Here is a 144,179-nt window from a genome sequence, read left to right on the forward strand (position 1 = left end):
TGAGCCGATCAAAACATCCGGGAGCAAACAAATGCTAAGGCCGGAGTATATCCCGATATGTGACATCTTCACAAGGGCGATCCTAACAAGGGGAGGAAACCTCAACAACCTCACAAGGGACAAAATCAAGATGCTAATCGGTATGATGGAAGGTAAAGAGGTCAACTGGGCAAGATCGGTGTTCAGCAACCTCATGGATATGGTGAAACCGGACTCAACCCGGTCGTGGGGATACGTCGTGCCCCTCGGTAAGATCTTCCTCCACTTAAATCTCAACATCGGTCCCGGTGTTGCGGTAGCAAAACGCTGCCTCATCAGATCAAGGCAATTCCTTGAAAGGACACAGCCGGCCCCCAGCTCCACAGGTGGCCGAAAGAAGAAAGCCGCAACATTATTCCCTCATCGGATTTAGCATAAAAAACGGTCAAATAATTTTTGCCGTTGCTGTGAACAAATAATATTATTTTTAAATGTATATTGATGGGACTACTAGGTAGTCGAGAATGAATTTGTTTTCTAGAAAATATAAAATAAATTATAAAATAAATTAAATTACTTAATTCGTCCCAACCGTCCCATCAATAATGGGCATCTTTCTTTGCGGCAAAAATATTAAGTATTTTTTATATGAATTTTTTTATGTAATTCAAATAATTATTCCGTCATCGGATTTGAATTTTTACAATTAATATATAATTATATTAATATATAATTATTTTTTTTAATATGGGAATCATATTATTAATAATATTAAGCTAAATTTTAATGGTAATTTTTAAACACTATAATTATATCCACCCAAATTAACATTTGATAAATTATTTTTACTAAATTTTTATTTCAAAATATATATAAAAGGATAATTGTTTAGATTTTCAAAATTACTTTTCACCTTATGATTTAACTATATTAAAATAAAATGAATATAATTGTTCATATAATTTAAATAACAATAAAAAATATCACAATTTTTAAATTTTATTATTTTTATAATATGATGATTTATTATTTTCTGTTTTTTTATAAATTATAATATTACCATATTTTAATTTCAAATTATTTAAAAGAATATTTTTTTCTATGTTTCAAACATTTTTAAATTAGTATTCTATATTTATATTATAAATTATTTTTTATGAATTATTTTAAATATATCAGTAATTTTATATAAATTTATAATTAATTTTAATATCCATATTTATTAAATATTAAAATATTTTAAATAAAATATCAAATATACTTATTTTTATTATATTTTTAAAATTTATATAAATAAATCAAATAATTATTTTGTTTTATAAAATCTAATTTAAAAGATATTTACAGAAGAAACAATATTTATAACATTAATATATATCACAAAAAATTTAATATTAATAATAAATTTATTTATATAAAAAACATATGTTTTAAATATTTTTATATAAATTTAATATTTTATTTGTTTTTTTGGTAATTAAAGGAATTTTACTTATTTTTTATATTAAACATTTTCATTAATTTAATTTTCAAATTCTTTTCTTAATTTAATATATTAATAATAATAATTTATTATAGTTTTTATTACTAATTTAAATAATTATTAATTTTATTAAGTTTTATTTTAATTTTATAGTTTTAATTTGTTATATAATAATTTTCTAAATTATTTATAAGTTATAATAAAAAATAGGTTTATGTATTAAAATTAAATTTAAGTACTTTTATTCTATTCTAAAATAATTTATTATTATTTTAAATAAATAAATATTAATAAAAAGTTAAAACAAATATAATAATATTATGTATTTTAAAATTAATATATATATATATATATTAATTAATTATTAACATTTACCTATAATATTAATTAATATATAAAATAATATTTTGTTAATAAAATATTAATTTTTCATATATATATATATATATATATTAATAATTTATAAATGTTTATATAGCTTAAAATTTTGACAACATCACTATCGACTGATCAAAATATCATTTCTTAATACACAAGAACATTTTTGAATTCAATTAACATATAAAGGATTATTAACACCTATATGTGTAAACGTCTCAAAGTATTCATATGTTATTTTATATATATGTTATTTTATATTAACATTTATTTATTTATATTATATGTTATTTATTAGTTATTTTTATTTTATTTTTATAATAATCTAATTAAATAAAAATATATAATAAATATATAAACTTAAAAAACAATTAAAAAAACTTTTATCTTTTATAATATTTAAATTAAATAACAAAACTTATATACAATAATTAAATATATTAAAATAAAAGGTTATTCAAAATTTCTTATAAAATGATTTTAATAATTAAATTTAGTTACTTTTTAAATAATATATATTATTTTCAATAAATTTTAAAATATATTTTATATTATCACATCTAATATATATATATATATAGTAATAATAATTAAAATTAATATATTTTGCTTAAATATTAATTTATTTTATCTAAATATTTATTATATATAATATATAAGAATTCAATAATGATTTCATTTCTTAAGTTTTTTAATATTAATAATAATATATTTTTAAATAATTTAATATATTAATAATAATAATTTATTTGTGTTTTTTTATTACTAATTTAAAAATATATATTAAATTTATAATTTTTATTTCGTTACATAATATTTTTCTAAATTATTTATTATAAATAGTTATAATAAAAAATATGTTTATATATTAAAATAAAATTAAAATAATTTTTATAATATCCTAAAATATAATTTAAAAAAAAAATTATTTATTGTTATTTTAAGTAAATGAAAATTAATTAAAAGTGAAAACAAATATAATAATATCTTAAAACAAATATGTGTATTCTGAAAGTTATATATATTAATTAATTACTAACATTTATATCTAATATTAAATTATATTTTTACTTATTTTATATTAATTAATATATAAAATAATATAATATATTAAAGTATTAATTTTTCTATATATATTAAACTGAATAATACATTCCTATTACATTCTATATGTATCATAAAAATAATGATAAAATTTTTAAATTGTACCTAATAGTTTAATCATTTTTTAAGTATTTTTTTTATATATTAATAATTTATTTATATTATATTATAGGTTATCTTTTTATTTAATTTTAATTTTGTGTTATAATATAATTAAATAAAAATATATAAACTTAAAAAATAATTTTCAAAACTTTTATCTACTTATATATTACAATTGTTAAATATATTAAAATTTCTTATTAAATAATTTTATTAATTAAATTTACTTATTTATTAAATAATAAATTTTATTTTCAATAAATTTTAAAATATATTTATATTTAATATTTTACATTTAATATATAATAATAATTTAAATTAATATATTTTTTAAATATTATTTTATTTTATATATATATTTATTATATATAATATATTATTAATTATATCTACTAATACAAATAAAAATTATCGAAACAATTTTTTAAATTATAAATGTTGGTTGATTAAATATATAAATGTTTTTTAATCATTAAAATAATAATAAATTTTTTTAAAAAAACATTAATTTATAATATATGTTATTTTAAATAATTACTAAAATAATATTAATTTAATTATATATTTTTAGATAATTATTATATTTTAAAATTTGATAATATGATTAATAGTTTTAATATATATATTTCTATCTATAATATATTATTGAAATATATAATCATTTTTTTAATATTATAAACTTATTCTAATAAATTTAAAACAATTTAAAAAAAAGATTTTTAATATATAAAAACAATTAAAATTATAAATAAAAATTAGTTTAAAATTCTTAATATTATTAACCATTTAAATAAATATATATAACTATATGTTTATTTAAAATATATATAATTATTTTTGTTATTTATTATATATTTTAATAATGTATTATAAATATATTTATATATATTAAAATTATTAATCTCCTAAAAATGTTTTACAATAAAATTATTATCTCAAAAGATTTGATTTTAAATTATATTTATTTACAAAATATTTTAGTAATTATTCAATATAAAATATATTATAAATAAAAATTTGTATAAATTAAAAGTAAAATAAAATAATTATTTAATTTTCTTATTTAATTATTAATTTTAACCATCATTAATAAAATATTTATACAAATTAAAATTATTAATCTTATATAAATAATTCATAATTTTAAAATATTTTATTATTTTTTATTTTATGACAAAATAGTTAATATAAAATATTAAATATAATGTGAATATGTTGTAGTCTATAATTTTGTTTAAATACTTTATTACTTTTATTATATGACTTTATTAGTTTTCTTTAAGAAATGATAAATAAAGGATTTCGTTCCTGTACTGTTATTAATAACTTGATGCTTAACGGGCTTACGAAGAAAGGGGTATGCTTAAATAAGCATTGAAGGTGTGTAAGAGAATAGAGAAGGACGGGTTGAGGGCATCTTCTTGGACATACAATATACTGATTGACGGATTGATTCAAAATGGACAGAATAAGGATGCTTACAAAATGTTTAATGAGTTCAAAAAAACAGAACTAGAGTATAGGCAGTCATTGGTTGATGGTATAACTTACAATATTATAATCCTACAGTATTTCTATAGAGATCATAAAATGGAAGAGGATTTGAATCTGGCTGATGAGATCGCGGATTTATTATGGATATGGTTACAATGATATCAATTTTAATTGAAATAGTAAGAAAAGGGAGTTGGAATTTCGTGAATGTTTGACTTTTGAAACATATTATAGAAGTGAATCTATTGCCTAAATATTTAAAATGAAAATTTAGGGACTTTGAGAGATTATTGAAGAATTCAAGGAAAAAGACACCAGGATCTTCAGATATATTTTGTGAAAGTTTTTCATCGAGATTATGCACTCCTCCGTCTCTAGATAGACGCTTGACCACATATGTTACGACTAACGAATCACCGAGATAGGATGCGACATTGATAGATGAAGAAGAATAATAAGCTCTAACATTGATCATCTTGAGCTATACTTTCTAGGAGACTTAAGGCAGAGATATTTGGTTGAAATTATCAAGATTCTTCGTTAGTTCTAAGTTTGTAACCATTGAAGTTACACAATTTGTATGCGTTGAAAACATCTTATACATATCAGAAACGGATTCACCTCAATTTTATTTATAATAAAATAAGGTCAAATTACTCTCTAATTTATTATTTTCTCAACGTAATTCACTATCAGAAGAAATATTTACTTAATTTTTCTCTTTATTTTCCTAGTCTACCAAAAAAGCAATTAAGTCCACCTCAAATATTTTTAAGTTTATCATAACTTCAAATCAAGAATCTCTCCTTATATACATTAAAGAAAGTTGTATGAACGATGTGTTTTGTTTGTAATCAATGTTTTGGGGTGTTATTTTTCATTCTTCAGTCATTTGGATGCATGATTTTTCTTTTTCTTTTCTTTTAAAAGTTTGCAAACATAAATATAGTAGTAACTAAATAATAGTATGAAATTTTATTTGTATTTTTGTTTATTTTTGGAGTGAACAAATGTTAATTATGGGGGAAAATGTTGGTTGTTTCTAATCCGGTGAGTGGTGGAATGTGGATTGAAATGAGGTATATTTAATTTTTATTGAGAATTTGAAAATAACAGTTGTGTTTAGTTAAGTGAATTTGACTTAATTTATGGTAGTGTTTGTTATATGGTATTAGTTATATAGGTATTAATTGTATGAGTTATAAGTTATAAGGGGTATTAAGAGGTATAAGTTATATATGTTATTTGTATTTGGTTGAAAGTATAGGAGGGTTATAAACTGTATAGATTTTATAATTTTTTGTTTGGTTGGTAATATAAAATATTATATAAAATGTAAAAGACATTTTTGTCCCTTTATATTTATATAAATTTAATTTAATTGTTAAATTAATATTTACTTAATTTTTTTTTATTATTTCTCTTTATTAATGTTTTTTTCTTATTATTGCTTGTAATGCTCGTAATTTGTGAACACATTTTGTGTTAGGTTATAAAATAATGTTACCATAAATTTGTGAACACATCTTTTGCTATGTTATAAAATAATGTTATCATAAATTTATGAACACATTTTGTGCTATGTTATAAAATGATGTTAACAAAGATATTCTTTGTTCGGTTCAATATTTAAACTTTGTTTTTCACCTATAGTTTTTTTACTTATTTGTTCATGGGAAAGTCTTAAACTCTTTATATCTCATTTAAGAATTAAATTTCTTACCATTATATTAAATTATGACTATAGTAATAAATAATTTTTTTACCTCATTTAAGAATATATTTAGTTGATAAAATAAAATGATTGACAACTAAGTTGCTCACACTACTCACATAATTAATAAGATTGACACCTTATATTATTTTCTTTAATAACAAAGTTAAATAGATTTAGCAAAGTATAATTAAAAAAGTGTATTTATCATATAAAATGTCAAATACAAATTATTTATTTCTCTTATTCGGTTTTCCTTTTTCTACATCATTAGTTCTTGCATGAACTGACCTCGATGTAGACTATTTTCTAACATTTTCATACCCTATATCATTAACTCGATCTTTTTAAAATACAATACACCAATTCTCGTAAAATGGAAGATACTTGTCTATCAATCAATAATCAATGTACATTAAATCAACTTATTTAAAATAAAATTATAAAGTATAAAACTAAAATATAACCAATTTTATAAATATAAATTTAAATATAATATGAAAAATTAAAAATAAGAATTATAGAGAAAAAGAGTGTGTGGGTAAATTTGGAAATAAATTTTTATACTGCTTAACTGGTTTGACTAGGTACAAATTTGTACGTAGTTTGATATATAAATTATATAACCTTTAAACACTATTTATATAAAAAAAATCAACCAAACACTTAATTAAATATACTGTTTGAATTATCAACCTATATATACAGTCTAATACTGTTTAACAAATTAATTAGATTTTTTTACATATATATGTGGAAATGGTTAATCATTAATAAAGTGGAAATGTATTCATTCACAAAAACACAAAAGTTATATTTTGCTTTAGGCCACTCATAAACATTTTTATATTTACTTGTAACGTCACCATATTTCATTTATCTTGGATTCTAATGTCAAATTTGAAACAACAGCAAATGTTGTTGCACATGACTGAATACTACAACTTTTAAAAATGGTTAAAGGTTTTGAATCCTTGTTACAATATGAATCAAATATTCAACCAAGTTTGTCAATTGTTAAATATTTATTTATAGTCTGTCGCGCTCAAAGTTTCTCGCGTTCTCGACGTTAGTGATGTTCAGCCTCAGGCAATGCTCCGAATTAGGTAAGGTTCTCTTTCAGATAGAATTAGTTTTTGGCAAAGATTGTTTGTGTGTTGAGAATTGTTTTGTATAAAGAAAGTTAATTATACATTGCCTAGTGGAGTAATTATCTGTATTTTAGTTCCATTTTTCATAAACCAGTGTCTTCCTTAACATCTTTTAATCTGGTTTATGGAGTGGTGATTTTCATTTCTTAATTGATATGGCAATATTTTCATGCTATCTCACTTGTATAATAGTGCTTCTTTTCCATTAATTATATTTTATAATTGTGTTATTAGGTTTTAGAATCGATTTTTTTTAGTTGAGAGAAAAATAATAATGATTGTTGATGATTATAAAGAAGTATAAATTGTTTGGTAAAAAGAATTACATGTATTAATATATAATAATAAAATAAAAAATAAAAATATTTAATATTTTAGTTAATAATTTAATGATATAATATATGAAAGAAAGTGAGACAATATTTGAATTGTTTTAGATATAATGGAGAGTTTCTTAAAAAAAAAATCCAAATTATTGTTTCTTTTTTATAATTTTGGTTTTTGTTTAAAGTTAATATATAATTATAATTAATCATATAATTTCTTTTAATATGGAATCATGTTATTATAATATTATTCTAATTTTTTATGGTAATTTTTAAACACTATAATTATATCACCCAAATTAACATTTGATAAATTATTAATTTTACTAAATTTTGTTTAAAAAAATATATAAAAAACTAATTTTCTATAATTTAAAAAATATCTTTCCCTCTATCCCATTTAACTTTATTAAAATTACATGAATAATAAAATCCTTATCTCTTCTATCTCACCATTTCTCTCCTTCTATCTATCCTCTTACAATAATTAACAATAAAATAATATAATATGATGATTTATTATTTTTTTGATAAATTATTAATTTTACTAAATTTTTATTTCAAATTTATATAAAATATATTTTCTATATTTTAAAACATTTATTTTATATTATAAATTTTATATTTAAAAAAAAGTTTATAAATTATTTTTATTTTTATGAATTTTTATAAATAAATCTTTAATTTTATTAAAATTTATAAATAATTATAAGATTTATATTTATTAAATATTAATGTTAAAATATTTTAAATAAAATATTAAATATACTTATTTTTATTATTTTTATTTTAAAATTACTTTAATAAATTAAATAATTTTTTAATTTTGTAAACACTAAAAATCAAATCACTCAAGTTATAAAATTAAAATAATTATTTTAATTTATTTTTAATTAAATAAAATCAAAATAAATAACTCATAGACAAAAATATAATTAAAACAATTAATTAGATTAATTATTTTGATAATTAAAGTCTAATTAATTAAGGAAAATGGCCAAAAATAATAAAATTATATGGGATAAATTTTGTACTCATTTTATATTAAAATAACTTTTAAAAAATCCAGCGATTAAAATAAATATTTTAGAATCAAGTAAGATACCCATTTCATCCTTAAAATTATTTATGTAACCCTAAACATATAAAAAAAAATTGGCAAAATATTTGTCATATTTAATTTAATATTTTGTGTATTTAAAAAGATCAAAATTAAAATCAAAAGGGTGAAAGAAAAATTAATTTAAAAACCATTAAGGTCTTAAAATAAAATTTAATTTGTAATCGGCTATAGCTAAATTACAGAAATCCAGTTATGCGAAACCAAAGCCTTTGGATGAACATTGGATTTTCATCAAACATCTAGAAAGCGCCTGTGTAGTCCGTTGTAGCCGAAGAAATGCACACCCACATATCGGAGAATTAGCTGAAACGCGATGAAACGGGCGATTACGAAGAAACTGTGATAGAACGCCAACGGACCGCTTAGCGTTTGCGTTCTCGCCCAATCATCCTCCGATCATCGTCTGCATCGCGAAGCCAGAGGGATAAGGATGAAGTCTCATCCTTTGATTTTTCAAACTTGGAATACAGTCGATAGTCAACCAAATCGGTTGATTCAAAAGTTAAAATGATCATCCTACTTCGGTGATCATTTCTATTACATCAAGAGGGATGAATAATCCCTATTCCGGCAAGTGGGATGAAGAACAATCAAAACACCATTAATGGTTTTTGGATGACTCGATTCACTTGAATCATCCAACCGACTTCATGAGGCTATACATAGCCTCCCTAAACAAATCCGTAAAAAAGAGATCCACTCTCTAACTTCAAATCGAAAAAACTCAGAAATCTGCCATTGAAGCTTCAAGCTTCTAGATTTTTGAAATTTTATATAAGGCTCTAAACCTTAGTTCTATGCATTCCAAAAGCTTCAATAAGGTCTAAAGAGTGTTCTCCAACCATTGGTATGATTCCAATCATCCTTTAATTCATACTTCCAATTTGAAATTGAATTTTATATTTTAGTTTTCTTAAGTTTGTATATTGTCTGGTTGCTAGATTTTAGAGTTGGAAATTGATCCTAAGATCATTTCCAAGCTTTTCATTTATGTTAGAATCAATCAATCAATATTAAATATAAAAACTCAAATTTGAATTTGAAAAATTCAAAAAAACGGTTTGATGTTCTTGGATTACTCCTCAAGAACAACTACCCAGAAATCATCCCAACATGTTTCTAATGATGTTGGACAACTGTTTGGATCATGTTTGATCCATCCCGATCATGTTTAATCAAAATAAAAAATTTCAAAATAATTGAAAATTTTGAGTTCTTGAATTGGTCCAAAAGAACAACTAGTTTTATTGTTTTAGTATCAATCAAGTATATGGGGGTATATGCAAGTTATTGGCTATCTCCATTCACCTCAAAACAATTTTAAAATAAATTGATCATCATTTAGGTCGATTGATACCTTGCGATGATGTTTTAAATGCTCCTAGGAATCGAGGCTTATTAGCAAGGACTAAGAGGTTCGACCGATGTTCTTCATCAAGGATTAAGAGGTCTGACCGATGTTCTTCAGCTAGGACCGAGAATTTTTGCATCTGACCAAGAGTTCAGACTTAGGACTAAGAACTCCCGAACCTAAGACCGATGACCTCCACCTAGACTGAAAGGTCAAACCTAGGACCGAGGAATCTCGACCTCGACCGAGAATTCTCAAACCTATGACCGATGAAGTTAGCCTAGGACTTTCCTAGGACCGGTGGTTTTTACACCCCGACCGATAATCTCAACCAATGACCGAAAGTCTTTAGTACCTCGAGGGGTTCGACCGATGAAAATGAACCCAAGGCCTAAGACACCGGTCCTAAGGCCTGTTTGTTCCCATTTTCAAAATCCAAAATTATTTTTGTAATTTTGGAACCTTAATCTTTTTTTAAAGTCCCCAAAGAATAGAAAATGCTTATAAAATATTTTTGGGATTTCCAAAAAAAAATATTTTGACAAAAGCATGTTTGGGATTTATGTTTAAACCTTAATGCTTTTAAAAACTAATGTCTTCAGGTATTTTCCTCCCTAGTCAATGTCATCAGCAAAATGTACTAACATTTAAATATTGTTGTTACAATATTTTAAATAACGCTAAACCTATGCATGTCTAGGACCAGAAGAATAATTTGTTAAAATAAAACGTTATACAATCGATTTTTCAAAAGCCAAATTATAAGTAAAGACTGTTTTTAAACGGGTACGGAGAATGAAGCGCGGAAGCCCTTCCCAAGTATCACCAACTAGGAACTAAAAGAAACTTTTGTATACATTTGTATACGTATGCCACATTTATTCATTTTCAAAAATCAATTGACAACTTTAGTTCAAATAAATAATCTTTTAAATTAATTATCTTTAATTGATTTTAAAATACGGATTTTCTAAAAATCTAATTGTAATTTGATTAAGGTAAATTCTGAATTATTCAAATTTGAACCGAAATTAATTTAATTTATAACTAATTTCAAAATCGGTTAGGAATTATTTAAAATCTTTTAAAATAATTTTTTATTTAAAAAATATTTTTGACACACGAACCGAGATTAAAATTATTAAATTTCGAAATTTTCCAAAGAAGCCCAAAACGTTTTTTTTGGGATTACAGTTTTATAAATTCTAATTTAAAATATATAAAGAATAAAAAATATTTATAACATTAAATATATATCACACAAATTTTAATATTAATTAAATTTATTTATATTAAAATAATGTATTATATTAAAAATATGATCATAATTATAATATTAAATAATATTTTTATATTAATATATATATATATATATAATTTAATTTCTATAAAATTAGACACAATTATATATATATCATTTAACATAATTATATGTTTTTCCTTTTTCAAATTTCTATCAAATATGTTAATAAACATTTTTTTACATAATATAATGGTTTTATACTTATTTGTGTGAAATAATCTAATTACATGATAATATATTTATTAACATTGTTTAACAAAAACAAAATAAATATATTTTTACAACCAGATTCCAAATCTTTTGCATGAGGTCTCCTTTCCAACAAAACCCTGAAATCCTAGAGAGACTAATTAATACTCTATGTCTTTCTTAAGTCTTGTCCAACCAACAATATGCCATTACATCCATATCACTATATGTTAAAAAAAAAATATATAATAAATTGAGGTGAAAAAAGAGAGCACTGTAACAATTCATTAACATTAAATAAAATAAACAAAGTACATATTCATACCCAAGATAGATCTAACTAGCAATATTACTAAGGTCCATGCCAAATAACAATTCCTTAATAATTTAACCCAAATTGACCAATATATGTAACAAACATAAATAAACCCAAATTCTTAATTTGTTTAGAAAATAAATTGAAGACGACAAGTAACAAACATAATTAAAAGAGGGTATTTGAAGTATTACCCTCTCCAAAACCAAATTGAGAATGATTATAAGCACTAATCATCTCTATCAAATCCATGTCCCTGTTATTTTTTTGGGTTGAAGAAGGTTGGTGTTGACTCATAAAATCATTACTATCCACGTTGTTTTTCGTCGAAAAGTTAGTCGATAATGATCCATCAAAAAGACCTGAAAAATACTGATTTGATGCTAGATGGGTATTGTTGGCGATGTCCGATTTTTGAACTTTATTAGTCGCACAATTCACATTGTGATCACTTTTATTGTTGAAAAGATTGACCATAAAGTCCATCTCATCGTGATAGGGTTCCTTCATCATCAGCTCGAACATATTTTCATCATCATTTGGCGAATGAGTCAATACAATATCATCGGTCATAACTGAAGAGCCGACAAAGTTGGCATCAACAATTTGTGAACTCATCATAACATTATCAAGATTGTTACTCTTTATATAAACTTGGAGAATAGTTGGCTTTAGAGTTTGAACTTCTTGTGTCGAATTTTTCATCTTTCTTTGTACATTTTGTTTTCTTTTCGCCGCGTTCCAATGATTTTTTTATTTAGTTCTCTGTTCTTCCTAGGATTTGTTTGGCAATCTTCGCCCATCGATTGCCAATCTTCTTGTGAGCCTCGATCAACATCCTTTCTTCTTCTTCACTCCAACTATCTTTCTAAAATAAGTTAGAGAAAGTTAAATTTAGTGTACATTTGTAGACACAAACTAAAAGATGACAAATTTGTTTAACATCTTTTGCTTTGTTGATGAAAAAGTTATAATGAGTGATAATTTAATAATAAAATAATAAAATAATATTTTTAAAAAGGTATGGTTACTTGTATGGATTGCTAATAAATCTAAAAAATAAAAGAGAAAAACATAATGTATTAATTTTGTGCAAAAATTAAATATAAAAAATAATAATCACTAATATTAAAAAAACATGCATATTTTTCTTTCTTGATACAAATTTAAATATATAAAATTAATTTTTAAATATAATGCAAGAAAAATACATTTTAACCTAGAATGTATAATAAAATTCAAAATCAATCTTTATTTAATATGAGAATAAAAAATCTCAAACTAGATTTACACAATCGTACACGTCAAACAATTTTCTTAGTCATATTTTCACGCGTCTTTACACCGAAATCATGCAATAAAAGTATGAGATTATGATAAGTGGTGGAAAAAGTTTTCCATCCTTTTGCAAAAATATGAAAAGAAAAATATTTTTCTCTAATTACATTCCTAAGTTTTGTCTAGAAGATAAAACTAAATTTAATTTGCATGTTTAGGAAAAACATAGTTAAAAACAAAATCCAAATTTGCTAAGTTTAACTCTAGAAGATGATATGATCAACATGAAAAAGAAACTAGTAAAAACCCTAAAGAAATCCAATCCTAATAAATGAATTCTTAACTAAACTACCTTAAATTGAAATGAAAGAAGAACAAAGAAAACCTTAAACAAATCAAATTCTAAAATATACAACTTTAAATTACCTTAATATCAGGTCTCAAATGATTAAACCACCTCTCGCGACACTGCTTCCCAGCCTTTGCAATCATCTTCTCAGCAATTTGTGACCATTTTTTATCTCCATATTGTCGCACCAATTCTACAAGTCTCCTACAATAATTAATTAAATTCTAAAATCAACCAAAACAAGTTGACAAATAACATTCCAATTCAAAGATGAATTAACCTGTCTTCTTCTTCCATCCACTGTCCTTTGATGAGGAAACTAGTTTTCAATGTCTTACTTTTCTTTCTCGATTTGTTTTCTTGCTCATGATACATCAAATGCGATAGTTCCATGTTGTTAGAATAATCATCGACACCGAATGTAGGCGCCACAATCTCATGCCTAGATGAATTAGAAGTAGAGAACGGAATAGAAAAGTCATTAGAATTGTTATTTTCTTCCATCAAGAACCTCTCCATTTCTATCAATGAGGAATTAAAACCATTAGAATGAGAACTAAAATTTCCATCAAATTCCATCTCTTTGAATCAAAGAGAAGAAATTGAGAGACAAAGAGAAATTAAAAAAAATAGAAGAGGAGAGATGGTAATATATATTAAGCCTTGAGGGAGTTGGCTAGGCTGTATGAGCTGAGAGCCGTTGATTATAGTTTGATCCAAAGGATGAGATTTGGCTTTTAGAACTACTTTATTATTGGTGAGTAAGAAGAGAGATTAGTTGCTTAATTATTTTTAGTGGCATAATTGTAATTTATGAGAAAAATTAAAAGGAAATATTTAATTAAGTAGTTCTAAAAGCCCTCACCTATTATTAAATGACTTGAACTTAATTATGTTAATTTTAATTAATATATTTTTTTTTATTATGGTAATTATTTGCTGGGTTCCTCAACAACAACTCCTTCCACCAATCTCTTCCAACACATAATATAATCACACCACGTCACCTAAAAACATCTAAGCCATTGATTAATTAGTTACTTCAAAATTTCTAAAAATATTTTACTAGTAAATTTTAGGCTGAAATGAAAACCTGACACGTGGCATAATCATACAAAGTAGATGAGGAAATGGCAGTTCAGATCTTCTGCTACCGATTGCCGTGTTCCCCTGTGGCGGACCAATCAGATTGCAGCATTATTATTTTAATAATAAATCAATCTGGGGAGGAGACGGAGGGAGGGAGGGAGTATCCGGAATCCGGGTTTCGGCCCGGGTTCACACCAGAGGCCGTTAACGGAAGCGCCTGTTAACGCCAGGAAATAATATAATAATCATATGATACCCAAATAAGATATCTTCGCTCCGGGCACCGTGTCAGAGGGAAGGGTGAGATGTGATGGGAGCGAAGATCTACACGCCCGTTGCCCTTAACCTCATGTAAACCCCCCATACCCAACCATGAGAAGACCGCCTGCCGTTCATGAAAATACACTTACACATCTATGTAAAGACCAAAATGACAGGGATATTATATTTACGTTTATTAAATATTAATTTAATTTATTAAAAAACACATGCAGCGATATAATATTCGCTTCAATAAATTCATTCATTTTTTTTCAAGGAATTTTTATTTAATTTTTGTATTTAATTTTTTTTGCCTCGAGACTCTCTGGAGCGAAGATATATTTGCTTCAATTAATTTGAATTAAAACCTCATGTAAAACCACCAACCCACCCATGAGAAGACCGCTTGCCTGCCATGGAAAGACAATTACCCGTCTATGTGAAGACCAAAATGACATGGATTTTATATTTCCATTTATTAAATATTAATTCAATTAATTGAAGATGACATGCAGCAACCGAACAAATCTTCGCCTCAATTACTTTGCTATTTTTTTCCTTTTTTTTTATTTCATTTTTTTTGGCTGGAGACCCTCATGAGCGAAGATATATTTGCTTAAATTAATTCTAATAAAAACCTCATGTAAAACCCCCCTACCCACCCATGAGAAGACCGCTTGCCTACCATGTAAAGACACTTACCCGTCTATGTAAAGACCAAAATGACATGGATTTTATATTTCCGTTTATTAAATATTAATTCAATTAATTGAAGATGACATGCAGCAACCGAACAAATCTTCGCCTCAATTACCGGCTAGTTTTTTTTTTTTTTCCGTTTATTAATAAATGTTAATTTAATTAATTTAAAATGACAATCAGTAAACGACCAAATATTCGCTTTAATTTTGTTTTTCGAGTAGACGATTGAAAGCGAAGATTTCTTCTTTTCAAATATTTTTAGCCTGACGTTCATGTAAAACCACCTCCCCTCCCATGAGAAGCCAACTTGCCTGTCATGTAAATTCACTTACCCGTGCATTTACATTCCGCGAATAAATCTTCGCTTCTATGAATAGTTTTTATTTTCCATTTATTTTTATTATTTTTTTAAGAAGTTACGATATCGAACGAATATTTATTCGCTTCCATGACTAGTTGATATAATTTCAATTTCCCGCTACAAGCCGACTCTCCCTCAATTTCATTTTCATAAGCAACTGTTCATATTCTTCTCTCTCTATCTCCCGGCGATAATCCAAACACTGAACGTCGAAACCCTAGATATTTCGTTTATACTACAAGGATTTCTTCTGAACATGTCGGGTAACCAAGGCAACAACATGGAAGTGGATCATCCCATCGACTCCCGAGAGGTCGTCTTGCAAGTTTGTAGGAGCATAAACGAAAACGAAACTGCCCCCACTCCGGCATCCAACGTCAATCCCAGCAATAAACCAGAGAGGTATGTTAATCTTATTGTGTTTATACTAATTTTACACATGTTTATTCAATTTATTTCGTATAATACTGATTTATGCTATCCCACCAAAATTAATGACTTCGAGGTTTAATACCTTTACATATGAAAGGAAAAGGAAGAGAAATCCGAAGACGAATACTAAGTCGTCATCGACTGCTGAATCAGTTTCCACAGTTGCTGTCGAAGCTACTGATGTTGCTGCAGGTACTGATGAGATTTTACCACCACCTTTTCCCCCTAAAAAAAAACCCAATGTTATTCCTACCTCCACTCCAACAGTCGATGAAGAGTTACCAGAACCACCCCCAGAAACCACTAATATTTCTCCGTCTACTACCCCATTGGATGAAGAGTTTCCCCCATCTCCCCAAAAAACCAAAACCATCAAGAAACGTAAACTGACATTTCTAACCAGATCATCACCTCATGGCCTCGCTCAACTCATTCCTAAATTGAGCGTAGAACAGAGGGAAGCCGTGAAGGAAATCGGGTTTGGTTCTCTTCTTACAATGGGCGTCTCCAAGTGCCTGGCTCATTTTTCCAGACACGTAATCCAATGTTTTGACCCGGATAAGAGTTCTCTGGTATTGTCCAACGGTGATGAGATCTGTATCGATGAAGATCTCGTACAGCTCGTGATGAACCTCCCTAGAGGGGCAATGAACGTAGTCGAGTCCGTTGGGTTGGACAAGACTAAGGACCCTGATTATTTTAATTTCTTGAGGGATTGGAAGACCAGATGGACCGGGGAAGACTCAAAAGCTCCCGAAACACTTTCTATGATCCCCAAGATATTAAGTAACACAAGTGCAGACAACGATTTCAAAATAGACTTCGTTGTCTTTGTTGTCTCAAGTTTTTTATGTCCAGTTCAAAATTCACGAGCCAGGTAAACATGTATTCAAACCTATTATATATCTAATTGTATTTGTGAATACTGACAAATGTATTTTTTTCATTTCAGGTTCAAAATTCTCAAATCCTTAATGGAGGTTGATAACATAAAGGAACTGAACTGGTGCCACTTTACACTACAACGATTGGTTGACAGTGTAAGAAGTTGGAAAGAAAAAGCAAGTAAAGATAAAAATCCATATTTCGATGGACCTATAACCCTTTTATCGGTAAGTATTGTTGCCTATCTTATATATGATTTATAGATATGTAATATTTTCTAACATGTTTCCCACTCCTTTACTCCAGATTTGCTACCTAGATGGTGTTTTTGTGGAAGGTGAACGTATCCCCTACGAAAGAAAATTTCCAATAATCTCCTGTTGGGATGACGTCACCGTGTTAGAGTTTACCAACTTAGAAGTTCGTGCCGGTGGTTTTGGGCTGGGCAGGGCAAGGGCGCGCCTAGCAGTTAAACAACCCGAGAATCCAGTTGACTCGGTTGAAGTAAAAGAAGACGATAATGAGGTATGTGGAAACAATAAATTGACTCCCATTGTTCTTTATTATCCTGTTTTCAAGATTAATGAAATCTGTTTTTCATAATGTACAGATGTTGACATCCAAAATCCTGCAAACTTTTAAAGATACAGCCCAACAGCTGAACTACCTATCAGTGGAGTTGGAGAAACGCAACATCGATCCGAAGCCCTTTTTTGAGGCCGGTTTCCTGAACATCAGAGAGTCTGAAGGGTTCATGAAACACTTGAAGGTGGTGAACGATGGTGCGGTTCATGTAGGTGTGGAAGATCCTACAAGGGAGGCACTTGGGGACACTATACAGTGTGCGGGCTTGAAAGTCAATATTCCCCGGGTTGATTACACATGTGAGACTGCAGTGGAGGACCATGCAGACAATCCACCATCACTGGCTGAACTGAATGATTTTGAGGATGCAGTGATGTCAAATCAAGAAAATCCATTAGATCACGTTGAACAGAATGATCTCGATGTTGCCGTTCTGCCCAATGAAGCTACGTCACCCCCTGTTCAACCGAAATCTGTTGAGGATGTAGGTGAGGACATTGAAGATGAATCACTCCTTCTTGAACAGGAAGATGTAGAGGCTGTATTTCAGCACAGTCAAGCCAAGTCACCCCCTCCTCAGCAGGACGAACATGAGGATTCCTTTCTGCCCAACAAAGATGACTCACCCAGTGTTGAACCAACTAATCATGATGGTGAAGGGAAGGAACCGGATGGGGCACACAAAGTGCAGACAACCACTGTTGAAGACGATGATCAGGGTGAAGGGAAGGAACAGGTTGATGAACCAAAATCTCCGCATGTTGAACCAAATGATCAGGGGGCAGTGAAGGAAAATGTTGAGGAACCCCAAGCTCAGTCTGTTGCACCAAGTGATCAGGGTGAAGGCAAGCAACAGGTTGAGGAACCCAAATCTCAGCATTTTGAACCAAATGATCATGGTGCAGGGAAGGAAAATGTTGAGGAATCCCAAGCTCAGTCTGTTGCACCAAGTGATCAGGGTGAAGGCAAGCAACAGGTTGAGGCTTCTAAGGCCGTTGAATCTTCTGAAGATGAAGATGAAGGTGATGGGGGGGGACGCATCAACATTAAAGAATATCCTAAGAGGAAGATCTCAAAAATTCCTGTGCACCTTCGATCCCCTTACATGCAACAGGTTGCGGATATGTTGGACCACAAAATAACCAACAAGGAACAGAGATTAGCCGATTTTGTGTTTGATGAAGACCTGTCTCCATTGTAAGTTAGTTCGCATTGTTTTAGAAATTTGAAAAATGAAATTATTTAGTTATGGTCTTCTAAATGAATGTATTTTGCAGTGACGTTCTGTACGAAGGTGCACCTGGTAATATCACCGGTCAATTACTTCGTTCAATGAAAATGGGTGAGGAAATTTCGAGCGAAGTGATTGACGCTTGGTCCATAATTGTGCACTTCAAATGCCGTAGGTTGCCAAGGCATGAACCAAGAATAATTTGTTTCTCATCATGTTCACATGTAAGTGCATCTCTTTTTTTTTGCTATGTATCCTTCAATGTTCATGACTTTGATGCTCTGCCCTTATTTTGCAGGTTAATATGCAGCATGATGCCACCTTATTTTCCCAATCCATTGAAGAAGACATGAGAAACTACCAAGTCACAAAAGAAGACCTCATCTTCGCTGACGTGGTCTGTACATATCCCTCAATTCCAAGTAAAGAATATGCAATAAAGTAATAAATGTTTGTGTTCTTTTTGCAGATATTCCTACCCGTTGTCTTTTCCCGACATTTCTTCCTTGTTTGTGTGAATATTAAGGACTCCAAAATCGTTGTACTAGACAACTCCGGCCGTCCTCATGGAATGAAAATTATGGACAAGTATGTCACTTTGAGTAAACAACTCGATTGTTTTGTGAAATTCTTGTTAAGTCAAGGCATGGAAAGAATGGCTGCCAAGGTTAAAAAATACAGGATAACGGCCCCAAAGCTGGACTGGCAAGACAAAACAAACAAGACAGACTGTGGTGTATATTTAATGAGACATATGGAAACATATAGAGGAACGACGAAGAATTGGTCTATTGACATCAACGAAAATAATGTAAGTGTTATACCATATTTTAGTAGATGACATTGAACAATTTTAGATGTTCTTATACTTTCTCTTGTTCTTTTGAAGGCCGAAGAAGCTTTGAGTACGTTGAGGATAAAATATTTATACAGAATTCTTATGTCTGAGCACAATGTCAATAGGTTCAAGTTAAAGACTGCAATTAGATCAAGATATTAGGGATTTGTATGTCTTATACGGAATTATACTTGTACAGCAATTCTTATGTTTACACAGGGCAATTCACATTTTTTTAATGTATGGATGTTTGATAGTGAATTATAACTTATAATGCAATTCAGATCTTAATGTATGGACTGCAATTCAGATGTTAATGTATGGAGTTATAATGTATTGATGTTTGATGTGTCTTCTTGTACCGATTTTTTTAAAATCATAAACGAGGATATTTTCTTAACTGTGTGTTTTAATATTCTTAAACAAAGATATATTGTCAACATCATGAAACTGAAAAACTTGCAACCGTAATATCTTCTTAACTAAAAAATTTGAAATTCCTAAACGAAGATATCTTCTTATGTTCATTTTTGGTGCAATCCATATTTTGAAAATCCGAGACGAAGATATCTTCTTCACTATATGTTTTTAAATTCATAAACGAAGATATCCTCTTAACTATAAATTTTCAAAATCCTAAACGAAGATATCTTCTTATGTTATTTTTTGGTGCAATCCATATTTTTAAAATCCGAGACGAAGATTGTTCTTCACTATATGTTTTCAAATTCATAAACGAAGATATCCTCGCAACTATAAATTTTCATATGGCTAAACGAAGATATCTTCTTATGTTCTTTTTTGGTGCAATCCATATTTTTAAAATCCGAGACGAAGATATCTTCTTCACTATATGTTTGCCAATTCATAAACGAAGATATCCTCGCAACATGTAATGCCCCTACCTGTGGTATGTATTGATGTCAATTCAAGAATGAAAACTCATTTATTACTTCAACTACTGCTGTATCAAGATCATCACTCTCATACCCTCACTCTCACTCTCACTCTCACACTACACTCTCACTCTCACCTCTCTATCTGTTTTGACTCTTTCCTTCCCAAATCTCTGTCTACCGTTGTCTTTCCTTCAGTCATTTAGCGTAAAACTCATAAGATGGATGTAGAGATGGACCCAGACATGCTGGTTTTATCGCAGCAACAACTGGAGCGATACTTAAGTCTGATCAACGATGACCCTGTCCCTTTTAGTGTCTATCATGTAGATGAGATTCTTCCTCTATTACGAATAAACGTTAACGACGGACTGATGGCCCACATGCAAAGCAGATGGAATACGGACTCTCGTTCTTTTGTTATTGGGGAAATGCACATATGCCCGACGCTAGAGGACTTTGCTTCAATCCTTAGGTGTGGTAGTCTTGCACTCATGATCTTGCCTGTCCATCAAGATCCTCATATGGCCGTCCACATTTGCGACAGCTTCTATGGATGTACAATGTTTGATGGTCTTTTGTTTACCCTCCAACATGGATTTCTGAATATGACAAACATAGACGAGTACATTTGGCGTGTCTAGGGAGCTGAGAGGACCATCAACCACACACAAAGCAAACTGATCATGCTTGTGGTTCTGGCTCATTTTTTTTATGTCCGGCTGCAGGACGACGACCTTCAGAAAGGATCCTGCAGGTAGTTCCTGCACTGATGGGAAACGCCCCAAACCTGGCTAGCCTGGTACTTGCTGAGACATTAATTGGTCTTAACGAATTTGTTCCCGAGGAAAACAACTATTCTCGCCGTGGATCACCTTTGGTTCTATACCTCTGGTTGTTAGACAAGTTGCATTGGTTGCCCCGTCCTTCAATTCCCTACACTTCCTTTGCCAATCTACAAGTGCAAAGGGTCAATGGACTCGTGCCTCCGAATTTTATTTCGGATATTCACCCAATTAGGTTCATTGTTCCGTGGTATCTGTTTACTGAAATGATGTACGAGATGAGGGGTTCTCCATTCATCATTTTGTTGGGCCTTGAGGGAACTACCTCCTACTGCATAACTGTCATATACAGACAATTTGGCCTACGGAATCCCCTACCTTCAAATGGACACAATCCTCCGGAGGACTTCATGTTTACTCCTCACCATCTTTACTTAGAGTACGCATCAATAATTGAAAATTCTTTGACGGTTTTCATCCCCAACCGATGGATCAATGCTGTGAACGAAGCCATTCAGCTATACATTCCACCCGTCATCGAACATGAGGTCGTGTCGCTGACAGGACCGATAGACGAGTCATCCTCTCATGAATCAGACTAGAGCTTCATTTGTATTGTTGAACAGCTATATTGTTGGTTAATCTGTGCAGTACTTATGTAAACGGATTATGGAATGTTTTTGTGTATTCAACAATATTATGAAGTTATGTTTGATTATAGTCTGAAGTTATATTTTACATTATGTAGTTAGTTTATTCTGGAGTGATATAAATCGACTCATTGTCGTTCTGTTTGATTCTTTTATTGCAATTTGGATGTCATGATCAATTCAAAGTATAATGTAAAACAACTGATCTGTTCATGTAAACCCCTTAGATTGATCCATCGATTGGTTGTTCGCTTCCTTACACAGTATCTAATCAGTAAATCGAACGGACATTTCTTCGCCTGTAAAACCCTTGAAAACGAAGATGATGTCGCATCCAATCTTTGAAGTTACATATTATTGTTGACAATTTCATGTCATACTCTAATGAATTGAAAAACGAAGAATCATTCGCCTGTAAGTTTCTATATTAAACACAACATTGTTACGAAACGAAATACTATTCGCTTGATATTCATATTTGAGGTGGACCACATTGAACGGAAATGTATTCGCTTGTATATTAAATCCAAGGAATGGTTGAATGATTGAAATTATATTTCATCATTGAAAAAAGAAGTGTGTTTTCGTATAAAACCTATAAAGAAATCATTTCATATCTATGGATTACTGTATTAAGCCTGTCATGACATGTCAAATCGGAACAGTGTGCAATATTGTTGTCACATCACAAAAAGTAATAAATATTATATTTTAATAAAGTTGCAAATTATGTTTTTTTTTCAATTTTTAAAACATGAATTCATCTAATTATAGATGAAAAGAAGCGAACATATATCCGTGTTCAGTGAAAATTGCAAATTATGAGAAACTAATATGAAGCGAATAAATCTTCGCTTGAATGAATTCTAAGTTGACGTACATGTGAAACACAAAACCCTTACATGAGAAGACCCTTTACACCTGATGTAAGTACACCACCGTGTATTCAGTATTTTAGACAGGAAACATCATTCATAATTTATATATTGTTAATTAAAAAGTTTAGGTGATGTTTGATCTTATCTTGCTTCCTTAAAATATATGGCAATGATATGACTTATGGGAAACGTATACTTAGCCAGAAGAGTAGATATGATAATACTTTATTATTTCTAACAAATTCGTTATTTTATTAATGTTTAATGTCATGTGCATGAAAATATAAATAACAAATAATTATTATAATTCGACGTACAAATTTTCATTACAAGTTTCATAAACATTTCTCCGTTTCATAAACATTTGTACATTTTAACAATATTCATCTGCATTTCCAGCTTCAAGGCATCTCCATTGAAGCAACCACAGCGGATCTCTCACGCATAACTGGGTTCATACACCTGTTGAGTTATCTCTTGAGATGTTTTCCATCCCAGGGAATCTCCCAAAGCTGGCTCTTCCCACCAGCAGTGTACACGAATGATCTTCATTTGATCGGTAGTTTCTACTTGAGTTACCAAGCATTCGTGGTAACTGAAGATGTTTTCCACCAGTTGATCTTCATTGTACAAGTTTTCCATCACAGAGAATCTCCCAAATGATACATCCCAACAAACTATATGAAAAAAACACACACTCTCAACAACAACGCTCAAGAAATATTTCATGCTGCCGACGAAGATTGTTCATGTAATCCCTACATTTATAGCAAACAGAAAATCTGTTTTCTTCATAAAATATTTAGATCTATTGATTCAGAAAAAGTAAATTTCCCGTGATGAAATATCAAATCGGAACAGTGTGCAGTCACTTTGTCACATCATTAAAAAGTAATTTCATTCACGAAAAAGTAATAACACTTAACAATATTAAATAAAAGAAATAATTCAATATTGTCATTCACATTATATTAGATAATAAATTATTTCTACATTAAAAAAGATATTTTCATAAATAATTATAAAATTATATTCAATATAATATTATTGCTATATGAATGAAATTATGTTCAATATAAATAAGAATGAAAATATATTTTATTGAAAACATTAAAGCCTGATAACATTTCAATATCCCACAATTTACCAAAATTAACATGAATTTTGAAGTTCCGTGTATCATATAAAAAAATAATTCGAACAGGGAAGAGATCTGAGCTAAACTAACTCCATAAGCGAAGAAATCTTCGCCAAAATTGTTTTCGACCTGTCGCCCGTGTACACCCCCCATACACAACAATGAGAAGCCCGCTTGTCTGTCATGGAAAGACACTAAACCGTGTATGTGTAGACCAAAATTAAATGTATTTTAAATTTCCCTTTATTTCATATTATATGAAATTATTATAACTGACATGAAGCGAACAAATATTCGCTCAAATGACTTGGCGGATCAGTAGGCAGTCCTTTGTTTTGTCACATCATGCAGAAATTATATTTCATCATTGAAAAAGAAGTGTGTTTTTGTATAAAACCCTATAAAGAAATCATTTCATATCTATGGATTCAGTAAAAGTATTAAGCCCGTCATCAGATGTCAAATCGGAACAGTGTGCAGTATTGTTGTCACATCACAAAAAGTAATAAATATTATATTTTAATAAAGTATTTATATTATATTAAATATTTCAATATTGATAAAGTATTGTTACAATAGTGTAATGTTACCATTTTATTTTATTAAATATTATTTCTATATAGATAAGATTATGTTAAGAAATAAGTATAAATTTTTATTAGATATACTATTATTTCTATATGAGCAAAATCATATCGAATATAATTTACATTTAAAATATCACGAATTAAAGAAATTCATATAATTCTATTATAGCGTCTGAACAATTTAATCAAAGACTTGCAAATGACATGCAGCGAATAAATCTTCGTAAACATATTAACATTAATTTTTTTTTCAATTTTTAAACACATGAATTCATCTAATTATAGATGAAAAGAAGCGAAAATATATCCGTGTTCAGTGAAAATTGAAAATTATGAGAAACTAATATGAAGCGAATAAATCTTCGCTTGAATGAATTCTAAGTTGACGTACATGTGAAACACACAACCCTTAGATGAGAAGACCCTGTACACCTGATGTAAGTACACCTACGCTTGTATGTGAAGACCAAAATTATGAATGAATGTGGGTGGAAAATACACGCCGCGAATAAATCTTCGCTACAAACCATTTTTCAATTTCTATCCCGTGGATCACATTTAATTTTTATTTATAATTGATTACTGAAATATTTTTGTACGGTATATCATATCTTCAAGTAATCATTACACATCGAATCGGACCAGTCTTCAGTATTTTAGACAGGAAACATCATTCATAATTTATATATTGTTAATTAAAAAGTTTAGGTGATGTTTGATCTTATCTTGTTACACTTATTATCGAAACCAAAAATTTATATTAATAAATGCTGAATACTACGGTAAAAAATCAAAAACTTACATTTACTATAATTAACATTATATGAAATATTAAATTATTCATACATAACAAACATTATATTTATTACATCAGTGTCAAAGTAAAATATATATATTGTTATTTATATTTGAAAAAAAATTAATTAAATTTAATTCACAGCTCAATTAAAAATGAAATTAATACAATGAAGCGCCAAAAAATTTTCCACCTGTCAAGTCAACTGTCACAATGTCTCAGGCTCTGTGACGACGGCCAGTCAATCGCTACCATCGAATCAAATGTCATTCCTTTAGATTGGATACGATCTGTTAGATTGGCAGATCGAAGATTTGTTCGCTTCTTCAGCATTGAGAAGCAAATAGTTGTTCATTTTGTGGGAATTTTTTTTAAAATAATGTGAAACAAGAAAGACATGTACTAAGCGAAGATATATTCGTACATTGCGGAGTTCTGCACGAATACATCCTCGAATATTGTAGTATGTCACTTTTCATAATGCATAATTACTTTTCACACTACAAGAGCGAATATCGCTTCGACTCGTACGAAGTTCATGAGAAACTCCTTATTCATGTTTGTGAAAACCGATACGGCCTCATGAAAATACATTCACACTAACAGTGCACTTTGCAAAGTAAAACATCTGAAGCCCGAATCCGGCCGTCATACACCCAGGTTATTCTACCATCTGACCTAGCGCTGTCGTCTCCGGCATTTCGACTACGAATCCAATTCTCTTCCGGTTAGTATCTTCTGCTCCAGCGAAAATGGTAAGAAGTGTTTACGGTTGCATGCTTGTGTCTATTTCGTTTTCTTAGTTTAGGTCGTTCGAATCTAAATGTGACTATAACATCTCAGAATCAGGATTCCGATATGCAAATAGTTCCATATACTGAATCCACGACGGAAGTGAACACACTAAGGTAATTACGCGAATGTTACAATTGTACAAATTTGACTATATTTGGATTAGGGAAGTAATCCAATTTGCTAATGATAATGTAGTGTTCAACAAAGGAAAAGAAAACCCGATGCATCAGGCACGCCCACGACACCACTGGATATTCTGGCCAACGCGGCGAATGAAGCACTTAGTGAGAACCAGGTTCAGAAGAAAAGAAGAAGAACTCGTGACCCTGATGTCGATTTCAAGAGCAGAACCTCTCCATCGGGCCTTCATCACCTGATTAACAGGTTATCTGAAGAACAGAAGCAGGCTGTGAGGGACATAGGATTTGGTTCCCTTCTGTCACTTGGCATATCAAAATGCCCACTTCAATTCTCACGGTGCATTGTGAGTCTATTTAATCCCAGAAGGAGGAGCATCGTCATACACAGTGGAGAGGAAATGCAGATTGATGAAGAGGATGTTCAATGTGTATTGAACATACCCAGAGGGGAATTAGTAGTGGCAGAGTGTTTAGGAAATCACACGGGCGACAAGGTGTACAAGGACCATCTCACGACGTGGAGAAGGAGATGGGGATACGAGAACAGTGGAGGTCCTTCAACCTACCAAATGCCTGAGAAAATTCTACAGAACACCGAAGGAGACAGTAACTTCAAGATGGACTTCGTGGTGTTTGTTGTATCCAGTTTTTTGTGGACATCCCAAAATCCACAGTGCAGGTATACCCAAAGAACCTAGCATTAATTCTGTGATTTCATTTAGAACTTCAATATCATTTTCAATGGCTTCATTCACTCCTGTTTTATGTACAGATTCAAAGTACTGAAATCCCTCAAGGATGTATCTAAAATCAAAGACTACAACTGGTGCAAGTTCACGTTAGACGGGCTAGTCGACAGTGTTTATAAGTGGAAAGCAAAGAAGACATCCTATTTCCATGGACCATTAACCTTTCTTTTGGTGAGTGTAGAAATCTATTTGCTGGAGGTTGTACATTCATAATTTTTTGATGAGTTTGAACGTAACATATATTTGTTCATGCTAATGTATCAGTTGTGCTACTTGGACCGTGTGGTTGAGTTCAAGGTAAACAGTCAGATCTCAAGGAGTTTTCCTATTTTAGGATGCTGGGACGAGAAGAAGATGTACGAAAGGGTTGAGTATGAGGCTGCACAGGGGGGGTTTGGACATGGTAGGGTGGTTGCTCGCATAGCCATTCCGAATGAACAACCACCGATACAACAAAATGTGCAGCCAACACCACCACAATCTGGAGATGACCATCCAGCTGAGCATGCTCCAATTACACAAAACCTGGCATCATGTTTGAGGAAGGTTGCGGCCGCTGCAGAAGAATTGGCACAAGGGGCTAAATATCTGAATGAGATGCACCAGATAAACGCCATGGAACTTGTACAGTCTGTATTTGAGCCATTGGCCACGGTACTAAACTCCAATGCAATCCTGAGGGAAGGCTTACAGCGGAGCCTGGACCAAAAAAAAAGCAGCAGCCCAGAGGAAGTGGCATTAACCCCAACACAGAAGCCACCACCCAAGCGAAAGGCAACAACCTTCCTACCAACAACCCTGCCAACACCAATCCAACGGCCCCATCCAACAAGAACACATTCACCCCCACCACCCAAACAAAGACAAAAGCCAACCACCCACCAACGGCCCCATCCAACAAGAGCACCCTTTCTCCCAACATCCAAAAAAATATCAACGCCCACAACCAAGCCAAATCCAACACCCTTCCTCTAAACACCCTAGACCACACACAAACCACCCTCACACCAACACCCCAATCCCACAAGAACCCCATTCCACTCAAAACAGAAACCAAAACCCCAGCCCCAATCCCTCCAATGGCACAAGCCAAAGCCAACCCCTTCCTCCACTCAAAACCACACCCTCTCCAATGGCACAAGCCAAAGCCAACCCCATTCCTCCACTCAAAACACCAGCCCCAACCCCTCCAATGGCACAAGCCAAAGCCAACCCCCTTCCTCCACTCAAAACCACACCCCCTCCAATGGCACAAGCCAAAGCCAACCCCATTCCTCCACTCAAAACACCAGCCCCAACCCCTCCAATGGCACAAGCCAAAGCCAACCCCATTCCTCCACTCAAAACACCAGCCCCTCCAATGGCACAAGCCAAACTCAACCCCATTCCTCCACTCAAAACACCAGCCCCTACAATGGCACAAGCAAAAGCCAACCCCATTCCTCCACTCAAAACACCAGCCCCTCCAATGGCACAAGCCAAACCCAACCCCATTCCTCCACTCAAAACACCAGCCCCTACAATGGCACAAGCCAAAGCCAACCCCATTCCTCCACTCAAAACACCAGCCCCTCCAATGGCACAAGCCAAACCCAAAGCCAACACAATTACTCCCAAAACAGAAACCAACACGAACACCAGCGCTCCAACCACCCCAGCCTTGCCTCCTACCCAAATTATCCCAAATAAAGAGGAAGCAGGACCTTCAAAGGCCTTAAATGTCCAAAGAAAAGCCCCCCGAAATTTGAAAACTGATTGGTTAACCGATGTCATCAAAACCGAAACCAACAAAAACTCCCCTTCTTTGAATATAGTTAAAAAGGAACCTGAAGAATGCATCTCTAGTCTACCACCGCCACTTCAAACGGCCTCTTCTTTGGAGATAGTAAAGAATGAACCGGAAGAAGGCATCTCCAGTCTACTACCGCCACTTCAAACTGGCTCTTCTCGTCCAAACATGCAAACCAAAGAATGGCTTAAAGCATTGGAATTGCCTCAAGCTTTGAAAACCCCATATTTCAATAAAATGTTTAGGGATGAAAAAAAACTAACAAACTTTCAGAAGATTTTTGTGGGTTTCGTATTTGTTGGAGGACTTGATCCAAGGTAATGTTTCCTGCAAATGCTTAATTATTCCTAAAAAATAGGATTTGTACACCATTTTGAAACATGTTTTGCTGTTTTCATGCAGTGAAATGTTATTTATTGCGGATAACCTATGTCTACACGTGACGCGCGGGGACATGCTTACAATGGCTGATCAAACCTGGGTAGATAGTATGATTATTGACGTTTGGTCATACATTTTGCACGACCTTTCTAGGAAAAATGTCAAACGTCGTTACAAGAAGATTTTCTACACAACCGTGCTCACCGTAAGTTGTACTAGCACTGTTATTTATCAATTATGTTATTCTTGTGAGACTAAAGACGGCTGTAAACAGATTTTTCGTGAAGGTGGGATAACTACGCGAGGAAAATTCAATGACAGGTTCTGTCTAGAAGGTCGGGCTTTCCAAATTTCAAAAATGGACCTCTGGGAAGTGGACCTCGTAAGTACATCTCTGGCTGTCATACCTTATAATATCATTTACCACTCAGTTCAAATCTAATCTTTTTTAATTCTATCCACAGTTGTTTTTCCCAATCATTGATGATAGACATTTCTACCTGGTTTGCTATAACTTCATACAAAGGCAATTTCAAGTAATTGATAACCGGCAGTCACCTATGCAATCGCCCTTCGAAAGAAGATATAAGAATGCACAAATCTTGGTATGACACTACAATTAAAATTTAAAATAGTTCAATTTTGGAATTCTAGTAGCACTAAAATACATTACATAATGTTGTTTGTAATGATGTATCAGGATGACTACATTCAACAATATATGAACGACGTAGACCCCGTTCTTGCTAAAAAGTATGGCGGTTTGGAAAAGATATGTCTGAAATTGCCATGGCAGGATTCAAAGAATTACACTGACTGCGGCATTTTTTGCATGAGACACATGGAGACGTATGAAGGTGAGGTGAAGGGGTGGAAAACTGGCTTTGGCGTTAAAAGAAATGTAAGGAACCAAATAAAGACATTGAGGATGGAATACTGTTGGCGTGTCATTGGCTCGGAGCTCAACAAGGCCAGGAGCAAGGTCTACAATTCCTGTCGTAAATGGATAAGTCAATGAATTAGGAACTGTATACATATTGTGTAATTAAATTTTACAAAGAATTTTAGTTCACATGAGTACAATAATGTACTCATAGACAGATGGGGTAATTAAACTATTCCTATAATTGTAATGATTTATTGTTACAATAAAGAATATGTTGTGTAATTTCAATTCTCAAAAATTGTTACTTCACATCCTCACACTAATGAACATGTATACATGAAGTGTGTTTTTTATGAAATTTGATTTTCAAATACTTGTTCAATTATGTGTTAAATGAATAAATTAAGTGAAAGAAACATGAGCCGCATAAATATTCGCTTCAAACACCTTTTCTTCATAAAATATATATGTGAAGCCTCGAATTTCATGAAAGAAAGATGAAGAGAATAAATATTCGCCTCAAATACATATTTTCGATGAAGCGAATACATATTCGCCTCAAATTATTGATCATGTAAAGCCACCATCTCATCCATGAGAAGCGGGATGACTTGTCATGTCACTGCACTTACCCCGACATGTAAATACCAGTTTCAACATAAATATCAATTTCATCAAACAAATATGAGGAGAATAAATATTCGCCCGAGATACATGGTGAGGTTAAAGCGAACACATATTCGCCTCAGTTTTATGTTTCATTTTCTCAATTTGTAACTAAAAGGATACTTAATATTAGTTGACTGGGGGCGAATAAATATTCGATTGATTTAGGTGTTTTTAATTTTTTAGAAATGAATTAGTGTGGTCATTCATTTGGTATTTCATAAAACTTCGCGTGCATACATTCGACCTTATTTTTGGTTTCAAATCCAACATACATACAATAATATATACAGATCAGATTTCACATGAAACTGGAATTCGATAGTTGAGATGACAAAAGAACAGTGAACGGAGTATTGGCGTCCATGCTGAAACTTTCGTCCCATTGTTGAGGAGTTGAGAACTGAGGAGTTGTCGTTGGCATTGCACTTGATGGCTGGAAAGGAATATCAAATTTATTTAAAAGTATGTTATTATATGAATATTAATAACACAATTATTAGTAAAGAATGTAAGTCAGCAATTTCATACCGAAATATGTGATTCACTAGTTATTCTTGTTGATTTTCGTTTTCTTGACTTCTTCTCCAGTCCACCTTTCCTTCTCTTACCAGACTTTGTTGGCTTCTTAGTTTTCATTCCTTTTGCTTGAACAGGGGCACCTTTGGCAGAACGTGATACACCGGTTGGTGGAGTTTGCATATTTATACTCTCCTGCAATTTTTTATCCACAAACGTGCACTGGCTCAGCATGATTTCTTTGACATGATTGTAAGTGTCATCTCTTTCGGCTGCCTTGGTAAATAAATGCATGGACAACCCACACAAATCTCTGTATCTTATGTTATGAAGCTCACTCGGATCAACATTAGTACTGTCCACGATTGGATCAGTTCCAAATATTCCATCTTTGGCTGTTCTTGTCCACCTCTTCAATATCAACGCCGGAGGAATCTTCAACACGTCAATCGTTGTGAAAATCTTTAGGATGTGAGCACACAAAATCCCTCCAAATTCAAATTTACAGCAGCTACACTCGATATTCTTATCGTCATTCTTATGAACTGTAACTGTATGAGAGCATCTCCTAGTGTGGGGTGTTACCTTGTATTTTCTGTGTGTGTCGACATCCTCTAACATTTCTACACCACAATCATGCGACATAAACTATTGTTGTTCAAAGCACTTAAAGACCTCTGGGGTGTAAACTTTGCAGGCATTCTTTAAGATCAAAACTGGATAGTTAAGACTTGGTTGGCTGGTAATTGATTTGAAATCAGCCTTCAACACATCATATCTTCTTTCATCGAGTAGTCTTTCAAAGTGTTTGAAAAATTCTAAATACTTGTGTTTGTAGGAGCAGTACCTTTTCAACATACTGTTCATACTCTCACTTCTCTGTGTTGTCGTCATATCAGCACAAAACATTTGTCGTCCATAGACTAATGCCCACTTTCGCCTGATGCTAAACATGCGTTTCAACCAATCGTTGTTTTCAAGCCCGTAGTTTGTCAACATTTGATTCCAAGCTTCAACAAACTCTATCTCTTCTTCAAAATCATATATACACGAAGAAAAATCCTTAGAAAAATCTCTGAAATTATGGAACACCGAGCTAAGATGTATGGCTGCATTTTGAAATATTTGCCAAATACAGAGACGGTGATTTGTTTCGGGCCATGTAGACGCCAAGGCCTTAGCCATGGCCGCGTCTTGATCTGTAAGAATGGTTTTTGGTTTTTTCCCATGCATAGCTTTGGTGAAAGTCTCAAACAACCAATCAAAAGTCATCGCAGTTTCATCGTATAATAGAGCTGCTCCAAAAATAATTGATTGTTTGTGATGATTGACACCTACAAAAAGCGCAACTGGACGACCTTCATTATTCTTCTTGTATGTGGTGTCAAAACTGACCACGTCTCCGAAGTATGAATAATCGGACCGCATGTTGGAATCACACCAAAAAATATTCGTTATCAAATCGTCCGCATCAAGTTGAAAAGCATTATAAAAACCATGATCATTGGATTGTTTTTTCTGCAAATACTCTAATACACCCCCTGTTTCCCCAAAATTACATTCTCTGGTTCTTTTCGTGCGCAGGTAATTTTTGTAATCCTCAGGAAGAAAACCTAGATTCTCCCTTCCACCGATTTGTTTAGACATTAGAGCATGTGATGACTTAGGAGGAATTCCCACGTTAGTGGCCATCTCGATATGTAAGCCTGCAACTGCAGAAATATTCCTATGGCATCTATACAGGTGAGTTTTCTTTGGACTTGCAAGAGGATGACTATGATCACTAATAAAATTTACCACTTGGAACTTTCCATTGTCTGCCCTCTTTATCCTCAATTTCGCTTCACAACAGAACCGAGTCACAGAACGTCTACGTTTCACATAGACATCACGTTTGTCCTTTCCCCGTTCACCCTGTGCACTACAACAAAAAACTCTATCCAGTATTTTACCCTCCTTATCTACATGTTTTGAACTGCGCCTTATACCAAATCCTATTAGTTTAGCGTATGCTAAGTAGAATACGTAGCCTTCTTCTTCACTCTCAAATTCTCTACCTAAAAGTGGAATTAAGTTGGCTTCGATGTCCTCCAAAGGTTGGCCGTTTCCATCGAAATTCAATTGACGACGACAAGTAGCAGATTCGCTGTTCAATTTGAACACGTGGAAAATAAAGGTTCAACTAAACAAAACTTGTAGATTATTGGAAAATGAAAACAATATAAGCGAAGAAACCTTCACTTCAACATTATAAAGATTGTAATATTAGGTGAATATAGTTTCGCTTTAGAAGATATTATCTAAAAATATATTAGTGAAGAGATCTTCGCTTACATGTGCACTAAAAAAATTGGAGAAGTTAAACAATGTTACCTTAAATCATTAATATCATTCTCGTCCATATCATTCTCGCTGATACGTGTTCCTTCCTGATAATCAAACAGAACAGAACATTTCATGTCGAGTATTCAAAAAACATAGAAAAGGTTGGGACGAAAAGTAAAGAAGGTATAGATGACATTCAAAAACATACCATTTTATAATTTAGGAAGATGGATTGATATTATAATGAAGTCTCCGGCGAAGGAGAGGTCGATGGTAGACAATGTAGTATAACTCCGACGAAGAAATGGTCGTACAGGTGAGAGAGAGAAGAGTACAAAAGTTTTGTCTAGCTTAGCAGCATGGCTTGCTGCATGCAGCATTTAATGAAAAGGTGGCAGGTGTTAGGTGGCGGTGAGGTGACTTGTTAAAAAAATTATTTCATTTTAATAATTAAATGACAAAAATTATTATGAAATAAAATTAATAAATCAATCAATCAATCAGTAAGCGAAGATTTCTTCACATTATTATTTTGACAATTTTTTTAGAAATATTATTTTCACAGTAGTTTTAAAAAATATTAATTATTTATCAAATTTATACTGCAAGTTATACATTATTTCTTAATGTTTCAAGATTTAGTTAAATATAAGGCTGATGTTTTAAAAAAAAAACAATTCGAAGAACAAAAAAGATAAATCTGAAATCAAATATGACATTGAATTTTCAAGAATGCAAAATATTCAAATATTCAGTATCAACCAACACATGTCTATTACAAAAACAAAGGCTGCAAATCACAAGCAGCAATGGATTCTAGCAAGCTTGTGTGAGGAACACCAAACACATCCAAATATGTCTTTAGAGGATTCTCTGCCTCAAATACCCAAACAAGTTCATTAACATCGTGCCGAGACTTGTCGTATACAACTATAGTTTTGTCGTCCTCGGGCTCGACAAATGGATTCTCCATTTCTTTAGTTGTACCTCCTCCATCAATTACAAACCCCATAAGATCCAGTTTGTAAGCCGGGATGAATTCCCCTGCAAATATGAAGGTGTAACTGTCGAAGAGTTTCGGCAGCTGAAAGAAAATACAATACATTATTAGTAATCATGGACAATTGAATATCATATGGAGGAGTAGGAATAAGACAAAACTTACATTGTTCAAATACCGCATTCTGCCAGCTCTTGGACCGCCCACAGTCCCATGATTATCTCGCTGCACCTCGTATGGTTCCTCGTCCACGTAACAGTTAAATCTGATTGATGATTTTATCCCTGTATAAAAGCAATAGGTGTTTTTAGTTTCATATATGTGAAAATGAATATTGAGTTAACAGTAAAGGGTTAAGAATAACAGAGTCTCACAATCAATGGTAAGGACCCAACTCCCGTTCAATATGCCCTTCAATACTTTGATAGTGTGACCGCATCCTCCATTAGAATCGGTGGATGCTATGACGTGGGTCACATCGTCTCGCCACCTCATTGTCACCGTGGCACCACATGTGTTAGCATATTGTTGCATCAAGTGCTGTTTAAGAACAATCATAAATATTTCAGTTAAACAGGATGAAAACTTAAACAATATGGAACAAAAAGGGAGAAATGTCACGAAGAGTACTATCTCTTCACTTGTTAATTGATTTGGGCATAAAATCCAGTCTTTGCCAAAGTTTTGGACGGATGCTGAGGCGGTTGCCTGCACGTGCATGAAAAAAAAACGGTCTTTGTTAGTATGTACTAGGGTTTCAGGGAAATAATAACCCAAAACCCAACACTAGGTAATTTTTCCTAAATAACATTGATTTACAGTCAAGGTGACATTTTGAGAGTAGGGTTTCCTAAAGATTAAAGAGACAACAACATCACATAACAGAATCTAGTGTAGTAGTTCCATAATCCTAAATATGAAAAGTTACTATTCAGGAATACGTACCATTGTGGAGTCGTGAAGATGTGGAATCAGGTTCGGTCGACGGGGAGCCGGTTACGAATCGCCGTGAAAAGGAGGCAGGAAGAGAGAGAGATGAATCGTGCGGAAATGATTATAAAATAATCATATTAGGGGGTATATATATTCATGTAACCGGGGCGAACATGTCTTCTTTCGAAAAGCGACTATTCATTCCATGTCACATGACACAGGGACCAGGGGCGAATAAGTGTTCTCTCGAGAAGCGACTATTCAATCCATTTTACATTGAACATGGTCTAGGCATACAAATATTCTCTTCCAGCAAAAAAATTTAAATAAAAAAAAATATTAATGAATTAATTGAAGCGAATATTATATCGCTGCATGTCATTTTAAATTAATTAAATTAACATTTATTAATAAACGAAAAAAAAAACTAGCCGGTAATTGAGGCGAAGATTTGTTCGGTTGCTGCATGTCATCTTCAATTAATTGAATTAATATTTAATAAACGGAAATATAAAATCCATGTCATTTTGGTCTTTACATAGACGGGTAAGTGTCTTTACATGGTAGGCAAGCGGTCTTCTCATGGGTGGATATGGGGGTTTTACATGAGGTTTTTATTAGAATTAATTTAAGCAAATATATCTTCGCTCATGAGGGTCTCCAGCCAAAAAAAAAATGAAATAAAAAAAAAAGGAAAAAAATAGCAAAGTAATTGAGGCGAAGATTTGTTCAGTTGCTGCATGTCATCTTCAATTAATTGAATTAAAATTAAAAAAACGGAAATATAAAATCCATGTCATTTTGGTCTGTACATAGACGGGTAAGTGTCTTCACATGGTAGGCAAGCGGTCTTCTCATGGGTGGGTATGGTGGTTTTACAAGAGGTTTTAATTCAAATTAATTGAAGCAAATATATCTTCGCTCCAGAGAGTCTCGAGGCAAAAAAAATTAAATACAAAAATTAAATAAAAATTCCTAGAAAAAAAATGAATGAATTACTTGAAGCGAATATTATATCGCTGCATGTGTTTTTTAATAAATTAAATTAATATTTAATAAACGTAAATATAAAATCCCTATCAATTTGGTCTTTACATAGATGTGTAAGTGTATTTTCATGAACGACAGACGGTCTTCTCATGGGTGGGTATGGGGGGTTTACATGAGGTTAAGGGCAACGGGCGTGTAGATCTTCGCTCCCATCACATCTCACCCTTTCCTCTGACACGGTGCCCTGAGCGAAGATATCTTATCTGGGTGTCATATGATTATTATATTATTTCCTGGCGTTAACAGGCGCGGCCGTTAACGGCGTCTGGTGTGAACCCGGGCCGAAACCCGGATTCCGGATACTCCCTCCCTCCGTCTCCTCCCCGGATTGATTTATTATTAAAATAATAATGCTGCAATCTGATTGGTCCGCCACAGGAGAACACGGCAATCGGTAGCAGAAGATCTGATCTGAGGAAATGGTAGCTAGGAGTTGATGTAGAGGAACTCAAACCCGAATTCATTTGGTTATCAACGGTTCTAAAGACTTGTTTGGGGCTAGCTAGAATATTTGATTTAAGTATATTTTTATTGGAATAAATATTTTAAATTTTATTGTTTATGCCATTACTACTAGATTTTCACAATCTTTTTTAAATCATTTTTAATTTCATATAAATAACTTTACCATTAAATTTTCACAATTCTCCTTTTAGTCTGATTACATTTATTTATTGGATATTTATATTTTGTTTTTATTCTCAAAGTAGATTGTTTATGATTTTTCTTCCTAATTAAGAAAATGGTGTTTTAATCTTTTAATTTAATGCCAACTAATTTTTGTGTGTTAGTGCTAATAGCATGACGACATGAAAAGAAAATTAATGTTATTTAACATGTTATCGAACTTTTAAGTTTTCGAGAAAAACGAATAACTCTCGACCGAAACATTTCATAATTTTATATTATTTTATTATAATTAAAATAAATAATTGTAAGAAAGATATTGATCGATGATGATTAATCGGATTGTATTGCACGGTCAAAATGTAATTTTATAAGGAAAAAATTCATTGATTTATTGAGGATTAATATGTTTCTTGATAGATTTTTATAATTAATTTGTCTTATGAGTTAGTTTTTAAGTATTTATATGACTTTCACTTAGTTGTAAATGGATAAAATTATTGTGTACTTAACCAAAAATTATTGATAATTTTCTTAATATTTATTATATTATAATTTATTTTATGGAAATGACATTATCTTCTTATGTTTATGTTTATAATTAAATATGATTTTTAAAAAAAATTTAAGATATATTATGAAATTATTTTGTAGTGGGTTTAAATAGAAAAATAATAATGTTGTATTGATTGTTATATTAAATTTGATCGCATCGCATGTCTAATTTATTATTATTATTATAGAGGAAGGAGGCTTACAAATAAAATAATAAATTTTCTCATTAATTTTAAATGGTACAAATATGACTAGACAATTTCTCTTTTCAATTTTTTATTATTAAATTATTATATATATTCTTTTAAAGTTATTAATATATTAATATGTTTGTTAAATTATATATATATATTTATTGTTATATATATAAATTTATTATTATATATATTAGGTTTGTTATTTATATTTATATATATATATATATTTATTTTTTTATAATTTTAAAAGGATATATACATTTTTTTATTTAAAATATATATAAAAAAGTGAAAATTATTAAATATAAATTTTGTAATTATTTTTTCTACTCTCTTCAATTTATTCTCTCATATTTATTATAAAATAAAAAAGTATTTTCAATAAAAAATAATAATTATTAAATTAGAATAAATATTAAGTAATTTATTATATTAAGTAAAAACTAATCTTAATTATCATTTTTTATTATTATTTACTTCATTTAAAATTTGATTAATAAGAAACAAAATTTTAATTAGTAATCTGATTCAAGATAATCAATTCAAATTAGGGATGTAAATTGTGGATTCAGTAGGTTTTTTTAACCGAAATTCATTGTTGGTGTCGATATTTTAAAATATTGATCAATCGGTTGACTCTTAAACATCAATTCGATTTGGTAGGTTATAAGACCAGTTGGATAGATTTATCACTTTTAATCAAAAAATCATCAGGTTTTATCGGTTATCACTATATTAGAAAGATATATATTTTAAAAAATTATCAAAACATATAAATATACAGAAAACTCGGTTCAATCGATTTATTATGTTTTAATTTGATTTTTTCAGTTTTATTAACGTATATAATTCAAACCATATACTAATAATATTCCAGATAGATAAAAAAAATAGTAAGAGAGAAAAGTTAAATATAAAAAATAATTAATAATTTTTATATTTAATTTTTATTATATATATATATTAAATATAATTATATATTTAAAAATATATATTTATATATTTTTTTAATTTGATTTATCCGATCTTCATATTATTACTCAATATAAATAAATAAATTAATATATATATATATATTAATAAATTATAAAATAAAAAATAGTTAGTTGGAATACAGAAAATAATTAATAATCTTATATTTAATATTTTATCTTTATTTATATATATATTTATTAAATATAATATATATTTCTATACTTTATTAATTTATATTATTCACTTCTCTAACAAAATTAATATAAATTGTAAATTTTTAGCTCCATAATCATTATTTATTTATATATATATATATATATATATAAATATATTAAAAAATTAATATAATAATACATTATCATAATATTTAATATTTTTATTAATATTGCGATAATATTTAGCATATATAAATATATATTATTATATATCTTAACATTCATTCATTTTCAATTTCTATTGCTAATTTTTTTTTTATTTTTTTTTTATTTTTTTTTATTTTTTTTTATTTATTTTTTTTTTAAGAATGTCAATTTTATGTATAAAGTTGGATAGAAGTGTCAAATTTGTTTATAAAGTTGTAACATTCTATTTATGTATATAAACTTGAGAAAATGTATCATATTTATCAACTTTAATGGAAACAAAGTTAACCACATTAGTTTTTGACATGTGTATTTGATAACTAAGATTTTATATTAATTTTTTAATAAATACATCAATCTCTCACCTTTTTTTATTTGAATTTCTTTAGTAAAAATCACTCTTATCTGGTTTCTCAGCCAGACGATACATTTTTTCGATTTTCTGGCCGATTGTATCTCTCTCATTTCATCATCAAACGGACTAATAAAACTTGATGAATCATCGTTGATTTGATGAATCAAGATTAAGAATGATAGAAGATAGTTGAAGAGAAATAATCTGATGTATTATTAGAAAAGCAAGTGGTGATTAACACCAATGTATTTACAAAGTAATGGTCATTTGCCCAATTGTTCTTTCAGTTTACAACAAATAATAAAATAGTCATCAAAATATTACTTTATATTTAAATAAGGTATTGAACTTATTATACTAACAAATTATCTTTAAACTTTATAATTTGCATAGATTAACTCACAAATTAGTTAGTATAAAATTATAAATAACAAAGTAACATTACTTATCTCAATACTCCCCATTCAAGATGAACATCTTGGAGAAATAGCTTGGATCGAAGATAATTAAACATCGGAAAATCCAAAGCTTTAGATAATATATCTGCAATTTGATTCTTGGTAGAAACATATGTCAGTTTAATATAACCAGCCAAATAATGATTCCAAACAATATGACAGTCAATGTCAAAATGCTTTGTACATTCAAGAAATACTGCATTTTCAGAAATATGAATTGCAGCTTGATTATCACAATATAATGTAACTGGAATTGGCATTTCAATTTGAAAATCTGTAAACAAATATGAAATCCATTTAATTTCACAAGACGTAGCCGCCAAACAACGATACTCAGTCTCAGCTGCTGATCTAGAAACTGTTGATTCTTTATTGGTTTTCCAAGAGATAATAGAATTCCCAAGAAAAATACAGTAACATGTGAGTGACTTTCTAGTAAGAGGACAAGATCCCCAATCTAAATCTGCATAAGCATGTAATTTAATTTCATTATCAAATGGATAGAATGTCCCAACAGAAGCAGTACCTTTTAACTATCTTACCACATGAAGAGAAGCTTCCCAATGACAAATAGATGGTTCATTCATGAACTGAGATAGTTGTTTCACAACATATGCAATATCAGGTCGAATATAATTTAAGTAGAGTAATCTTCCGACTAGTCTCCTGAACCTACTTGGTTCAAGTATAGATTTATGCAATTTTTCATGCAGTTTGATACCCCTAATCATAGGGGTTTTAGCTGGTTTACAACCAATTAGACCAACATCATTTATTAGATTTAATATATAGTTTCTTTGATTCACATGAATGCCATTGGCAACATGTATGATTTCTAGACCAAGAATTTTTTTTGCAATTCCAAGATCTTTAATTTTGAATTTTGAATCAATTGTTTTTTTAAGCATAGAAATGTGATCAATATTATATCCAGCTATCAATATATCGTCTACATAGATAAGTAGGGCAATAATAGACTGATCAAATTGTTTAATATATAAGCAATGATCATATTCTGATTTTCGAAAACCCATTTGATTCAAAATAGATGATATTTCTGAATACCATTGTCTAGAAGCTTGTTTGAGTCCATACAGACTTTTATTTAGCTTACAAACAATGTTCTTAGAGTTAGATTGAAAACAATCTAGAATTTTCATATAAATTAATTCTTCATGTGATCCATGAAGAAAAGCATTATCAATATCAATTTGGTGTAAAAACCATCTTTTAGAAGCTGCTAAGGCAATGAGTCTAATAGTAACATTTTTAGCAACCGACGCAAAACAATGATTAAAATTAATTCCACTCTTTTGATTGTAACCTTTAGCTACAAGTATTGCTTTACACTTGTTTAATGTGCCATTAACATTCAGTTTAGTTTTAAAACCCACTTACATCCAATTGCTTTCTTTCCTTTAGGTAATTCTGTTAATTCCCAAGTTCTATTAACTCATAAACTTCTAATTCATTATGCATAGCTTTCACCCAATCTGGATTTTGTGAGGCTTCTAAATAAGTTTGAGGTGTTGAAGTATGATCAATGTTAGATAAAAAATTAATGTATTCCTCATCTTTTAAAAAAGAATGAAAAGGGTAAGTGTTTGGTGTATATTTACTAGATTGTTTGTGAGAAGTCTCAACTTGATTAACTACAAAATCATTCATTCAAGTTGGAGTGTGTTTGTGTCGATGACTTCTTCTACAATTTAGTTTAGAAATATTCTAATTTTGTGTCGTTTCTGTTTGAGAAATATGATGATCTACTTCAGTGATATGTTCATGGGAAGGTGATTCAAAATTATTTTCATTGACTTGTGTTTGATTTGGTTTTTCAGATTCATCTTCTGATGAAGAGATAGACATTTGATCATTATTTAGAGCTATTTTATTTGAAATTATTTGTTTCTCTTTATAAGGAAAAATGTCTTCATGAAAAATAACATCTCGAGATGTAGTAATTTCTCCCGAATCAAGTTGATAAACAAGATATCCTTTTTGGTTTGAAGGATATCCAATAAAAACACACTTTATGCCTCTATCTTGAAATTTTGACTTGATTAGTAGAGGATTTTCAATATAACAAAGACTACCAAAAACTTTTAATATTAAAATAAGTTCGTTATTTAAATAAATAAATTGATATATTATTTATATTTTCAAAACGATTTATAAAGATTAATATTTTATAATCCTCTTCTCGAGTGTGTATTTACTTGATATTTTCGAGTGTGTATTTATTTGATAATTGGATTTTGCAACAATTTTGTATTTTGTTTTTAATTTTAAGTTTTGTTTTCTTTTTCCTATATTCTCACAAAACTAGGCTGAAATCCACCAATCCGAATCTTCTACTACCGATTCTCATGTTCCCCTGTTGCGAACCAATCAAAATGCAGAAGCATTATTATATTAATAAATGAAAGCTAGGTTGAAGGGAAGAGAGAGAGAATATGGAACCCAGATTTCATTCCGGGTTCACACCAAACGTCGTTAACGGAATGTGGAGATAACGTATGGAGCGAAGCATCCTTCCCCCAGGTTCCATGTTAAAAGGAATGAAGATATATAGCTTCGAGTGAAGCTCACTTCGTTCCAGGCGCCATGTAAAGCGGAATGTAGAGAAGCGGTACAGAGCGAAGCATACTTCGCCCAGGCGCCCCGTTGAACGGAATGAAGAGATGCTTTTAGAGCGAAACATACTTCGCTTCAACTATTTTTAATAACCCAACGTTCATGTAAAACCTCTAACACACCCATGTAAAGACCGTTTACCTATCATGTAAAAACATTTATTCATGTATGTCAAATAAATTAATTAACAAAACTTAAATATTTTTATATAAAAAAATTAAAAATTTTATTTACGAAGAGACACTTTTCAGTGAAGCATACTTCGCTTCAATAAATTATTTATATATATATATAAATAAAAATAAAAAATTTTATTTATGAAGAGAAGCTTTTCAGTGAAACATACTTCGCTTAAATTAGTTTATATGTCTATAGAATCGAGCGAAACATACTTCGCCCAAGCGGCATGTAAGAAGGAATGAATTGACCCTTTTCGAGCGAAGCGTCTTTCGCCCAGGCGCCATGTAAAACAGAATGAATATATTTTTTTCGAGCGAAGCGTCCTTCGCCCAGGCGCCATGTTAAACAGAATGAATATACTATTTTCGAGTGAAGCGTCCATCGCCCAGGCGCCATGTAAAAAGGAATGAATAGACTATTTTCGAGCGAAGCGTCCATCGCCCAAGCGCCATGTAAAACAGAATGAATAGACGCTTTTCGAGCGAAGTGTACTAAGTTTCAATTAGTTTATATGCCTAGACGTTCATGTAAAACCACCAGTACACCCATGTAAATACATTTTAACTGTCATGTAAAAACATTTATTCATTCATGTATGTGAAATAAATTAATTAAAACATAATAAAAAAAATTAAAATTATGAAGAGACGCTTTTCAGTGAAGCATACTTCGCTTCAAGAATTACTTAGCGATGCTGACTTCACTTGTATTAACATCTTTAATATATATAAACCCTAATATAATTATGTTAGGGTCTAAAATCAAGGCCTCGGTCCTAGAATAAATTTCAGCAACCTTTCTCGGCACCCGGTCTTGGTCCTAGTGTGCACATGGGCCAGATTTCTGTTTTGTTGTTTTATTATTTTGTTTTGCTTTCCTTTTCTACTTTACAAACCGAATTCTGTTATTTTCTAGTTATTGTTGTAACCGAATATTTTGGGGCAAGACATCACCTATATAAGGCTGATCTTTCTTCCCCAAGGACCCATGAATAGAATGATGAAGATATGACTTCGCCCCTATTCGTCTATTATTATTATTATGGACTGTTTGGTATAGACCAACAGTAATTCTCTTCGCACCCTTGATTCTTCTATCCCTTCCCCCCCAAATTCTCTATCGAAAACCTTCCGCTGCCCTTTGATTGTAGAATTTCACCGGTCTTATAGATCAAGAACGTGATTCTTGAACCCAAAACACACCTTACGAAACAAGTCGTAACATTCTTGGTATCAGAGCAAGACGATTCTCAAATGAAAGAAACCAGATAGCAACAAAGATGGATGATCTTAAGACCCTACTCGAAGGGCTGACCCAACAATATGCCTCCATGAATGCTGCCCTGCAACAAAATATGACCGAACAGGCTGCCTTGCACAATGCTTTTCAATAAAATATGGACAGAAGGTATGCTGCTGGAAAAAGCTTGACAGCCATTGAAAAAGGTGCGTTTAATAATGGCCAAGATCCCCGCACCCGACCCCATGTTATTGCTTCTTGCTACCTTCCTCCTCCAACCCGGCTCACAAATATTGATATTCCTGAATTTGATGGGACTGATTTGGAGGGCTGGCTCTTATTTGCCGAGCAAATATTTAGGGAGAGCAAGACGAATGATGCCACAAAGCTGGACATTGTCCGCACTCACTTCTCAATAGAGGCAAGAACGTGGCATGAATCATATTTGCGGAATCGCAACCATATGGAAGCATTGACGTGGCATAAATTCAAGAAAGATATTTTACTGCGATTCGGTCGCAGACCCTTGTACAGCGCCAAACCGCTGCTGCTGCCCACGCCTTGCATTGTTAACACGGTCTGGCCAAGCACAAACCAGATGACCGATCCCAAGGAAGACCGGTGCTACACTTGCAATGATAATTGGGAGCCCAATCATATGTGCAAATCCAGATTGTTCATGGCCCCGCTGATCATCAAGAAGTCCAAGAAAGCGTTCAAGAACCCGTCCAAGAATCAGATTTTTATGACCCACCTTTGGTGCTTGAGACAAGGGACGAACGTGTCATTATCTTGCACACTTTCTCGGTCCAGCAAGGTGCCCCTCGGTCGCGGGTCAACATAATACAAGGCAGCCAGCTAGAAAAGGCCTTGGAAAATCATAATGTTGCTGCCACGGTACAAATAAAGAGCAAAAACGAATGCCAAACTGTTTCACTTGTTTTGGAAGACGCTCCTGAAAATTTCCAAAATATAATCAAAGGGCTCACCCAGCAACCCAACAACCGAACACCAGCCAGGAAGGTAGTCGGAAGACATGGCTATGTTGTTGCGCATGTGTTGCTGGTCTGGATAAAGGACTGGGCTTGGTTATTTGAAGACATTCTAGAGTATGCCCGGAAGAAAGATGACCCTTTTGCTGCACTTGGCGTGCTGGGCCGAAGGAAGGACTGGTCGTGGAGCAGGAAGGACTGGTCGTGGAGCAGGAAGACCGAAGGCTTCTAAGAAATGTGGTCCTAAGACTCTGACACTTGCTGGATTTGCTGAAGTCCGACCGAATTTTTTGAAATATTGAGCATGCGCATTAGAGGCTCGGTAAACTCGGCAGACCACGGTCTTTTTCGTCGAGGGCGACGAATTTTGAAGGGGGAGATAATGTTAGGGTCTAAAATCAAGGCCTCAGTCCTAGAATAAATTTCAGCAACCTTTCTCGGCACCCGGTCTCGGTCCTAGTGTGCACATGGGCCAAATTTCTGTTTTGTTGTTTTATTATTTTGTTTTGCTTTCCTTTTCTACTTTACAAACCGAATTCTGTTATTTTCTAGTTATTGTTGTAACCGAATATTTTGGGGCAAGACATCACCTATATAAGGCTGATCTTTCTTCCCCAAGGACCCATGAATAGAATGATGAAGATATGACTTCGCCCCTATTCGTCTATTATTATTATTATGGACTGTTTGGTATAGACCAACAGTAATTCTCTTCGCACCCTTGATTCTTCTATCCCTTCCCCCCCAAATTCTCTATCGAAAACCTTCCGCTGCCCTTTAATTGTAGAATTTCACCGGTCTTATAGATCAAGAACGTGATTCTTGAACCCAAAACACACCTTACGAAACAAGTCGTAACACATTATTATAAAAAAACACTTCCGCCCAATTCATTTCTCTCTCTTCAAGCTTCTGCCTCCTTTCACGGCGATTCGCACCCGACTCCCTGTCTACTAGACTAGAAGATCTTGACGTCTCGACAATGGTACATACACCAAAATAGTAAACTTTTCTTTATATTTATGAAACCACTAAACCTCAGGATTACGTACGCACAATGAGGTCGTTATTTCGTTCATATTTAGGAAACCCTACTCTGCAAATGTCACGTTCAATAAAAATCCTTCGTATTTAGGAAAACATACATAGGGTTAGGGTTATGTATATTATTTCCATGAAACCCTAGTCACTGATGTAGTGAAAACTTATTTTTGATATTAACAAAGCCTGTTTTTTTAATGTGCATAAAACAAACAACGCAATCGTCCAAAACATTGTAGGCAAAGAATGAACTTTTTGCCCAAATCATTTATCTAGTGAAGATATAGTACTATTCTTGACCTATATCCATTTTGTTCAAATTATGTAAGTTTTCATTATAATGACCATGTTTGTTAGAGATAATATTATTGTTTTTACACAGCTGTTGATGGTGCAATAAGCTGACACTTGTGGTGCCGTCAATGAGGTGGAGAGACGATGTAACTCATGTCATAGCTTCCACTGATGCTAATGGTGGATTTGGTCGAACTATCAAAGTATTGAAGGCAATATTGAACGGAAGATGGGTCCTTAGAATTGATTGTGAGACTCTATTAGTCATAACGCAATATTCATTTTCACATATATGAAACTAAATACGAATTGTTTTTGTACAGGGATACAATCATCAATAAAATCAAAAAGTTACATTGATGAGGAACCGTACGAGGTTCAACAAAATAATCATGGGGCCGTGGGCAGTCCAAGAGCTGGAAAAATGCGGTATTTGAACAATGTAAGTTTGATCTGATTCCTCCTCTATATCTTCATTATTCTCCATGATAACTGAAATTGTTTTGTTTGTTTTTTAGTTGCCAAAACTCTTCGACAGTTACACTTTTATTTTTTTAGGGGATTTCATCTCTGCTTACAAATAGGATCTGATAGAGTTTGTAATTGCTGGAGGAGGTACCACTAAAGAAATGGATAATCTATTTGTTGAGGCCAAGGATGATAAAACTATAGTAGTATACGATGAGACGAGTCACGATATTAATGAAGTCATTTGGATATTTAAGGCAGTGAATCCTTTTTCAGCATATTTGGATGAATATGGTGTTCCTCACACAAACTTGCTTGAATCTATTTCTGCTTGTGATTTGTAGCATTTGTTTACTTAATTTTCAGACTTGTTTTATTCACAATACTGAATATTTGCATTTCAAATGGAATTTGTTTTCTATATTCGTGATTTCAGATTTCATTTTTTGATTCTTAGTATTGTAGTTTTAACTAGTATTCAGCTAATATATGAACAATAAAATGAGTTTTTAATATGAAAATTACCAAATATGAAATCTTTGAACATGAAAGAATAATGTAAAGTAAAGTGTACATGATTGATTAATAGTAGACATAGCAATCTATGCCGCCAGCGCACCTAATGTATTTACAAATATCAATTAAATGTGAAGCGTTATACATATTTTTCAATCGTCAAATATTGTGAAGCAATCTTCTCTATCTATATGATCAAGCGCTTGACATTGATTAATATTAATTTATAATTATGTTATTCATTTTATTATTATAATCCAAAAAATACGAAGTCACCCCACCCTACCTAACACCTATTTTCATTTAATGCTGCCATGCAGCCATGCCGACTAGCTTTGTACGATTTTCTCTCTCTAGTGAAGCAGTATTTCAACTTTTCTTCGCCGGATTTCCATAATTCACGATTAATATCTGAAATAATCCATTTTCCTAAATTATAATCTGGGAGTGACAATGATACGTTTTTCATTGTCATCTTCTTCTCAAGTTTTCTTCATAACGTTTTGTTTATTTTTTGAATATTTGACTAGAAATGTTCTGTTCTTGTTAATTATCACGAAGGAATCCACATGAACGAGAATGATAATCATAATTTGAGGTATACTTTCGTGTTTCTTTTCTCTAATACTATAAGATGTTTCTATTCATATTGAAGTGAAACGCTCTTCACTTATACGATTGCTGTAAATACTAGTGAAGTGAAGCGCTCTTCACTTATATTGCATTGTAAATACTAGTGAAGTGAAGCGCTATTCACTTATAGGATTGCTGTAAATACTAGTGAAATGAAGCGCTCTTCACTTATTGTTAGGATCGGGGACGCCCTTGGAGGACCGGGGTGTTTCCGGTTTTAGGAAGGGTGGCCGCTTACAACAACACAACACACTTTGGTGATAGTCCGGTTAGAGACTATGACCGTTCTCAGTACTTCGCAAACTGTCACAGACTCTTGAACCGGGTTCAAGGGCGGAAATGTCTGTTTCAGTCTGAAGCAACGTATGCGACCTAGTTTTGATAAAATTAACAAGGAGTCGGTTAGATGAAGTATATGGACCGGTTTGATTAGGGATTATGTTTAGGTTGGTAATAGTTCGGTTTTTATAGTGAGTTAGCCGGAAATAAAAGAAATGACACGAGACAGGATTTTTTATGGATGTTCAGAGCAAACCCTCCTACGTCACCCCTTCTTCTCAAGTTATGAGAAGGATCTCCACTAGCTTTCAAAGTTACAACACTTATAATGCCGGTCGAGCCTAACTCGCTACTCGTCGGTTACACCAATTCACTCTTGATGTAATACAATAACACAACACAAACACAAACATACAAAGCTTCCGGTAAATGACACAACGGTTTTGGATTGCAGGTGAGATTTCTTTGTCTCTCTAAGATTTTCGTAACTTGTCATTAATGAGGTCGCTTCGTCTTTATTTTATAGTGAAGATGATCCCAATGGTCACTTTCTTCTCTCACCGTTGGATTGGTTAATTTAGAGTCACGCCGATGCAGAGAGGTTTCTTGTACGTTTCAACTTCCTAAAACTTGGCAAGCATGCATATTCGAACATGTGTCATGCATGCACCCTCCGGCTGTCGAAGTCGGATCAGTAAATCATCATTGTTTTTCTCGCATGCTTCTGATCGGATCTTATCTTCTTTTATCTGTTCGAGACACGTCTATTTCATCATATTACGTCATCTATGTAGATTTTAGTTTCCGGTTGATTCTTACACAGTATAGTCCGGCTGGAATGTAGACTTGTCTTTGCTAGCCGGTCTCTTTGAGAATGTTGAAACTGGTTCCTCTTGATCTTGACTTGATCACTTGGAACTGGATTTATTTGAAGTGTTCTTCAGCCGGTTTGTGAGGCTCTAGCCGGTTTGTGCAATTCGATATATTCCTGCACATAGAAGTTAATAGTTGTTCAGTTTTCTGGCCGGTTCCAAAAATTAACTTTACTTAATTTTTCTATCAATTTCTCCCTTTTTGATTATTTAGAATAAATATTCAAAAATTGTAATGTGTGGCCGATCCCAAAATTAACTTACTTAATTTTTCTATCAATTTCTCCCTTTTTGATTATTTAGAATAAATATTCAAAACTTGTAATGTATGGCCGGTTTCAAAATTAACTTTCTTAATTTTTCTATCAATTTCTCCTTTTTTGATTATTTAGAATAAATATTCAAAACATGTAAAGTATGACCGATTTGAAAAATCTTTTTAACAATTTCTCCCTATTTGATGTTTTTCTGTTTAAGAAAAATATCAAAACATGTTTTGATTTTTCAAATAATGTTCAGTGAACTAAGTACTTTAAAGTATGATAAAGAGTGACTGAGTTCTGAAATAAAGCTAAACATAGATAAATTGTTCTTAAGGAAGAAAAGAAACTAAGGTTTGGATGGTCCCCCCTTTTCATTTTCTTTCTCCTTCCGCCTACTTTCTTCTTCTTCCTTTGCCTGCCATTCCCTTTCTCTTCGTTCAGCGTCGAATTGCCAACCGGTCCATACACTTGAGATGCCGGGAGTTCGTTTGCCGAAACCAAAACCGCCACTTGCTGGTCTTGGTGGGCGAGGCGGTTGAGCAACGATCGGTCTGGTACTTGGAATTTTGACTGCTTTCTTCTTACGCCGGTTGAGTTGTCTGAGGTCCTCCTCTTCTTCTTCGTCAAGTGGTTCCTCGTTTAGTCCGACTGGTTGAATCTCTCTTAGACCGCTTCGTTCTGCCAACCTCATCACTTCTGCGACCGCTTTCCGTTTATTCTTATTTCTTGTCTTCATAGAGTGCGAGGGTTGAGCCGGTGTGTGTTCTTGATGAGCGACTTGTTCTTCCTCATCGCCTTGCTTGGCAAACTCCAGATCTTTTTCTCAAGTTCCTTCCTCAACCGTTCTCTCTCCTTTTCTTCGTCTTGAAGTTTTTTTGCAGTTTCGGCATCAGAATTGATTTGCGCTTGACTTTTGTTAACTTGAAGTTTGGACAGCTCCTCAATCTGAGCGGCCATAGCCTGCAACATGTCGATTAAAGGAGCGGTTGCGGTTTGGACGAATTCGGCGATTATTGACTTGATCGAAGTTTGCACGGTTTCATCTATCATCGACTTGATCGATGTTTGGGCGGTGTTGGCAATTTCCGATTGAATGGATCCCCGGATAGTTTCTGTCAAGTTGGTTTCGACGGTTGCAATCTTCTCATCGGTAGCAATGTTGTACTTGTGAAGACAGGAGATGATTGTATCGACCACCACTTGCTTTACTTGCTCAAGATCCGGAGTCTTATCAGTTTGAGGAGGATCACTGCTCCGGTTTTCTGCTGTCATGGAGGACTCTCCGGTACCAAAGAAAGATTTGCTTTGGTAGAGGTCGGCGTAAGTTAAGACATGTTTGCACTTTTCCTTCCATTCTGCTTCGAGCCGGTCAACATTTTTAATGAGTTTATCACGCACTGGGTGAAACCGCTCAAACATTCTTGATTCAATTGGAGTTAAAGTTGCTCCTTCTGCCTCCCTCAATGCACCTTCTACTGCATGTAACCGGGCGTATTCGTGAATCACCAAGGTTTTGCTGAATGCGGCTTGAATGACGTTGGTACCCGCTAGCTTGAGAGCCTCTTCCTCTAGTTCCAACAGTTTCTCCCAGTGTTTGTTACCGCTCATATCTGGGATCATGTCTGATAGCTTTGTTTTACAACGGAGCTTGACCCATAAGTGGTACGGTGAGACCAACTCTCTAGCATCTTTGTTCATATCTAGAAGGAGCTGCTCAAACATCTCCTCCTCTTCTTCTACTGAAATAAGGACCTCGGCTTTGGGTACAATCTCAGGTTGTAAACCGATTTGCAGAACACTTTTTCCTTTTACTGCAGGATCCTCAAGTAACACTTCTTTCCCTTTGTTAACCTGAATTGGACCTTCAGGTGTGAAAGTTGAAACAGCTGGCCTGTCTTGGGCCGATCAGAGCGTTGTGTCGGTTGGAACGGACTTGTTCCCCGCCGAACCGGATGGTTCTTTTTCTTCAATATTTCCCTCCTGAGCCGGAGGGGTGATGTTCTCGGTTTTGGTCGTTTCTTCGACCGGATGGGTTTCATTCTGACCGGGTATCTCAACCTGATCAGCTGGCTTAAGACGACTTGACACATCGTCTTCGGTTTCATTAACAATATTTTGGACTACGTCCACAATGACCTCTGAAGTCTTTAAACCTACGTCGACCATTATCTCATCGAGGTTCTTGTTAGGAGACTTGGAGTTTTCAGAGTGAATACTAACCTCTTCTTCCTCCTTCGATGTTGACTTGGTTTCTTGGCTCCCCGGGGGTTCGGCTTGCCTGGATGGTGGAGAGTCGACTGGAATGGGATGAACTGTGTTGATGGGAATGGGCTGAAAAACGTTTGCGGTTCTCTTTGGTGAATGATCCGAGGAAAGAGTTTTCTCGGAATCCGTCGGCTTGTTAGAGCTCTTTTTTGCGGATGTCTTCTTCCTCCCCTTTTTCTTCTGAGAGGCCTCGGCTTGAACTGCCTTCCCCTTGGGATCCTCTTGTTTCGAACTTTCTCCAGCCGGTGCGGATGAACTTGTTCCTTTTGAGGACTTCGTTCTGGAGGACTTCGGCTTAGCCGCTTTGACAGTCTTCTTACTCATTTGCTCAGAGTTAAGAATATTTGCGGGTGGAAGCGGTTCACCTTCACCAAGTTCCACATTAAGGAACATAAGAATCTTTACAATTTGCATTGCGAAGGCCTGAACCCGACCATCCTTCTTCACTACCATTTCGCAGAACTGTTCGAACAGAACAGTTCCCCAGTCTATCTTGTCCCCGCGGACAATTGCCATCATCATTTTCAACTTTAGTTTGGTCAGGTTATCGAAGTTACCTCCTCTACCCTGAAGTGAACGAGAGATTATGTTCAACAACCATTTGAACTCAGGCTTGAGTTTGTTCTTCCAGCTAGAGTGAATCACCAGGTCCTAGTCGTCAGCCGATATGACCAACCGGACCGCGTTCGATTCTACGTCTGTTAGGCTTGTTTTGAAGTCCAGCCCGGTATTCGGCAAACCGAGTGCTTCAGAGAAGAGCTCCTCCGTGATGTTAACCGCTTTCCCGCTTACGGTGGCGGAGACCGTCCTCTTCGTTAGAGTCGCCGTCGCCAGAAATTCCATAACTTCCGTCGGATGCACGATGAACGGACCAGATAGAAACGTTTCCAATCCCGCATCCCTCAGCGATTGCAGCACGGCCTTGTTCTCCTCCGCGGTGTGTTCGTCGATGTCGCTGAAATCGACCTTCAACATGTATTAAAATGGTGCTTTAACTAGAGCCATGTTGATTTTGTGAATGAAGAAGATGAAGAACAACGATGAACGGAAGTTAGAGAGATTTTTAAGATTTTGAGATTTTAGAGAGAGAAAGCTTGTGTAGAAAATGGACTGTTTTGAACTTATATAGGAGGCGGTTTCGAACGGTTGGAAGATGAACCGTCACTTGGTTATGTTTTTGGCGCCAATTTTCCCTCCAAAAGTTACTGCAGTAACTTTCGGCGGTAAATACGGAGAATACAATGGGCGGTAATTTTTGTGCGCGGTAAAACCGTGGGCGGTAAGTTTTTCAAACTTTTTCAGTTTTGTTTGAGGTTTTGATTTACCGGAGGCTTGTTAACCGAAAGTTTCATTTAACATGGAGTCTTATGTTTATTCAAGTCAAAACCGGAAAGAAAGATTTTGTGAATAATCGGAGACTTTTAAAAATGAGAAAATTTTATTAATAAATCCGAAGCATAGAGTAATGAAGTAGTTTTCCGGTCGTACAACAAAATGACCAGAAAACCGGAAAGTACAAATAGATTAAACTAGTTTGATCAAATCCCCCTCGATCATTCTAACAAGTCAGTTGGTCACGGTGTTGTTGGGTGTCCGTTCCTCAATCCTCGATATCCATCTATCTAGCACGGATAAAGTCAGAGTGTTGGCCGGTCCGACAGGAATACCGGGCCCGAGGTTGCGGCGGTGGTTCTCCAAGAATCGAGTAATTTGTGGAGGAAAACCGATCATTCCTCTTGGAGCGGTGATGAGTTGCTTCAAATTGTTGAAGAGGTAGGAAGCCCAGTTGATGGGCGATTTACGGATGATGGCTATCATGATGTCGAAAGCCTCCCGGTTATAGTTTTGGTTGGGCATTCGGCCCATGATAGACCGCTGAACCAAGTCATGAAAGACTTGGTAATGAGGAGCGAGTTTTTCTTTCTTCCCGTGGTCGGCGACCGGTTCGATGGAAGAGGAGAAGATATGGGCGTAGTCTTCCTTAGCCGGAAAGAACGGCGTTGGGAAATCTGAGAATCCTTCGGTTGGATGGTTGAAGAAAAGAGCAAAGTGTTCTTCGGTAAGCCGAAGAAATTTTCCGTCAATGATGGTCCGAATGCTACCATCATTAAGAATGTGCCCGTTGTTGAAGAACTCGTACACCTCCTCTTCGAGGATGGTGTCTGATCCTTCAAGAAATTCTTGAAGCCCCGATTCTACGATCGGTTGGAAGATGCTGTCGTGAAACCGGCCATCTTTTATTTCTTGGAAGTTGACTATGATTGAGTTTCGTAGTTCAACATTCATTTTGGAGAAAATTGAGAGTCGAGAATCGAACAGAGTTCTTTGAACTTTCAAGCTTGGAGAGATAAGAATATTGGAAGCGTGTTTGAAGAGGAAGGATTAGGTCTCCTTTTATAAAGTAAGCGGTTGGGTGCATTAAATGAGAATATTTTGAAAAATCATACCGTTTATGTCTGGTCATAAATGCTTTGTCAGTTTTCAAGAGGATAAGGTATGTTTAGTCTTTTCGGATCAGGCATGCTTCTTGAAAACGAATATTTCTGTTTCCAAGAGTGATTTGATTTGGTTTGATACGGCGCATTTAATGTTGGTCATTTACTTTAGGATTTCTTTGATTTTCGATTGAAAAGGGAAGAAATGGTCTTCATTAATGTAAAGTACCGAACCGGTAGTACAACAAAATTACCGGTTTGGGAAAGGATAAAAAAGAGATGAGAAATAATTTAAACATTTGATGACCCGGCCGCTTGATTCTTCTTGGCCTTAGCTGCTTCCCTCCGGTCGATCAGTTCTTGGACTCTCTCCTTTGTGAGAACATGCTTCGGATGGAGAGTGACGAAGGGTCCGGAGTGGATATCAAAGCTAGCACAAAAACCGCTTAGCTGAGGAGCATAGCCGGTTTTGTTTGAGAGAATCATCTTCTTCAGGTTGCTGAAGATGATCCAGGACCAGTTTACCGGTGTCCCAACCGTAACAGCAATCATCATCTCGAAAAGCCTTTGAGTGTAGTAGTAGCCTTTCTCTCTACCCAGAACGGATTTTCCCAGAATCTCGCATAGAAGCTGGTACTTGTGAGAGAGTTGGCTTTTAGCACCCCAGGGTCTAACCGGGATGTCAGAGTTGGAGAACCGATGACACATTTCTTCAATGGTCACCGGAGAGTAGGTTAGATCGGTTACCCCTTTAGTGGACAAACCGCAGTATTCAGTGAAATTCGTCTCGCTGAATAGAAAGGACTGACCGTAAACTCGTGCAACGATTATGTCTCGGTGCACTTCCTTTACAGTCTGGAAGAATTCGTCGACTACTAGGTAGTCGAGAATGAATTTGTTTTCCAAAAAATATAAAATAAATTATAAAATAAATTAAATAAAATTTCAAATAAAATAAATTTAATAATTTAATTATACATTTAAAAAATATTATAATTTTTTATCTTAAAAATAAAAATATAAGTTTAATAATTAATTTATATAAATAGAAATTAAAAGTTATTAAAAAAAAAAAAAAAAAAACAAGTCTAAGGGTTATTTTTTAAAAATGACAAAAAAAAAATGGTGTAAATGAATAGTGATACTACTGCATATATGGTTTTTTTTAGAGAGTCTGTGAATTGCCGTTATGGGATTGCCTTTAACGTCCGGTTTGAGCAGAATTTGCGTTTGCGTTTGGCGTCCGGTTGGAGATGCCCTAAGCTTCGGGTTTAGGGCCCGATTCCTTCGATTCTTCCGACAACTTCATCGCCTCATCCACGTTACCACAAATACACATAGCATGAAGAATTGAAGTTGTAATTTAGTGAATGCTTGGCTTTTGAAACATATTATAGAAGTGAATTGGTTGCCTAAATATTTAAAATGTAAATTTAGGGACTTGGAGAGTTTATTGAAGAATTTAAGGAAAAAGAGAATGATGAGCAATAATGTTGAGGATTAGTACCAGGACCGCAACTATTTAGACGAAGATTTTGTCAATCTTCCTAGCCAGAGACAACTTACAACTTGCCTATGAATTGTTTGAGACGTTTACACATATGAGTGTTAATAATCCTTCTATATGCTACAGTAACGTGATTTCGATAATGTCCTTGTTCACGAAGAAATGATATATTGATCAGGCGAGCAGGTGCGTGTTTGATTATCATGAGGATGGTGATAATGAAAAGCTACTGATATAGCCTGCAGATATAGCTATCTACAGCCTGATCATTGATCAGGGCTTCAGCAAGACCACGAAAGTCGATTTAGCCAGAGCTGTTCTGGACATACTTACCAACCAAGGAGGAGGAGGAGTTTATGATCTTAACATCGCCATGTACAAGGCTTTGATGCATGCTTTAGCAAAATGCGGGAGGAAGAAGGAACAGTACAAACTCTTTGAGATGATGATGATTATCCAGAAGAAGAAATCTAACTAGCAGCAGTAACTAGCTAGCCTTCATGACTTTAACAAGTAACTACTACTACTTTTAACTTAGCAATATTTTGATATTAATGTTGCATATAGACAACATATATACATAATCGTACTCATCTCTCACATATGTTACTCTACTCATCAAATATATATAATCTACATACAGATATTAATTAGCTATATTATATTCATCTACATGCATGCATGACCACTCATCTCATATATTAATTATATTGCTTATTTAGATGATGCTATCATTTGGAAGTTGCTTCCTTACACTAGTAAAAAATCGACTTTTACCGACGGTTATTCTCGAAGGTTTTATAAAACTCTCCTAAATACTCCCGAGAGGAGTAAATCTTTCGGTATTAAAAATAGATTTCGAGAGGGGTGTAAAACCTTCGGTTTTATTGATTATCACCGAAAGTTCTTTGTAGAACCTTCGGTTTTTACCTTCCCAAAAAACCAAAAATAATTCTAAGTGTTGGATGTGGGTTAATTGCGAAGGTTTTTACAAAAACCTTCGATTTTGCAATCCCTGAGATTTTTAATTATGAAGGTTATTCAAAGAACCTTCGGTTTTTACCTTTTTTGAAATTCTCTTTTGCGAAGGTTTTCCCAAAAACCTTCGGTTTTGACTCAATTAAAAATAATTCTAAGTTTGGTACTGGTTATTTCCGAAGGGTTTTTAATAAACCTTCGGTTTTGATTAATATCAAAACCGAAAGTTATATGAAAACCTTCGGTATCTACCTCTATAAATACAAACCCTAACCCTTCTCTTTTTCATTCCACTCTCTTCTTTCTCTCTCTTCCGCGCCGCAGCCGCCGCCTCCTCCACGCCGCTTCTCTTCTCACGTTCAAGTTTGTTTCATTTATTTTTATTTTTGTTGTTGTTTATATAATTAGATGTATATTTCTTATAATGTAGTTTATATATATATATATTATCTAGATTTAGGGTAGTTTAAATTATTTGTTTGATTCATTAATTTAGGATGGGTGATTCATGGAATAGTCTTCGGCGTACACCGGAGAAACTGCATCCGTGTTACCAGAATCTGATAGCACAATTAGAAATTGCGGCACGTGAGGAAGATGTGAGACAGATGACGCTGGAAATGGAGCAAATCCGATTGAGGGATGCGGAAAGAGGCCGATTGCTCAGTGAAATTAAAGCGGACAGGGCCGTAATGGCCCAGAGATTAGAGAATCTCGAACAGGAACTTGTATTGTTGAGGAGTCGACTGAATCAACCACCCCCTCCTCCCACCCCATCTAATAATTAATTTCTAGATTAATTATGTGTTTATTTGTTTTTCAGTACGAACGATGACAATATTTTTATGTGTTTTGTTTTAATTTTCATTAATTATTATTATTATGTTTGGTTTGGTTTGGTTTTAATATGTTGTTAATTAATTATGTTGTTTTTGTTTACTTTTCACCTTTTTAAAAAAAAAACAGCATGGCCAAAACCGAAGGTTTTCAAATAAACCTTCGGTTTTGACCCATGTTTAAAAAAATGGGAAGGGTAAAAACCGAAGGTTTATTTGAAAACCTTCGGTTTTGACCCCTGTTTAAAAAAATTTAAATAATTTCTAAGTATGGGGAAGGGTGAAAACAGAAGGTTTCAAATAAACCTTCGGTTTTGACCCCTGTTTAAAAAAATCTAAATAATTTCTAAGTATGGTGAAGTGTAAAAACCGAAGGTTTATTTGAAAACCTTCGGTTTTGACCCCTGTTTAAAAAAATCTTAATTTTTTCTAAGTATGGGGTAGTGTAAAAACCGAAGGTTTATTTGAAAACCTTCGGTTTTGACCCCTATTTAAAAAAATCTTAAATTTTTCTAAGTATGGGGTAGGGTCAAAACCGAAGGTTTTCAAATAAACCTTCGGTTTTGACCCATGTTTAAAAAAATCTGAAAATTTTCTAATTATGGGGAAGGGTAAAACCGAAGGTTTATTTGAAAACCTTCGGTTTTGACCCCTGTTTAAAAAAATCTAAATAATTTCTAAGTATGGGGTAGGGTAAAAACCGAAGGTTTATTTGAAAACCTTCGGTTTTGACCCATGTTTAAAAAAATCTTAAATTTTCTAAGTATGGGGTAGGGTAAAAACCGAAGGTTTTCAAATAAACCTTCGGTTTTAACAATTCCCAAAAACATTCTGTTCAAGATCAAGACCGAGAGGTATATTTAAAACCTTCGCAAATACACATAAAAACCGAAAGTTAATTTTATAACTTTCGGTTTTAACACTTCCTAATTTGTTAAATTATTTTGTTTTTAACCCACTAATCTTAACTTCTAACTAATATAATCAATTGTGTGTTGTATTTTAAAAATTAATATTGTGTTTAATGTTAAAATCTTTATGATTGTGTTTGATTATTATAGAGAAGTGTATATGAATGTTTATGTTTGATTATCTTATGAATGTGTGTAATGTTTGATCATATGAATTGTGCAATATTTTAAGGATATCAAATGTGTTAAATTAATGTTGTTAAAGGTCATTAGAAGGTGAGAAACCAAATAATTTAACAATTTGTCAAGTGATAATTCGGAAAGTTATATAATTAACTTTCGGAAATAACCATCAAAACCGAAAGTTTTATATAAACTTTCAGGTTTTACATTTCTCAAGACTAAGAGTTTTATATAAAACTTTCAGTTTTGATAGCTATTTCCGAAAGTTAATTATATAAGTTTCGGAATTATCACTTGACAAATTTTTAAATTAAAGTATTTTTTCTTTCCAATATAGACTCCTAACTAGTATAATCAAGTGTGGGTTATATTTTTAAAATTAATATTGTGTTTTATGTTAAAATGTTTATAATTGTGTTTGATTATGTAGAGAAGTGTATATGAATGTTTATGTTTGATTATCTTATAAATGTGTGTAATGTTTGATCATATGGATTGTGCAATATTTTAAGGATATCAAATGTGTTAAATTAATGTTGTTAAAGGTCATTAGAAGGTGAAAAACCAAAGAATTTAACAATTTGTGAATTGTTAATTCCGAAAGTTATATAATTAGCTTTCGGAAATAACCATCAAAACCGACAGATTTACCAAAACCTCTCGGTTTTATCCAATTAAATTTAATGTTTTATATGTCAAACCCGAGAGATTTAGACACATCTCTTGTAAATAAAAAATTCAAACCCGAGAGTTTTAATAAAACTTTCGGTTCTCAAAATGATCAAAACCGAGCCTCGGTAATTACTTTATTACAAAAAAATAAAACCCTTTTTTTTCCCGATTCTTCTTCCCCAAATCTTCTTCCCTCGATTCTTCTTCCCGTTTCTTCCGCCCGCCCGCGCCGCCTTCAATCTTCAAGACACGACGCCGCCCGAAGACGACGCCCAATAGAAGACGACGCCGCCCGAAGACGACGTCGCCGCCCGAAGACGACGTCGCCGCCCGAAGACGACGTCGCCGCCCGAAGACGACGTCGCCGCCCTTCCAGTCGAGATCAAGCCGTGACTGCGCCCCTTCTTTTCTCCAAGCTGTCGCCGTCGTCGCCGACGTCATCGCCGCTGCTCTCCTCGCCTTCAGATCTCCTTCAAAGGTTAGTTATTTTATTTTGAATTAGGTTAGTCAAATTAATTTTCATATTAACAGTTCTATATATGTGATTTAGGTTAGATATATATGATTGAAGTTTAGGTTAAAATTTTAGGTTAAAATTTTGATTTTTGTTAGATTGAAGTTTGATTTGGTTAGATTTATTGTTTAATTTAGGGTTTTAGTTTGATTTTGTTTTGGTTTGATTGTTTGTTGGTTTGATTGTTGTTTAATTGAGGTTTGATTTAGGTTAGATATGATTGAAGTTTAGGTTAGAATTTTAGGTTAAAATTTTGAATTTGGTTAGATTGAAGCACTGGTAAAAAAAGGACCTTTACCGACGGTTTTTCCCGAAGGTTTTGTAAACCTCTCCTAAATACTCCCGAGAGGAACAAATCTTTCGCTATTAAAAATAGATTCCGAGAGGGGTGTAAAACCTTCGGGTTCTTCATTATTACCGAAAGTTTTACAAAGAACTTTCGGTTTTTACCTTCCCAAAAAACCCAAAAAAATTCTAAGTGTTGGATGTGGGTTATTTGCGAAGCGATGACGCACACTGCTTTAAATAAAGCGCAGTAAGTTTTTGGGAAAAACCTTCGGTTTTAAAATCCCTTGGTTTTTTAATTGCGAAGGTTATTCAAAGACCCTTCGGGTTTGCCTTTTTTGAAAATTTCATTTCCGAAAGTTTTACAAAGAACCTTCAGTTTTTCTCATTAAAAAAAATTCTAATTTTTGAAATTTGTTTTTCCGAAGGTTTTCAAATAAACCTTCGGTTTTGACCCCTCATTAAAAAAATCTGATTTTTTTCTAAGTATGGGGAAGGGTAAAAACCGAAGGTTTTCAAATAAACCTTCGGTTTTGACCCCTCATTAAAAAAATCTGATTTTTTTCTAAGTATGGGGAAGGGTAAAAACCGAAGGTTTTCAAATAAACCTTCGAGTTTGACCCCTCATTAAAAAAATTTGATTTTTTTCTAAGTATGGGGAAGGGTAAAAACCGAAGGTTTTCAAATAAACCTTCGGTTTTGACCCCTCATTAAAAAAATCTGATTTTTTTCTAAGTATGGGGAAGGTTAAAAACCGAAGGTTTTCAAATAAACCTTCGGGTTTGACCCCTCATTAAAAAAATCTGATTTTTTTCTAAGTATGGCGAAGGGTAAAAACCGAAGGTTTTCAAATAAACCTTCGGTTTTGACCCCTCATTAAAAAAATCTGATTTTTTTCTAAGTATGGGGAAGGGTAAAAACCGAAGGTTTTCAAATAAACCTTCGGTTTTGACCCCTCATTAAAAAAATCTGATTTTTTTCTAAGTATGGGGAAGGGTAAAAACCGAAGGTTTTCAAATAAACCTTCGGTTTTTAACAATTCCCAAAAAACATTCTGAGCAAGGTCAAGACCGAGAGGTATATTTAAAACCTTCACAAATACACATGAAAACCGAAAGTTAATTTTATAACTTTCGGTTTTAACACTACCTAGTTTGTTAAATTATTTTGTTTTTAACCCACTAATCTTAACTTCTAACTAATATAATCAATTTTGTGTTGTATTTTAAAAATTAATATTGTGTTTCATGTTCAAATATTTATGATTGTGTTTGATTATTATAGAGAAGTCTATATGAATGTTCATGTTTGATTATCTTATGAATGTATGCAATGTTTGATCATATGGATTGTGCAATATTTTAAAGACATCAAATCTGTTAAATTAATGTTGTAAAAGGTCATTAGAAGGTAGAAAACCAAAGAATTTAACAATTTTTCAAGTGCTAATTCCGAAAGTTATATAATTAACTTTCGGAAATAACCATAAAAACCGAAAGTTTTATATAAACTTTCGGGTTTTACATTTCTCAAGAACGAGGGTTTTATATAAACCCTTCGGTTTTGATGGATATTTCCGAAAGTTAATTATATAACTTTCGGAATTAGCACTTGAAAAATTGTTAAATTCTTTGGTTTTCTACCTTCCAATCTAGACTCCTAAGTAATATAATCAAGTGTGTGTTTTTATTTTAAAAATTTAGATTGTCTTTAATGTTAAAATGTTTATGAATGTGTTTGATTATATATAGAAGTGTATATGAATGTTTATGTTTGATTATCCTATGTATTTGTGTAATGTTTGATCATATGAATTGGGAAATGTTTTAAGGATATCAAATGTGTTAAATTAAGGTTGTTCAACGTTATTAGAAAGTGAGAAACCAAATAATTTAATAATTTGTGATGTTGTAAAACCGAAAGTTAAATATATAACTTTCGGAAATATGCATAAAAAACGACAGATTTACCATAGCCTCTCGGTTTTTATAAATTATAAAAATATAAAAACCGAGAGTTTAATATACAACTCTCGGTTTTGGGCAATTAAATTTAATTGTAAAAAATATAAAAAAAAAATAAAAACCGAGAGTTTAATATACAACTCTCGGTTTTGGGCATTTAAATTTAATTGTAAAAAATATAAAAAAAATAAAAACCGAGAGTTTAATATACAACTCTCGGTTTTGGGCATTTAAATTTAATTGTAAAAAAAAAAAAAAAAAAAAAAAAAAAACAAAACCGAGAGGTTTAGTATAAACTCTCGGAATTCAAACAATCAAAAACCGAGAGTTTTCAATTAACTCTCGGAATTTAATTGAATAAAAACCGAGAGGTTTTGGTATAACTCTCGGGAATCACGTTTTAAATAAAAAAAAACCCTTCTTTTCTTCCTCGTTTCCTTTTCTCTCTCCCCGCTCTCATCTCTCCGGCCGCTTCTTCCTCCGCGTCGTCCCTCCCGCGCCGTCCTATTCCGCGCCGATTGAAGACCGTCCTTCCGCGCCGCCCACTATCCAGCCGAAGACGACGAGGATCCCGCGGCTTGAAGACCGATTGAAGACCGCCGCTGCCGCTGTTCGAAGACCGCCGCTGCTGCTGTTCGAAGACCGCCGCTTTCCGCCGAAGTTTGAAGACCGCCGCCGGAGACTTCCGCTATTAGAAGGTTAGTTATTGAAGTTATATATATATTAGTTTGAATTTATGTTAGATTGGATTTTAGGTTAGATTAGTTAGATTTTAGGATTGAATCTATTAGATTTTAGATTAGGTCAGATTGGATTTGAGTTAAATTAATTTAATTGAAATTATGTTAGATATTTGATTTAGAATTGAATTGGATTTGATTTTAGAAATTTGTATGATTTGGATTGAATTTAGAATTTGATTTTTTGGGAATTTGTTAGAATTGGAATTTGTTACAACTAGAGGAATTTTGATGAAGGCGAAGGAGATTGCGGAAGCCCTTGATGTTGCGTATTTCTTCTCAACTAATGGCTTCATTCCTTTTGTTTTTTTTTTTTTGTATATAGTTGGATTGGGGATTTTGGTAGCTTGTGGAAATGAGTTTGGTTGTTTTGTTCTTGGACAAATAGGGTAATTTGGACAGATTGGGGGTTGATTTGATTAAATTAGATGGTTTAGAAAATGTTGTTTTTATTATTAGTCTTGGAGGAGAGGAAATCGAAGGTGAGTTGGTGAAATTTGGTTTGATTAATTCTTGTTGTTGTTGAAAATAAGGAGTTGAAATTGATTTGGTTTTCTCTGTATTTATGAAAATAAATTTAAGTGTTGTTTTTTCACAATTCAAAAAGTTTGTTAAAGATTTACCTTTTGTAAATATGATTTTGATGAAGAGAAAGATTTTTTTTTAGAACGCTGGGTTTCGCTTTCTTTTGTAGTGCAACTAATTCTCGGAAGTTAAGCACCAGGGTCGGCCCTGGGGTAAGCTCGACAAGTCCTCGGGCTAGGGCAGCCCACTCCCAGGGCAACCCATTTATTTCGAGTACTGAGATGTTTAATTCAATCTATTGCATTTTTAAACAAAAAAAATTATAGTTTAGTGGTTTAATATAAAAATTTAGAATTTTTATTTGGTTATGGGTTCAAATCTCACCAAAACCATTATTTTTTATCAAAATTTTAAACTATACTAGGACAATAAAAAATATAGACAATTTTTTTCTTCCGGTGATGGGCAAGCCCAAAAACTTAGGGCTGACCCTGTTAAACACATAGCCCGCAAACCCACATAAACAGGTGAACAGAACTTAGTACCTGACTACCAAGGAGGCTGTGATATCCATCTTTTATTTCCGCTAAACTAAAAGAGGGAATGAAGAGAAAGATTTTATATAACCGACACATATTTTGCAAAGACATACTTACCACCAAATAAATGAGAACATGTATGATATTGTGAAAATATATGTCAAAAACAAACACAAGTTTTTAAACTATTTGATCATTTCAAATGACTATTTCAATTCATCTCTTGTCAATCTCAAAAATTCTAATCGTTTTTCAATCGATTAGATTTCATTATTCAATACATTATCTGATGAGATGGATTTGAAGCTGAAACCCAAAAGAAGTTGAAAATAGTCAAAAAGTACCGGATCGAACTTTGATATAGAATTTTGTATCCAAGTGCTTCTACATCAGACCAATTGTTGTGCTATGCTTTGAGTAATGTCAATAGAATTGAAGTTTAGTACGTTATTGATGTAGCCATATATGTAGGCATTGCACTTTTCAAATAATTTCATTTTTTGTTGCTATCAAATGACCCTACAGAATGGCAGGAGTTCTCTAACAAATGACCCTACAGAATGTTAGGTTTCTCCCCAAGTTCTTAACCGAATCTGGCATCATAATAAAAACGAGCCAGGTAAACCAGGTTACCTAATGCATAAATATTTTTATATTTGATTTAGAGATTGAATGATATTTGAAAGTTGCCCATTTTATTGCAGACAAAAATCAGTGCCAAGGCACAGAAAAAAGTTGCTAGGGAAATCAAGGCAGCCAGGGCTTTCGGTTTGTTGCCATTCACCACAATGGGGACAAAACAATTCGTTGTTAGAAAAACTATGGACGACAAAGATGAGGATTACGCTTATGATCGATGATTATTATGAGCAAAATTTCGTCGATTCCAATGGAAGAGAGGACCCTATTGATTCTTAAGAGAATAAGACATATATAGTTTGAACAATGAAATAGTAGACTTGTGGTATAACCGGAGGGATGAATGGGGATAACGCTCTCATGTCACTCTATAAATATAAATAGTAGATTGTTGTGATATTTTTAAAAGTTGAACCTTAAATCATAAATTCAAATGTCTTGCTTATTGTTTAATTATATACATTTTAAAAATTGAGTTTTACTAAATTGTTCAATTATATTGTTTTATTCCAACTTATTTTCTTTTCCTTTTAGTATATGGAAAATTTAAAAATAATCTTACTAATTACTCAAGTCTATTGACTCTCTTCTAATTATTAATAAATTAATAAATACAAATATAAATATTCTTTTGAATAATATTTAGATAAAAAAATATAAATTTGTTTTAGCATTATATATATTATTTAATTAATACTAATTAATAATAACAAGTATAATATGTTAGTTTATAAAAATTATATGCTAGTTTTAGCATTTATATATTTTAAATTTAATATTAAATATATTTTTAGTAGAATTTATTATTATTATTATTATTATTATTATTATTATATTACATAACTAAAAATTTTAATATTTTTTTTTTCAATTTCTAATTGAACTAAAAATTAAAAAAATAGTTAAAAATTAAATAATAAATTCAAACAAGTATTAATTTTGAATATTTTATTAATTGAATAATGTTGTCACTCAATTTTTACACTCATTCTACATTTTAAAAATCTCAAACAGCTAATTTATTTTCTAAAAATTAATATACGAGCTAAGGGTGGGTACGGAATTAAAACAAATAATCATTTTATAAACAATATCGTATCAATTGGATTATAAAAAAGTTAAATTTATTTTGTTCACTATTGTGTAGGAGAGGGACAATGTTGTATTCAATAAGCTCTATAATTGAGTTAAAATTTGAGTTAAAATTGTGATATTCTCCCTCCAATTGTTTATAGTACTTTAATTTTCCACTAAATTGATTCTCAATTAAGTTCTTGAATTTAATGAAACAATATAAATAACTAATTTGTGTGAAAATATATAACAATTTAAATCGGCTATAATAATCCACAAAGATTAGAGCTAGCGTAATAATAATCATCAAAAGATGTAATGATGCTAGACTCCAAAATAGTAATAGAAGTCTGGGACATAAAATACCCGAAATAATATTGTGATATTTGGTACATGATATATTTTAAAGATTTAACGTCTTCTACATATTTGAAATAGTCGAATTTTCAATATTAGCGATAATTATATATTTACTATGGTCTATTATAGTCTCATGAATACCCGGAGTGTGAGACTCAAGTTTACTTAGATCTGATATCATATAATCAGATGCACTAGAGTTAGGGTGTCATATAACAAGAACAATCATCATTGATATTGGAGGAGATGTTTTTGCTTAATAACATTAATAACAATGAGTTGTTTTGACTATTTTTATTACAAATTTGACATTTAATATTTTTTTTTTACATTTAACCTAAGTATGTCCATATCTATTACACGTGGTACATTGGGGTGAGTTTCGTTATTTTGATTTACGCGTGAATCATCTTGATTTTTTTGCAATATTTGGTACATGATATATATTTTAAGAATATAACGTTTTCTACATATTCAAAATAATCAAATTTTAAATGTTAGCTATAATTATATATTTACCATTGTCTATTATAGTCTCATCAATACCCGAATAAGGAGTGTGAACTCAAGTTTACAGAGATCATCAATATTAGAGAAGATGTTTTTGCTTTATAACATTAATAACAACTAGAATGTATCCCGTGCATTTGTACGAGTAATAATATAAAAAATCGTGAAAAAAAAATTACGGTAAAATTTTTAAGGGCGGGTCAACTCACAATCCGACTCAAGTATCCATTTACTCTCACATATATCCAAATTAACCACAACTTTCGACCCGACAATCCGGACACTTTAAAAATTAAGCATCATTATATACATATAGATTAGTTAGTTACAAAGTTAAACTTATATTGTTAAAATATCACGCGTTTATCAAATTTTGAGTTGAACATAAAATATAAAGTGTTATTAGCCTAATTGGTTAAAAGATTGTACTTGTTTGTAAGGTTGCAAGTTCAAACCACATTTTTTTTTATATATATAAAGATAAGTTACTTGACTATTTTTTATTACAAATTTCACATTTAATATTTGTCACACGTACTATCTGTCACACGTACGTGGTAATTAAGATGATTTTTGTTATTTTGATTTGCGTGTGATTATTTTTAGGTTATCTACTATTACTGTTTCTATTAATGTTGGTATCTTTCTCACTAATGTAACATTAGCATAGATCTACTCAATTAACGTGAGTCCGTGGGATGAAAAAGCTTATAGATAATAGTGGTGTGATATTGCTACATACCATCTGGCACCAACTATTCAAATCACACTTATTGATTTAATTATGCATAGTTATATTAGATGCGTTATTAAATTAAATAATAATAAAAAAATTAAAGAGATCAACTTAATTTGGAAAATAAAATACTTAATATTACTTATTTTATCATATAATAAAAAGTAATAAAATAGTTAAACCAAACCATGCATACATATAGGATATTCACATTATATTTAATATTAATTATTTTGTCGTATAATAAAAGTATTAAAGTATTTAAACAAAACTATAGGCTAAAACATATTCACATTACATTTAATATTTTATATTAACTACTTTATAAGAAAATAAAAAATATTTTAAAATTACAAGTTTAATAAGATATATAATTTTAATTTGTATAAATATTTTATTAATAATTGTTAAAATTAATAATATTTTTAAATAAAAAAAATTAATTAAATACTTTATTTTTACTTTTAATTTATACAAATTTTTATTTATAATACATTTTATATTGAATAATTACTAAAAATATTTTGTAAATAAATATAATTTAAAATCAAATATTTAATAATATATAATTAATAATAAATATATATAGATAAAACAATATAATATTTAAAAATATATATTGATTTAAATTATTATTATATATTAAAGATAAAATATAAAATATATTATAAAATTTATTGAAAATAAAATTTATTATTTAATAAATAACTAAATTTTATTAAAACAATTATTTTATAAGAAATTTTGAATAGATTTTTATTTTAATATATTTGACAGTTGTAATATATAAGTTTAATTATTTAATTTAAAATATTATAATAGATAAAAGTTTTGAAAATTATTTTTAAGTTTATATATTTTTATTTAATTATATTATAACAAAAATTAAATAAGAAGATAACATATAATATAAATAAAATAAATTATTAATATATAAAAAATATTTTAAAATAGTTTAGTAACAAAATATTATTTTATATATTAATTGATAGTAAAAATATAATAATATTATATAACAAATTAATTGTCACATAAAATAAGAGTAAATTAATATCGGAAAATATTTTAGTTTTTGTTAATGATTTAGAAGAATATCCTAAGTCTTGTTCAAAATATTTTTACAAAAGTTAATTAGAATCAATTAATTTCAGAATAAATTATTTTTTAGGATATTATAAAAGTATTTAAATTTTATTTTAATATATAAACATATTTTTTATTATAACTATTTATGATAAATAAATTAGAAAAATATTATGTAACAAAATAAAAACTTTAATAAATTATTACTATTAATATATTAAATTATTAAAAAAATTATTTATTATTAATACTACAAAATGTAAGAAATGAAATAACAAAAATATAAATGCAGATTTAAATGGAAAAAATAATATTATTATTATATTTAAAGTAATATAATTAATTATTAAAATAAATATATTATTATTATTATTTTAATAAAATAATTAAATTTAAAATTATATATTAAATTTAAAATTATTAATTTAAATAAATTTTTACGGTAAATAAATGACTTTTCAAAAAAATATATATATTTAGAATATATAAATAAACAAATTACTTTTAACATATAAATAAAAACATAAGAATATGAAAATTAAATTAATAAAAATGTTTAATATAAAAAATAAGTAAAATCTTTTATTATAAAACAAATAAAATAACATATTAAATTCATATAAAAATATTTATTTTATATAAATAAATTTATATTTAATATTAAAATTTATTTGATATATATTAATGAATACAATTATTTTTTTATTCTTTAAATATCTTTTAAATTAGATTTTATGTGTTAAAAATTTATTTAATTTTTTTTTAATATACTTTAAATAATACAATTCAGTATTTGTTAATAATACAAAGAAAAGGTAAATGTTTTTTTTTTTTGTTTTTTTAGAGAAATTGATTCTTAATCAAGTAAGAAGAATAAATTAATAATATATTATATATAATAAATATTTAGATAAAATAAATTAATATTTAAACAAAATATATTAATTTAAATTATTATTATATATATTAAATATATTAAATATAATAATTTAAAATTTATTAAGATAAAAGTTTTTTTAATTATTTTTTAAGTTTATATATTTATTATATATTTTTATTTAATTAGATTATTACAAAAATAAATAAATAAATAAAAAGATAACATACAATATAAATAAACAAAATAAAATTTTAAATAATAAATTATTAATATATATATATATATATATATATATGAAAAAAATCAATACTTTAGTAACAAAATATTATTTTATATATTAATTGATATTATAAATAAATGTTAGTAATTAATATTAATATATATATTAATATATATATATTAATTTCAAAATACGGTACTTAAATTTAATTTTAATATATAAACCTATTTTTTATTATAACTGATAAATTATTTATAAAAAAAATATGTAACAAAATAAAACTATAAAATTAAAATAATATTTAATAAAAATTAATAATTATTTAAATTAGTAATAAGAAACTATAATAAATTGTTATTATTAATATATTAAATTATTTATATTGTTTGAGTTATTTATATTATTTGAGTTCCCTTACAAAAAAATGAACTCTAGAATTACTTTTAACATATAAATAAAAACAAAAGAATATGAAAATTAAATTAATGAAAATGTTTAATATAAAAAATAAGTAAATTTTTTTTAATTACCACTCAAAATAAAACAAATAAAATATTAAATTCATATAAAATATTTAAAACATATTTCTTTTATATAAATAAATTTATAATTAATATTACAAAAATTTTGATATATATTAATGTTATAAATATTTTTTCATTCTGTAAATATCTTTTAAATTAGTTTTTATGAAAAAAATATTTTTAATTATTTAATTTATTAATATAATTTTAAAAAATATAATAAAAATAAGTATCTTTGTTATTTTATTTAAAATATTTTAATATTTAATAATATGAAATCTTAAAATAATTATAAATTTAAATAAAATTACTGATTTATTTAAAATAATTTATAATATAAACAAATGTTTAAAATATAGAAAAGTTATTCTTATTCATTGATGAAGAACATCGGTTAGACCTCTTAATCATTGATGAAGAACATCGGTCAAACCTCTTAGTCCTGGCTAACAAGCCTCGGTTCCCATGAGCATTTAAAACATCATCACAAGGTATCAATCGACCTAAATGATGATCAATATTTTTTTTAAATTGTTTTGAGGTGAATGGAGCTAGCAAATAGCTTGCATATACCCCCATATACTTGATTGATACTAAAATAATAAAACTAGTTGTTCTTTTGGACCAATTCAAGAACTCAAAATTTTCAATTATTTTGAAATTTTTGATTTTGATTAAACATGATCGGGATAGATCAAACATGATCCAAATAGTTGTCCAACATCATTAGAAACATGTTGGGATGATTTCGGGGTAGTTGTTCTTGAGGAGTAACCCAAGAACATCAAACCGTTTTTTTGAATTTTTCAAATTCAAATTTGAGTTTTTATATTTAATATTGATTGATTGATTCTAACATAAACGAAAAGCATGGAAATGATCTTAGGATCAATTTCCAACTCTAAAATCTAACAACCAAACAATATACAAACTTAAGAAAACTGAAATATAAAATTCATTTTCAAATTGAAAGTATGAATTAAAGGATAATTGGAATCATACCAATGATTGGAGAACACTCTTTAGATCTTAGGGAAGCTTTTAAAATGCATAGAACTAAGATTTAGAACCTTATATAAAATTTTGAAAATCTAGAAGCTTGAAGCTTCAATGGAGGATTTCTGAGTTTTTTCGATTTGAAGTTAGATAAATTAAATCAATTTCACTTAACTAAACACAACTGTTATTTTCAAATTCTCAATAAAAATTAAATATACCTCATTTCAATCCACATTCCACCACCCACCGGATTAGAAACAACCAACATTTTCCCCCATAATTAACATTTGTTCACCCCAAAAATAAACAAAAATACAAATAAAATTTCATACTATTATTTAGTTAATACTATATTTATGTTTGCAAACTTTTAAAAGAAAAGAAAAATCATGCATCCAAATGACTGAAGAATGAAAAATAACACCCCAAAACATTGATTACAAACAAAACACATCGTTCATACAACTTTCTTTAATGTATATAAGGAGAGATTCTTGATTTGAAGTTATGATAAACTTAAAATTATTTGAGGTGGACTTAATTGCTTTTTTGGTAGACTAGGAAAATAAAGAGAAAAATTAAGTAAATATTTCTTCTAATAGTGAATTACATTGAGAAAATAATAAATTAGAGAGTAATTTGACCTTATTTTATAATAAAAAATAAATTGAGATGAATCAGTTTCTGATATGTATAAGATGTTTTCTAACGTATACAAATTGTGTAACTTCAATGGTTTACAAACTTAGAACTAACGAAGAATCTTGATAATTTCAACCAAATATCTTGGCCTTAAGTCTCCTAGAAAGTATAGAACATGTAGGGAGGGTCTAAAAGCAACTAACATCTTGACACAAGCTAATAAATTGTGTAGCAATCCTCTGACAACAATAATCATCAATACCAAATTTTAACACAAATCAATTTCAGATTCATTCACAATTTTAGATTCAGTAAGTACATGTACCCAAATAGTTAGGAACTCATTAGTTTATCCTCAATTCCTATACATTAATTGTTTAGTAACTATTTTGTTTATATATTTGTAGTTCAATATTTTAAATCTAGAATTTTGAAATTTATGTCGTTAAAAAGAGAAATTATGATTCTTATCTAAAGTAAAAGTTTATTAAGAGATGATAATTTTTTAGATACAAAATTAACAATGTACCTACATTTTATATTCCAAATGAAGAAAATACATACACCCATCAAAATGTTGTTTTTATCTCTTAATTTTATTAAGCCTACAACTACTAATTATATTTTACAAAACTGTGACTAATAATTTGTTTGATCATTTTTTAAAATTTTAATTTTAATTTTAGTATTTGATTATATAAAAAGTATAAATGTTTTTATTTTATTTTTTAGCCTAATCACGTGAAATAACCATATAACCCCTATTAGGCATGGCATTTTAGTCGGGTATCGAAAGAACCGAACCGATCGGTTCGGGTAATTTTCTTGTTTTTTGGTTCCGGGTAATTTCGGGTCGAGACTAACCGGTTCCGGATACTCGAAAGAAATTTCGATAATTATTTTTTTTCTGCTTCTCCCCCTTCCGTTCAGATTCTCTTCTTTCTTACCTTTATGTTGCACTCCGTTTCTATAATTTCATTCATACATGAGTTATATGGCAGAAAAAACTGAAAATGAGACTAGAAAAAATTGAAAATGAGAGAATAATAGATGAGGAAGAAGATAAATGTTAGGTACGTAAGAGAAATTGAGAATTTTTTTTAATATATATTTTTTTAAATATTATTTATTTATAAACCGTTTATTTTATTTTATTTAATATAATATTTATAATTATTTTTATTAAATAATTTTTTAAAACTTAAAATATATTAATTTTTTTTTTCATCTAATATTTTAAAATATTAAATTTATCTTCCATTTCATTCAAATTATGTTTAAACATAAAAACTAAAAATATAATAACTTGTTAAAATTAATTAAATAAGTAAAAAATAAATTATTTTAAAAAATTGGGTCTAGTTCGGGTCCAGGTACCCATCGGTTCCGAACTGATATTTCGGGTAATTTAAATACCCGTTTTTTTCGGGGCAAATTGGGTCCGGATCGGATCTCCGAAACTCGAAAATTTGCCATGCCGAGTAGAAAGAAAAAGGAAATAAAGAAAGAGCTGGTGTGAACGATAAGGATGGCAATTTAAAACCGCCCCGCGAAAACCGAACTGAATTGTCCTGTTTGGGACGGTTTTTCTCCGAAACCGAATAGGGATGGGGCGGAGATGATATTTGTGTCCCCCGTCCCGTCCTGCCCTGATTTCACCCCGATTCTGCCACAAACACTATAAACATAATTAAATATATTAAATCACTAATATATTTATTTATTCACTATCTTTTATAAAAAGAGTAGTAAAGTTATTTCTTTATAATAATATAAAATTTTAATATATTACAATATATATTATATTAAAAAATTCGTTTATATAATTTTTATTTATTTATTTTAAAAAAAAATTAATAACGGTGTTCCGCGGGATTCCCCAAAACCGAAAAAAACCGAACGGAGCGGGGATGGTAATAAATTTCCCGCCCCATTGTCATCCTTAGTGGACGACCAACATTGAACGATCATGGAATTCAAGTAAGTTAGTGAGTGAGTCTGTGAATAAATTCATGTTGCGTTTTCTTACTTTCATAAACTAACGATAGATTTGATCTCTTATGTAGGCGGCATTGAGGAGTATATGCAAGAAGAATAGAATATTGGTTTGGAAATTTCACAAAATATATCTGACGATCCTGATATCTTTTTCCTTGAATTCTTCAATAATCTGTCAAAGTCCCAAAATTTTCATTTTAAATATTTAGGCAACAGATTCACTTCTATAATATGTTTCAAAAGCCAAACATTCACTAAATTTCAACTCCCTTTTCTTACTATTTCAATTAAAATTGATATGATTGTAACCATATCCACAATAAATCTGCAATCTCATCAGCCAGATTCAAATCCTCTTCCATTTTATGATCTCTATAGAAATACTGTAGGATTATAATATTGTAAGTTATACCATCAACCAATGACGGCCTATACTCTAGTTCAGTTTTTTGTAACTTTAAACATTTTGTAAGCATCCTTATTCTGTCCATTTTGAATCAATCCGCGAATCAGTATATTGTACGTCCAAGAAGAAGCCCACAACCCGTCCTCCTCCATTCTCTTACACACCTTCAATGCTTATTTTAAGCATACCCCTTTCTTCATAAGCCCGTCAAGCATCCAATTATAAACCACAGTAGAGGGACGGAATCTTTACTTATCATTTCTTAAACAAAACTAATAAACTATAAAGTATTTAAACAAAACTATAATAAAAGTAATAAAGTATTTAAACAAAACTATAGACTACAACATATTCACATTATATTTAATATTTTATATTAACTATTTTGTCATAAAATAAAAAATAATAAAATATTTTAAAATTAAGAATTATTTATATAAGATTAATAATTTTAATTTGTATAAATATTTTATTAACAATGGTTAAAATTAATAATTAAATAAGAAAATTAAATAATTATTTTAATTTTACTTTTAATTTATACAAATTTTTATTTATAATACATTTTATATTGAATAATTACTAAAATATTTTGTAAATAAATATAATTTAAAATCAAATCTTTTGAGATAATAATTTTATTGTAAAACATTTTTAGGAGATTAATAATTTTAATATATATAAATAAATTTATAATACATTATTAAAATATATAATAAATAACAAAAATAGTTATATATATTTTAAATAAACATATAGTTATATATATTTATTTAAATGATTAATAATATTAAGAATTTTAAACTAAATTTTATTTATAATTTTAATTGTTTTTATATATTAAAAATCTTTTTTTTAATATTGTTTTAAATTTATTAGAATAAGTTTATAATATTAAAAAAATTATTATATATTTAAATAATATAGTATAGATAGAAATATATATATTAAAACTATTAATCATATTATCAAATTTTAAAATAAGAATGTAGTAAGAATGTATTATTCAGTTTAATATATATATATATACATATATAAATGAAACATTAATACTTTAATATAAAATATTATTTTATATATTAATTAATATAAAAGAAATAAAAATATAATTTAATATTAGATATAAATGTTAGTAATTAATTAATATATATAACTTTCAGAATACACATATTTTTTTAAGATATTAATATTTTTGTTTTCACTTTTAATTAATTTTCATTTATTTAAAATAATAATAAATAAAAAATAAAAAATTTTAAATTATATTTAGGATATTATAAAAATTATTTAATTTTTATTTTAATATATAAACATATTTTTTATTATAACTATTTATAATAAATAATTTAGAAAAATATTATGTAACAAAATAAAACATATAAAATTAAAATAAATATTTAAATTAGTGATAAAAATAAATTATTATTATTAATATATTAAATTATTTAAAAAATATTTATTATTAATATTAAAAAAGGTAAGAAATGAAATAGAATTATTAATGATATAAGAGAGAAAATGCAGATATTTTTATTAAAATTTAAATGAAAAAAATCAACATCACTTATTATATTTAAAACAATTTAAATGTTTATAAATAATATAATTATTATATTTAATAATATTATTAGTTATTAAAATAAAATATATTATTATGATTATTTTATAGTTTATAGTTTTTTAGATAAATGATTAATTTAACTAAATTTTTAATAATAAATTAATATTTAAAAAATATATATTAATTTAAATTATTATATATTAAATGTAAAAATATAAAATATATTTTAAAAAAATTAATAAAATTTATTATTTAATAAATAACTAAATTTAATTAATAAAATTATTTTATAAGAAATTTTGAATAAATGTTTATTTTAATATATTTAACAATTGTAATATATAAGTTTTATTATTTAATTTAAAATATTATAATAGATAAAAGTTTTGAAAATTATTTTTTAAGTTTATATATTTTTATTTAATTAGATTATAACAAAAATTAAATAAAAAGATAACATATAATATAAATAAATAATATATTAATATAAAAACATATTATATTAAATTAAATAATATCTAATTTGTTTTTGATCATTTTTGAATTTATTGATGAAAACAAGTTAATTTTAAAATATATTATATATAATAAATATTTAGATAAAATAAATTAATATTTAAATAAAATATATTAATTTTAATTATTATTATTATATATATTAGATGTGATAATATAAAATTTATTTTAAAACTTATTAAAAATAATATATATTATTAAAAAAATAACTAAATTTAATTATTAAAATTATTTTATAAGAAATTTTGAATAACCTTTTATTTTAATATATTTAATTATTATAAATAAGTTTTGATATTTTTTTTACAAAATTTTGAAATAGTTTTAAACTAATTTACATTTAAAAAATATAAAAGATTATTAACCTTTATATTTATATAAATTATTATTTTAATTTTATAAGTAATTTATATTATTAATTATATTAAAATTAATAAAACTTAAAATATAATTAACATTATTTTATATATAATTTGATCACATGACCATCCTTATCGTTTTGAGCTCCAAAGCCAACCGGACAAAATATAGCTAAATATATATATTAAAATTTTACACTGGGCTTCAGCCCGCCCTTACTCATAAGACTCTCGGATGTCAATGATATTTTGAGTTTAGGATGTTATTATATTTTGGGTTGACTTAAATAAAAATAAATGAGAAATTATTAATCAAACAATTGCATGATTATGTGTTTTGACTTATGTTTTTGTATAATTTAAGAAACAATTAATTAATTAAATTTTAAAAATATATAGAAATTAAAGAGTTTTTTCAATTTTATACCATAAAAAGTAATATATTTTTAGACCATAACATAACATAGACCTCATATATATATATATATATATATATATATATATATATATATATATATATATATATATATATATATATATATATATATATATATATAAATTTAAATGTAGGATGTATGTAGAGCCTAACCAGCATAATTCTATATGATATAAAAGCAGACCGGATCTTCTGTTACTAATTCCTGTGTTCCCCTGTTGCGGACCAATTAAATTGCAGCATTATTATTATATTAATAAATCAATCTGGGTAGGAGATGGAGAGGGAGAATCCGGAATCCGGGTTCACCCCAAACGCCATTAACGGAAGGGCCTGTTAATGTCAGGAAATAATATAATATTCATATGATCCGGATAAGATATCTTCGCTCCGGGCACCATGTCAGAGGGAAGGGTGAGAAGCGAAGGAAGCGAAGATCTCCCCGCCCAGGAGCCCTGACCCTCATGTAAACCTCTTAACCCACCCATGAGAAGACCGCTTACCTGCCATAGAAATACATTTACCCTTGTATGTAAATGCCAAAATTACATGAATTTTATATTTTCATTCTTTAAATATTAATTCAATTTAATAAATATCACATCCAGCGAACAAATATTCGCTCAAATTACTTCATTCTTATGTTATTTTTTTTAATTTTTTTTGCGGGGAGACGCTCAGGAGCGAAGACTTATTCACTTCAATTAATTTTAATAAAACCTCATGTAAACCCCCCAACTCACCCATGAGAAGACCGCTTGCCTGTCATGTAAATACACTTACCCGTGTATGTAAAGACCAAAATTATATGGATTTTATATTTCCGTTTATTAAATATTAATTCAATTTATTAAAAATCACATGCAGCAACCGAACAAATCTTCGCTTCAATTACTACACTCTTATTTTTTTTTATTATGTTTTTTTTTGCGGGTAGACGCTCAGGAGCGAAGACTTATTCTCTTCCATTAATTTTAATAAAAACCTTCATGTAAACCCCCCCAACTCACCCATGAGAAGACCGCTTGCCTGTCATGTACATACACTTACCCGTGTATGTAAAGACCAAAATTACATGGATTTTATATTAATTCAATTTATTAAAAATCACATGCAGCAACCGAACAAATCTTCGCTTCAATTACTACACTCTTATTTATTTTTTATTTTTTATGTTTTTTTTTTGCGGGGAGACGCTCAGGAACGAAGACTTATTCGCTTCAATTAATTGATTTTCATAGAGAATACCTCTTCGCCCAGATTCAATGGAATGAATAGACGCTTTGTGAGAGAATATTTGTTCTCCTAGACCATGTTCCATATAAAATGGATTGAATAGTTGCTTTTCGAGAGAACACTTATTCGCCCCTGGTCCAGGTGTCATGTGAAATGGAATGAATAGTCGCTTTTCAAGAGAAGACTTGTTCGCCCAGGTTCCATGAATATATATACACCATAATATTATTATTTTATAATCATTTCCGCCCGATTCATCTCTCTCTCTCTTCCTGCCTCCTTTCACGGCGATTCGCAACCGGCTCCCAATCGACCAGACCAGAAGCAACATTTTCACGTCTCCACAATGGTACGTACTCCTAAATAGTAACTTTTCATATTTAGGATTATGAAACCACTAAACCCTAAATTATGTTATGTGATGTCGTTGTCTCGTTAATCTTTAGGAAACCCTACTCTCAAAATGTCACGTTGAATGAAAATCCATCTTATTTAGGAAAACTTACCTAGTGTTAGGGTTTAGGATATTATTTCCATGAAATCCTAGTAAATACTAACAAAGACTGTTTTTTTCATGCATGTACAGGCAACCGCAAATGCATCCGTCCAAAACTTTGGCAAAGACTGGATTTTATGCCCAAATCAATTAACAAGTGAAGATATAGTACTAATCTTGACATATATCCCTTTTTTTCCATATTATTTAAGTTTTCATCCTATTTATCTGAAATATTTATGATTGTTCTTAAACAGCACTTGATGCAACAATATGCTAACACATGTGGTGCCACGGTGATAATGAGGTGGCGAGACGATGTGACCCACGTCATAGCATCCACCGATGTTAATGGTGGATGCGGTCGCACTATCAAAGTATTGAAGGCAATATTGAACGGGAGTTGGGTCCTTACCATTGATTGTGAGACTCTGTTATTCTTAACTCTTAACTCTTAACTCAATATTCATTTTCACATATATGAAACTAAAAATACCAATTGCTTTTGTACAGGGATAAAATCATCAATCAGATCTAAATGTTACGTGGACGAGGAACCGTACGAGGTGCAGCGAGATAATCATGGGACTGTGGGCGGTCCAAGAGCTGGCAGAATGCGGTATTTGAACAATGTAAGTTTTGTCTGATTCCTACTCCTCCTCCATATGATATTCAATTCTCCATGATAACTAAAAATGTTTTGTATTTTCTTTCAGCTGCCGAAACTGTTCGACAGTTACACCTTTATATTTGCAGGGGAATTCATCCCGGCTTACAAACAGGATCTGATGGGGTTTGTAATTGCCGGAGGAGGTACGAATAAAGAAATGGAGAATCCATTTGTTGAGCCCGAGGACGACAAAACTATAGTTGTATACGACAAGTCTCGGCACGATGTTAATTAACTTGTTTGGGTATTTGAGGCAGTGAATCCTTTGACGACATATTTGGATGTATTTGGTGTTCCTCACACAAGCTTGCTTGAATCCATTGCTGCTTGTGATTTGCAGCCTTTGTTTACATAGACATGTGTTGGTTGAATTTGTTACTGAATATTTGAATATTTGGCATTCTTGAATTTGTTAATGTTATTTTTGATTTTTGATTTCTCTTTTTTGTTCTTAGAATTGTATTTTTTTAAACAATAACATTATATTAAACGAAATCTTGAAACATGAAATAATGTATAACTTGAAGTATAAATTTTTATTCATTTATTAATACATAGCAATCTATGTAATAAGCGCCCCTAATGTGATAAATTTATATATGTTTTAAAACAATTGTCAAAATAATATTGTAAAGCAATCTTCTCTTTCTGATTGATTGATTGATTAATATTAATTCATAATAATTTTATTCATTTAATTATTAAAATAAAATGAAATATTTTTTTTATCAAGTCACCTCACCGCCACCTAACACCACATTTTCATTAAATGCTGCATGGCAGCAGCCATGCTGCTAAGCTAGACAAAGTTTGTACTATTTTCTCTCTCACCTGTCCGAGAAGCAGTCGACCATTTCTTCGCCGGAGTGATACTCCATTGTCTACCATCGACCTTTCCTTCGTCGGAGAGTTCATTGTAATATCAATCCATCTTCCTAAATTAAAATGGTATGTTTTTGAATGTCATCTTCCTTCTTACTTTTCGTCACAACGTTTTTTATGTTTTTTGAATACTCGACATTAAATGTTCTGTTCTTGTTGATTATCAGGAAGGAATACACATGAGCGAGAATGATATGAACGGGAATGATATTAATGATTTAAGGTATATTGTTTAACTTCTCTAATTTTTTTCGTTCATATTTAAGCGAAGATCTCTTCACTTATAGGATTTTTGATAATAACTTTTAAAGAGAAACTCTCTTCGCTTAATATTTCAATGTGAATAATAGTGAAGTGAAGCGCTCTTCGCTTATATTGCCTTCATTTTACAATCATCTACAAGTTTTGGTTAGTTGAAGATTTATTTTTCACGTGTTCTCAAATTTAACAGCGAATCTGCTAGTTGTCGTCGTCAATTGAATTTCGCTGAAAACGGCCAACCTTTGGAGGACATCGAAGCCAACTTAATTCCACATTTAGGTAGGGAATTTGGGAGTGAAGAAGAAGGCTACATATTCTATTTAGCATACGCTAAACTAATAGGATTTGGTATAAGGCGCAGTTCAAAACATGTTGACAACGATGGTAAAATACTGGATAGACTTTTTTGTTGTAGTGCACAGGGTGAACGGGTAAAAGACAAACGTGATGTCTATGTGAGACGTAGCCGTTTTTTGACGAGGTTCGGTTGTGAAGCGAAATTGAGGATAAAGAGAGCAGATAATGGAAAGTCCAAGTGGTAAATTTTATTAGTGAGCATTGTCATCCTCTTGCAAGTCCAAAGAAAACTCACCTGTATAGATGCCATAGGAATATTTCTGCAGTTGCACGCTTACATATCGAGATTTCCACTAACGTGAGAATTCCTCCTAAGGCATCACATGCTCTAATGTCTAAAAAAATCGGTGGAAGGGAGAATCTAGGTTTTCTTCCTAAGGATTACAAAAATTACCTGCGAACAAAAAGAACTAGAGACTGTAATTTTGGGGATACAGGGGGTGTATTAGAGTATTTGCAGAAAAAACAATCAAATGATCCAGGTTTTTATAATGCTTTTCAACTTGATGCAGACGATTTGATAACGAATATTTTCTGGTGTGATTCCAACATGCGGTCTGATTATTCATACTTCGGAGACGTTGTCAGTTTTGACACCACCTACAAGAAGAATAAGGAAGGTCGTCCAGTTGCGCTTTTTGTAGGTGTGAATCATCACAAACAATCAATTATTTTTGGTGCAACTCTTTTATACGATGAAACTGCAATGACTTTTGAATGGTTGTTTGATACTTTCACCAAAGCTATGCGTGAGAAAAAACCAAAAACCATTCTTACAGATCAAGAAGCGGCCATGGCTAAGGCCTTGTCGTCTACATGGCCCGAAACAAATCATCGTCTATGTATTTGGCACATATTTCAAAATGCAACCATACATCTTAGCTCCGTGTTCCATAATTTCAGAGAATTTTCGAAGGATTTTTCTTCATGTATATATGATTTTGAAGAAGAGATAGAGTTTGTTGAAGCTTGGAATCAAATGTTGACAAACTACGGGCTTGAAAACAAAGACTGGTTGAAACGTATGTTTTGCATTAGGCGAAAGTGGGCATTAGTCTATGGACGACAAATGTTTTGTGCTGATATGACGACAACACAGAGAAGTGAGAGTATGAACAGTGTGTTGAAAAGGTACTGCTCCTACAAACACAAGTTTTCAGAATTTTTCAAACACTTTGAAAGACTAATCGATGAAAGAAGATATGATGTGTTGAAGGCTGATTTCAAATCAATTACCAGCCAACCAAGTCTGAACTATCCAGTTTTGATCTTAAAGGATTCCTGCAAAGTTTACACCCTAGAGGTATTTAAGTGCTTTGAACAACAATGGTTTATGTCGCATGATTGTGGTGTAGATATGTTAGAGGATGTCGACACACACAGAAAATATAAGGTACCCCCCACACTAGGAAATGCTCTCATACAGTTACAGTTCATAAGAATGATGATAAGAATATCGAGTGTAGCTGCTGTAAATTTGAATTTGGCGGGATATTGTGTGCTCACATCCTAAAGATTTTCACTACGATTGACGTGTTGAAGATTCCTCCTGCGTTGATATTGAAGAGGTGGACAAGAACAACCAAAGATGGATTATTTGGAACTGATCCAATTGTGGACAATAGTATTGTTGATCCGAGTGAGCTTCATAACATTAGATACAGAGATTTGTGTGGCTTGTCCATGCATTTATTTACCAAGGCAGCCGAAAGAGATGACACGTATAGGCATGTCAAAGAAATTATGCTTAGCCAGTGTACGTTTGTGGATAAAAAATTACAAGAGAGTATAAATATACAAACTCCACCAACCGGTGTATCATGTTCTGCCGAGGGTGCCCATGTTCAAGCGAAAGGAATCAAAACTAAGAAGCCAACAAAGTCTGGTAAGAGAAGGAAAGGTGGACTAGAGAAGAACTCAAGAAAAAGGAAATCAACAAGAATAACAAGCGAATCACATAATCCGGTATGAATTTGCTGACTTAACTTCTTTACTAATAATTGGATTATTACTATTCATTTATTAACATACTTTTAAATTGATATACCTTTCCAGCCATCAAATGCAATGTCAACGACAACTCCTCAGTTCTCAACTCCTCAACAATGGGACGAAAGTTTCAGCATGGACGCCAATACTCCGTTCACTGTTCTTTTGTCATCTCAACTATCGAATTCCAGTTTCATGTGAAATCTGAAATCTAATATGTATTTGTATATATATTTGATTTGAAACCAGGAAGAAGGTAGAATGTATGCATGCAATGTTTTATGTAATACCAAATGAATGACAACACTAATTTATTTCTAAAAATAAAAACACGTAAATGAAGCGAATAATTATTCGCCCCCAGTCGACTCCTATTAATTTTCATTTTAATTAAAAATTTAAAATTTAAAACCTAAAATTGAAGCAAATATTTATTCGCTTCAATAAAAATAAGTATTTGAGGCGAATATTTATTCTTTTCATGTTTCTTTCATGAAATTGATATTTTTGTAGCATTTGGTATTTACATGTTAGAGTAAGTGTAATGACATGTCAAGTAATCCGGCTTCTCATGGGTGGGGTGGGGGTTTTACACCAAAGTCAGGTTTAAAATAACATGAAGCGAAGAATTCTTCGCTCGAATTCGATTATTCTAAATTCAAAGTTTTCATATAATATTGTAAAAATAAAAACTAGTAATTGAAGCGAAAAATTATTCGTTCCAATTCGACTCCTCACATATAAATTTTATCAACATTTATTAAATAAACAAAAATTATTTGAAGCGAATATTTATGCGCTTCATTGTTTCTTCAATTAATTTATTTATTTAATACATAAATGAACAAGTATTTGAAAATCAAATTTCATTAAAAACAATCTGTATATATACATCTTCATTATTGTAAAAATGTGAAGTAAAATTATTTGAAAATTTAAATTACACAACATCTTCATTATTGTACAAATGTGAATTAAAATTATATGAATCGTTTAATTACCCAATCTGTATGCATCTTCATTATTGTACAAATGTCAACTAAAATTATTTAAAAACTTTAATTACACAATCTGTATACATTTCTAAATTCATTGACTAATCCATTTACTGCAGGAATTGTAGACCTTGCTCCTAGCTCTGTTGAGCTCCGAGCCAATTACACGCCAACAATATACCATCCTCAAGGTCTTTATTTGTTCTCGTACATTTTTTTTAACGCCGAAGCCACTTTTCCAACCCTTCACCTGACCTTCATACGTCTCCATGTGTCTCATGCAAAAAATGTCGCAGTCAGTGTAATTCTTGGAATCCTGCCATGACAATTTCAAACATGTCTTTTCCAAACTGCCATATTTTGTAGCAAGAACGGGGTCTACGTCGTTCATATATTGTTGAATGTAGTCATCCTGATACATAATTAAGAACAACATGATGTAATGTAATTTAGTGCTAAGAGTAATTCAATCATTGAACTAGTTGAAAATCAAATTTTATTGTCATGCCAAGATTTGGGCATTCTTATATCTTCTCTCGAAGGGCGATTGCATAGGTGACTCCCTGTTGTCAAGTACTTGAAATTGCTTTTGTATGAAGTTATAGCAAACCAAGTAGAAATGGGAGTCATCAATGATTGGGAAAAACATATGTGAATAGAATTAAAACAAATAAGATTTCATAGAGGTGTACATGCTATTATAAGATATCACAACGAGAGATGTACTTACGAGGTTCACATCCAAGAGGTCCCTTTTCGAAATATCGAAAGCCCGACCTTCACGACAGAACCTTTCATTGAATTGGTTTAGGGTAGTTATCCCACCTTCACGAAAAATCTGTTTACAGTATAGTCTTTAGTCTCACACGAATAACTTAATTGATAAACAATAGTGCTAGTACAACTTACGGTGAGCGCGGTTGTGTAGAAAATCTTATTGTAACGACGTTTTACATTTCTCCTACAAAGGTCGTTCAACATGTACGACCAAATGTCAATAATCATATTGTCTACCCAGGTTTTATCAGCCATTGTAAGCATGTCCTCGCGCGTCACGTGTAGACTTAGTCTCTCCCCAAAAAATAACATTTCACTACATAAAACCAGAAAAACATGTTTCAGAATGGGGTACAAATTATATTTTTTAGGAATAAGTAAGTATGTCCAGGAAACATTACCTTTTATCAAGTCCTATAGCAAATATGAAACCCACAAAAATCTTCAGAATGTTTGTAATTTGTTTGACATCCCTAAACATTTTACTGTAATATGGGGTTTTCAATACTGGAGGCAATTCCAATACTTTAAGCCATTCTTTCAATTGCATTTATGGACGATAAGAGACAGTTTGAAGTGGCGGTGGTAGACTAAAGATGCATTCTTCTGGGAGTCAATTTTTATTATCGCCAAAGAAGGGGAGTTGTTGTTGGTTTCGGTGTTGATGACCTCAGTTAACCAATCCGTTTTCAAATTTCGGGGGACTTTTCTGCAGACATTTAAGGTCTTTGATGGTCCAGCTTGTTCTGTTTTTGGGATAATTTGGGTTAGAGGCAAGGCTAGGGTTGTTGGAGTGCTGGTGTTTGTGTTGGTTTCTGTTTTGGGAGGAATGTTGTTGGCTTTGGCTTGAGTGGTTGGATTGAGGGTGGTTTTGGTGTTTGTTTCTATTTTGGGAGGAATGGAGTTGGCTTTGCTTGGGCGGTTGGACTGAGGGTGGTTTTGGTGTTTGTTTCTGTTTTGGGAGGAATGGGGTTGGCTTTGGCTTGGGAGGTTGGAGTGGTTGTGGTTTTGGTGTTGGTTTCCGTTTTTTGAGGAATGAGGTTGTCTTTGGCTTGTGCCATTGGAGTGGTTGTGGTTTTGGTGTTGGTTTCCATTTTTGGAGGAATGGGGTTGGCTTTGGATTGTGCCATTGGAGTGGTTGTGGTTTTGGTGTTGGTTTCCGTTTTTGGAGGAATGGGGTTGGCTTTGGCTTGTGCCATTGGAGTGGTTGTGGTTTTGGGGTTCGTTTCCGTTTTTGGAGGAATGGAGTTGGCTTTGGCTTGTGCCATTGGAGTGGTTGTGGTTTGGGGGTTGGTTTCTGTTCTGGGAGGAATGGGGTTGGCTTTGGCTTGTGCCATTGGAGTGGTTGTGGTTTTGGGGTTGGTTTCTGTTCTGGGAGGAATTGTGTTCTTGTTGGCTTGGGCCGTTGGAGTGAGGGTGGTTTGTGTGTTGTCTTGGGTGTTTGGAGGAAGGGTGTTGGCTTTGGCTTGGGTGTTAGCTTTGGTGTTGGTTTCGGTGGTGGGAGGAAGGGTGTTCTTGTTGGCTTGGGCTGTTGGAGTGGTGTTGGCTTTGGTGTTGGTTTCGGTGGTGGGAGGAAGGGTGTTGGCTTTGGCTTGGGTGGTGGTTTCTGTGTTGGGGTTAATGCCACTTCCTCTTGGCTGTTGATGTTTTGTTTTGTCCAAGCTCTTTTGTAAGCCTTCCCTCAGGATTGAATGGGAGTTTAGTACAGTGGCAAATGGCTCAAATGCAAATTGTACAAGTTCCATTGCGTTAATCTGGTGCATCTCATTTAGATATTTAGCCCCTTGTGCCAATTCGTTTGCCGCGGCCGCAACCTTCCTCAAACATGATGCAAGATTTTGTGGAATTGGTGGCTGCTCAGTAAGATTGTCATCCCTAGATTGTGGTGGTGTTGGCTCCACATTTTGTTGAATCGGTGGTTGCTCATTCGGAATGGCTATGCGAGCAACTACCCTACCATGTCCAAACCCTCCCTGTGCAGCCTCATACTCAACCCTTTCGTACATCTTCTTCTCGTCCCAGCATCCCAAAATAGGAAAATTCCTTGAGATCTGACTGTTTACCTTAAACTCAACCACACGGTCCAAGTAGCACAACTGATACATTAGCATAAACAAATATATGTTACGTTAAAATAAAGGGAAAAATATGAAGGTACAACCTACATCAAATAGATTTCTGCACTCACCAAAGAAACGTTAATGGTCCATGGAAATATGATGTCTTTTTTTCTTTCCACTTATAAACACTGTCAACTAGTCCGTCTAACGTAAACTTGCACCAGTTGTAGTCTTTGATTTTAGATACATCCTGTAGGGATTTCAGTACTTTGAATCTGTACATAAAAAAGGAGTGCCTTAAATCAGTTAAAATGACATTGAAGTTCTAAATGAAATTACAGAATTACTGCTAGGTTGTTTGGGTATACCTGCACTGTGGATTTTGGGATGTCCACAAAAAACTGGATACAACAAACACCACGAAGTCCATCTTGAAGTTACTGTCTCCGACTGTATTCTGTAGAATTTTGTCCGGCATTTGGTAGGTCGAAGGACCTCCACTGTTCTCGAATCCCCATCTCCTTCTCCACGCCGTGAGATGGTCCTTGTACACCTTGTCGTCCGTGCGAATTCCTAAACACTCTACCACTTCTAATTCCCCTCTAGGGATATTCATTACACATTGAACATCCTCTTCATCAATCTGCATCTCCTCTCCACTGTGTAGGACGATGCTCCTCCTTCTGGGATTGAAGAGACTCACAATGCACCGTGAGAATTCAAGTGGGCATTTTGATATGCCCAGTGAAAGAAGGGAACCAAATCCTATGTCCCTCACAACATCCTTCTGTTCTTCGGATAACTTGTTAATCAGGTAATGAAGGCGCGATGGAGAGGTTCTGCTCTTGAAATCAACATCAGGGTCACGAGTCTTTCTTCTTTTCTTTTTAACCTGGTTCTCATTAAGTGCTTCATTAGCAGCGTCGGCCAGAATATCTAGTGGTGTCGTGGGCGTGCCTGATGCCTCGAGTTTTCTTTTCCTTTGTTGAACACTACATTCACATGGTGCACACGTTTATTCCAAAAATTCGATGAACTACATAATCCAAAAAGAAGCAAATATGTACATTTTCTAACATTAGCGTAATTACCTTAGTGTGTTAACTTCCGTCGTCGATTCAGTATATGGAACTATTTGCTTATCGGAATCCTGATTCTGAAATGATAGAGTCACATTTAGATTCAAACGAACTCAAATAAGCAAACGAAAAAGACCCAATCATGCAACCGTAAACACTTCTTACCATTTTCGCAGCAGCATAAGATACTAACCGGAAGAGAAATGGATTCGTAGTCGAACGAGCGGAGACGACAGCGCTAGGTCAATTAGTAGAGTAACCTGGGGGTATGACGGCCGGAGTCGGGATTGAGATATTATATTTTCTAAATTCCTCTATTAGTGTGAATGTATTTTCATGAGGCCGTATCGGTTTTTACAAACATGAATAAGGAGTTTTTCATGAACTTCATATGAGTCGAAGCATTATTCGCTCATGAAATGTAACATATAATTCTGCATTATCAAAATAAAACATACTATAATAGGCGAAGATTTATTCGTGTTGAATGCCGGATTGTATGAATATATCTTCGCTCAGGAAATCTTTTACATGATTCAACATTATGAAAAAAAAATAAATTCCAAAAGGTGAGCAACTATTCGCTTCTAAATGCGGAAGAAGCGAAGAAATCTTCGATCAGCAAATCTAACGTATCGTATACAATCTGAAGGATTGACATTTGATTGGATGGTAGCAGTGGAAATGACTTGCCGTAGTCACAAAGCCTGAGACTATGTGACAGGTGAATTGACATGACAAAAAGGTTTTGGCGCTTCATTTTATTTATTTTATTTTATTTAAATGTTAATTATATTTAATATATTTTTCTTTAGATATAAATAATAATATATTTATTTTAATTTTACACTGATGTAATAAATATAATTTTTTTATATATGAATAGTTTAATATTTAATATAATGTTAATTAAAATATGGAATTATTTGATTTATGAATAGAAGATTGAGCGTGTATTTGGAGAATTTTTGGGTTTTTATACAAAAATACACCCAGATCAAACATCACCTAATTGTTGTTTTTACTTTTTCATTAACAATATATAAATTATGAATGACGTTTCCTGTCAAAAAGACTGTAGTCTGGTCCGATTTGATATTTGATGATTACTTTAAGATATGATATACCGTAAAAAAACATTTCATTATTGAATTAAAAATACGAATGATGTTTGAATAAAAAAAATAAGTTTAAAATGATTTGAGCGAAGATTTATTCGCTGCATGTCTTTTCCAATAACTTTCATTAATAAATGGAAAAATAACTTTCATGCTAATTTTGGTCTTTACATAAATGCATCGGTATACTTACATCAGAGGTAAACGGTGTTCTCATGGAAGGGTAGGGTGTTTTACATCAACGTCAGGTTAGAAATAATTGAAGCGAAGATTTATTCGCTTTAAACATGCTCCTCATAAATTACAATTTTTATTAAAAATTAATAAATAAATTTCAAGTAATTTGAGCGAATATTTGTTCGCTGCATGTCATCTTTAATTATTTGAATTAATATTTAATAAATCTAAATATAAAATTCATGTTAATTTTGGCATTTACATACAAGGGTAAATGTATTTCCATGACAGGCATACGGTCTTCTCATGGTTGTGTTGGGGGGTTTACATGTAGGACATTTGAAAAATGAATGAAGCGAAGATTTCTTCGCTTTTCAACGACTCCCCGTAAATAAAAATGTTAGAAAAAATTTAAACATAAACATGAAGTAATTTTAGCGAAGATTACTTCATGTTTATTTAGCATGTCATTTCCAATTAATTTATTTAGCATTTGATACACGGAACTTCAAAATTCATGTTAATTTTGGTAATTTGTGGGTTATTAAAATGTTTTGATGCTATAATTAAATTTTTTGAATTTTTTTAATTAAATATATTTTAAATCTTATTTATATTCGATATAATTTTGTTCATATAGAAATAATATTATATTTAATATAATTTTATACTTATTTATAAAAATAATTTTATCTATATAGAAATAATTTATTATTTAATATAATGTTAATTAAAATATTGAATTATTTGTTTTAATGGATAAAATTATTTCTATATAGTTTTATACAAAAACACAAAAATGTTATTGTAATATTACTTTTTCAATAATGAAATATAATTTATGTGATGTGACCAAAGGACTGCATACTGTTCCGATTTGATATTTGATCACGGGCTGATTACTTTTTCTGAATCCATAGATAGGAAAAAAATTCAATATAGGGTTTTATACAAAAACACAGAAATTGCTATTGTTATTACTTTTTCAATAATGAAATATAATTTATGAATGATGTGACCAAAGGACTACATACTGTTCCGATTTGATATTTGAGCACGGGAAAATTACTTTTTCTGAATCCATAGATATAAAAAAATTTTAAGAAACCATATTTTCTGTTTGCTATAAATGTAGGGATTACATAAACAATCTTTGTCGACATGAAATATTTCGTGAGCATGAGCATTTTTGTTGAGAGTGTGTTTTTTTAAGAGATTTTGTTTGGATCTATCCTTTGGGAGATTCTATGTGGTGGAAAACTTCTTCAATGAAGATCAACTGGTGGAAAACATCTTCAGTTACTACAAATTCTTCATACTTCAAGTAGAAACAACTGATCAAATGAAGATCATTCGTGTCCACTGCTGGTGGGAAGCGCCAGTTGTGGGAGATTCTCTGGGATGGAAAACATCTCAAGAGATAACTCAACAGGTGTATGACCCCAGTTATGCGTGAGAGATCTGTTGTGGTCGCTTCAATGGAGATGCATTGAAGCTGGAGATGCAGATGAATATTGTTATAATGTACAAATGTTTATGAAACGTAGAAATGTTTATGAAACGTTGTAATGAAATTTTGTTCATCGAATTATAAAAAATATTTGTTATATATATTTTCATTCAGATTTCATTAAACATATATAAAATAACGATTTTTTATAAATAATAAAGTATTATAATATGTACTTCTGGCTAAGTATATGTTTCCCATAATTGTAATCATTGCCATAATTGTAATCTGAAGTGACATGTAATGTAAAATGTTTTGGCGCTTCTTCAATCATTTAACCATGGATGGGATTTAATATACAAGCGAATCCATATTCGTTCAATGTTGTCGTTTGAAATATCATTATCAAGCGAATTGTATATCGTTTCCTAACACTGGTTGGTTTAATGAAGAAACTAACAAGCAAATGAATCTTCGTTTATAAAATCTTTAGAGTTTTACATGAACATGTCATAAATACAATATTATTTAAATAAAATTATCAGGCGAATTAATCTTCGTTTTCAAGCACATAGTTTAAGGTAATACACTAACAAAAAACGAAGATATATCCGTTCGATTTACTAATTAGATACGGTGTTATGAAGCGAACAACGCTTCGATATATCATTAAAAGGGGTTTACATGAACACATTAGTTGTTTTACATTATAGTTTGAATTGAAAATGACATCCAAATTTCAATCAAACAATCAAACATAACGACAATGATTCGATTTATATAACTCCAGAATACAATTACTACATAATGTAAAATATAACTTCAGAATATAATCAAACATAACTTTAGAATATGATTACTACACAAAAATATTTCATAATCCGTTTACATAATTACTACACAGATTAAGCAACCAAATAGCGGTTCAAAAATACAAATTAAGCTCTAGTCTGATTCATCAGAGGATGACTCGTCAATCGGTCCTATCATCGACACGATCTCTTGTTCGATGACGGGTGGAATGTATAGCTGAATTGCTTCATTCACAGCATTGATCCATCGATTGGGGAATGAAACCGTAAAAGAATTATCTATTATTGATGCGTACACTAGGTAAAGATGATGAGGAATATGCATCAAGTCCTCCGGAGGATTCAGTCCAATCGAAGGTAGGGGATTCCGTAGGCCAAATTGTCTATATATGACAGTTGTGCAGTAGGAGGTAGTTCCCTCCAGGCCCAACACAATGATGAATGGAGAACCCCTCATCTCGTACATCATTTGACTAAAGAGATACCACGGAACAATGAACCGAATTGGGTGAATATCTGAAATAGAATTCTCAAGCACGATTCCAGCGACCCTTTGCAATTGCAGATTTGCAAAGGAATGGTAGGGAATTGAAGGACGGGGCAACCAATGCAACTTGTCTAACAACCAGAGGTAAAGAACCAAAGGTGATCCACGGCGGGAATAGTTATTTGCCTCTTGGACAAAGTCGTTAAGACCAAGTAATGTCTCAGCAAGTACAAGGCTAGCCATGTATGGGGCGTTTCCCATCAGTGCAGGAACTACCTCTAGGAGCCTATCCGAAGGCCGTCGTCCTGCAGCCGGACACAAAAAAATGTGCAAGAACCACAAACATGATTAGTTTGCTTTGTGTGTGGCTGATGGTCCTCTCAGCTCCCTAGACACGCCAAATGTACTCGTCTATGTTTGTCATATTGAGAAATCTATGTTGAAGGGTAAACAAAACAGCGTCAAACATTTTACATCCATAGAAGCTGTGGCAAATTTCGAATGCTCTATAAGGATCTTGATTGACAGGTAAAATCATGAGTGCAAGACTACCACACCTAAGGATTGAAGCGAAGTCCTCTATCGTCGGGCATATGTGCATTTCCCCAATAACAAAAGAACGAGAGTCCGTATTCCATCTGCTTTGCATGTGTACCATCATTCCGTCGTGAACGTTTATTCGTAAAAGAGGTAGAATCTCATCTACATCGTTGATCAGACTTAAGTATCGCTCCAGCTGTTGCTGCGATAAAATCAGCACGTCTGGGTCCATCTCTACCTCCATCTTATGAGTATTACACTAAATGAATGAAGAGAACGAATCTAGTGTAGACACGGGTAGAAAGAGATTTGGGAAGGACAGAGTCAAAATAGAAAGAGAGGTGAGAGTGAGAGTGGAGTGTGAGAGTGAGAGTGAGGGTGTGAGAGTGATGATGTTTATCAGCAGTAGTTGAAGTAATAAATGATTGTTCATTCATGAATTCACATCCTTACATAACTTCGGTAGGGGCATTACATGTTGTTAAGATATTTTCGTTTAGGAATTTGAAAACATATAGTTAAGAAGATATCTTCGTCTCTGATTTTAAAAATATGGCTTGTACCAAAAAAATCATAATAAGATATCTTCGTTTAGGAATTTGAAAATATATAGTTAAGAAGATATATTCGTTTAGAAATTTGAAAACATATACTGAAGAAGATATCTTTGTTTCTAATTTTAAAAATATGGCTTGTACAAAAAAAAACATAATAAGATATCTTCGTTTAGAAATTTGAAAATATGTAGTTTAGAAGATGTCTTCGTTTATGAATTTGAAAACATATAGTGAAGAAGATATATTCGTTTATGAATTTAAAAATATGGTTTGTACCAAAAAAATCATAAGAAGATATCTTTGGTTAGGAATTTGAAAATATATAGTTAAGAAGATATCTTCGTTTATTTTTTAGAAAACATATAGTTAAGAAGATATCTTCGTTTCTGATTTTAAAAATATGGGCACAAGAAGACATTAGAAGATGTCTTCGTTTATTTTTTTGAAAACATATAGTTAAGAAGATATCTTCGTTTCTGATTTTAAAAATATGGGCACAAGAACACATAAGAAGATATCTTCGTTTATGAACTTGAAAACATGTAGTTAAGAATATATCTTCGTTTAAGAATTTGAAACCATAGAGTTACGAAAATAACTTCGTTTCTGATTTTAAAAATATGGGTACAAGAAGACATATCAAACATCAATAAATTATAAGTTCTAATTCCATAAAGTACATTATTACACCAATGTATATTGACCTGTGTAAACATAAGAATTACTGTACAAGTATAATTCCGTATAACATATACAAATCTCTAAAATCTGGATCTAATTGCATTCTTTAACTTAAACCTATTGACATTGTGCTCAGACATAAGAATTCTGTACAAATATTTGATCCTCAACGTACTCAGAGCTTCTTCGGCCTTCAAAAGAACAAGAGAAAGTATAAGAACATCTAAAATCGTTATATGTCATAGACTAACATATGGTATAACACTTACATTTTTTCCGTTGATGTCAATACCCCAATCCTTCACCGCTCCTCTATATGTTTCCATATGTCTCATTAAATATACAACTCAGTCTTTCTTGTTTGTTTTGTCTTCCCAGTCCAGCTTTGGGGCCGTTATCCTGTATTTTATAATTTTGGAAGCAATTCTTTCTAGGCCCTGCCTTTCCAAGAAAGTCCCAAAACTATCGACTTGTTTCCTCAAATTGGTATACTTGTCCAGAATTCTCATTTTAGGCGGATGACCGGAGTTGTCTAGTACATTGGTTTGGGAGGCTTTAATATTCACACATACAAGAAAGAAATGTTTGGAAAAGACGACAGGTAGGAATATCTGTAAAAAGAACACAAACATTTATTATTTGATTGCATACTCGTTACTTGGAATTGAGGGATATGTACATACCAGGTCAGCGAAGATGATGTCTTGTTTTGTGACATGGTAGTTTCTCATGTCTTCTTCAAGGGATTGGAAAAATAAGGTGCAATCATACTCCAGATTAACCTGCAAAATAAGGATAGAGTATCAAAGTCATGAACATTGAAGGATACATAGCACAAAACAAGAGAAGCACTTACATGTGATATTGATGAAATACAAATTATTCGTGGTTCATGCCTTGGAAACCTATGGCATTTGTAGTGCACAATTATGGACCAAGCGTCCACCACTTCGCTCGCAATTTCTTCACTCAGTTTCATTGTTTGAAATAGATTACGGGTGATATTACCCGTTGGACCTTCGTATAGAACGTCGCTGCAAAATAGATTCATTTAGAAGAACATAACTAACTACTTTCATATTTCAAATTTCTAAAAGCATGCTAAGTAACTTACCTTCCAGCCAGGTCTTCAGCAAACACAAAATCGGCCAATCTCTATTCCTTGTTGGTTATTTTGTGGTCCAACTTATCCGCAACCTCTTTCATGTAAGGTGTCACGGGCTCAGTTTTTCCACTAACGATCCGTGCGGCACTAGTTATGATCTTCGCAAGAACGAGTAACTAGTCAGCCTTTCTCGACGCAACACTCGACGTTTAATAGAATTGACACAAGAATTTTAGAGAGAGTAAACTCTTACAAAGAATATTAATATTATCTCACTTGAATACTTGGTACTTTACAAAGGAATACCTCAAAGGTATTTATAGGGTTATCCCCACCTACTGCATTAATTACATAACATTCAACTACCCCATTAATTGTGTACTATCCAACTACTACATTGATGACTTACTACCCAACTACCACCTTAATAGTTTACCAACCAGCCACTACATTAAATGACCCATTAATGTAGAGCATGACATTCTTTCTTACAAGGCTTCTAGAAGGTTCCTTGTGTTGGGCCTTCATGAAAGATTAAACCTCTTGGGTTAGGAAGACAAGTGGGACGTGACATTCTCCCCCACTCATTCCGGCGACGTCCTCGTCGCATCCTCTTTGTAGGTCTAAATGATGTCTCCAAATGCGACAAAAGTTTTGAGCGATATGTTAGCTTTCTAACCCGTTTCTTCTTTAAGAAAGGGCCTTCGTATCGCCTCACAGACCCCTTGTGAACTTTGGAAAATCGTCTCTCTTGATGGAGGAGAAGTTTTACTACCACTCGGTTTCCTCCGAACTCCAAGTGTTTTCTCTTCTTGTCCTCCCATTTCTTCATTCTCTTGGCGGTCTTGTCAATTTCGCACTTCCCTTTCTTGAAGAGCAACTCCTCCGGTTGTCTCTTCAATTCCTCCAATTTGGGAGATTCAATGCGATAAAAGATTGTCGCCGATAGTTTAGTAATATTGACTAACTCTTCTCTATGGTCCACCTCTCTCTCATGGTGGAGTTTCTTTGGAAATTCGGCGGGCATTACATCCTGAACTTTCTCTAGGACAGTTGTAACTTCCGGAGGTGTCTTCTCTTGGACCACAGTTTTCTCATCTTCTTTCAAAGTAACAAAAGATGATGAATAGTCCTCCTTTACACCTTTTGAGAGTTGCATGGCAGAGAGGTGCCTAGTTTCTCTCTTGCGTTCTCGTGTTAAATGTATTGTGCAAGTATTGCCTTGCTCTAGAATGTACATAGCATTAGCAGAAGGGAGTATAATTACATTTACCTTGTCTAGGAACTCTATTCCAAGAACCATTTTGTAGTCGTCCATGTCAATAATGGAGAAATCCAGAAGGCCAGTCCACTCCCCCAAGTTGACTTTTACATTACGAGCAACTCCATAAGTTGCACTTGGTGCCGAGTTGACTACTTTAAGCCACCCCTTTTCTTTGGTGTACCTAATCCCTAGTCTTTCCGCCTCTTTTACCTCTAGAAAGTTGTTGTTGGCTCCCATATCCATCAAAGCTTTAACCATATGGCTTTTTACTTTTGTTTCCACGAATAATCGTCCTTTCTTCGCGGTCTTTGTCCCTTCAAACTTTGCTTTAACGGCACTAAGGAGATTTAACGACCCCAATCGAGCTTCATCGTGAAGGCCTTCTTGCTCCTCCATTAAAGCGGATAGTTTGTTCTTCATAGGGCACTCTCTTGCTTTATGCGGCCCTTCACAAAAGAAACATTTTATCCGGGGTCTCTCTCCACGTTTCTCGTCCCGATCTCCTCTACCATTGGGCTTCGTCCTCTTAGTTGGGTCTTCATTGCTGTAAAAATGGTCTCCACCATTTTCCCCCTCGTCATTCCTCTCATAAGTCGACTTTGGTTTCTCTTGTCTTCTCATTTCGACAAGAGATTCAGCAACAGCGATCGCGGTGTTTAGATCTTGGACACCACGCTGTTCCAACTCAAGCTTTGCCCACATTTGTAGACCATCTGTGAAACCAAACAAGGCTTCGTCGTCTGAGTAGTTAGGGATCTCAAGGAGAGTAGCGATGAACTCCTTGACATACTCCTTGATACTCCCCCTTTGTGAGAGTCGCCGCAACTTGGCTCTTGCCTCTCGAATAGCATTTTCAGGATAAAACTGCTTCTTGAGTTCTTCCTTGAATTCGGTCCAAGTGTTAATAGAACACGTACCTCTTTCTATGTCGCTACTCCTTCGCCTCCACCACAACATTGCGGTGTCTTCTAAGTATGTCGTGGCAGTATCTATCTTCCTCGCCTCTTCTACCAGGCCGAGAGCTTTGAAGTACTAATCCAGACCCCATAAGAAGTTATCAATCTCCTTCGCATTCCTCTCGCCTAAATACGCTTTAGGCCTTGGAACATCTATCCTTGACGGATTTGGGATTCCTATAGGCGCACGTCCGCACTCTTGCGCAACCGCCTTCTTGAGTAACGCCACATTCTCTTTAGTGGCTTGTAATTTAGATGACATTACCTCGAGTTTCTCGGTCAAGGTACTGATTTCGCCAAGTAGGGTCTGCTCCATGATCTGAGTTTGCTCTTGACATTTGGACAAGACCTCGTTCAAGGCACCTTGCATTCCTTCTCGGAGCTCGTCTCTCTCTTTCTCGAGCTCGGCAATGCGTTCCTCTAGGTCCCCGGCATTATCTTGTCCGTACGCCATAGTGAGTTCTACCTTCTCCAGCCTAGCGATAATGTCAACAATAGCATCCCTTGATCTCTCTCTTTCTTTGGTAGCTTTGGATCCTCCCGTTTGAACTTTGCGGGAGATCCTACCATCTTCTCCGGTCCCGTGGGGAAGATTCTCTACTTCATCCACGACCTTTGAACTTTCATCCGATCTCTTCGTCATTTAAGCTCTGATACCAATTGTCACGGGCTCAGTTTTTCCACTGACGATCCGTGCGGCACTAGTTATGATCTTCGCAAGAACGAGTAACTAGTCAGCCTTTCTCGACGCAACACTCGACGTTTAATAGAATTGACACAAGAATTCTAGAGAGAGTAAACTCTTACAAAGAATATTAATATTATCTCACTTGAATACTTGGTACTTTACAAAGGAATACCTCAAAGGTATTTATAGGGTTATCCCCACCTACTGCATTAATTACATAACATTCAACTACCCCATTAATTGTGTACTATCCAACTACTACATTGATGACTTACTACCCAACTACCACCTTAATAGTTTACCAACCAACCACTACATTAAATGACCCATTAATGTAGAGCATGACATTCTTTCTTACAAGGCTTCTAGAAGGTTCCTTGTGTTGGGCCTTCATGAAAGATTAAGCCTCTTGGGTTAGGAAGACAAGTGGGCCGTGACAAAGGGGATCGAAGGTGCACAGGAATTTTTGTGATCTTCCTCTTAGGATAGTATCAAATGTTGACGCATCCTCCCCCCATCATCTTCATCTTCAAAAGATTCAACAGCTTTAGAAGCCTCAACCTGTTCCTTCCCTTCACCCTAATCATCGTCTTTAACAGTGGGTGACTGAGCTTTGTGTTCCTCAACCTGTTCCTTCCCTTCACCCTGATCATCGTCTTTAACAATGGGTGATTGAACTTTGTGTTCCTTAGCCTGTTCCTTCCCTTCACCCTGATCAGTTGGTTCAACAGTGGGTGAGTCAGCTTTGTTGGGCAGAACTGCATCCTCAAGTTCTTCTTGTTGAAAAGGGAGTGACTGAACTTCATTGTGCAGAAATGCAGCCTCAACATCTTCCTGTTCAACAAGGAGTGATTGATCTTCAATGTCCTAAACTACATCCTCAAGATCTTTCTATTGAACAGGGAGTGACTGAGCTTCATTGTGCAGAACTACATCCACGAGATCATTTGGTTCAACGTGATCTGAGCGATTTTCTTGATTTTGCATAACTGCATCCTCAAAATCATTCAGTTCAACCCGTGCTGATGGATTGTCTTCATTGTCCTCAACTGCATCCTCAAAGGTGTATTCAACCGGGGGACTATTGATTTTCAAGCCCGCACTCTCTAAAGTGTCCCCAAGTGCCTCACTTGGAGGATCTTCCACACCTCCACGAACCTCACCATCATTCACCACCTTCAAGTGTGTCATGAACCCTTCAGACTCTCTTAGGTTCAGGAAACCGGCCTCAAAAAAAGGCTTCGGATCGATGTTGCGTTTCTCCAACTCCCTGATAGGTAATTAAGCTGTTGGGTTGTATCTTTAAAAGTTTGTAGGATTTTAGATGTCAATATCTGTAGATTATGAAAAACAGATTTTATTAGTCTTGAAAACAAGAAAATATAGACAAATGTGAGTCAATTTCTTGTTTCCGCATACCTCATCATCGTCTTCTTTTACTTCAACCAAATCAACTGGATTCTCAGGTTCTTTATCCGCTAGGCGCGTCCTTGCCCGGCCCAACCCAAAACCACCGGCACGACCTTCTAAGGTGGTAAACTCTAACAATGTGACGTCATCCCAACAAGAGATTATTGGAAATTTCCTTTCATAAGGCAGACGTACACCTTCAACAAAAACACCATTTAGGTAGCAAATCTGGAGTAAAGTAATGGGAAACATGTTAGTAAATATTAGATACATATAAAGCATATACAAGAGAGGAATTATTTACCAATAAAAAGGTTATAGGTCCATCAAAATATGGATTTTTATCTTTACTTGCTTTTTCTTTCCAACTTCTTATACTTTCAACCAATCGTTGTAGTGTGAAATGGCACCAGTTCAGCTCCTTTATGTTATCAACATCCATTAAGGATTTCAGAATTTTGAACCTGAAATGAATAAAATACATGTGTGAGTAATCACAAATACAATTAGATATATAATAGGTTTGAATACATGTTTACCTGGCTCGTGAATTTTGAACTGGACATAAAAAACTTGAGACAACAAAGACAACAAAGTCGATTTTGAAATCGTTGTCTGCACTTGTGTTACTTAATATCTTGGGTATCATAGAAAGTGTTTCAAGAGCTTTTGAGTCTTCCCCGGTCCATCTGGTCTTCCAATCCCTCAAGAAATTAAAAAAATCAGGGTCCTTAGTCTTGTCCCCCCCAGCGGACTCAACTACGTTCATTGCCCCTCTAGGGAGGTTCATCACGAGCTGTACGAGATCTTCATCGATAAGGATCTCCTCACCGTTGTCCAATACCAGAGAACTCTTATTCGGGTCAAAAGATTGGATTACGTGTCTCGAAAAATGCACCGGGCACTTGGAGACACCCATTGTAAGAAGAGAACCAAACCCGATTTGCTTCACGGCTTCCCTATATTCTACGCTCAATTTAGGAATCAGTTGAGCGAGGCCATGAGGTGATGATCTTGTTAAAAATGCCACTTTCCTTTTTTTAATGGTTTTGGTTTTTTGGGGAGATGGTGGTAAATCTTCATCGAATGGTGTAGTACATAGAGAAATATTAGTGGTTTCTAGAGGTGGTGCTGGTAACTCTTCATCGACTTGTGGAGTGGATGTAGGAATAACATTGGTTTTTTTTTGGGGGGGGGGAAAGGTGGTGGTAAAATCTCATCAAAATGTGTAGTACCTGCAGCAATATCAGTAGCTTCGACAGCAACTGTGGAAACTGATTCAGCAGTCGATGACTTCGTATTCGTCTTCGTATTTCTCTTCCTCTTCCTTTCATATGTAACCAAGTTATTAAACCTCGAAGTCATTATTTTCGGTGGGATAGCATAAATCAGTATTCAACTAAATAAATGGAATCAATGGGTGTAAAATTAGTAGAAAATATATAAACACAATAAGATTAACCTACCTCTCTGGTTTATTGCGGGGATTGACGTTGGATGCAGGATTGGGGGCAGTTTCGTTTTCGTTTATGCTGTTACAAACTGACAAGACGACCTCTCGGGAGTCGATGGTATCCACTTCCATGTTGTTGCCTTGGTTTTCTGACATTTTCAGAAGAAATCCTTGTAGAATAGAAGAAATCTCTAGGGTTTCAACGTTGAATATTTGATGATCGCCGGGAGATAGAGAGAGAAGAATATGAACAGTTGCTTATGAAAATGATGTAGAGTGGGATTGTAGCGGGAAATTGAAATTATAACAATAAGTAATTGAAGCGAAGAAATATTCGTTCTATTTCGTATTCTCGTTAAAAAATTCATAAATTATTTTAAATATCAAAATAATTATTTGAAGCGAAGATTTTTTCGCTGCATGTAAATTCCCTCATTAAGTGTATTTACATGAGAGGTAATCGGTCTTCTTATGGGAGGGAAGGGGGTTTTACATGAACGTCTGGTTAAAAATAATTGAAACGAAGATTTATTCGTTTTAAAAGTATCCTCGTAAATTTAATATTGAAATTTTTTAAAATAATAAATTATGTAATTTAAGCGAATATTTCTTCGATACAAATCATCTCCTGTTAAATAAAAATTAAAAAAAAATTAAAACTAAAATGAAGTAATCGAAGCGAATATTTATTCGCTTTATATTATTTGAAATAAATTTAATTGATATTTAATAATGCCAATCGTTTGCTCGTAAAATATAATAAAAAAATAAGAGTGTAGTAATTGAAGCGAAAATTTGTTTGGTTGCTGCATGTGATTTTTAATAAATTGAATTAATATAAAATCCATGTAATTTTGGTCTTTACATACACGGATAAGTGTATTTACGCTCACATCTCACGTTTTATTCACTTCGGTTCACACTTGGTTAAAAGTTATACTTGTTTTGTTAGGTTGCAAATTCAAAACATACATATAACATTTTTTATTTTATTTTTAACCGTTTTAAGTTTATGGGTAGATCAACCCAAAATCTGACCCAAGTATCCATTTACTCTCACATATATATTCAAATTAATTAGAGCTCTCAACCCGGCAATCCGTACACTTTAAAAATTAAGAATAATTATATATATATATCATAATTATTTATTTATCTTTCCTAATTATTTTTTATTTTATTTTATCTCTCATATAAATATATTCTTTTTCTACATTAGTTTTATATAAACTAGGAAAATCCCCGGCGATGCACACGGATAAGAATAAAATAAATTTAATAAAAAATAATAATAATAATTGTTAGGATCTAGGTCGCGGCTGGTGGACCGGGGTCTGGCCGGTTAGCGCGTCTCACTCAACGGTTTGGTGATTAATCCGGTTAGAGATTAACACTGGGGTTTCAATACTACACAAACTGTCACAAACCCCTGAACCGAGTTCAAGTGCGGAAGTGGTTTGTTTCAGGTTGAAGCAGCACACACATGAGTTAGGCAGAGCCGGATTTGAATAAGATAGGTTTGGAGATTGCTGGGTCGGTTTTGCAGCTTAGTAATTCGGTTTAGGTGATGTTGAATCGGTTGGAGCGGTATTAGTAGGTTATTGCAGATCGGTTAGAATGTAAAGCCGGCGGAAAGTAAATAACAAGACAAGTTTTTATGGATGTTTGGAGATGAAACTCCTACGTCACCCCTTCCTCTCGAAACCGCGAGAAGGATATTCACTAAGGAATACACACACAATCCGATCGAGGCTTATTTTCTGCTCGATAACACCCGTACAATTTTAACCGAAATTGTAATTACTCTTCAAATAAACGCTTAAGCTCTTTAGAGAGATAGAACACGATTTTTGACTTAGGCTGTAGAAAACTTTCAGAACTTGTAACCGCATTTATTCCTCTTCAGCTCCTTCTTTTATAGGTGAAATGTGTCAACGGTCACATTTCATTTCCTTGAATCTGATTGGTTGAGCAGAGGTTCAGTGATTCAGACCTGGCGGTCTAGTCTTCCAGTGTGTAGGTCAAACCGGCTAGGTTTGTCTTTTACTCAATATGGCAACTGTCAGTTGGACAGTTGCCTGTACCTGGAAGATTGCGTTTCTGATTTATCCTGATGTAGAAAGATCCTGCTGGACGATCTTCTGCAGTCTGCAGACTGTCCTCAGACTTGTATGAATATAGCAATACTAAAGTCTGTCCCTTTGGTATCATCCTCAATAGATACCCGAAATATCTATTTGTACTGGTCGGTTGTTTATGTTAACCGGATGACTTCCGATTTTTCCATAGCTTCTGATTTGACCTGTCTTATCTTCTTGTTCGGTTAGATTATTGTTCGGTTGGATTGTTGGACCGATTGAGTGACTTGACCGGTTGAGTGACTTGACCGTTTCCTACACAAGAAGTTTGTTTTTGTTAAGTTGTATTTAACCGATCTAATTTTATCTAACAATTTCTCCCTTTTTGATTATTTTATTTAAAATATTCAAAACTCTGTAAAAATGCTAAGGTAGGCCGGTTATTTTTAAAGGTTTATTTGGCCGGATTTTTGGAAACTGACTTGGGAGAATTTTTCGAAAAATTTTGGTAAATTTTGAGAAAATTTTTATATTTTATCTAACAATTTCTCCCTTTTTGATTATTTTATTTAAAATATTCAATACTTTGTAAGAATGCAAGAGTAGGCCGATTTCCAAAAGTACTTGATATATATATATGAAATATACTAATGTAAGAATACTTTATATATAAAATCTGAGTGACCATAAGGAAATAAAGTAAAAAGAGTAAATAAAGGAAATAAAGTCCCTATTTCTTCGATCTGGGCGGCAGGAAATGTTCCAGCAGTTCATCGGTTGTTTTTCCCTTAACCGCCGGAACTGGCCTGGAAGAGGATCCTTGACCGCCTATGTTGCCGGTGAAGGGAGAGATCGGTTGAGCGATCGATCTAATTGGAACCACATCGAGACCCCGTTGTCTTCTGAGCTGTGGCTCGAGCTGTTCCTCGAAATCATCATCGGCTTGCAAAATCGGGTTGGGTGGAGGATCAACAACCGTGTTAGTGACTCTGTCCAACAGTTTCGTGATTTCCGCCCTCTTCGAAGCAGCCTTCCTCTTTCGTGTAACCGGAGCGGAAGAAGGAGCAACCGTTTTGGATTGCTTGTGAGCCTTGGCGAACTCATTATACGTTTCCTGTTGGACCATTAGTCGGGTAGCATCTTTGGCTTGTTGAGCTGCTATGGCCGCTTCTATGGCCGGTGCACTGTTCTCTATATTTTCCAAGTTCGCATCTGCCGCTACCGTTTCCTTCTGAATCCGGGCCTGCTCGTCCAGGGCATCTTGGAGCTTCTGGGCCGCGAGAGCATTTGCCTCCTCAAGTGCCTTATCGGCAGCCAGTTTTGCCTCTATTAATTCTGTCACCTGTTCGGTTACCGCTTTGAGATCGGCTTCAATCTTGGCATGCTTTTCTTCAAGCGATACCACTCTCCAAAGTGTAGAATCGGCTTGGGCACCGGATTGAACCAGGTCCTCATCAACCTTTGTCAACCTTTGATCGGTTGTTTCCTGAGATTGTTCCATCATAGCGACCTTTTGGCTGACAGAGGCGAGGTCGGTTACCAACTTCAAAGTTATATCCTCTAATGCCTTGGTTCTGTTCAGATGACCGCCGTACAATTGATCCGTATTGCCGTAATTTCCTTCAACGGACGTGATCCGGTCGACCGCGGATTTGAGCTCCTTGTTTGTCGACTCAATCATCTCAACGGATTTGAATGCGGTTTCTTTGATTTTCTTTTGCCACGGCCGAATGGCGTCATTAACAAATTCTTCGATGAGGGCCTTTACCCTTTCTTCCGTTATGGTCGGGACTGAATCCCCAGTTTAAATAGAGACTCGCTGTTCTGTGAGCGGTGTGCCCGTCCTGGGTTCGGTCATGTTGATATCTTGTTCCGGTGGAGGAGATGATTGCTCATTATCGGTCGGATTCTGACCGCCAGCATCCTCAGGAGGGGATCTGGATAAGTTTGATGTTTCTTGGTGCTCGGGCTCCGCTTCAAGCCGTGCCATCTCCCCTGTCAGGTCCTTTTCTTTAACCGCTAGCAAGTTCAACACCAGGAGCTCAAGAGAGGAATCCGGTGTCCCTGGAATATGTTTTCTTGAAGGCGTTGAATGTGCTCGGTGAGCCCTTGTAACTGAGGATGCGGTTCGACCATCTTGCTTCGTCCTAGGGCAGTCGTGACGTCTTGAGCATTTGTGAGGCTGATGACCTCCTCCTCCATCTCAACCAACCTCTCGAATTTCTGGCTAACGGTGAGATCCGGTAGCATGTTTTTGAAGAATATTCGATGCCGGTGCATGACCCATTAATAGTATACGTCGGATGCCGCATGAGCCTGTTGATGTATCTCGTCCATGATTCTGCTGACGAGATCCTCGGCCGTTTGCCGGGTGTGTTCATCCGCGGATTCATCTTCCTTCCGCAGTCTGTCCGAACCTGCATCAGCATTATCATGACTGACCGATTGTTCCTCAACTATCGGTCCTTTCCCTTTACCGGATGGATCTTCTCTAGTGTGTTGTGAAATGATTTGGCCAGAGCTAGAAGCTGAGTTCTCATTGTTGGGGGTGTCTGACCGCGGATTAGCCGATCCGGTTGATTGGCTATCCCCCTTGGTTCCGGATATTTCTTTGACCGGAACCGCTTTCTTACTAGCTCCTTTCTTCCTTCGGCCACTTGTAGAACCGGAGGCCTTCTTCTTCCCTTTCCTGTCCTCCGGTTTGATGAATTGATGGGACTTTATAATCTTGCTGGGGGCGAGAAGAACACCAGGGCCGGTGTTAATGTTGAAATGACGCATTATTTTACCAAGTGGGATGGTGTATCCCCATGACCGATTAGATGTCGGATCCACCATCTCACACAGGTTTGCGAAAACCACCTTCGCCCAGTTGATGTTGATGTCGCTGACCAAACCGACAATCATTTCAAACTTTGCCCGGGTGAGACTGTCAAAGTTCCCTCCTTTTGCTTGGACCGATTTTGTGAAGATATCACATAGCGGTCTATACTCCGGTTTAATAGATGATTTCTTACCGAATACCACGATAAAGACCGATGTTTCCGAAAGAACCTGGCAAGCTGCCTGGAAGGTCTCCTCATCTATGCCCACCGAGAAGTCGCTCCCTTCGGATGGCAGATGCAATATTTCAGCGACCGACTCCTCCGTCAATTCGAGTCGTTGACCGCATACGGTTGCGATGATTGTTCCCTCGGTGAGGAATGCGGTTAGGAAGAATTCGTTGACCGCATCCTGGTATAATACGAATGGTCCGCCCAGAAAGTGTTCGAGACCGGACTCAGAGATCCGGGTTAACACCTGCTTTGCCTGAGCCGAACCGTTTGCCTGAACCTTATTGAAATCAACTTGGATGATGTGTTTGTACAGCACTGAATCGCGACCCATTTTAGGTAATAGGACCAAGAGATGAAGAGAGTAAAAGGTTTGAGAGAGTTGAGAAAGTTGAAAGCTAGAGAGAGAAAGCCGATTCGCGTGAGAGTTAAAGAAAATGGCTAAGGACCCTTTTTATAGTCGCGGTTTGGAATTCCAACCGCCGCGAACCGTCACATCAGGTTTGGGCGGGAATTTTCCCTCCAAAGACCATGAGCGGGAAACCATGGGCGGGAATTGATGAGCGGGAACTTATGAGCGGGAAGAGATGGGCGGGAATTTTCCCTCCAAAGGTTTTGAGCGGTCTTTTGATTGCGGTTATTTAACCGGCAATGAAACGGTTTTTCTCGTAACCGTTAATTAAATGAAGCGGTAATTTAACCGTGATGATGCGGTTTTCGAGTTTGACCGGATTTTTCAACGAAGTAATTTAGCGATATCAACCGGTTAGTTAGATAGATATTTTGCGATTTTTGATCCGGTTATCAAGTTTAGAAATCAGATAATCATTGAAAGAAAAGTTACATGATAGAAACCGATACATTGATCGGTTTAGAATACATAAGAAATAGAAATACAAATTATGTAATAACTATTCTAGAGAGCTTGTCCTCCACCCCATCCTTATCGAGAACATTCGATGGGGATGCCGGTGTACCTGGTCCAAATTCTGGACGATACTTAAGGAAGAGCCGGCTTAAGTAAGGAGCGTAACCGATACCTCTTTTGGTCTCCACCATAGTCCTCAGGTTATTGAAGATGATCGATGACCAATTTATGGGTGTATTGCTGACAATGTAGGTCATCATGTCAAAAACCTTCTTGGAGTAGTGTTGGTTTGGAGATTGGCAAATGATGGATCGGTTGACAATCTCGTAAAGGAGTTGGATGTGGTGGGCAAGGCGGGTTTTCAGCCCGTGGTTCTCCACCAGCACCTCGGTTCCGAAGAACAGTTCTGAATAGTCGGTCGCGGCACTGCCCACCCGTGATGGGAAATCAGAAAACCCTTCAGTGGGTAAATTGAACATTTGAGCAAATGCGCTCTCGTCTAGAAAAACGAAGCGGCTTCTCACCGTGGAAACAATGAAATCTCCTCTCATAGATGCATTGTTGAAGAACTCGGTTACTTCCGGAATGAGTATGGGTCAGGATTCTTCGAGAAAGACACGAAGACCGGTATCGATTAGTGATTCAAACATGAGTTCCTTTGTTTCCAGACCATCATATTCAAGGCATGAATCAAAATCAATGCTCAAATAGTTCCTTAGTGTTCGGCTCGACATGTTTTCAGATTTTGCCAAGAGAGAGAGAGTTCAAGGAATTTTGATTTGAAGATGTGGTGAGTTGATAAGGTGAGGTTCCTTATATAGATCCGAAATTGGAGGGAAAATAGGGACATTTAATGCTGAAATTCAGTTTTGTCTCATTTATGAAGGGAAAATTTATGTTTCCAAAACTCCTTGGAAAGGAGTTACTTTTGACCGGTTGCGGAGCTCGAGGTAGAGAATCTAGTTAGAAAGTAACTAAGTTTTTATCTAGTTAGAAGTTAAAAGTTACGTTTCATTAATGGAGGAAAGTACATGAAACCGAAAGGGGCATAATTAAAACCGAAAATAGCATAGACTAAACCGAGATGATCATGATAGAGTGGGACACTAATACAACCGGTGCGTACAACAAAATGACCGGTTGTAGGAAGGAGTTGTCTTAGTTGCCGGAGGAGTTGAGGTGACAGTTTTTCCTCTTCCAAGCCTTCTCAAACCGCTCATAAAATGAGTCGGCAACCTCCTTGGTTATAACCTAGGCTTGGTTCAACCCTTCTCCCGGACAGAGAGGAACCCCAAGTTCCAACAGTAGGGAGCTGATTTGGGGAATGAGGCCGGTTTGGCGAATGCCGATCATCCAGATTAGGACATCGAATAACACTCTGGACCAGTTGACTGGTGTGTTCGTTGTAATGGCAGACATCATGTTAAAAACTATAACACAGTAGGTGTTGGTCACATCCTTTCCTAGGATGCCTCGACCGATAACATCGTTGAGAAGCTGGTACTCAGCTCTCAGCGATGATCTGCCACCGTGGTCATCGACCGGGCGGTTTGACCAAGAAAAGCTTAAGGAGATTTTGACCTTTAGTTCAGTTGGAATGTTTAGGTCGGTAAGCCCTTGCTTCGGAAGATCGAAGCATCTAGCGAAGTCACTTTCTGTGAAATCAAACACGGTCCCTCCCACTTTGGACTGAATGTGGGTGTATAAATGAGGAGTACCTCGGAAAACCCTGGCATTGTAGAAAAATTTCAGGAATGTTTCTGGGAGATGACATACTTGTCATCTAGAAAATGTTTGAGACTGGTGTCTTCAAGTGACTTAATCATCTTGAAGACTTCATAGTGCTCAGTACCTTGAGCTGAATCGAAATCCACTTGAAGGATATTTGGAAACTGAGACATTTTGTCTTAGTAAGAGGATAGGTTGGAGTTTGTGATTGTTTTGTCTAAGGTTTGTCTAACTTATATATTAGTGGAGGGATGATAGTATTATCTAGTGTGTAGCAGGTAATAATGTCTATTAACCATAAGGTAAAGCATTTTGCATGAAATAGGCATGTCTAAAACCTAGGATGTGGGTCATAGGCCTGGACGGTAAGAGTTATCATATCTTTACGTCTTTTGAGGTATGACCACTTTGCTTTGAAAAGGTAGTTTTTCAGAACAGATAAACCTAAACACAGATAATTATTCCATTTTTGTTCGGAGGCCAAATAATCCGAAGTACACTATTTCCAAACCGGTCGATTTTCAGTCATTCGTTCTGATGCAGTTATTTGGTGCATGCACTAAGTAAGCGGTCGGTTTACTCCAACTGATAGACAGAGCGGTTCTTCAATAGGTACCTTGGTGAATTTGGAATTCGACAATTTAGGAGGAACTACCGGTTTTGTCTGTCCGAACCGATTTTCCTTTTAAACATTTTTGGAAATAAGCTAATTAATATCGGTTAAGCCAAGTATGAGTCAGAAGTGAGAGAACTTAGCTTCCTGTAGAGGCTTTGTGAAGATATCGGCTACTTGTTATTCTGTTGATACGTATTCCAGTCGGATGTGCTTCAACATGACATGTTCCCGGATGAAGTGATGCCTTATGTCGATGTGCTTGGTTCTCGAATGTAGAACCGGATTGTAAGTGATTGGTATGGCACTTGTGTTGTCACAAAATATTGGAGACTCTTTAGTTGTGATACCGAAATCCTTCAGTTGTTGTTGGATCCACAGAAGTTGTGAACAGCAACTTTCGGCTGCCAGATATTCAGCTTCTACGGTTGACGTGGCAACCGATGTCTGTTTCTTGCTGTGCCATGAAACAAGCCGATCACCTAGAAATTGGCATGTTCCGCTGGTGCTTTTTCTGTCAACCTTACAGCCTGCATAATCTGCATCTGAATAACTTGTGAAGTTAAAAGATGAGTCCTTTGGATACCACAAACCGACTTCAGGGGTTCTCTTTAGGTATTTCAAGATTCGCTTTGCGGCTGTGTAGTGAGACTGTTTTGGATTAGCCTGGAATCTTCCACACACACCGACCGCAAATAGTATATCCGGTCTACTTGCTGTCAGGTATAAGAGAGAACTGATGATTCCTCGGTAAGCTGTCAGGTCTACTGCCTGACCATCATCATCCTTGTCCAGTTTGACCGATGAACTCATTGGGGTAGCGGCTGACGAGCATGTATCCATCCCAAATTTCTTTAGAAGTTCCTTTGTATATTTGGGTTGACAGATGAAGGTTCCTCCTTCGAGTTGCTTAACCTGAAGACCTAAGAAGAAGCTTAATTCTCCCATCATACTCATTTCAAATTTGTCAGTCATCAAGGTTGAGAATTTATCACATAGCTTAGGATCGGTTGAACCGAAGATGATATCATCTACATATATTTGAACAAGTAGGATATGTTCCTTTTTCTCAAATTTAAATAGTGTTTTGTCCACCGAACCGATGGTGAAATCATGTTTTAACAAAAATGCGGTTAGTGTATCATACCATGCTCTTGGAGCTTGCTTTAGACCGTACAATGCTTTGTTTAACCGGTATACATGATTAGGTAGGTCAGAATTTTTAAAACCGGCTGGTTGTTCAACATATACTTCTTCACGTAGTTCACCATTCAAAAATGCACTTTTGACATCCATTTGAAAAACCTTAAAATTTTTGAAAGCAGCAAAAGCCAGAAAAAACATAATGGCTTCAATCCTAGCTACAGGGGCAAATGATTCTTCAAAATCAATGCCTTCTTCATGTTTGTATCCTTGTGCCACTAATCTGGCTTTGTTCCTCGTGACCAAACCGTTTTCATTGAGTTTGTTTCTAAATACCCATCTTGTTCCTATGACCGGTTGATCTTTCGGTCTAAGGACTAGGTACCAGACTTTATTACTCTCAAACTGGTTTAACTCTTCTTGCATTCCCAAGATCCAATCCGGATCTGACAATGCTTCGTCCACTCTTTTCGGCTCAATCTAGGATATAAAAGCGGAATTGAAGTATTCCTCCAGAATTTGTCGCCTAGTTCGAACGGGTTCTGAAGGGTCACCTATAATTAGCTCAAGATGATGATTTGTGTTTCTTTTGAGATTCAGTTCAGGAACGTCTACCAAATCACCGTTTACTTGATCAAAGCTAGACGTATCGGTAGGCTGAACAAGAGTGTCAAACCAACTGATTTCCTCGGTTTGAACCGAAGTGTCAGCTTCCTGCCGTGGGACAGCTTGATCTGGTTGGGTTTCATCATTACCCATTTGGTCATAGACAAACCGTCTGAAAACCGGAATCTCATCTTCACTATCAGAATGGATATTGTTGTTTTCCAATCTGTTGTGTAGATCAAAGCATGATGCAGTGTTGCTTTCAACTGATTCATCGAAAACGACATGAAGTGATTCATCCACGGTTAAAGTTCTAGTGTTATACACTCGATAAGCTTTATTAACTGCTGAGTAACCTAGTATGATCCCAATATCGGATTTTGCATCAAAAGTAGATAGATAGGTTTTGTCATTTATGTGAATGTAGCAATTACAACCGAAAATCTTAAGATACTTAAGGTTAGGAACCTATCAAAGTATACTTCATATGGTGTTTTGTTGTGAAACTTGTTAATTAGAGACCGGTTTTGTGTATGACATGCAATATTGATAGCCTCAGCCCAGAATTTCTGGGCAATACCCGAATCGGCTATCATGGACCGTGCGGCTTCCTTGAGAGTTCGGTTTCTTCTCTCGGCCAGACCGTTTTGTTGAGGAGTCCTAGCACTAGAAAACTCGTGTCTAATACCAAATTCATCAAGGAATGCATTTAGAGTACTGTTTGTAAATTCGGTTCCTCTATCACTCCTAATGCTATTAATGCGTGTTGATTTTTCATTTTGCAAACGTTTAAGCAGTGTAATCAAATTTGATGCGGTTTCACGTTTGGATGCCAAGAATATTACCCATGTATACCTAGAATAATCATCAACAACTACCATAGTGTAAATCATACCTCCTAGGCTGACGACCCTAATCGGTCCAAATAGGTCCATGTGAAGGAGATCTAAGCATCAGTTAGATTGAATGTGTCCTTTACTCTTAAAGGTTGACTTAGTTTGTTTACCCATTTGACATGCTGAACAACCCTTATCCTTATTGAATACTATATCAGGAATTCCTTCAACTAGCTTTTTACCGCGGATGTAATTCAAGGTTTTCAGGTTTAGGTGGTTTAACCTTTTATGCCATAGCCAGGTTTGATCGGTTTTAGCCACCATGCAAACAGGGTATTCTACTTTATTCTTCCAGTCTACCTTGTATATATTTCCTAACCTATTTCCGGTTAGCAGTATGATACCTTGAGAATTTTTGACTAAGCATGCATGTTTAAGGAATTCTACAGTGTACCCAGCATCACACATTTGGTTAATGCTTAACAGGTTAAAATGCAAGTTTTCAACTAAGAGTACATTATCAATTGTTAAGTTACCATGGACAATCTTACCCTTTCCCACAGTTCTACCTTTTGAGTTGTCACCGAAAGTGATCATTGCACCAATTTCTATTTTGATGTCGGTTAAAAGATTGTTGTTCCCGGTCATGTGTCTGGAGCAACCGCTATCCAGGTACCACTCGGAGTTTCCTAACCATTTCTTCATATCCTGCAAAATGTACATATTTACAACTATTTGGTACCCACATTTACTTGGGTCCACAGGCGATTAGTCCCTTAGGTATCCAGACTTTGATAAGTCGAACAACCTTCCCGGTTATGGTTCTAACTAGTTTTCCTACACTCGGTTTGGAGTCTTTCTGCTTTCCTAAGAGTGCCTTATTTGGAGGTGGTCTTTGGTTCAACCTATGTAGTTCGGTTTTCTTACCTTTGGGCCGGTTGGCTTTTCTTTTCTCAGGGTGAAGCCATTTTTCGGAGTCAGTTGGACTTACATAGATTAGTTTGTCTTTCGGATATGAGGCACTTAGTTCCTCTTTGTCGGTTAAGGAGCTCTTGATGAAGCTTACAAAGGGAAGGTTATCCTTTGTGAGTCGGAATGATTTCGGTTGCTGGATCTGTTGTTCTTGTATCCAAGACTGAACATGCACTTGGGATGTCTATTATAGCTACACATTATGTTCACCATTTCACTGGATCTTTTCCACGCGGCTAATCGATACTGGATTCGGGCCTCATCCTCTTCGGTCAGCTCTTGAACTGACTCCTTGAGATGTTCGGTCTCAGAATATAGTTCAGGTGCTGTCTCGGTTTCCAGGATTCTATTAGGTTGAATGATCTTTGGTTCGGTCAAGGTAGGTGTTATGGGGTCGGTTCTAAAGTTCAGTTGGGTAGGTATTAATGTTAATAGGTTCTTATATTCTGCTACCATATCATTTAGTGCATTGAATAACTCATCTTTAGTAAATTCATCACAAGGAGAGTCAAATACCTGTTCCTCATTTACCATGAGGCATGTGAGTTCATCATCACTGTCACTGTGAGACCATAAGCTTCCTCCATCATCGGCTATCAGTGCTTTCTGAACTTCACTTCCTTCACCAATTTGTTGATAGTTATTTCGGTGATTCTGATCATCCGGTTTCCGGTCATCTCGCTTCGGTTTTCTGCATTCCCACCTGAAATGTCCCAAACAATTGTAGTTATAACATCTAATATTAGATTTATCACCGTAGTTATAGTTGTTTGTGGGTTGGCTTCTCTTCATGAATCTGCCAAATTTCTGTGCAAGCATTGCCATGGCGTCCTCGGTGAACTGTTCAGCTGTTCTGATCGGTGCAGGAGCAACCGGTTCTGTGGATGTGATCAATGCTCTGGTTGAGGTTGAAGCTGAAACTTCTTCTTCAGTCCTAGATCTCATTTCAAACTCATATGCCTTAAGATCTTCGAATACATCGTGTAGTTTCATCTTGCTTAGGAAGTTTGATTCCCTCATCACCATTGTCTTTATATCCCATGCACTTGGAAGAGATCTTAGCGCTTTCATGATGACTTCCTTGTTGTCATACTTTTTGCCAAGAGTTGCTAACTCATCTATCACACCTGTGAACCGGTCACTGTATTCTCTCATTGTTTCTCCCGGTCTCATCTTGATGTTTTCAAACTTCTGGGTAGCCACCATTATCTTGTTTTCCTTGGTCCTTTCATTTCTCTCATGAATCTTAATCACCGCTTCCCATATTTCCTTTGCGGTTTTGTAATCTCGGACCTTGCAAAACGTATTCCTGTCCAAACCGTTGGAGATGTGGTTTCTGACATGGTTGTCCAGATTGTTTCTTCTCCTGTCTTCAACTGTCCAATCCTTTCTGTCTTTATCAATCCTTATCGGTCTTCAGACAGAATGAACTGCATCTCGTCATCCATAGTGATTAAATGCAGGTGCATGCGTGCCATCCAGTTATTTTATCTCGTCTTTCCTAATTATTTTTTATTTTATTTTATCTCTCATATAAATATATTCTTTTTCTACATTAGTTTTATATAAACTAGGAAAATCCCCGGGGATGCACACGGATAAAAATAAAATAAATTTAATAAAAAATAATAATACTAATTGTTAGGATCTAGGTCGCGGATGGCGGACCGGGGTCTGGCCGGTTAGCGCGTCTCACTCAACGGTTTGGTGATTAATCCGGTTAGAGATTAACACCGGGGTTTCAATACTACGCAAACTGTCACAAACCCTTGAACCGAGTTCAAGTGCGGAAGTGGTTTGTTTCAGGTTGAAGCAGCACACACACGAGATAGGCAGAGCCGGATTTGAATAAGATAGGTTTGGAGATTGCTGGGTCGGTTTTACAGCTTAGTAATTCGGTTTAGGTGATGTTGAATCGGTTGGAGCGGTATTAGTAGGTTAATGCAGATCGGTTAGAATGTAAAGCCGGTGGAAAGTAAATAACAAGACAGGTTCTTATGGATGTTCAGAGATGAAACTCCTACGTCACCCCTTCCTCTCGAAACCGCGAGAAGGATATTCACTAAGGAATACACACACAATCCGATCGAGACTTATTTTCTGCTCGATAACACCCATACAATTTTAACCGAAATTGTAATTACTCTTCAAATAAACGCTTAAGCTCTTTAGAGAGATAGAACACAATTTTTGACTTAGGCTGTAGAAAACTTTCAGAACTTATAACCGCATTTATTCCTCTTCAACTCCTTCTTTTATAGGTGAAATGTGCCAACGGTCACATTTCATTTCCTTGAATCTGATTGGTTGAGCAGAGGTTCAGTGATTCAGACCTGGCGGTCTAGTCTTCCAGTGTGTAAGTCAAACCGGCTAGGTTTGTCTTTTACTCAATATGGCAATTGTTGGTTGGACAGTTGCCTGTACCTAGAAGATTGCGTTTCTGATTTATCCTGATGTAGAAAGATCCTGCTGGACGATCTTCTGCAGTCTGCAGACTGTCCTCAGACTTGTATGAATATGGCAATACTAAAGTCTGTCCCTTTGGTATCATCCTCAACAGATCCCCGAAATATCTATTTGTATTGGTCGGTTGTTTATGTTAACCGGATGACTTCCGGTTTTCCATAGCTTCTGATTGACCGAATGTCTTATGATTTTGGCCTTCTCATTTGACCAGTCTTATCTTCTTGTTCGGTTAGATTATTGTTCGGTTGGATTGCTGGACCAATTGAGTGACTTGACCGGTTGAGTGACTTGACCGTTTCCTGCACAAGAAGTTTGTTTTTGTTAAGTTCTATTTAACCGATCTAATTTTATCTAACAATAATATGTATTACATGTTTAAATTTTTAATAAATCACGAATAATATATTAAAATAAAAAATATAACGCTCTCATTCCATGTTTTATTCACTTTGGTTCACACTTGGTTAAAAGTTGTGCTTTTTTTTTGTTATGTTGCAAATTCAAAACATGCATATAGAATTTTTAATTTTATTTTTATCCATTTTAAGTTTATGAGCAGATCAATCCACAATCCGACCCAAGTATTTATTTACTCTCACATATATATCTAAATTAACTAGAGCTCTCGACCCGGTAATCCGAACATTTTAAAAATTAAGAATCATTATACATTTAGATTAGTTAGTTAAGAAGTTAAACTTATATTGTTAAAATGTCATGCGTTCATCTAATTTGGTGTTGAATTTAAATTACAAAGTGTTATTAGCCTAGTTGGTTAAAGGTTTGTACATGTTTTTGTTAGGTTGCGAGTTCGAAACATACATATAGCATTTTAAATTTTATTTTAAACCGTTTCAAGTTTATGGGCGGGTCAATTCACAATCTGACCCAAGTATCCATTTATTCACACATATATATTGACTCGGCAATCTAGACACTTTAAAAATTAAGCATCTTATATATATAGATGTCTTTAAAATTTGAATTATGTATCAAATTATATAAAATTTTACTTTTATCTAATATTATTTGTATACCAATCATATCAAGTTAGTTAGAAGTTTAGTAGTTTTAATAAAATTTCTTTAAATTTTGAATTATGGATCAAATTATATAAAATTTTACTTTAATCTAATAATATTTATTGTTATAGTTGATATTTTTATTTAAAAAGATGTATTATAAAATTATCAAATTAATTCATTTACATTTTTTTTTATTCACAATCAACATCCACAAATATGTCTTACACTAATAAAGTCTAAAAATCAACCATAGACTACACAACAACAATAAACTACTAACTATTTTTTGTCTTATTTATCATAAATGAACTATTTGTGAGTCTAACGGTTACAAAACAAAGTGCAGTTATAAATAATTATTTTAATTATTTAGAAGAGATGAAATGAATAACTTTTGTCATTACATGATACTTTGGATTATAAATTAAAGTTTCACATAATATAAATCAGGAATAATGACAAACTTATTTAAAGTTATGTAAAATTGGAAATAAATTGTAAGAAATTCTAACTAAGAAACTGCTCTAAACAATTTGAGCCACAATGAGAAACTATGATTCAAGAAATAAGTCTTCAAAAGAAACACATGTTAGTTTTCTAATATATTATGTTCATACTTTGAGTAAAATTTTCATATTATTATATACGTTTTGGATGTCGTTGTTGATAGTTACCATGTGGTCTAAATAAAGAGTGGAATCGCCTTCGAAATCCATCAGTTCCAACTCGAAATCGGTAACGGTTATGTTAGAGGTTGGATTTAACTCAAAAGGCCAAGGAGACCAATTTTTCAGTTAGCACTACATCCCCTATAACCGTAAGAGATAAAAAGTTTAGGGTTCGTAAGGTATATGCTCTTTTTTCGAAAAAGACAAGGAATAGAAAGTTTTTCACGGGTCGAAAGAGGGAGTGGAATTGCCTTTGAAATTCATCCGCTCCAGTTTGAAATCGTCAACGTTGAAGTTGTCACTCAATGTATGCGGATCGATGATCGCTCATCTAGTGTAGGATGGTGTCTCGCACGTCCAAAATCCTAGCAAATATAAAAAGAATGAATAGGTGAGAGACAGAAAAATAAAAGAAGAAATATGTGAGAGAAAGAAAAGTTTATAAAGATTTGTATTGTTTTTAAGATTTGTATTATTTTTATCTTATTTATGTTTAATGCCCATTAATTTATCATTTATTAAATTTAGCGTTTTTCTTTTATTTATGTCTAATTAATCATTTCTTAAATTGAATGTTTTTTCTCTTATTTATGTCTAATGCCCGTTAATTTATCATTTAATACCACGAGAATTTGATGAGAAATATGGTAAGCGCGTATGAGTTGTGGTGAGTGTATAGATGTCACCCTAGATTTTTTAATTGATCTCTCATTATAGACCTCCATTCGATGAGTAATTTGTAGAGATCTTACACTTACATTTAACCTTCCCCGTCACTAGATCACCGGAAATTCACACATGCATTTATGTAGGGACTCAAATATGCCATCTTACTCTTATTTTTGGCCTTCTCCATCAACCATAAATTCACACACACATTTACATAAGGACTCACATATGCCATCTTACCTTTACTTTTGGCTTTCTCATCGACCAAAAATTCACACACGCATTTACGTAAAGACTCACATATTCCATCACATCAAGTATGCATCTACTCTCAATAAGAATCATCATTCACCCTTCCCTCAAATTTGCAATTCACACCTTCATGTACCATCACTTTCATTTTAATATTTATAAATTTGCATCAATTGAGACTCGAACTCTGGTTTCAAATATTAAGACCACTTGTGATTGTTGAATTTAATTTAAAATTTTAGGTATGTTTAAATATTTAATCATTGTTAATTAGTAATAGATAAAATATATAATAAATAAATAAAATAATTAATTATATAAATAATAAATATGCAGTTAAGGTATAAAAAGAATTTTTGAATAAATTATTTAGAAATTTGAATTAAAGATTAAAATAAATATATTTTTAAAATATAATATATAAATATATTAATTAATCATTAATTTGTAAAATTAAATTTAATCTAAATTTAATGTTTAGTTATATTTTTAAATTTATGGAGTTTATAAAGTTTAAAAATGCATTATTAAGCATCATTTTATATATATATATATATATATATATATATATATATATATATATATATATATATATATATATATATATATATATATATTTTATGTTTTTCTCTTGTCTATGTCAAATGTCCATTAATTTATCATTTATTAAATTAAACGTTTTTCTCTTATTTCTATCTAATGACCCTGAATTTATGGTTTAATATTACGAGAATTTGATGAGAAATATGGTAAGATATAAATAAAATATTATTTATTTATATACATTTTTGAAAAAAATAATATTATTTAAATTTATTGAATTATTTTATTATATAAAAATTAAGTTTAGTCCAAATTGAATATTTAACATAAATTTTAAATTAATTAAGTGTAAAATTATAATAATTGTGTGATTTGAAATTTATTCTGTTTATTTGAAAAATATTTTAAAAAATAAATAAATATATAAACGATAAATTGCATGTATACCATCGTATCAATTATCAATTAGAAACATTGATTAATTAGAAGTTTAGAAGTTTTAATAAAATGTCTTTAAATTTTGAATTATGGATAAAATTATATAAAATTTTACTTTGATCTAATATTATTTGTATGTCAATTATATTAGTTAGCAACATGGGTTAGTTAGAAGTTTAGTAATTTTAATAAAATGTCTTTAAAATTTGAATTATGGATCAAATTATATAAAATTTTACTTTAATCTAATATTATTTATTGTTATCGTTGATATTTTATTTATAAAAAATATATTATAAAATTATCTAATTAATTCATTTACATTTTTTTATTCACAATCAATATCTACGGATATGCCTTACACTAAGAAGGTCTAAAAATCAACTATAGACTACACAACAACAATAAACTACTAACTATTTTTTTGTCTTATTTATCATAAACGGACTATTTGTGAGTCTAACTTTTACAAAACAAAGTGCAGCTATAAATAATTATTTTAATTATTTGGAAGAGATGAAATGAAGAACTTTTGTGATTACATGATACTTTGGATTATAAATCAAAGTTTCACATTATATAGATAAGGAATAATGACAAACTTATTTAAAGTTATATGAAATCGGAAATAAATTGTAAGAAATTCTAACTAAGAAACTACTCTGAACAGTTTGAACCACAATGAGAAACTATGATTTAAGAAATAAGCCCTCAAACAAAACACATGTTAGTTTCCTAATATATTATGTTCATACTTTGAGTAAACTTTTCATATTATTATATAAGCTTTGGATGTCGCTATTGAGAGTTATCACGTGGTCTAAAGAGGGAGTGAAATCGCATTCGAAATACATTAGCTCCAGCTCGAAATCGGCAACGGTTATGTTAGAGGTTGGATTTAACACAATAGGCCAAGGAGACAAATTTTTCAGTTAACACTGCATCCCCTTTAACCTTAAGAGATAAAATGTTTAGGGTTCGTAAGGTATATGCTGTTTTTTTTAAAGAAGGAATAGAAAGCTTTCCACGGGTCGAAAGAGGGAGTGGAATTGCCTTTTAAATTCATCCGCTCTAGTTCGAAATTGTCAACATTGAAGCCGTCACTCAGCGTTTGCAGATCTGCAGATCAAAGATTGTTCATCTAGTGTAGGATAATGCCTCGCCCGTCCAAAATCCTAACAGAAAAGTAAAAGAATAAATAGGTGAGAGACGGAAAAGTAAAAGAAGAAATATGTGAGAGAAATAAAAGTTTACAAAGATTTGTATTGCTTTTCTCTTATTTATGTATGTATAAGCTATGGTGAGAGCGTAGATGTCACCCTAAATTTTTTTATATTAAGCATCATTATATATAAATTTATCTTCTTCATACAAATTATATAAAACATATATTATCTTATTAATAATTTTCTATTTATATATTTATTTCTTTTTATGTATAAATATTTATAATATAATAATAATAATAATAATAATAATCAAATTCTCTCCTATAATAATTATTAATTTATTTATCTTTTCATAATTATTAATTTCTCTTTTATAATTAATATTTTTATTATTTTATCTCTCATATATATATATATATATATTTATTCTTTTTCTTCATTAATTTTATATAAACTTATTAATTTACGAGCTTTCCGAGAATGACTATCCTAAGGCTTTCTTTTTACTTAAGGCCTTATTTTATATAGCCTAGCTAAGGAAACCTTTAGGCATATCATTAGCCTTCCGCGAGAGCTTGATTCATGAGACAAGATCGCAAGGGAATCACGAGTTCCATGACTTCTACTTAGGCAACCTGAATCTGTGTATACTTACTCTAGCAAGAGAAAATTACACATAGATCCTGGAACTTTTGTAACAGAGTTCTGAAACCACTTAAATTCTCTTTCCTAATTTATTTATCTTAATTATTTTCTCTCTCCTATTATATATGAGGGTATAAACGAGTCAAGCTGCTCGTGAGTAGCTCATGAGTAACTCGGTCAAAACTCGAGTCGAGTTCGTGTAGCTCGATTATAAATCCGAGTTCGAGCTCGAGCTTTATATTTATTGTTCGAGTAACTCGCGAGTAGCTCATTATATATTATATATTATATCTATATATATAATATATAATATCTATAAATATATAAAAAAAAAAAAAATTCTTTTATCGCCCAAGACTTCCATTCACAAATCATCTCTTTATTCTCCTTCCATTCACAATAACCAAACTCATCTCTCTCTTCTTCTTTCATTATCAAACGGACAAATCTCTTTCTCTTCACCTTTCATTTTCAAATAGTCAAACTCTTCTCTCTCTTCTTCTTTCTCCATCTTTCATATTATTTCTCTATCAAAAGACCTTCAAGCATCTATTTTTTGGAATCTTCTATTAATGAAGCAATTTTTTCATTGTCTTCAGTCCTTCAATATTTCATATTTCAAATATTGTAGAGTTTGTATATCATATGTTGGGTCAAATTAGTTTGACTAACGTTATTTTAATGATGTATTAGTAAAACTTTGATTAAGAATGAAGTTAAGTCGTCTAATTGATTTTGTGCAGGTGCATCAAAAATATGCTAAATTAGACATGAACTGAAACAGGCATTAGACGTCGTTAGACGTGTAGTCTAACAGACGCGTAGTTAGACATGCGACCTTACAGATGTGTAGTTAGATGTGCAGTCTAACAGATGTGTAGTTAGACGTGTAGTCTAACAGATGTGTAGTTAGACGTGCAGTCTAACAGATACGTAATTAGACGTGCAGTCTAACAGATATGTAGTTAGACGTGTAATTTAACAGATACGTAGTTAGACATGTAGTCTAATAGATGTAGTTAGACGTGCAGTCTAACTCCATTAGACTTGGTGGTCTAATGGAGCACGTCTAATGCCTCGCTTCAGCAGCTGTTTAAAGTTAGCATATGTCTACCCACGATTAACTAGTTGTACGCTACTCTTGTTCCACTCATCTGTGTAGACCGGTACGCCAACTATTTGTATCCAATGAATGAACGCCACGTACGCAAATATTCCTCCCACTACTTGTTCAGTAAATGACAGTTCTAGAAGAATATCCGGTACACTACCAGTTCGATACGGCCACGATCCTTGTGCACAGAGCCTGTTGTACTCTTGTACTATGGAGGCTTTCCAATGGGCGCTTGCCACGTGTCCATCTAGAAGATTCGACCGTTGGTGTCCTGACTCTATATATAGATCCTCAAGGATAAAAGTCGAGGTACAAGTTTGTACATGCCTTACAATGAGTTTACCAGCATTATTTGTTATCAATCTCATACTCTTGCACTTACTGATTTGTACATCTTCAAGTTCAAGAGAGAATCAAAATATGTCTAGTTGAGAAATACTCTTAATCATATTGTAAGTTGAACAAAGCCTTTTCTGTTCAACAATTATCTAGCCAGTAAACTGTATGTGATTCAAAGAAGTATAGTGAAATCCTTCCGATGGTTGGAAGAAGGGGTGACGTAGGAGAGTTTTCTCCGAACATCCATAAACAACTTGCTGTGTCATTTACATTATGTCTTTCCATCTCTTATTGGTTCATAGCTTCAAACCTGAGCAAACCGTTCTGCACTTGAATCGCTTCAAGAGTTTGCAAGGGTTTGTGAAGAATAGAAAGTGATACTAATCCCTAACAGGATTTCTATCAAACCGTTTTCCAGAAGTTGTCATCAATAGTTAGACCCTTGTCTCTATTGATTACACCGATCTTTTCAAGTGGTATTAGAGCCCTATTTCTATTCTCAGGCTATCACCAAGAATGTCGACCATATCCAAAGATGCCAGTGCCACCGCAATCCCTACGTTCTCAAAAAAAACTATATTTTGTGGAAGAAGAGAGTTTGTGCTCATCTTTTCTCTCTTCATGATGACATGTGGAGTGTTATCACAGATGGACCCATCAAAATCGAAAAGGACAAATCTGAATGGACTAGCGAAGATAAGAAGAGGAATAACCTCAACAACATGGCATTGGACGTTTTGTACAGATCTCTTCACGACAGCATGTTCAACTACATCATCGAGTGTGAAACTGCCAAGGAGATTTGGGATAGACTCACTCAACTGTGTGAGGGTAATGAGCAGACCAAAGAGAACAAAATTATAGTTGTCACTCAGCAGTTCGACAGCTTCAAAATGCATCTTAGAGAAACAATGATTGAGTTTGACGCAAGGTTCAACGAGGTTATCTCCACTCTATCCATTCTTGGCAAGACCTACAATAATAAGGAGATTGTTATCAAGGTCATGCGAGCTTTACCAATGGAGTGGGACATAAAGACAATGGCAATGAGCGAATCCAAAGATCTCAACAAGATCGGGCTCTTCGATCTATTTGCTGATCTTAAGGCCTATGAGTTTGAGTTGAACTCAAGGATTGAAGAAGATCAACCCTCATCCACCATCATTACCAAAGCCCTGGTAACTACAGAAGAGCCACCAGTTTCCCCTGATGTGAAGACAGTTGCTCAACAGCTCGGCAGCGATACTATGTCCCTCTTCGTGAAGAAGTTTGGAAAATTCACGAGGAAGAGTAGCTCTAACTCAAGTTCCTCAAATACCAATGAAGATAAGAAATCTAAAGTTAATGTTAAGCGTTTTAACTGTGATATTTTAGGTCATTACAAATCGGAATGTCGGAAGCCGAAGCGTGATGAGAAGAAGAAGGATGACGAAAAGGAGTTGAAGGCTCTTTGGCAGGCGACGGGAAGAACACATAGAACTATAGTGATTCTGACTCATCATCCAATGAAAATGATGATGACGAGGTTGCTTGTTTCATGGCAAGAGAAGAAGAAGAAGCTTAGGAATCTGAGGTATTTGACTTCTCTTCTGAAAAATTTTCAAGGGAAGAACTTGTAGCTGCACTAAATGACATGGTCATAGACAGAAGGCTATTAGAGTCCCATAATGAAATAAAATCTTCCTCTAAAGTGTCTCAACCTATTGTATTTAAAACTTTAGAGTCAAACATTCTTGAAAATGGCAAGGTCAATATCTCATCTGAGAATGAGATGCTCAAAGAACAGATACAAACTCTCTCTTTTGAAAACAAACGGTTAAACTATATTGTTAGTACTTGGACAAGGTCTGGAGAAGTTGTCAAATATCAGATCAGTCTGTTGAAACTTGCTGGAACCAAATCCGGTTTAGGATTTGATATCAATGACCTAAACCAATCTTGTAAGAAGTTAAACTCAACAACTAACAAACTTAAGCCAATAAGTTTTGTCAAAGGGAGTTTAATTGATACTGAAACTGATTTAATACATGAGGAGTCAGTTTTGAAGGAAGAAATAACTTATGTTTCGCCAACTGTTAGCTGGCTGAAAATGAAGTTAGAAGCAGCCAGCAAGTCTGGCAATCTAAAACCTAACAAGAAGTCAGTTTTAATTACAACAGTGGCTAGTAGGAAGACGTCTACTGAGTCCAAATCATACGCATTAATTACAACACAAAATAGGAAATTCATAAAGATAACTCAAATATGGATACCCAAGGGACTGATTTATCGAGGACCCAAGTGAATGTGGGTACCAAAATTGTAAATATTTCTTTATGTATGTGATACAGGAAAGCTGCAAAAAGGAAGCTTGGAGCATACTCTTCTGGGGACATGCTCTAGAAGATCAATAGTGACACACACCACTCTTAAGGACTAAGTGTTTTCTGCCTTAAAAATATTTTTTTTCTTGACGACTTCAAAACATTTCTTCGTTCTTTTTGTACATGCATAAATTGAGAGGGAAAGTTATTGTATAAATAAAGATGCATGCAAACAAAAGCTTTAATCGGACTATTAGACGAGGACATCTAAAAGGAAGAGCAAGTACTTAGATGTACTCTTACTCACACATTCTATGTATCTAAGTTAAATCGTCTTGGTTGAAAACATGCGCGGTTAGACGTTGAAGTCTAATAGACGTTTAGACGTTTATAAGACAAGAGCAATTGGGCGATCACGTCTAACCAAACACACATCTAATACGTGTTGTTCATGCGTAATTAGACGTCAATGTCTAATAAACATTTAGACATCTATAAGACACGTGATTAGACGTCTGCGTCTAATAGACTCATGCGTCTAATAGACACTTAGATCATATGGATTGTAGAAGTAATAGAAACGTCTAACTACGTGTGTTATTAGACGCTTCATCTTCAAAACTGATTAAGGACAGTTGTCCTCTATGCGGTGTCATCTAACTCTCCTGCTCAAACATTAAAATAGTCAATTTCAAATAACATGAAGACACATGTCTTTCAAGATAAAAGAAAAAGACTAATACACCCCTAAATTAATGATCACTATCTTTGGGAAAAGACGTCAAACATTTAATAGTGGGACCTACTTTTGTGCAAAGTGACGGTTGAAGCCATGCGACCTTTCGAAGTCTATTTAAGGACATATTGCATGTGATTGAAAGTTTTACGCTCACAAAATCTCTTAAGAACCCTAGCTTTCTCTAACTTCTCTCTTAAGAATCTTGTTCATCTTCTTCATTCTTTCTCTAATAGTTAACAAAAAGATTACCCTTGGTCACTACACTCTACAGGTGGATTTTGCATCGGTGTATTCTTTCGATCAACGGGAAGTGGTTGATATGTTCTGATCCTTGGAGTATTCTGGCCTCGGAAAATATCTCGGTGGTCCTTTTATTTTCCACAAGAAGGAAGTTCGGGAGTTCTTCAAGTCGGCGACCATGGTTGGCAATTCCATTTCGGCGACTGTGAATAAAACGGTTATTTCTTTTGATGAAGCAGCTTATGAGGAGTTCTTTGAACTTCTATTGGAGGGCCACACTTTTAATCTTCATCTTCCAGCAGAAACCATCATAGAGATGAAGACTATTTTCTCGATCGACGGTTCGGAAATCAGGCTAAATGGGAGTAAGAAGGTTCTGAAGCCGCATTTCATTCTTTTGAACGACATCGTTGCAAAGGCTCTTCAAGAAAGAGCAAGTTCTTTTCATCTATATAGTCAGGATCGCTTCGACTATATGACGTCTATTTCAAAGGGTATTCAAGTTAACTGGGCTTCTATGCTCTTCTCCAATCTTTGTGGTTCGATTCAGTCTAAGAACAAGGAGAGTGTGGGATTCGCAGCCCAACTCAGTCAGTTTCTAAATCATTTGGGAGTTCCTATAGGGGAGGGTGAGGCTATTAACACTAGTCGTGTTTTAACATTTTCCATAGTTTCTAACACTCTCACAAGAATGAAGAACTCAAATGAGTCTTTCTCTAACTCGTCTAGCCAACAGACGGGTGGTAAATCTGTCACTCGATCCAATCAACCAGCAGCTTCTATTCTCTCTACGTGGGCTAAAAGCGCTAGAACTGTCATTGAATTTGAGGCTAGCTCTACTATCCAAAAGAGTTCTTTGAAAAAGGACTCTAGAGTGGTTAAATCTAGAGCAAAGCAAGGTCCTCCTTCATTTGCAGTTATCCCTATCTTTTCACTTACTCCATCCCTAGTGAAGAAGCCATCTAGGTCTTCTAATTCAAAAGGTGATAAGTTAAAGGCGCCTAGAGCTTCTAAATCATCCAAAGTATCCTCGAAGGTAACTCATCCTCCTTCTCTGGACGAAGTGCCAACTTTTAGTGTTCCTATGTTGGAACAACTAGTATCTGTTTTTATTCCTGTGTTGGAATAAGCTGTCGGGCCAACTGTTGAGCCAGTTGATCCAAATGTTGAAAGTATTGACAAGATTCAATCTCATGTCTGCCCATGTAGTTGTTGAAGCTACTGTTACTACCGAAATAGAGCAAGGTGTTGTTCCAACCCCTATTAGTATTGTCTAAATAGGCTCCCATTCTACAAAATGTCGAGTCACCTGTATCTAAGATTGTTCAAGAAAAGTATGATGTCACAGGAAAAGGAGTTCTGTCTAAGATCTCAGAAGGGCGTTTTTCCAAGCCCTTAACACCTCATGAAATTATGAGAGCCACCAGGAGAGCTGCTGGCATATCTATCGGTGAACCAAGGCCAATTCCTAAACTAGTTGAAGTTATTGGAAAGGGAAAGGCTATTGTAACCAATTATAATGAAGAAGTTTTAGAAGCCAGCTGCATTGTCAATCTAATGATAGATCAAGCTAATGCGAAAGCTGCTGCGAAAATTAATATCTTCGACGCCTGGGTGATGAACAGAGTGGACAATAGGTATGATCAAGTTATTAAAGGAAAATTTGTCAGCGAAAAATGGATGAAGCTGGTTAATGTGGAGAAACGAGTCCTGAAGTGGGCTAAAACCTCTAAGGTCTATGAAGCTCTAAAGAGGAAAGATCTGGTGGAAGCGAACATCAGAGGTTGTGCTTTCTTTCCTCTACTTGAAGCAAGAAAAGAAAATTTCAATCTGATGGAAAGAAATGCTGCTGCAGAAGAAAGTGCCTTAAAGAGACTTGATCAAATCATGCAAAGTTATAGCTCAATTGTTCTCAGATTTGTTCATAATGCTGACTGTTAAGGGTTGAATCTGTTTTATAATCTATCAGATGAAGACGAGTCGATGCATATATATGAGGATAATAATTTGATTTCACAAGAAGAAGAGCAAGTTGCTGCTCACCTTATTGAACTGGAGAATGTATGTTGAAGAGAAACGCCTTGTGGCTCAGCCCCGTATCGATCAGATTCAGGATCATGTTCAACCTGATTCAATCGTGGAAGAAGAGGAGAATGATGCTGAAATTATTCAAATGCATGTTCAACAGGAATCAGAAGTATTGAAAACCCATGTTCTAGAGGCAGAGAAATCTCTAGTGATGGAGGTTGAGGCTGATCAGCCTACTGTTGCACAAACTGAGGGGGAACCCACGAAAGAAGATAAATATGATAAGAGTCCTTCAGCTAAGGGGGAACAAGCTGAAAACGACAATTTATCAGAAGGATTACCGTTAGAAGAATACTTCATTCCCTGCTTACCATCTCCTCGATCCTCTCTTGACATAACAGTTGCAAACATTTTTGAAAGAGTTGCTGATTTACCTCTTCTTTCCGAAGATACTTCAGATCAAATTCATAAGGTTTGTGAGGATATTCTTAATGATCAAGAGAAGACTAAAGATGCATCTGAGGAAGAAGAACTGGAGTGTTCTATGCAGGTTCATATTCATGTTAGTCCCATCAGAACGGCTCCAGTCAGCTCTCGAGAAGTGTCATCTACTGAAGAAATCTCCCTTAGAGGCGCAAAGCTTTTAAAATCTATGGCAAAAATTATGAACACTCTTCAGAAGAATATGATGGATATGCAGTCCATAATGACGAATCTTGAGAAGGGATACAATTCAAACAAGAAAGAATCTTCTTCTTTTCTTGCAACTCAGAAAGAATTGGAGAAGACGATGAATAGAAATACTTACGAAGTCAACATCGTCTACATTACCTATTCCAAGTTTGAAAAGAATCTTTTCAAAAGACAATCGGCGAAGTTTGAGGAAGAAAGAGAATTTAACCTAAATCTTCATCAGGAAATTATGACTGGAATGAATCTTGTTCAAGGTCATAAATACATTTAAATTCTTATAACAAAAAATGTTGAAGGTTTCAAATTTTTTTAATAATTATAAATAAATAATTATCTATTAAATATAAATAATATAAGACAAAGTCTTACACATATTATATATTAATGGTAGATAAATACATTTAAATTAAATATAACGTTTTATTTAATAATATATTATAACATGCTATAATATTTTTTATGATAACTTTTGTTAAAATATTTCATATTTAACTTTTTTTTAATATTTTTTATATATAATTGTTATTTTATTTTTAGTTTTATATTTTATATTTTAATTAATTTATTTTAATTTTATTATTAATATATAATATTTAAAATTAATTATATATAACTAATTATATTATTATTAGTTATTGTAATTATTATTAAAAAAATTATTTCTAATGATTCATTAATATAATTTAAATTATTTAAATTATTTCTTTAATAAATAAATAAAAAATTATTATTATGTTAATTATAAAATAACGTATAATATAATTATAAAATATATAATATTATAATTATAATTATGAGAGAGAGAAAATAAAAGATTGGAGATAATGGGAAAGAAAGTGTAAAGCTCCAGAATGAGATTCATTCCTCCCAATTTAAATAGGATTGGATGAATCCTGATTATCCAATAATCAAATCAATATCCTTTTGGAATCAAAACCAATAACCAAACATCTCATTCATTTTCTTTCTTATTACTAAGTTAAAAAACCACGTACCAAGCATGCCAAATCATTTAGATATATCATTCTCTCTTATCAAATTACATGGTTATAAGTTGCAGCACAAACGAAATACACGATGAAACTATTTTAGAGGAATGTTCAGATAACCTCTAATTCGTTCGTTTTATGTATACATTTAGTTTGTTTTATTTATTTGTTACATTGTATTTATATATATATATAATTTAAAGATAAAATATCTAATAGTAAAATATGGCAAAAATGATAAATGCATTCATCAATGTAATCCTTAAATATAACTCTTAACTAGATTGGTCAGATAGGATCAGTGTAATAAATAGAGACGGGGTCTAACTATTGATGATAACTTCTAGAAAATGGTTTAATAGAAATCTTGTTAAGGATTAATATCACTTTCTATTCTAAACAGACCCTTGCAAATCTTGAAGCGATTCAAGTGCGGAACTGTTTGCTCAGGTTTGAAACTATGAACTAGTGAGAGATGAAAACACGGAATGTAAATGACACAGCAAATTTTTTATGGGTGTTCAGAGTAAACTCTCCTACGTCAACCCTTCTTCCAACAACCAGAAGGATTTCACTATACTTCTTTGAATCAAATACAGTTTACTAGCTAGCTAACACTCTGTTAAAAAAAATAAGTTTTGTTCAACTTACAATATGATTAAGAATATTTCTCAGCTAGACAGATTTATATTCTCTCTCTTGAACTTGAAGATAATGTGCAAATCAGTAAGCAAGTGAGTAAGCAATTAGCAATTCGTGAGACAGGTTGTTCATGCGTTGTCCTTTGTCATAGATATATAGAAGAAAGGCACCAACGGTCGAAACTTCTAGATGGACACGTGGTAAGCGCCCATTGGAAAGCCTCCATAGTACAAGAGTACAGCAGACTCTGTGCACCAGGATCGTGGCCGTACCAAACTAGTAGTGCGCCAAACATTCATCTGTAATTGACCTTAATAGAACAAGTAGTGGGAAGAATGTTTACTTACGTGGTATTCATTCATTTGTTCAAATAGCTGGCATACTAGACTGCATGCATGGATGAGTGGAGCAGGAGTAGCGTACAGCTAGTTAATCGTAGGTAGACGTATACTAACTTCAAACGACTGCTGAAGCGAGGCATTAGACGTACTCCATTAGACTGCCAAGTCTAATGAGAGTTAGACATCAACGTCTTAATAGCAAGATCTATTAGACCACCAAGTCTAATGGAGTTAGACTGCAACGTCTAACTATATATCACTTCAGACTTGTCTAAAGGAGTTAGACGCCAACGTCTAACCTTGCATCTCATTAGACTGAAACATCTAATGGAGTTAGACTGTACGTCTAACTACGTTTGTTAGACTACACGTCTAACTACGTATCTGTTAGACTGCACGTCTAACTACGTATCTATTAGACTGTTTGTCTTACTACGTATTTTTTAGATTACACGTCTAACTACGTATCTGTTAAACTTCCCGTCTAACTACGTATCTGTTAGATTGCACGTCTAACTACGTATCTTTTAGACTGCCCATCTAACTACGTGTCTGTTAGACTTCCCGTCTAACTACGTATCTATTAGACTGCACGTCTAACTACGTATCTATTAGACTACCCGTCTAACTACATGTCTGTTAGACTATCCGCCTAACTATGTATCTGTTAGACTGTACGTCTAACTACGTATCTGTTAGACTGCACATCTAACTACGTGTCTGTTAGACTGTCCGTCTAACTACGTGTCTATTAGACTGTCTATCTAATTACGTTTCTGTTACACTACACGTCTAACTACGTGTCTATTAGACTGCCTGTCTAATTATGTTTTTGTTAAATTGCACGTCTAACTACGTATCTATTAGATTGCACGTCTAACTAGCAACACGTCTAATTTAGCATAGTTTTAATGAACATGCACACAAACAATTAGACATCTTAGCTTCATTCTTAATTTAAGTTTTACTAATACATCATCAAAATAACATTAGTCAAAATAATTTGACCCAACAATTTCCCCCTTTTTGATGATGTTAAAACTAAAATAGAAGATTATAAATGTATATGCAAATTCGATAATCATCACGCATTTAATAACAAAAGATCATATATTGATATTTTTAAAAGACACATAACATGATCAATAATCGAAAGATTTTTAAAAACAGCAAAAGATTTTCTTTCCCCCTAAATCTAAGGCCAATCTTTTCCCTTTTCCCCCTTTTTAACATCATCGGGAGAGATGGATTCCTACTGATCTCTTTCGGCCAGAAGGGTCTCCCGATTTCTTTTCTTTTGCTTGAGACTCCTGTCTTGGAGAATGTAGTCAAGAACATTTTGATAGTTCAGGACCCTTGATGATTTCATGAGAATCCCAGGTCCCGAAACGCTGTTAAGGATAGAAGGAAGAAACATGTTGAATGGAGCAGCATATCCAGGGGATTTCTTTTCAAACATCCCCATCAGATTGCGGAAAATAACTCTCGACCAGTTGATTGTTGTCCCCTTAGTGATAGCAATCATCATCTCGAAGACCATCTTCGAGTAATGGTTAGAACAACCCTTGGCTTGAAGGGATTGGAAAATGATGTCGTTGAGTAAGGCGAACTCAACTTTCAGAGAGGACCGTAGTCCAGAGTTATTGACAAGAACCAGAGTCCCATCAAGAAAATTATTAGAAAAGACAAGCCCCATTTTAGTTAGGACTTCCTTCGAAGATGTAGGGAACTCAGACAGTCCCTCGGATGGAAGATTGAAGAAACGAGCGAAGGACACTTTAGTGAAGGCAGCAATATCATCAAATATTTTGGCTGCGACGAGCACACCGTCGTATAGCCCAGCGTATTTGAAAAGTTCATGAACCACAGGTTCATGAATGACAATGGGGTCTAGAGGAATTTCTCGATGCCAAAAGCTTTTAGCGAATCGAACTTAGCCACTATCCCAGCTATCCCTGGAATCTCCATCATAGAAATATAGTAGAAGTCGATTTGAAGTATAGAAGGTGCAAGAGAACCCATTTCAAAAAGGGAAGGCGGAGATTTCTTGAAGAATACGAAGAGACAGATGAAGAGCTCTTAGAGAGAGAGTAGAAGATTCAAGAGGGAGATACTCAAACCTTTGAGTATGACCATTTCTTAAATAGAGATATGATGACGTATGGTTATTTATGTAATGATTATATGAACCGTCAAAAGCCTAAGACATCTATTCCCAAGAGACACATCAGTTGAGACAGCTAGCATTTAATATTAATTATGAGATAAGCTATAAATGTTAGACGTGTATTGAAAGATCATCAGACATTTTAGTCACTCTTTGAACATTGAAAGACATATGTCTTTAATCCATTTAAGAGGTGACTGTTTTAATTTTGGCGGGAAAAGTACATAGACAAATACGGTGGCAGTGGACAGATGTCCCAATAGCCAAAAGATTAACAGTTTAATTACATAAGTAGTTAGACGTTTAATTTACTTTCCACCTTCTTTGCCTCTAATTTTGGATATGCGTCTATTAGACGTCAATGTTTAATCACGCTTGTCTTATAGACAGTCAAAATTCTATTAGACTTTGAACGTCTAATTACGCATATACACCACGTACTAAACGTGTGTTTGGTTAGACGTGAGCATCCAATTGCTCTTATCTTATAAACGTCTAAAAGTCTATTAGACGTCGACAACTAACCACGCAGTTTATTAACCAAGACTTTTATCCAAACGGAGGTGTAGACTGCTTAAGCAAACTTATGTCTAAGTAGATATACTTCTTAGACCACTAATCCACTGGACGTATTGAGACCTCTACCTACTTGTTTGTCGAGTTATATTTGAATAACATATTCCCCCTTAACTCATGCATAAAAGAAAATCAGTCAAGATCAACAAGTCCTAAGATATTTCTAAAGTGAGAAAACTTAGTCTCCAGTAGTGGCTTCATGAAGATGTCTGTCGTTTTTTGATCTATTGGAACATATTCAAGGCGAATATGCTTCTGGCTTACATGCTCTCGGATGAAATAATGTCTGATTTCGATGTGCTTTGTCCGAGAATGCAGAACTAGATTGTAGGTGATGGCAATTGCACTTGTGTTGTCACAGAAAATTGGAGATTCTTCTGCCTCAATCCCGGAGTCCCTTAGCAGTTGTTAAACCCACAAGAGCTGAGAACAACAACTCCCAGTAGCAAGGTACTCTTCTTCAGCTATAGACGTGGCAACCGACGTCTGCTTCTTGCTAAACCATGAGATTAGACGATCTCCAAGGAACTAACAAGTTTCACTCGTGCTTTTCCTATCTATTTTGCACCCTACATAGTCTGCATCTGAGAAACTTGTTAAATTGAAACTAGAATCCTTCGAATATCACAGTCCCACATTTTGAGTTCCCTTCAAGTATTTCAAAATACGTTTAGCAGTAGTAAAGTGAGAGAGTTTAGGATTAGCCTGGAATCTTCCACAGACACCAATAGCAAATTGAATGTCTGGTCTATTGCACGTGAGATAGAGCAAAGATCCGATGAGACCTCTATAGGCTGTGATGTCTACACCCTGGCCGCCATCATCTTTGTCTAGTTTTCTAGAGGAGCTCATTGGGGTAGCTATAGTAGAGCAGTTCTTCATCCCGAACTTCTTCAGCAGCTCTTTGGTGTATTTGGCTTGATTTATGAACGTTCATTTCTCTAGCTAACGAACTTGAAGGCAAAGTTAATTCTCCCATCAAGCTCATCTTAAACCTATCCTGCATCAACTTAGGAAATTTCTCACACAATTTGGGGTTAGTTTACCCAAATATAATATCATCAACATATATACTTGAACAAGTAGAATGTGAGAATCTTTAACGAATCTAAACAATGTTTTATCAACAGTTCCAATAACGAAATCATGATCAAACAAAAACTTAGTCTAAATATCATACCAAGCTCTTGGATCTTGTTTCAATCCATATAAAGCTTTGTCAAGTTTAAAAACATGATTTGGTAAAGTATGATCAAGAAAACCAGGGGGTTGTTCAACATAGACATCTTCATTTAGTTTACCATTTAAAAATGTGATTTTCACGTCCATTTGAAAAACTTTAAAATTCTTAAATGATGCATAAGCTAGGAAGATTATAACTGCCTCAAGTCTAGCTACAAGTGCAAATGACTCATCAAAGTCAATGCATTCCTCCTGTTTGTATCATTGGGCAACCAACTGGGCTTTGTTTCTAATAACTAAGTCATCTTCACTAAGCTTGTTTCTAAAGACCCATCTAGTTCCAATGACCGATTGATTAGTCGATCTTGGAGTTAGATGCCACACTTTATTTCTCACAAATTGGTTTAACTCCTCCTGCATAACATTGATCCAATCTGTATCAAGCAATGCTTCACCAATTTTCTTGGGTTCAATTTGAGAAATAAAGGTGGAGTTGGCCATTTCATCCATTATTGACGTCTTGTCCTACGAGGAGAGTTAGGATTACCGATTATCAATTCTGGTGGATGATTCTTGTTCCATCTGAAGTTGAGTCCTAAAGGATTAGTCATCTAACTAGATGGCTCCACGACGTCTGAACTCTCAACATCTTGTTGAACAGGAGTTTGAACGTCTAGTTGGTTCTCAACCGGATCAGCCACAGGATCAGACAATGGAATCCGTTTAGCCAAAGCTTCATCCTCACACACAGACTCAAGACTTGTCGCTTCTAATATGCTACCAACGTCGATGGGATCAATGGAATTACTATCAATAGACTCATCACAAACAACATGTAGGGATTCCTCAACAGTTTGTGTTCTATTGTTGTATACTCTGTCTGTAAGCCTTACTTACTGAGGAATAACCCAACATGATTACAGCATCTACTTTAGCATAAAAAGCAGTTAGATAATCCTTCATGTTGTTATGAATATAACATTTACACCCAAGTACTTTGAAGTAAGACACTGTAGGTATTCTCCCGTAAAACAGTTCATAGGGTGTTTTGTCAAAACGTTTGTTGATTATCGATCGATTTTGTGTATAACATGTGTTTATGGCTTATGTCCAGAACTTCTGAGGAACACCTGATTCAGCCAGCATAGATCTCGATGCTTCTTTCAGTGTCCTCACTCTTCTCTCAGCAATGTCGTTTTGTTGTGGAGTTCTGGCACTAGACAACTCGTGTCTAATACCAGACTCCTCGAGATAAGAGGTTAGGTGTCTGTTGGTGAACTCGGTTCTCCGATCACTTAGGATAGAAACAATACTTAAAGACTTCTGGTTTGAATTATTCTAAGGATCTTAATCAAATTTTCAGAAGTTTGATCATTAGACTGTAAAAATACTACCCATGTAAATCGTGAAAAATCATCAATAACGACTAAGGTAAATCTCATTCCTCCTAAGCTCTTTATAGGAATTGGACCAAACAGATCCATGTGTAAAAGTTCTAAGCAACGGCTGGATTGAGATTTCCCTCTACTTTTGAACGATTATCTGCCATGTTTGCGTATTTGGCAAGCAGGACAAACATTGTCCTTAGAAAACTGTAATTTAGGTAAACCGAACACAAAATTATGCAAACAAATGTTGTTGATGGTTTTAAAGTTAGATTGTTTAATCTTTTATGCCATAACCATTTCTAGTCATTTTTGGCAATCATGCACATATGATCAGATGTCTTATTTTTCCAGTTCATTTTATAAGAATTTCCTACCCTACTTCCGGTCAGTAAGGTATTACCCTGTTGATCCTTAACTAGACATTTATGAGTTTGAAAATAAACCGACAAACGATTATCACATAATTAACTAATACTAATCAGGTTATAACACAGATTGTCAACAAGTAAAACATCGTTAATAGTTAAATTACCATGGATAATCTTACCATTACCCATGGTCTTATCCTTCTTGTTGTCACCAAAGGTGATCTTAGGACCTAAGTAGTCTTCTATATCAGTTAGAAGCCGTCGGTTTCCTTTCATGTGTCTAGAACAACCGTTGTCTAAATACTAAATAGAATCCTCTAGGCAATTACTTAGTTGTACCTACACAAAATAATATTTACAATCGTTTGGTACCCACATTCACTTGGGTCCTCAGTCAATCAGTCCCTTAGGACTTCATATTTGAGTTATTTTGATGGATTTCCCATTTTGTTTTGTGATTAATGCGTATGATTTAGACTTAACAGACGTCTTCTTGCTAGTCATTGAGCCCTTAGCTTTAGAGGATGATTTTTTTTTTAAACTCCTTGACCTCTTGTCGGGTTTTGGTTTACCAGTCTTGCTGGTTGCTTCTAATTTAATTTTCAGTCAGCTAACAGTTGATAGAACATAAGATATTTCATCCTTCAAAGCTAACTACTCATTTATTGGATCGGTATCAGTTAAACTCTCTTTGACAAAACTTATTGGCGTAAGTTTGTCAGTTGCTGAGATTAACTTCTTACAAGACTAGTTTGGGTCATTGCTATCAAATCCTAAATCGGATTTGGATCCAGTAGGTTTCAACAGACTAATCTGATGATATTTGACAGCTTCTTTAGACCTTGTCCATGAACTAACAATATAGAATTTGTATCTTTTCTTTGAGCATCTCATTCTTAGATGAGATCTCGACCACTTTATTTTTAGAAACATTTGGTTTAGAAATTTGAGATGAAGAAGATATATTGGTCTCGTATTTCGCTTTCATTTCATTAAAAGAATCTGATAACTTTTTGTATTCAATGGCTATGTCATTGAGTGCAACAGTTAAATCATCGTTGGTAAACTCTTGTGGGGAAAGATCAATTACCTTGGATTGATCATCTGCCATCAAGCATGTGATGGCATCTTTATCATTTTCACCAGATGAGTCCTCTAAGTCGCTATCGGCCCATTTGGACTTGTTTTCAGCATATATAAGAACCTTCTAATCTTTTTGGTTCTTCTTAGTTTGAACGTTACGGCTATAAATCTGTATCAGCTTCTCCCAAATATCTTTAGTAGAAGAGCAAGACTTAATCTCACAGAATATATTCATATTGATTGATTGATATAGGATATTTTTGGCATCGTTGTCCAAGTTGTTAGTCATCTTATCTTCCGTTGTCCACTCATATCTTGGCTTCGCAATCTTTATGGGACCATCGGTAATAACACTCCACATATCGCAATCAAGAGCAGCCAAGTGAGCTTGCATTCTCATCGTCCAATAATCATAGTTCTCTATCGAAAGTAGAGGGATATCGTTGATGATAGACATGATTCAGGTTCTTGATGCTTGAGAATAGAAAACAAGGCTCTGATACCAATTGATAGGATCGGTGTAATCAATAGAGACGGGGATTTAACTATTGATAACAACTTCTGGAAAACAGTTTGATAGAAATCATGTTAAGGATTAGTATCACTTTCTATTCTTCACAAACCCTTGCAAACTCTTGAAGCGATTCAAGTGCGGAACTGTTTGCTCAGGTTTGAAGCTATGATCTAGTGAGAGATGGAAAGACAGAATGTAAATGACACGGCAAATTGTTTATGAATGTTCGGAGCAAACTCTCCTACGTTACCCCTTCCTCCAACAACCGGAAGGATTTCACTATACTTCTTTGAATCAAATACAGTTTACTGGCTAGCTAACACTCTGTTGAACAGAACAAGTTCTGTTCAACTTACAATATGATTAAGAATATTTCTCAGCTAGACATATTTTGATTCTCTCTCTTGAACTTGAAGATAATGTGCAAATCAGTAAACAAGTGAGCAAGCAATTAGCAATTCGTGAGACAGGTTGTTCGTCCGTTGTCCTTTGACATAGATAAATAGAAAAAAGACACCAACGGTCGAAACTTCTAGATGGACACGTGATAAGCGCCCATTGGAAAGCCTCCATAGTACAAGAGTACAACAGGCTCCGTACACTAGGATCGTGGTCGTACCAAAGTGGTAGTGCGCTAAACATTCTTCTGTAATTATCCTACATAGACCAAGTAGTGGGAAGAATGTTTACTTACATGGCATTCATTCATTTGTTCAAATAGTTAGCGTAATGGACTACACGGATGACTGTAGCAGGAGTAGCGTACAGCTAGTTGATCGTGGGTAGATGTATGCTAACTTGAAACGACTGCTCAAGCGAGGAATTAGACGTGCTCCATTAGACTGCCAAGTCTAATGAGAGTTAGACGTCAACGTCTAATAGCAAGATCCATTAGACCACCAAGTCTAATGGAGTTAGACTACAATGTCTAACTATACATCACTTCAGACTTGTTTGAAGGAGTTATACACCAACGTCTAACCTTGCATCGCATTAGACTGACACGTCTAATGGAGTTAGACTACACGTCTAACTACGTTTGTTAGACTGCATGTCTAACTACGTATCTGTTAGATTGCACATCTAACTACATATCTGTTAGAAGGTCCGTCTTACTATGTATTTGTTAGATTTCACGTCTAACTACGTATGTGTTAGACTGCCCGTCTAACTATGTATCTGTTAGACTGCACGTCTAACTACGTGTCTGTTAGACGGGAGTCTAACTACGTATGTGTTAGACTGTCCGTCTAATTACGTGTCTGTTAGACTATCCGTCTAACTACGTGTCTGTTAGACTGTCCGACTAACTACGTGTCTGTTAGACTGCACGTTTAACTACGTGTCTGTTAGACTGTCTGTCTAACTACGTGTATGTTAGACTGCACATCTAAATACGTATATGTTAGACTGCACGTCTAACTAGCAACACGTTTAATTAGCTTGTTTCAGTCTATGTCTAATTTAGTATAATTTTAATGCACCTGCACACAAATAATTAGACGGCTTAGCTTCATTTCTTAATTTAAGTTTTACTCATACATCATCAAAATAACATTAGTCAAAATAATTTGACCCAACATTGTCTCTATTAATGATCATAAAAACATAACTTTCTTAAGATGATTGTTGGTTATTTCAATAATTTTAGCTTAAACTAAAAAATTCTGAGTTTAACATTTTTCACCTTTAATTATTTTATAAATTTGGAATTATAACTTCTTAAATTAAAAAATATATATATTTATATAATATTAACTATTCATATATTTTATATTTGTTTAAAAAAAAATCTGCACCATATAACTAACTTCAAACAGTTCTTTGGATTTGTTTCAGTTACACACATGCACATCCAGTTATTTTAATGAGCTTAGCTCAGAATCAACGATGGAAATATATTCGCCTTTTGCAGTTTTGGGCAAATGCAAGATGTATGTCGTGCCTAGCTAGCATAATTCTATATGATATAAAGTGATCAATTTTTTTTTTAAATATAGTTTAGATAAGATACATCGGTATTGTTTAGTGAAGAATTGTAGGTTAGACATCTTGTACCTTCAAATGAAATGCATCACAAAAACATAAAAAATCAGTAACATTCCAAATGACTGTGAACCTTAATTTAGAATAATCAAAGTAGCATTTCTGATGAACAACTTTATTTCGTACATAACATTTCCATAATAATTACTAATTTATCTCACCTACTATAATTATTTATTTATCTTTCTTAATTAAATTTATTTTATTTTATCTCTAATATAAATATGCTATTTTTATATATTAGTTTTATATAAGCTATAGATAAAAATATAAATAAAATAAATTTAATAATAAAAAATAATAATAATAATATGTATTCAATGATTAAATTTTTAATAAATCACGAATAATATATTAAAATAAAAAATAAAACATTCTCATCCCACGTTTTATTCACTTCGATTCACACTTGGTTAAATGTTGTACTTGTTTTGTTAGGTTGCAAGTTCGAAACATACTTATAACATTTTTTATTTTATTTTTAACCGTTTTAAGTTTATAGGCAGATCAACCAAAATCCGACTCAAGTAACCATTTACTCTCACATATATATCCAAATTAATTAGAGTTCTCGACCCGGCAATCCGAATACTTTAAAAATTAAGAATAATTATATAATTATATATATATATCATAATTATTTATTTATCTTTCCTAATTAGTTTTTATTTTATTTTATCTCTCATATAAATATATTTTTTTTCTACATTAGTTTTATATAAACTAGGAAAATCCCCGGCGATGCACACGGATAAAAATAAAATAAATTTAATAAAAAATAATAATAATAATATGTATTGAATGTTTAAATTTTTAATAAATCGCGAATAATATATTAAAATAAAAAATAGAACGCTCATTCCACGTTTTATTCACTTCGGTTCACACTTGGTTAAAGGTTGTACTTGTTTTGTTAGGTTGCAAGTTCAAAACATACATATAGCATTTTTAATTTTATTTTTATCCGTATTAAGTTTATGGGCAGATCAATCCACAATCCGACCCATGTATTTATTTACTCTCACATATATATCCAAATTAATTAGAGCTCTCGACCCGGCAATTCGGACACTTTAAAAATTAAGAATCATTATATATTTAAATTAGTTAGTTAAAAATTTGAAACATACATATAGCATAGTTGGTTAAAGGGTAGTATTTGTTTTTGTTAGGTTGCGAGTTCGAAACATACATATAGCATTTTAAATTTTATTTTAAAACGTTTCAAGTTTATGTGCGGGTCAATCCACAATCCGACTCAAAATATCCATTTATTCTCACATATATATTGACCCGGCAATCTGGACACTTTAAAAATTAAGCATCTTATATATATAGATGTCTTTAAAATTTGAATTATGTATCAAATTATATAAAATTTTACTTTTATCTAATATTATTTGTATACCAATCATATCAAGTTAGTTAGAAGTTTAGTAGTTTTAATAAAACTAGGAAAATTTACGTATGATGCACACGGATAAGGATAAAAATAAAATAAATTAAAAAAATTATAATAATATTTATTCAATGTTTAAAATTATTAAAATAAAAAATATAACGCTCTCATTACACATTTTATAGACTTCGATAAAACAACTTATTTTCTCACATGTTTCATCACATATTTTTTCCGAATAATCTCTTATTTCGTGACTTTACACTATTACTTTGTCAATCAAATATTTGATTCATATTTTTTAATAATTAGCATCGTGACCTCACACTTTGGTCAATTAAATATTTGATTCATATTTCTTTAACCATTTTCAAATGATAACGGTCTATTATCCCTCGAAAAACTATATCTCAATCACATTTGGTTAAATGTTGTATTTGTTATATTAGGTTGCAAGTTCGAAACCTACAAATAACATTTTTAAATTTATTTTTAACCGTTTTAAGTTTATGGGCGGGTCAACCCATAATCCGACCCAAGTATACAATTACTCTCACATAAATATCCAAATTAACCACAACTCTCGACCCGGCAATCCGGACACTTTAAAAATTAAGCATCATTATATATATATCGATTAGTTAGTTAAAAATTTGAACTTTTATTGTTAAAATATTTCGCGTTCATCAAATTTGGTGTTGAATTTTAAATATAAAGTGTTGTTAACCTAGTTGGTTAAAGGGTTGTATTTGTTTTGTTAGGTTGCAAGTTCGAAACCTACAAATAACATTTTTAAATTTAATTTTAAACGTTTTAAGTTTATGGGCGGGTCAACCCACAATCCGACTCAAGTATCCATTTACTCTCACATAAATATCCAAATTAACCACAACTATCGACCCGACAATCCGGACACTTTAAAAATTAAGCATCATTATATATATATATATATATATATATATATATATATATATATATATATATATATATTAGTTAGTTAGTTAAAAATTTGAACTTTTATTGTTAAAATGTCTCGCGTTCATCAAATTTTGTGTTTAATCTTAAATAAAAATTGTTGTTAGCCTAGTTGGTTAAAAGGTTGTACTTGTTTTGTTAGGTTGCAAATTCGAAACCTACAAATAACAATTTTAAATTTATTTTTAACCGTTTTAAGTTTATGAGCTACTCAACCCACAATCCGACCTAAGTATCCATTTACTCTCACATAAATATCTAAATTAACCACAGCTCTCGACCTGACAATCCGGACACTTTAAAAATTAAGCATCATTTTATATATATATATATATATATATATATATATATATATATATATATATATATATATATATTAGTTAGTTAAAAATTTGAACTTTTATTGTTAAAATATCTCGCGTTAATCAAATTTGGTGTTGAATTTAATAATTAAGTTCAAACAGTTCTTTGGATCTGTTTCAGTTACACACATGCACATCCAGTTATTTTAATGAGCTTAGCTCAGAATCAACGATGGAAATATATTCTCCTTTTGCAGTTTTGGGCAAATGCAAGATGTATGTCGTGCCTAGCTAGCATAATTCTATATGATATAAAGTGATCAAATTATTTTTTAAATATAGTTTAGATAAGATACATCGGTATTGTTTAGTGAAGAATTGTAGGTTAGACATCTTGTACCTTCAAATGAAATGCATCACAAAAACATAAAAAATCAGTAACATTCCAAAACCTTAATTTAGAATAATCAAAGTAGCATTTCTGATGAACAACTTTATTCCGTACATGACATTTCCATAATAATTACTAATTTATTTCACCTACTATAATTATTTATCTATCTTTCTTAATTAAATTTATTTTATTTTATCTCTAATATAAATATACTATTTTTATATATTAGTTTTATATAAACTATGAAGATAACCGTGTGCATGGATAAAAATATAAATAAAATAAATTTAATAATAAAAAATAATAATAATATGTATTCAGTTATTAAATTTTTAATAAATTACGAATAATATATTAAAATAAAAAATAAAACATTCTCATCCCAAGTTTTATTCACTTCGATTCACACTTGGTTAAAGGTTGTACTTGTTTTGTTAGGTTGCAAGTTCGAAACATACTTATAACATTTTTTATTTTATTTTTAACCGTTTTAAGTTTATAGGCAAATCAACCAAAATCCGACTCAAGTAACCATTTACTCTCACATATATATCCAAATTAATTAGAGTTCTCGACCCGGCAATCCGAATACTTTAAAAATTAAGAATAATTATATAATTATATATATATCATAATTATTTATTTATCTTTCCTAATTAGTTTTTATTTTATTTTATCTCTCATATAAATATATTCTTTTTCTACATTAGTTTTATATAAACTAGGAAAATCCGCGGCGATGCACACGGATAAAAATAAAATAAATTTAATAAAAAATAATAATAATAATAATAATATGTATTGAATGTTTAAATTTTTAATAAATCGCGAATAATATATTAAAATAAAAAATAGAACGCTCATTCCACGTTTTATTCACTTCGGTTCACATTTGGTTAAAGGTTGTACTTGTTTTGTTAGGTTGCAAGTTCAAAACATACATATAGCATTTTTAATTTTATTTTTATCCGTATTAAGTTTATGGGCAGATCAATCCACAATCCGACCCATGTATTTATTTACTCTCACATATATATCCAAATTAATTAGAGTTCTCGACCCGGCAATTCGGACACTTTAAAAATTAAGAATCATTATATATTTAAATTAGTTAGTTAAAAATTTGAACTTATATTGTTAAAATGCCATGCGTTCATCTAATTTGGTGATGAATTTAAATAACAAAGTGTTATTGGCCTAGTTGGTTAAAGGGTTGTATTTGTTTTTGTTAGGTTGCGAGTTCGAAACATACATATAGCATTTTAAATTTTATTTTAAAACGTTTCAAGTTTATGTGCGGGTCAATCCACAATCCGACCCAAAATATCCATTTATTCTCACATATATATTGACCCGGCAATCTGGACACTTTAAAAATTAAGCATCTTATATATATAGATGTCTTTAAAATTTGAATTATGTATCAAATTATATAAAATTTTACTTTTATCTAATATTATTTGTATACCAATCATATCAAGTTAGTTAGAAGCTTAGTAGTTTTAATAAAACTAGGAAAATTTACGTATGATGCACACGGATAAGGATAAAAATAAAATAAATTAAAAAAATTATAATAATATTTATTCAATGTTTAAAATTATTAAAATAAAAAATATAACGCTCTCATTACACATTTTATAGACTTTGATAAAACAACTTATTTTCTCACATGTTTCATCACATATTTTTTCCGAATAATCTCTTATTTCGTGACTTTACACTTTTACTTTGTCAATCAAATATTTGATTCATATTTTTTAATAATTAGCATAGTGACCTCACACTTTGGTCAATTAAATATTTGATTCATATTTCTTTAACCATTTTCAAATGATAACGGTCTATTATCCCTCTAAAA

At 33.0% G+C, this 144,179-nt stretch overlaps 1 protein-coding gene across 1 annotated transcript; it reads right to left on the reverse strand.

The window, feature by feature from the left end:
• Positions 1 to 12,770: 12,770 nt before the first annotated feature.
• Positions 12,771 to 14,159, reverse strand: LOC124935022 (transcription factor MYB119-like). Its single transcript, XM_047475489.1, has 3 exons — positions 13,921 to 14,159; positions 13,718 to 13,844; positions 12,771 to 12,881 (listed from the first exon to the last, which is right to left on the reverse strand). The coding sequence occupies exons 1-3, from the start codon at positions 14,157 to 14,159 to the stop codon at positions 12,771 to 12,773; spliced, it is 477 nt and encodes a 158-aa protein (XP_047331445.1).
• Between the last annotated feature and the right edge of the window lie 130,020 nt (positions 14,160 to 144,179).

Source organism: Impatiens glandulifera, chromosome 4, assembly GCF_907164915.1.
Source record: "Impatiens glandulifera chromosome 4, dImpGla2.1, whole genome shotgun sequence".
Classification (NCBI taxonomy): Eukaryota; Viridiplantae; Streptophyta; class Magnoliopsida; order Ericales; family Balsaminaceae; genus Impatiens; species Impatiens glandulifera.

Excerpts from the sequence above, each read along its gene's own strand:
- LOC124935022 (XM_047475489.1), bottom strand. The coding sequence starts at position 14,159 with ATGGAGAGGTTCTTGATGGAAGAAAATAACAATTCTAATGACTTTTCT. Across the intron at positions 13,845-13,920 it reads TGGATGGAAGAAGAAGACAG|GAGACTTGTAGAATTGGTGC; the intron begins GTTAATTCATCT and ends TAATTATTGTAG. Across the intron at positions 12,882-13,717 it reads ATTTGAGACCTGATATTAAG|AAAGATAGTTGGAGTGAAGA; the intron begins GTAATTTAAAGT and ends AACTTATTTTAG.